Raw genomic sequence first — 144,179 nt, 5'->3', positions numbered from 1 at the left:
TTGTGTTTAGTTCTCGGAAGATAGTCTGACACAATTTTCAATGTCAAATTTTAAAGCCCAAGTAGTTTGAATCATGAATCAGAGGTAACTTTATCTCTTTTTTTAAAAAAAACCTCCACAAAAAGTTTCACTATTTTTCTAATCATCATGGCAAAGTTAAAGCAAAACAAGTGTCGGAGGATGCATTGTTTATTGTCTCGAAATTCTGATCATAAGGAAAAGGATTCTTATCTAAATTTGTGCAAGCATTCCTAGCAACCTGGTCACCAGAAAAAATATTTTTCTCTACTTTGGATGACAAGTTCTATGAAATCTTTCCAGCTTTATGTGAAGCAAAGTCTAATCGGGTGATCTGCCAGCTATTGGATAAACTTTTGGATTATTCCACTTTGCTTGATAATGCAAAAGATTGGCATACTGAATTCTGTTGAGGTGATTGGAGGCCTAATCAACATCTTTTTGACATCCTAGAGCTTTAACAAAGAGTTCAGATTTTGCAATCCCAATATGGACATGAAGAGGACAATGATTCCAATTCTAACTACAACTCCGACTCATATTCCAAAGATGGTGGTGAGATTTGCAATGATATTTCAACTATTTCTAATCGTAATCAAATGAATGTAAATGTTTCAAATCAGGTTCAATTGGACATCCATTTCAAACAGTTGGACAATACTCCAATAATAGTCCAACTAGGGTCCAACTAGGGTCCGCTGACAGTAAGCTGCAATAGTTGGACAGCAACTTGAAGCAATCAGACAATGATTTCAAACAGTTAGATGATAATTTTGACCAGTCTAAAAATTCAAATATGAATGCATATACAATGCCAATTAGTTCTGGGTTTCTTCATCGACAAATGGAGCAAGAACTTCGATCAACAAATGACGATAAAGAGGATTACTTTTCGACCGAAGATGATCAAAATTCAGAAGAGTCATATGATGAGTGTGCATGCTATGCCTTTGCACCATCTTTTTCCATTAATGTAATGTGGAAGCAACAGAAAATCCATCCAAATGCAATCTTTGAGGAGCTTGACTATAGAAGCCCTTACAATAAAGAAGGTTTGGGCTATATTTCAGATCCGATTCAAGTCAATCATTCTAAAGCATATCATAACAATAGTGTGAATGATGTTTCTGATATCTATGCACCATCTATGGCTATTGATTATGCAAAGATTGCACCTTTCATGCATATTGATGAGGATGATCTTGAGAGTATGCAATCAGCTCATATGTGAGTATTTTTCCTATTTAGGAAGAACCAATGGATCCACCAATACAACCAAAGCTTGAAATGAATCCTAATATTGATGCCAATGATGATGATGATGCTATTTCAGCTCACAATGTTTCTGATGTTGATATTGAAGTTGACAATATGTATGTGAGGAAGATACTATCATTGAGCAGTTCCTATTGTTCATCAAGGATGAGAATGCTATATTGGACAACCAATTTGTTCAAATGAGTAATGCAAATGGTTTGACATCAGTCCTACATAGATTAAGAAGTTATTCTAGATGATCAAGCATCTATTTCCAATGTTTGTCATTGCATGAAAGCTGAAAATGATGATGAGGATACAAGCAATTATGAAAGGGCTACACAGATCGTTCAGATTCAAAATAATGAAGAAGAGAACAACAAAGAAAAGAAGTCAGATCCAAATAACGCTGAAGACCAATTGTTTGATGATGAAGAGAATGAGGTATTGAAGTTTCTTCTTTCTTTTGGGCATTATCAGATTACTGATAGTTTCCACAAAATGGTGAGGGCTTTAAGGGTCTAATTACCTCAAAAAAGGCAAATGAAATGCAACCAATAATGTTGATAAAAATTCAGATTTCAAATGGCAAAATACAAATGAATTCAGCTCAGTTATTGGGCGAAGAAAATGATGTGGACATTGTTCCAGAAGAATCACTCATGGAGGTCGTTTTACAAACAAAAATTTCAGATTTGATGGATGACACATCCGAGATGTTCTTTGATACTTGTACTGAGTTTGAGGATGATTATTTGCAAATGATGATGCTATGCAATCAAATTTCAGTTTATATTCAGATCCGCTTGTTGGCAAAGATCTAGTTGTTTGGGAGGACTTGAGTGCAAAAGCACAAACTAAAAGATCCAATTGTTTGGGAGGACTTGAGTTCAAAAGCACAAACTAAAAACTTAGAAACAAATACAAGCAATGAAATTGATTATGTTTATGCTAATATTTATGCAATGATAAGGATGAAAGATAAGGGTAAAAGGAGGAGCTTAATCAGAGCCAAAAGAGCCCAAAATGGAGCCAAAAGAGCTCGGAGGAGTCCCCTAATCACCTCAACTTCATACCACAAATATGGAGACACTTGGCATATGGTCAAGGTCAAAAAATGAATGCTTGCAATCATGATAAAAAACAAAGAGAAATTCAGCAAACAGTCCAACAATATGTCCAATAGAAAGCAGTTCGAGCATGATTCAGGCAGTCTGATGAAGGTTAGATGCATTCCGAAGGTCGAAAACAATCCGAAAGTAAGATTTTCAATCTAACAGGTCTGAAGGATGAAAATTTTGTAATTTTTGTGATATTTTATTCAGCAAATCATGATCCAATAGATGGCATAACATGGACAAGTAGCCCGATGATCTGACTAGTTCCGACAATCCTCGATCGAGGCAAAATTTGGTACAAAGTCAAAATTCAAAGCTGATTCAGAATTTAGAATTTGGGATGTTTAATCAATGCCAAATGCAGATTTTTCCAAGAAGAATGATGGATTTCTTTGATGACTTTACACCAACATATGTTGCGGATGTTGGAGCCTCATCAACATATTGCTTTTTGCTTGATCGAAGTGATGTATGCATTCCATGCCAATGGAATGTGAACATGCTAATTCATGCATGGTTATACTTATTCATTTTGTATGAACTAGCATGGATGATATTATATTTCATGGGTTCCCAGCCTTGCCATGAAATGGTACAATTGTAATCAGCAGAACCTACACCATGGAGGTTAAGAAGGGTTTGTGGCTATGCTTTTTTGTTCCAAAAAGAGCTGCCCACTGGAAGTGCTAGGTGTTGAGGGGTATTCAAGTACCTAGGCTAAGTAGAGCCATGTGGAACTTAGAAGGTCACAAGTCATATAGATGAGTGGCAGTTACCAAGAACCACTATGGGTAGTTATAACTCCTTTTGGATAATGGTATCTTGAGGTATGGCAGTCAGACTGCTATCTCTGACCAGGATTTCAGACCATGTATTCCCCTTTAGCAAGGTGGATGTCGATCCAATACACAATTCTCCATGCTCTTGACTATGTATTGTTAGGAGAAGAAAGATTTTGCATCGATCTTTCTCTGTAGTATCTACTTTTGCCTTGAAGGATACATTTTGAGCTCATAATATAGTCCGACTAGCTTCTGTCTGACTACCTTTTGTTTTTGCACTATCTTATTGTCTTTTGCTTATGCATATTCTTGTTCTAGGAAAGTTTATCCCACAACATTCCACGACTGGAGGAAAGTTCCCTTGCAAGAAGGAGGGTGACTCAAGTTCAGTCAGGTGCATTTGGAGTTCTAGTCAACAAATGGTTGAGTTGCTTTTTTATTTTGTTGTGTGTTTTAGCAAGAGAGATGGCAATTTTAGAAGTAGAAGCCTCTTCAACCCCTTCTCTCCCTACCTCCTACCCCAATCAAGTTCTTTCTTTCACCATCCCTAACTTTGGAGAGCATGGGAAAGTGGATGCGACTAAATATCCTATGATCAAGAAGGTGAAGTTCTGAATTCATTTAGTGGCTCAAAAACTATGGAAACTGACAATGGGTATGGAGGTGAAGCTAGAGGATGTGATGGACAACAAGGGGAGGATACTCATACCAGTATATGGAGAGGAGATAGAAGCATGGGAAGATAGATATGGCCATGCCTTGGCATTGATCATAGGGACTACGGTGGACTCTGTGCTTCCTCACATCCAAATGATGACATGTTAGTAGAGGCATAGGCCATATGAAGGATTTGTACAAGACAGATAATACATCTCGGATCTTGCTTCTTTAGCATCAGCTCTAAAACTTGGATATGGATGAAGGAGATTCGGTACATGACCACTTGACAAAGGTCAAGGTGGTAAGGGATCAACTAGCATCGGTTGGTTAGAAGGTGGACTCATGCCATTTGGCCTTGATGGTACTGAGGAGGCTACCTTGAAATTCAAAAGCTTCATTATGACTATGACAACAACATAGAGGAATGTTTACATCCACAGAGTACAGTCGTCGAATGCAGGGTAATCAGTGATTAGACTTCAACAGTTGTAGCCATGGAAGGAGTACAGTACAAGCTCAAGGAGTTTGAGCCCCAAATACCCCAAGGTCAAAAATTGCAGGCAACGAGCACAGATTGCACGTTCGAGCTCACTGGTTGTAGGTTCCAGCTGCAAGTGTCTCGCGGGAGTCAAGCCTCGCCACTCTAGGTTTTGAGCCTCGTACAGGGGGTTTGAGCCCCAAATGGCTTAGGGCTTGGAGGCGCAAGGCTAACACAAGCACTATTTGGAAGCCGGTTAGGAACACCTCCTAATTTCAGGCTTGTCCCAAGTGCTCTTATATGGTTAACACACACACAATTTTCACTAGTATGGAGAGATGGAAAGAATAGCAATATGCCTTGGCACCCTATGGGCCCAAGAGCCTTTTAATGTAAAGAGAGGGAGAGTGCTGAAAGGAAAAGGGTTGGCCCTCCCTTCAAAAGGTGACATGTATAAAATGCCAAATGGTTGACTTTAGTCTTCATTGTTGTTTGCACAAGTTGGAATACAAGCTCCCTCTTCTCTTCCAAGAGTGTCTTTGGGTGTTATCTTGTCTTCTTCAGAGTGCCCTTGTGTTTACCACTCCATCCCCCTTCACTCCCCTCTTCCCTTCTCCTTCTCCTTTCCTTCTCCCCTCTCTTCTTTCCTCTCCCCCTTCCCCTGTTCTCCCATGGAAACACATTGCGACAATCCGAAAGCCACTTTAGTGACACATGCAGATGCTTCGTGCCTTGCATTGCTCTCACAAGGAGTAGCTTGGAGTGGAGGCTCCATTGCCATCTCTTCAACATCCCCACAACACATGAGTCACCATCGAGACTACACATTTTTGGCACCGCTATCGGGGAATGGAGGTATGCTTTTGCATTGCACTTGCCTTCTTTCCTTATCTACCCATTCCACAAGGCTTCAAGCATACTTGGAGCTTTGTTAGTGGAGTTGTAGGAGAGGAAAGAGTGAAGAAGTTTGAGTTTGGATGGAAAAGTTAGGAAAACTATCATTTTCTATTGGAGTCTTTTTTATTATTTGAAGCTTGTTTTTTATGTTTCTTAGTGTTTTGAGTTGGTAGGAAGATAGTTTGAAAGATTGCTAAGGAGTGTATGATGTCTAGATACACAAAAAACAACCAAGAATGATGATTCATGCTGAATTTTGAAGTTTTTTTGAGTGGTAAAACTCACCCATCAAGAAATCTTGCATTTTGGCATGTAAAAGTTGTTTTTCTTTCAAGTTTTTTTCATTGATAGGTAGACTAGGTTATAGCACACCCCTAGCACAGAAAAACTTGAACTAAAACCCAAAATCCTTCAAAAATCATCAAAAACCAGTCGGCAACATAGCGTTTCTCTATCCCCACGGGTCGACGGCTTAGCGCTATCCCATCGACCTTTGCCATAGCTGTATCCTGCTAGTCAAACTTTGTTGACTTGGCGCCATAGCCATATCTCGCCGACCTAACTTCTGACCATGGTCTAACCCTTTGCACTAATTAAATGCGTGTCATAGTTAATTATCCCACCAGTCTGATAGCTGTTGACCCATGGCCATAGTGTCTATCCCCATGCCCGTCACTATAATGTTATCCCATCAATCGGTGTCTTCAATCATCCCCACGTCCGTGGCCATATTCATATCCCGCCAACCGGCGCAGTAAGCTCATCCCTCCGACCGCTTCTATCTTGCTATCCCCACGCCCATCGCTATAATTATTGCACCGACCCCATTATCCCTCCGATTGCTTCCATCTTGCTATCCCCACGCCTGTCGCTATAATTATTCCGTCGATCCATATATCCCGTCGAGACCGGCACGATAAGCTCATCCCTCCGACCACTGCTATCTTGCTATCCCCCTAGGGCACCAAGAAGTTGAGTTCTTTGGATGGAGAAGTCTACATACGCTTGAGGTGGAGCACACGGGCTCAACAACTAGAGATATCCGATAGATAGTAGAAGTACATGGTGGTAAGATCAAGGGACCACGCTGTAATGGGACTTTGGATCTATCTCCCTTCAATATTGTTTCCATAGTTTTGGATGGAAATATATCCTTTTGGTAGCTTCTATATCTAGCTAGATCATTGTCTATGAATGAGTCTGCACATCTATTTGAAGCACATAAGTTGAGTTTGTAATTCCTCTCCTCCCCACACACACTGTGTGAGCTCCTGGGCTATTCTATCAGTCTTTCATTATGCGTACCCTCTGTTGGTTGATTTCTAACACATTACTAGCTTTAACACTAATTGCATCAACATGGACAATGTGCTCCTCCATAGAAATAGCTTATCCTTAAATTTTGGTTGTTTAATAGTGGTCAATATGTTGTGAAAATTTGCCATGAGAACCGCTTGAACTTCTGCCTCCCCCTATGGTGCTTTCTCTTAGAGCCCCAAAATTAATGGATGTTGATTTGATTAAAAAATGTTTTTCTTGGAATCCCTTTCCATGCTTTCTATCCTCTCACAGAATAACATAACTATTTACATCTTGCATTTTGCCTACTCCTCAACTGATGGGATATCTCAAGGTGTATGCCTCAGGCACACCTTGGTTTCTATGTGTGAGTGCTAGAGGCACAGTTAGGTGCCCACAAGCACAGTTAGGTGGTGGAGAGCCACATAGGATGATTGAGAGAATCTAGGAGCAGATTGAGGAGATGATTGTGGAGCTCTGAAGTCATCAGTGATGTCAGTGAGCATGTATGAGGTGCCTACTTAAGGACCTCACTCTTCTTCATTCCATAATGCAAGTATTCTGAGTTTGTGTCCACTCTTTCATTTCCTTTCAGCTTCCCAACATGGTACCAGAGCCCTTTGATCCCCCTTGAGCCCATTTCTGCCACATCATCATCTTCTTCTTCACCATCTCTCCCTCTTCTTCCCAAAGTTTGCTTAAGCTTGTTCTCCTTTGGTTCTCAACCATTTCCCACGTCCTTCCTGCTGGAGATCCACCTTGAAGGGGCGAACCCCTGGCTGAAAGGAATCAGAGAAAGCCGTGCCCGTTTCGTCGCCATTACACGAAAATCGTCGACATTTTCTTCTACATTTTCTCTCAGCACACTTCATCTTCCTCTAATTCCTTTTAGGGGTAGATTCTCCATGCCTTGGGCTATCCTGTGCTGAAATCTGAGCAGCAATGGCTGCATATTCAAGGAGAAATCAGTGAAAAACTAGTCAATTTTGAAGGGGCAAGCTATGGAGTTCTGACGCGTTTTTGTGCCTCTTCTTCCCAAAGGATCTTCTGTGGTATAACAGCTCTCTTTTGCCTTAAAAACCCCCTTTTACTTTGCTCTAAAGAGTAAGCTACAAGCCCTCCAAGTTCAGCCTTTTGGTTTTGACAGTTTTGACAAGTTTTTGAAGAAGATGCTACATAAGATGCTATTCTAGCATTTCTAGTTTTTTGAAACTTTCAATAACATCAGTACAAGTGTGGCTTCAGTTTTGCTTTGAATTGCTAGACCTGGTTTTGATTGGAAAGTATTCATTTTAGCCACCTCTATGAAGCATGTAAGAAGAAGCATCATTGATTGAATATTGGTCACTAGTCTTTGCTACATCAAGTGCTTATATTTTGGAAGCCTTTCAGTTATTTTTTGCCTTGTAAGAGAGAAAGACACTGCCCAATATCTGGGTTAGACCCTTTCATGGCTACCCTATTGAATCTAGAGACCCTTTCATGGCTACCCTATTGAATCTAGAGAAGTTCAATGGAAAGGGCTTCCACACATGGCAGATGAAGGTGAAATTTGCATTGATGAGGGAGAACCTCTTGGGACTTGTCAAACCGACTCCAACCACTTCTTCTACAGCCTCCAATGCTGGAGAATCCTCAACTCCGACACAACCGACAAGGGATCCCGCTAGAGAGGAGAAAGCATATGGTATCATTGCTCTTGCTTTAGGAGATGATTATATTCACCACATCTCTGACTTAGAGTCTCCTTCAGAAGCTTGGCAGAAGCTTGACATGATTTTTGGTGCTAGCTCTCACATCTCTAAATTATCACTTAAAATCTCTTTCTTTGAATTGAAGATGGTTAGTGGTACTACTTTGGCAGCTCATGTCAACTATATGCGGAGTCTTATGACTCAATTAGCTTCTATCAATTCTCCTATTACTCCAGATGATGCTATGGCAGTGTTACTTAAGAGTATGCCTGAAGATTATGATCACATAGTTACCACTTTGAAAAATCTTCCTAATCCTAATCTTGAAGGTATTATCTCTGCTCTCCAAGAAGAAGAAAGGCATATGGAGGTCAGGAAAGGCAATGACACTATTTATGCTGTAAAAGCAAGTATACCCCTTGCAATCACTGTGGAAAGACAAATCACCTTTCAAAGGACTGCTTCAAAATTAATCCATGCAAGCACTGTGGCACGAACAACCATCATGAGAAGTTTTGCAGAGCCAAAGCAAAGACAGAAAATGCAAATCTACTTTCAATTGATGAGCCTCCACAAGATGAGGCATCCTTTGAAGATTATGCATTTTAAATCATCTCTCTGTATGCTCCAGATCTCTCTTTTTATGTCAAGGTACTCAGCCTAGATAGTCCTCCAAAATGAATGAAATAAACTATTGTGTTTTTGTGTGTTTTGTAAACACCTCTGGTCACCTTATGATGTAGGCCATGTGTATGTTTTGCTCCATGGTACCTCCTGCAGACATTGTGTGCATGTACATGCAGGGGAGATAACCATTGGAAGGTTTTTTTGTATCCCTTTTGTTTACCTTACACCCATGGGAACCCTTGCTAGCATGAGAACCTAGCCATAGATTTATCCTTGACCACCATGAGATGGCATGAGAAACTATGAGACTAGATGTATCCTTGACATACCCTGAGGCATTCCCTTGAGGGGGGGTTTGATGGGATATCTCAAGGTGTATGACTCAGGCACACCTTGGTTTCTATGTGTGAGTGCTAGAGGCACAGTTAGGTGCCCACAAGCACAGTTAGGTGGTGGAGAGCCACATAGGATGATTGAGAGAATCTAGGAGCAGATTGAGGAGATGATTGTGGAGCTCTGAAGTCATCAGTGATGTCAGTGAGCATGTATGAGGTGCCTACTTAAGGACCTCACTCTTCTTCATTCCATAATGCAAGTATTCTGAGTTTGTGTCCACTCTTTACTTTCCTTTCAGCTTCCCAACATCAACAGCATCAACCATCATGTGTTCTACCTGGCACCTCTTCAATCTATTTTGTGCCCATTGTTTGTTCTTCTTTGTAGCTTTGTACTACCTAATGATGGTACAAGAGTCTAGATGCATAGGCCCTAGACCTGTACTCTTATCCATAAGCATAAACAAGCGTGCAAAATGGAAGAAAATGCAAGCCTGCAAATTATAGATAGAGAAACAAAATCATAAACCCAGCTACATAGATTTTGCAAACAAAAATGAATGAATGCTCTCAAAAATATACAAGAATACAACTTAGGGGGAATACTTTTGGTGAGAAGCATGTTTTCTCAAAAGAAGAACTATTTTGTACCTTGCTTAAGATGCACAAGGAGAGAAATGAGGAATGATAGTACTTACTTTTGTGTGTGGACATGAAGCTTTTCTACTAACAAGTGTCTAGATTAAGACAAACGCGCAAGTATGTGCGCACACATGTACACACACACATAATTACATTCAAGAGGCAATTACATTATTTACCTAAATGTGGGTAGTTTAAAACTGGATGGGCAAGATAGGAAACTAAAAGAGGATCATGATTTATGTGGGGAATTGCAAAAGTACAAGGGGACTACTAACAAAAGTGTGCTTCTTAGCAATGTCCATGGATATGTCATTATGTACCACGTTAACATGCTTATACCCTAATAGGAAGGGTGTGTACTGTAACCAAGGAAACCCACTTCATTTCTTTTCATCATCAAGCTATAAAGCTCTTTTATTCCATTACAAATTATTTTGATTCATTTTCTTCCTCTTGCATTAGTTGATGGTTCCTTTGCCACGGCAAGCTCCTTCAAACCCCTGTGGATCCCATTGTTGTTTTAGGTGCATGTGTGGGTTTTTTCAAGTACAATATCACCATTCTAACTTGTACTCTTTCAAATTCATTAAAATATTCCACTTTATCTTTCCACTTGCCCACCTTCCTTCTTGTTTCTCGATGCCTACTATTTGTAAGTGTAGGAGAGTCTAGCTTGGGGAATTCTACAACCATTATTAATTCAAGTCCTACTAAATTATTGTCAAAAATTTGATCTTCTAATGTGTCATTATCATCTTACATTTCTAGGTCCCTCTCAAAGTCTACACCATAGCTATCGATTATATCTCTTTTGGATCATTATCCCATTCAATAAGTTCCTTTAACATTGGTACTTCTAACTCTTCTAGCTCTTAATCTTATATTCTTGGTTCTACCTATATTATTTTCCATCCATTTATGGAAACGTTGGATGTGGTGTCTTACAGTTATCAATTGTTGCCAATGCTTGTATCCAATTTTTATATCACTATGTGTGTCACCTTCTATTGGCTTGAAATCTCTCATTTCCAAAATGGTTGCATGGTTGGTAGTTGTGGTGAAAGAGGTATCATTAGTGTTCCCAAGTATAGTGGATTTGATTTTTCACGTTCCCACATTTATCATAGGTCATAGGCTTAATTAGGTCGGGTCATAGGTTTACTAAGGTTAGGGTATAGAGTGAGGGGGAGTTTGAGGGAGGGGCTTGGGTGCGCTATCACCGCCTCTATCATGGTGCACAAGGGAAGGGGGGGGGAATTTAGGGGGTCAATGGGTGCAGAGATAGGGAGGTTAGGGCTATTGTGAGAGATGGGGGGATAAAGCAAGGGAAAGGGGTGGGGTCATAGTGGGAAAAGGCTTTTGTTTTTCATATACATAAGAAAATTTTGATTGAAGAAGAAAACTAGCAAAATTGCATCCATAGGAAGATGTTCCTTCGAAAGATAGCCAATTTACTGCCTCATGAGAAATGCAATAGTGCCATCTATGATCAACTTATCTATACATGTTGAAGATTTGTACATGTTAAAGATTTTGCCATCTAGAGTTATGAACAATGTGTGGAAACTTTTGAAATATGATAGCGTCAACAAAATAATATAGCATGTAGTGTTGATGATGAGAGTCAACTATGGACTATGCGAAAGCTAATTGAACATATAATAGTAGAACATTGCATAATCATTGAAGTCCTTAAAAGATGAATCTAGGGGTATATTGCCTCTGTGGGTCACTAGGCATGTGTGACAACCAAAAAACATTGTGGCTATTCTCTTGATGTGATTGGCTAGTAGTATTATGTCTTTGTACAATGTTTGATGGAGCATTGAGCATATGAGAAATGTTTTGTGTGTTGAGCATGACAAGCTCAAGCTACCTAGTGAAATCATCAAGCTAAAAGTTTTTTATAAAATTCCCATATAGTGACACATGAGACATGGTGTCATGATTAACGTGTTCATCTTGGATCATAAATTATTTTCCTTTGTTGCCAAGCTTCTATGAACTCCATTGAAAAACTTTGAGCTTCTATGTCCAAGATTCTATGAACTACATTGAAAAACTTTGACAAGAAGTTCCTGGTTGGGCTACAACAAGATGTCTTTGATGACTCAGGACTGTGAGTGATAAGTGGAGTGATGGTACTTTGAATGACAAGAGGAATGATGGTGCTATGAGTGACAAGATGAGTAGGGATGGGATTGAGTATAGAGAAGAGAGACACTTTCAGATCTCGATACCAAATGACACAATTAGTTTAGGAATAGAACTAGCTTACAGATTCGAGAAGATTTTGAATGTAGGAACACGGAGTCAAAACACATACTAATATGCCAAGACAGTTTTTATTTGGGATTTACTTAAGACTCGGAGAAAAAGAACCTCTTGAAGGGGTCAAACGACGATGATGCCGTTAGACCATTCCTAGCTGAGTTGAATGGATAAGCAAATGCACAAAAGCAAATACTATAACTTGGCTAAAGAAGGATGGTACAAGCGAGGATGGAAGCGGGTACGGAGGATGGTAGAAGCAAGGATGGAAGCCGACGAGGCGTGAGGAAACTAACAAGTAGGCTAGCAAGGAAACCAGTGGAAAAGCTTACATGGAAGGCAAAAAGAAACCCAAGGAGCCTAGCAATATGGTGTTAAGCTATCATAAAAAAGGAAAGACAAAGCAGAGAACCAGCCCTGCACGACACGTAGAGGAGACGCTCCTACATTGGGTTGGGCAGTTCAAGGGGGGATGAGGAGCTTCTTCCGAACACCCTTGAATCAAAGGTTCTCGATCAGAGAAGCACTCATCCCATGTGCTAGAAAGCTCTCCCCTCCTCTAAAACAAGAGAATGTTCTTCAGGAAGACGAGAGCCAACCCATCAATAATAAAAGAGGAAAATATGTAGTGAGTTTGAGTGGAAATGAACATATCACATCCACACTCACTTACTTCTACCATTTCACTAGTTATGAATTGTGAAAGGAAAAATGATATTTCAAAAGTAGGTAAAGGTCCATAACAATTTATACCCTACTACGCAATAAAAACGATTATGAAAGGATTGAAGCTAGATAATGAGTAGAGACATGACATTTGCTTCCAGAATGTTGATTTTGATAAAGCTTACAATAGGATGAGCGGGGGTTCATTACTGGATCATTAAAAGATATGGGTATTGAAAACCTAGGTTCAAAATGTTTGGGGAAATTCTGCTCTTTCAAGCGTCGGCTAAGGTGGAAGATAATGGCTAGACTTTTAACCCTTTTTCTTTAAGGAGATCTATTTGACAGGTTATCCATTTTCCCCTCTACTTTTTGCAATAGCTACAGATGCGTTGGGGTGGCTCATTCAAGACAAAGTAGAAGCTTATCTAATAAAGGGCATTAGGTAGGCGATGGGATTGCAAGACAAAATTTTATGGATGACACAAATCCGACACCCAAAACGATCCTATATTGGTGGGGAATACAATGCAATACTTGGAAGTTTTCTGTTCAACACCAAGGTCTAGAATAAATCACAAAAAAATGGGGATTTCTAGTACAAAAGAGAATCCTTCGAAATTATTCGTGAAAAAGGAGAAACTCTGTTGGAAAGGTCACCTCCCCATCTGTAAGCCCTCATATGAGGAGCATGGGGGAGGCAGACCTAGGGCATGTGCCGAAGAGAAAAGAAAGAGAGGGGGCTGCCACATGGGCAGCACCTCACATCAAAAGAGAGGAGAGTACCTCGCATAAGGAAGCTTGCCTGGAGGGCAGATTTGGCAGCGAATGGCCAGGAAACTGTCAAAGACAGGACAGAGCAGATCTACGCAGCATCTCCAGCCTGGAACAAAAGCAAAATGACATGTGGCAGTACGGACTGTTGCCAAGCTGTTTGGTGGGGGCTGTGGGCAGGTGTATGGCTTACAACAAGGTCTGCCATAGGCGCAGCAAAGGGGCAGAGGTGGAGGCTATGGTGGGCCAGCCACCTGGCCATAGATGTGCCCAAGGGTGGGGCCCCATGGGGACTTCCCTTGGGGCCTGGCAGCAATACAAGAGGGCCAGCAAAGGGCCCTTATATAGGGCTTCCTGCATAAAGTCGGCCAGGAAGAGGATGCTGGTCAATGGGATTTCCAGCCCCTTGGGGTCTATATAAAGGGGCCATTGTGCCCTCACAATTCATTCAACAGGCCAGCCATCAGAGGAGCAGCAGGACCAATTGTACTCACACCCTCATGCCTACTTCTAGGAGGCAGAGGAGACTAGGAGTTGCTGCAGACTGAGTTCATGAAGGGCTAGACCTTGGCTGTCCCCTAGGATAGCAAGGTGTTTGGATCTTGATGGAGAGTCTACATATGCTCGAGGTGGAGCACGCGGGCTCAGTGTTCTAGAGATATCTGGTAGATAGTAGAAGTACCTTGTGGTAATATCAAAGGACCACACTCTGGTGGGACTTTCCATCTATCTCTTTTGTATTGTGTCCATAGCTTTGGACGGAAATATATTCTTTTGGTGGTTTCTATATCTGGCTGGATCATTGTCTATTTACTAGTCTGCACATCCATGAGATGCACATTAAGTAAATAAGTTTGTGATTCCACACCCTACACACACTGTGTGAGCTCTTGGGCTTTCTATCAGTCTTCCGTTGTGTGTACCCTCTGTTGGTCCACTTCTAACATGGTATCAAAGCCCACGTAGGAGGCTCATAGGTGTGGGAGCCTTCCTCCTCCCCCAGATTTCTTTCTTTCACTATCCCTAACTTTGGAGAGTCTGGGAAACTGGATGGGACAAATTACCCTATCAGGAAGGGGAAGATCCGGAGTCATTTAGTGGCTCGGAAGCTGTGGAAACGAGTGGAGGCGAAGCTAAAGGATATACCATCAGATGCAGAGGAGCTCAAAGCTTGGGAAGATAGAGATGCCCACGCCCTAGCATTAATCATATGGACTATGGCAGACTCTGTGCTTCCTCACATCCAGATGGCCAACACGTCAGTAGAGGCGTGGGCTATTTTGAAGGATCTGTACGAGACAGATAACACATCCCAGATCTTGCTTCTTTAACATCAGCTCTACAACTTGGATATTGATGAGGGAGATTCGGTACATGACCACATGACGAAGGTCAAGGTGATAAGGGATCAACTAGCATCGGTTGGTCAAAAGGTGGACTCATGCTGGTTGGCCTTGATGGTACTAAGGAGGCTACCTCAGAGTTTCAAAAGCTTCGTTACGACTGTGACAACAGGACGGAGAACCAAACCTCTAGCTTGTGAGGAGTTGGGTCCATTACTGCTCCAGGAAGAAGCTAGGGAGAAGCTCTACAACAACGACAAAGATGACAAGGCATTGCTGGCAAAGGATTACGCTGGCACAGGGAAGGGCAAGCCTAACAATAGCAAGTCCAAGAAGGATGACTCTGATGATGAGGACACTTCCCAGAAGAGGAAGCAGAAGAAGTGCTATTGTTGTGACACGCCAGGCCATTTTGCGAAGGACAGCAGAAAGAAGAAGGCGTATCAAAAAAACAAGGAGTCCGACTCAGATTCAGAGGGCCACACAAAAGCCAAAGCTAATATGTGGTGATCGAGGAACTGTTCTTGATGACATCTCCGTGTGTTACTGAGGTCAGATATGAAGAAGGGGAAGTGTGGGTGCTTCTTCAAATCTCAAACACAGATTGCTGGAAGGTGATGGACAAGGTGTATTGAAGCCATAGAGTATCTGCTTGAGAGCTTAGTGAGAGCTCATGGTCCAGGTTATTTGGAGATATTCTCTTATTGCGGACCTTGCCAAAGGAAGGACGCGTTGAAACAGACCCTTAAAGCATGGTGCTTGAAAGACTCCATGTTGTTCACTCATTGAGGGGGACAATTGGAAGATCGTGGCGTTTGGATTGCTTGAGTTCGAAGGAGAGAACATGACTGAAGGTGGTGGTGCCACGAGGTGCTACCTGAAAATGACCTATGTACCAGGATGGTGTGCAGAAGCAGAACCACACCTGGTGGAGCAGGAGCCATTGGACGAAAAGCCAGGAAAAGATTTCGACATCGAAATGTTTCAGAGGACTACGACAAGGGAGTTACTGGAGCATCATCATCGCCGCGTTGGCATTGGGCCGAGATGTGTCGGTGAGAGGGGGTGTTGGAAAGGTCACCTCCCCATCTGTAAGCCCCCATATGAGGAGAGTGTGGGGGAGGGAGACCTAGGCCATGTGCCCAAGAGAAAAGAAAGAGAGGGGTTTGCCACATGGGCAGCACCTCACATCAAAAGAGAGGAGAGTACCTCGAAGAAGTAAGCTTGCCTGGAGGCAGATCTGGCAGAGAATGGCCAGGAGACTGTCAAGGACAGGACAGAGCAGATCTCTGCAGCATCTCCAACCTGGAATAAAAGTGAAATGACACGTGGCAGTACAGACTGTTGGCAAGCTGTTTGGCGAGGACTGTGGGCAGGTGTATGGCTTGCAACAAGGCCTGCCATGGGCGCAGCAAAGGGGCAGAGGTGGAGGTTATGGTGGGCCAGCCACCTGGCCATACATGTGCCCAAGGGTGGGGCCCCATGGGGGCTACCCTTGGGCCTGACAGCAGTACAAGAGGGCCAGCAAAGGGCCCTTATTTAGGGCTGCCTGCATAAAGTCGGGCAGGGGGGGGCAAAAAGTCGGCCAGGAAGAGGATGCTGGTCGGTGGGATTTCCAGCCCCTTGGGGTCTATATAAAGGGGCCATTGTGCCCTCACAATTCATTCAACAGGTCAGCCATCAAAGGAGCAGCAAGAGCAACTGTACTCACACCCTCAGGCCTACTTCTAGGAGGAGGTGGAGCACGCGGGCTCAGTGTTCTAGAGATATCCGACAGATAATAGAAGTACCTTGTGGTAAGATCAAAGGACCACACTTTGGTGGGACTGCTGTCAATCTAGGGTCGATGCTCCCCTTGTAAGCCTCCAAATAAGGAATGCAATGGGGCTTGACACCTATAGGATGTTGGGTTAGATTGGCGCCACAAGGGCACATATAGGGGGAGTGAGAGAGACTGCCATGTGGGCAGCAAACAGGTTGCCACGTGTGAGCAACAATTGTACGTCCTTCTTGGGCAGCCATATGGGCAACCAAACCCACCAGAGCTGTCTGTCCTACAGTCTTGCATTATGGCTGTGAATATGCCCATCATTAGCGCTGGCTGTGGGCTAAGAATAACCAGCCATGGGCCCATCAAGAGGGCAGAGGATCTAGTGTAGAGCCAGCAAGGGTTGCCTACATGGGAGGGCCCTTAAAAGGCCTGGAATGTACGCTGCAGGTCAACAGGTGGGCAGATGGGCTGGCATAAGTCAGTACAAAGGACATATAAACGCCAGAAGAAGGAACGGCATGTAAGCAGACCTGGCTGTTGGTTGTGTCATTTAGACTAGGTTGGCAGACCCTAGTCTGTGTTTTTACGGAAGTCTGGGAGCACGTCAGCTCGTATAAAAGGGCCTCTTGGGGGGCATTCAGCATAACAGCAGCCACCGGCCAGTATTGGACTCCACACGGTATGTGGGTAGGAGGAAGGAGCATGCAGAGCTTACACTAGAGCAAGCTACCTAAGCCATAGAGCTTGTGTGGGTGGTACATTTTTTGGAGCTTCTTTTGTATGGAATTCTATATCTATAAATGAGATCTATTTGGGCTGTACATCTGTGTGCTCTCTCTATGATTTGAAGTGCTCTCTATATCTTCTTGTATCTACAAGAAGATACAGACAGGTAACTGGGTATTGTACCATTGCACATCTTCCACACTAGATGTCTCGAGTTCTTAGTTGGTGATAGCAAGGGCATTAATCTCTCTACACATTGGATTAGCTATGCTATGCTGCAGACATGCTTCCCCCCCCCCCTTCCCCTTTTCCCTTCTTTACCTTTAGTAGTTTAAATTTCTTGCTTTGAAGTGTGTGAGGTTGAGAGGAGACATGTGAGGTTTAGGGGAGATCTTGTTGCTCAGCCTCTCTCTTTATTCTATCAATTCCTCCGTTTGAATGTATGTGTGAGAGATTCCTTGACTTTGCATGGGGAAAATTTTATATGAGGAGCTTGGGAGTGGTCAATGAAGGATAACCGTCCTTCCTATTTTTTGTGAAAGCTTGTAGGCCAAGGGCCAAAAAGCCCTTAATGCTCAAAGCTTGACAAACAACGATAGAAGACAGCAACGGCTAGCAAAGTGCTTGCATGAAGTTTGCAAAGGCAGGCTCATACAACCTATGTGATGAGCAAGCCAAGCTAGGGAACCAATCAAAAGAAGACAAAGAGCTCTTCAATGAGCGAAAGATGAGCAAATCAACTCGCAAAGCCTATAGATCCAAGATGCAGACGATAGTTGAACGCAGTACGGATAAAATACGTTTCCAAATCATTTACTGAGTTCTAATACTAATGAAGAATTTGCAAGGAATTCACGTTGCCCAAGATAGAGCAATAGGATGGTGTGGGAGAAAGAAGCAACTGCACCATTTTTTAGAGTCTAAGGTGTATGATGCAAAACTAATAAATACTAAATTAGACAAATGACTCCTGAGATGTAAAGTCAATGACTACAAGTGCATAACAACACACGCATGTGGAGTAAATTAAAGATTGTCGATTCTAACGAAAAAGTTTGAATTAGAGAAGTAATATTCGTAAAGAAAAATAACATTGACAGATGATTGTTATATTGTTGTCTCTAAACGTGAGATTGTTATGTTGTTGTCTCTAGACGTGAGAAGAGAGAGAGAGAGAGAGAGAGAGAGAGACTCTCTCTCTCTTAAGTTTACTTTTCTTCCAAAGATAGCAACTTTCAAGACGGCAATCAAGTAACTTTAATTTTCTTTTAAAATTAAGAATATTGCTTCTCTAAATAAAACTTTTTTATTAGTGAATTGACAACCTTTAATTTAGCCAGCACATGCGTGTGCTGTTATTCAATTTTCCATTGCATATTCTAGGTGTACATCTGCAAATTAAGAATTCCTTGAATCGAGTGATGTATAGCTCGTGTGCTAATCAAGTGGATGTTGCAAGTCTATCAATAAAAGTATGCTTTTTAATCTTCTCTTCAAAAACCTTGCACGACGAGCCATTTCTTTTGGTTGTCAGCAATCAAGATAACAATGAAGGTTTTCACGTGCTTCTGGCCTGGATGTTTTGGAGCTCACTATCTTAATGTTCACCAGTTTCCTTACCTGCCTTGAGTAGCACAAGCACTCCTTGCCATCGGTCAATATCCAATACTTAACTATTTCCTCATCTAGCACTCTTACACATTCCTGGTATGGCATCCTTCTCCGTGACCATATGGCCGTCTAATTGCATCTCTATTCTTAATCCTTGCAACTGTCACAGCACCGTGCACCGGTCCATATTCTCCATAAAGATTGACTAGGGAACACTTGTTTACTCTTGTAATGTGACCTCATGCTTGAACTTGGCATCATAATGTTTTGTCGCTTATGCTAGTTTGGTATATCATGATTCCTGCATGTCTGTACTTCAACAATATTACTGCTTTTTAATATTGTCATCTGTGTACATACCTGTGTTCTGGACATGGGTGTGGATAGGAACAGTCAGCTATGTGTGATTTTCTTTTCTTGGCACCTGGGGATCCCATCAGGACCCCACCAAATCTTAGATTATGATGGCTTTTTGTGGATAGTTTACTTCAGTGGCACTTGGAAAAACATACTAGCTTTGACTGTGCAGTTATTACATATTAGCTTCGACTGTGCAGTAAAATTCAGGCTGAAGCCTTGATAGCTTAGCTGTTCCATTAGCACAGTCAGCCCACTACTGACACAAAAAAACAAGCTGAGAAGTAAATGTTTTCTTCAAAAGTTTTCTAGAATAGATAATGAGCACAGATGTGATATAGACTCATTATCGCCAGTTCAGCTGACTGGAAATATGCAATCTTTAGTAGTATAGAAATGGGCATCTCCACAGAAGACCCTCCTTAGTCAAAAACTGATTGGCAAGAGCACGTTTTGCCAGCCTCCAGAAGCCACGAAAAGGACAGAAGAAGATCAAGGCAGATGTAGCCAATGAGAAAGCAAAGATCGTTAGACCACCACAGAGACTTTTGCAGGGCTTGCTGCGGTCGCACATGGAAATGATCGAAATAGCAGATTTCCCCAAATGTAGTGTTTTGTGCTTTGAAATTGCATCGGAGCAGCATTCACCCTCGATCAGCATTAACCCTGGCAATGGTTTTGTACTTAATGAACGGTCCATCTTTGCTCTGCAAATAAATCCAGCAGATGTACTGGTTGAAGAATCTCTAACCAAGAGCGCTGCCTGTATGTGCTCTGCTTCATCCCTGGCAGAGAGGCAATTGACGGAAGCCAACGGTTTGTTTAAGTCAGCCTTGCATTGCCCCACGTCAACCAAGAAATCTGCTGCTAATGCAAGCAAAACGGTGACATCTCCAAGTAGGCCCAGAATTTTTAATAGATATTTGGGCAGTTGAAGAGCTGATGAAGACCCTGCACTGGAGCCTGGATGGGCCTCAAGAATGGTGACTCCACCCTTCACATTTGAATTAATATGCTGAGTGGAGGATCCAGGTGACTCCATAGAATATGCTGTCTCATCTCCACCCAAGTGTCCTGATACACATTTATGATCCTGTCCAGGAGCTGACGCTATATCTACGTTATATTCTTGCTTTACCATAACACCATCGTATCTGACAAAATCAGGACAACCTGTATATTCAGCCTGACCTCCCCTGACCAAAGACACAATCGAAAAATCTATAGAACTCGAATATGATGATTTCACACATGTATCAGCCAGTCCTAAGTCAGGGCATTGAAGGCCATAGCTTGAACAAAAGCCTGTAGGACCTATGTTGGACTGTGCTGATTGAATACAACCCTCTTCCTTTGCAATGCTATTTGAATCCTCTGAGCTAGCCTTCCCTGCCTCCGAGGATTCAGAATCTGAAGCCTGACCAAAACCTGCAGCAAAGATAAAAATAGTCAGCATAGGGCATAGAATTTCTTTGACTATTTAATAAATTCTGCATACCATGCATGCACATGAACCAATACCTGAAGACGATTCAATGAAAGTGGCATCTGCACCATCCATATTTACTGTATCCTGTTGCTCTATATTGGAATCATCTTTAAGATCTCCTGAGGTTAGCATTGGCACCTGTGAAATACAACGTATTTTCTTAAGTTTCAACAGAGTATTAAAAAATAAAACAGCAAACCAGTTACCAGGGTGGAGTGTCAGCTTCCCTGAACCTGACAACTACCCACAAAAAAACAGGCAGGACAAAAATGCCTCTCACCCCAGACTTACGTAAGATTTGAGCCTAGGCCCCTCTGCTTACCCCACCTAAGCCATTCAAAATGGCCTTGCTGAAGGGGTGCTACACATACTAAACACAAACCAATCCAGATTCAAGAGACTCTTTCTACCCTTCAAATATCGAAGTTGGGGCTATTATTACAGGAAAGGAAAAGCTTCAAAGGAGAAACCAGGTCATTGCACATACTAGTACTTACTCTCACCTCTGAAAATGGGGACTGCCCATGGAGAGTGTACAATTCTTTAGGATGATGCAAAATGTCTTTATCATCAATGCTTCCTTTCAAATCCTGTGGCATTTGCAATCGAGCCCTCCATGCAGCTGTTCCGTGTCCATGCAGTCCTTGCGAACCTTCCTGGATCTCTTTGCTACGACTGCGGAGTTTGATCCCATTATTATCATCAGAGGTCGTAGACATCCGCCCTTCATCTGCTTCAAATCCACTCGTTTCCAAGTCAGGCAGTGTGAAGATAAATTCCTCAGGAAGCTCCATAAACTCAAGATAGTCACTGCTAACCAGACCCTGGTTCAGAGCCAGAACTGGCAGTATCATCCTTTCATTCTGGTCGGCACCGCTCTCAAAATCAGAGCTAGGGACAGCCTGGCCTGCAATAAGAGCCTGCAGCACCTCTCCCAACATTTCTCCTTCATCAGGAGCAGGATGCAGAATGTCATGAAGGTTTTCAAGACCAGGAACATAATGACCTGGCCCTGTTGGGACAGTCTGCATTGGCTCAAAAGAGCTGTTATTCTCATTTTGATTGACTAAGCTACCCCCTACCTCACCATATAAATAGTCTGCTGACACTTTTTCTGCTTCGTTATCATGCTTGAAAATAGAATCCAAACCAGTTTGACCCCCTGGTGTGCATTCATCCTGTGGTTCATGAGTAAGAAGAACTTGGAGGAAAGACTCCAAATCTTCTCCGAATTCTGGACCCCCTAATGCTTCGAAATCCATGTTATTAGGGACTTGAGATGATGTCCCAAAGCCTCCTGTGAAACCCGGTTGCTTTGAAAAGTCTGCATATTCCTGCTGGACTGTATCCTCATAGAATCTAGGAAGAATGTGACTAGCAACATCTGTCGAGGTGCATTGTGAGGTTGATCCTATTTCGTTCTCTTCATCCAAGACTGGTGCTCCATATTGTTCTCCATTCCTGGGTCCTGGCCCACTCTTCTTGCGAATCCGGCAGAGTACAAAAGCACTAACAATCTTCCTTTTCTTCTCATACTCTTCATCCAGTCTATACTCATGCATAATCCAATCAGTTCGTTCACCATTGGGAGCACGCCCCAAGTAAAATACAAGAGTCTTTTTCATTCCAACTGAGCATCCACCAGAGCAGACACTCCGATCCTTCCCTGTCCCCTTCCAATACCCTGCTCTCGTTGCCCTGTTGGTGCGAGATCTATGGAGTTTCTTACTATCTCTGGCAATGAAAAAATACCACTCTGGATCCCTGCTACAGAGAGCAGACTTTTCTGCAAAGGAGAGGAAGCAATGTAAGCACAAGAACAAGAACTACAGCAGGCTAGAAAGCACGTGAATCCAAGACAAGTTGCACAAACGAATCCATGTACATCTCGTACAGCGGCAAGGTTAAGGCACAAAGCTCACTGTTTGTACTTGTGAAGTGCCGTAACCGTAGTTCTTTCCCAATCTTCCAGAAGATGGAGAGAACAGCTTAGGGGCTTAAGTGCCCAAGAAGAGTAAACAAGTTCTGACCTCGAGTCATGATGAAAGGAAAGAAAAAAAGCAAACAAAGCTGACAAAGCCTTTTTAGCAATCACTCTGTCGTAGAAGTGAAAGCCACTTCGGACACCATTGACATTAACATATGCATCGCCGAAACTACCGTTCGAATGCGATAGTCCACAAGGTAGTAGACAACGGCACGGTCACAATAGAAGTCTAGATTCTCACTGTCAAGATAACTCCTACTACAAAATCTTGTCTTCTCTCCAATGAAGGAAGGGAATGCGAAGGCGAAACTACATACCGGGCAGATCCCAAGGCTCGTAGTTGTAAAGATCCACCTCTCCAATGATGCCATCCTCGAGTGTTCGGGAGCACGATTTCCTCTTGAGGTAGTGCAACACAAGCTCTTCGTCTGTAGGGTGAAATCTAAAACCGGGAGGCAGGACTGCCTGTCCCATGTAAGGGCAGATGAGGTACAAAACGCTAGAGGGAAGGAGAAAGCCCTTGGAAAAATGTTATCTGGAGCAAGGATGGATGGAGGAGAGCTGGAAAAGATGAGCAAAAAAGGAAGAAGATGAAGAAGGGTGGAGCTGATGTGCAAAATAAAAGAGCTTGGAGGAGGTGAGGAAGGGGACAGGAAATTATGGGGGTTTTTCAAAGGAAAGTTAGAGGAAAGAGAGAGCCTTGACTCTTTGAATATGACTTGTCTACTATTTTGTATGCGGTTACATACTAATGCATTTGCACAATTTAATTTAACATTATTTATAGTTAGTTGGGTTTTCAACCTCTTCGGACTAAGTTCTCTTCTTGCAAGGATGCGGAGCTCACTTGACAAATGACCATACGTCCGTCTCTAGAAGAGTGCATGGACGTAAGCCCAACGAAATCTTGTCTCGAGGTAAAGGGTCGGGTGTTGCATAGACATCGAGAAATGTACTTTCTTGCTCATGTTTGCTCACTGCACCTACCCACCTCAGTGTTTAAAGAATACTCACCCAAGAGGCGAATACTCACAACGCCCATCCAAACACATCCGAAACCTCCCTTACATGTTCAATCAACTCAATCTCAAACGTTAGATGCTAATTACGAACATTGAACTGTGCTAACATCGAGGCCAGCTCCCCAGCACTTTAATAGCCAATTTTGACAACCAAGATACGAGGGGAGTCCACCTCTTCCGCTCATAAAATAACTCATAAGTTGATGCACGCTTGCCATGTTCATAGGGGGAGAGGAGTCCTCCTCCCCTCTATTGCCCTTCCATGGGCAAAGCAATGTCCAATATTTAGTATATACAATTCATGTCCGTGTGTTCCTATCCATGTGGCAATTTGTTGACTAAGCTTGGTCCTTCTTACCATGCCCAATATGCCAAGGGTGCCTTTTGACCTATGTTGGTTGCATCTTAGTCATCGTTCTAGTCCCCCTGATTGAGTTTTATACAAGCATGCTTTACTAGACTCATCCTCACATGTACCTAGCTCTATGGGTTAGGTTGTTTCAATACTTAGCTCATGCAGTTTTTTTGTCTCTATTTCATAATACAATCAAGTTTAAGTATTTCCTTGTACTTCTTACTATTAAAGCATTACTAGAACAATGGAAAATCCACAATGCATTCCATATTCGTTTATTGGAACCATTTAAGGGCCCTCTACCTACATATCTTGTTCATGAAGAAGCTCCACACATAGCGAATGAATTTCTTCCATTCAAACAAGACCCTTATAGCATAGGTGGGAGGGCGGCCAAAGCCTAGAACTAAATTTTATTTTCTGGAGCAGCTAAAGCCTGGAGCTAAATCTCGTTTTGGAGCACTTCTTGGATCAAAATTATTTTTTGGAGCAATCAAAACCTAGAGCTAAGAATTGAAATTCGCTTTTGGAGCAACCAAAGCCTAGAGCTGAAATTCGTTTTGGAGCAGCAACCTGGATCACGATCATTTTTTGGAGTAGCCAAAGCCTAGATATGAATTTTGTTTGGGAGCAGCAGCACTTCCTAGGTTAAATTCATTTTTTGTAACAGCCAAAACCTGGAGCTAAAATTTTGTTTTTGGAGCAATCGAAGCGTCGAGCTAAATTTCATTTTTGAAGAGCAGCCTAGCTGGAGCGGGTGAAAGAGGGACCAAAGTGGACCCAATATTTGATTTTGAATATTAAGATCCAGATAGTCCAATGCGGATTCCCATGCCGTATTCCAATGATGGGTATGATTTTGATGCAATACCACTTCCTAGTAACCCCATCAAGGAATTTTGATGTAATACCACTTTCTAGTAATCCCATCAAGGATTTCTGGAACAAATATCCAGATATGAAAACTCAAGGTGGACGGACCCTAGACAACTTCCCTACCAGCCTTCATCAGTACCAAATTAGTGAAGCTTGGATCAACAGCTCCAACCTGATTGGCAACGCCCCAAGCTCTTTGATGTAATATTCTTGAAAAAATATATCCGTGTACCTCCATGCCTCAGAACCCATCCCAAGTTCTATGCAATTCCATGATGGCACAAATGGGAGGCCAACATACAAACTTTGGGTGAGGATTGCACAAGAGAAAAAGGGAGGGAGGAGAGAGAGGCTGAGGGAGGGGGAGGGGGACCGGGCAGGGAGAAAGAGGTTGAGAGAGAGGGAGGGGGACCGGGCAGGGAGAAAGAGGTTGAGAGAGAGGGAGGGAGAGACTTAGGGGAGCAAGGAGCCACGGGGAGATAGCTATAGAGTCCTTAAAGGCAGATGACAGAGGCATTATTCATCAATGCACTGTGCCATACACACCTTAGCAGAATGTTTTAGGTGGGAGAAGAGATCATTTAGAGAATTCAAGTTCGGAGAAAAAGTTGGTATCTCTTAGAATTTGTTTGCATACGTCTTTGATCATAGGGCATTGTGTGAAATTATCACCCCAATATTGTAGGCCATGGCTAATTTTAGAGAAAATAAACAAGGTAGCCTATAAAATGGGGTTGCTACCAGGTTGTAGGGTGCATGCATCCAATGTTTCATGGTTCTCGTTTGAAACAATTAACTAAGTCACTACTCAAAGGCATGTTACAAGAGGTAGAGGGTGATGTAGAGCATAAACCAACAAAAAGCCCAACAATAGGGGTAGAGAGAAAACCCGATCCATAACCTCTCATAATCCTGCTCATGAGGTGGGAGACAAAAGTCAATTCCAATCCCTCACTATAGTTCACGAGAAAACCAAATACAAGAAAACCTGCTCAGGCCTCCATTAGTCTTTCTCTTTTCAATCCATAAAAGAACATAATCATCTTGTTTAAGACCATCTTTTTCTTTTTCTTTTTTTGTACACAAGTTTATGATCTGCAATTTCGTTCTGTTAATAATGGCCATCAAAGTCATGACAATCAAAACTTGTGTAGATTTTTGAGACAGTACTTTCCTCATAAAGCTTCAACCCATGTTTTGAATCATTATACGTTTACGTTGGAGATTTATATTAAAAAGTTATTGGGGAAGGAGTCGATCAGGTTTGCACTCAATAAGAAAAGGAGCAATAAAAATCAAATTCACACAATTTAAATTGCTCACCGTACCTTCCACGATGCTCCTTTGCTACGAACTCTTTCCATGGATCACACAAAGATCGATTCTTAGCCCATCTTGCACATGCGACATAGGATTTAAAAGCTTTGGTCAGGAAACTATGCACATTCTACAAGGTGGAATCATGAATACATGCCAAAAAGCGTAATATGTTTTTGTTGCCTCATCAAAAAGTGAGTACCAAAAATAGCATACGCTTTTGAGTATCAATTCAAGCCACTAGATCTATATCAATAACCAGTTAAAATATTCAGACATGGCTTCTTGTGCATTCTTCCTGTTTTTGGGATTTTTGCTTACTCATAACCTCCTGCCATCAATCGCTTTGCCCGCACTGCTCAATTCCTCAATCACTCCCTCCTCCTCCCTCGTTGTCTGATTCCCTTACCTTAGAATCCATCCATTGTGGCCCCACTCCTTGGGTTACCTCTTACACCCTCTCGTTTGCATCGCTTTCCAAAACCAATTATTGTCCCGCTGCAATGTTACAAGGTCTCTAGCAATTGCTGGGCCGGACAACGCAGTCTACAGTAGTTTTGGGAGACTCAGTGGCAAAATTTTGGGATCACAAGAATCAAAAACCCGAAGGATTTGGCACTGTTTATGCTCTCTATTCCTTTGGACTCTGAAGGAGAGTACTTGTACACAAATGTTTTGTAAAGCTAGACCGCAACACAGAAGGATCTTGTGCGAAAAAATCACTCGCTCTCATTTTACCTTGCTCTTCATATAATGAACGTTTGCAGCTCACGCTCATCTTTGATTTTTGCCCATCTCGCAGGACCAAATCCTGCAATCTACATTCACAAAGATGGATTCCTCGCTCAGGAGCTATCAAGTTAAATCTCATCGTGAATGCATAAGCAAAGATTGAAGAAATGTCTCCGAGGTTTCTCTTCAGGCCACTAGATGCGAAGAAAAGGGGTAGCATCAGCAAGTAAAGTCCTCAATGTCTCGATGAGATTCTACGTGAGGGCTCCTTCCGCCTCAGGATAATCACCATCCTGTTCAGTTTGTCCTTTGCTCATGCTGCTGCGTTGGACGTGAAGATGGGTCCCAGTTCATGGGACCCTCTCTCTCACAATAGACGAGCGAGAGCCAAAGTCACAATTCCGTTCAAGGGATGACCTTGAAGATGAACAGAATTCTCCCTTTTACCGAACTTACCTTGCTCTCCTGTCAGGAAATTCAAAATCTTTGGCAGAGCCACCTACCTGGGAGCTGCACTCCAGGTCCTCCAGCTCCAGCTTCAACGTCAGTACGGTGCACCATCTATTGTGTTGTGATGCTATCGGTGTGTGTATATTCAACAACCAGCCACGAGCATCCCACAACACTCGAACAATCTTCGCATTGCCTGGCACTTAACGTAAAACTCCAGAGGTGGGTTCTCAAACTTATTTCTTATCTCCTCTGTGTTCTTGCATCAGTTCTTCATGTTTTCCTGTTGCCATTCTCCGTGTGAGAATGCGATGGCCAAACGAAGAAGCCACAGCCTGTCTTTCAACGTGCTCTCCGAGTTCACATTCCAAAACATAATACCAAGATAGAAAGCCAACGTGAGAGGAACGTTATATGATACGTTCTGGTTCCCAACCAAGTAGATTAATTCCAAATGCGCCAATGCAACAAAATATGCTCGGGTATGTGTGGATATGCGCCAATGCCCTAGCTTACGGATCATATGCTCTATTGCTATATTACGGTTCCGTTCTGGTGCAAAAAAAAAGAACAGATTTCGATGCAAAGACATCGAAAATTTAAAAATTGAGATAACACAGACTCCATAAACAAAGGTTTTATATTCAATCAAGTAAGATTTTGTACAGAACTGTTTAGTTAAATATGTAGAACATATTTCTGACATCCATTTTTTATTTATGTACAGCTTGATCCAGAGGCTGTTCTACATTTTTTGGATGATCTTTTCTCTGCTGCTCCATCCTGTCCGTGCTCCATCCTGTCTCCTCCACTGCCCCAGGAGCATCTCTTTGCTGCTTCTCCACCTTCTCCTCAACAACATCAGCAGCAGGTCTTTGCTTCTGTGTCTGCTCCTCCTCAGCACTATGTGATTGCTCCTATGGCTTCTAGTCCTCAACATTAGGTGCTTCATCTGTGGCATCAAGGTGTATGACACCTTCTTGTACTTTAGAGCTTTCACCCAGCTCCACAGTAGCTGGTACAATAGGTTTGGGGGAGGCATAGCTCAAAAACCTTCAAATTGTATGAGCTCTAAAATTATGTACATAGTTGGAGCTGAAGCTATCCTCTTTCATCTGCAATGGCAGAGGATAATTTAGAACACTTTGTATCATTATGAATTATCTTCAAGCTAAATGAAAAGTATTTTTCCTTACAAGGTCTGACTGTTCCTTCTCAAAGTAGCTTGAAAGTATATATTTTGCATTGATCAGCACTCTCTATCCACAGCTACTTGAATCATTTTGTTGTGGTGTCTGTACAGTTAGAAAAATATGTTAGAAACTGTTAGCATCAGTACAAAATAAAATTATTCAATAAGTTCAAAGACATAGCATTTAATAGACTTTTTACCTCTAGACTTATTGGTTCTATTGAATCCAAAAGAGACATTTGGAGGACAGTGATCCAATGCATCTAAAAGCCTTCTAATACAACTGCAATATGTATAATTTAGTTAGTATGATATCAAAATAATGAAGTTTTAAGTTCAAAAAGCACACACAGCACTTACACTTTCAGCTCTCTGTGTGTGTTTTTTAGAGAGTTGAATAGAAAGCATTGCTTCTGCTAGATGTCAATAGAAACAAAACTCCAGTGGTCACTGCATAAGGAAAAAAGCATAAGGAAATCAAAGGCTACAAGAGTTTTCAATCTTAAAGAAGAATCTTAAAAGTAGTCACCCACATACCTGCTATGGTATGGAAGTAGCAAAACATCAATTACTTCAAAATTGCAGTGTTTGAACCAGCTGGAAATACTCATGGGAGTCTCCTTTGCATCTCTTAATTTAGAAGAAATGGCAGGATCAATAATATGGACTGTATGCTGTATAGAGGGGTGAAGCCAGCTTCTCATCATGCTGCATAGGATCAGAAAATAATTAGGGTAGGTTATAAAGGAGGTACAAGGAGGATTGATTTGCAAAAAATGTAAAATAATAGACACTAGAGCATTGCAAGAATGATAGTATCTGAGCAATACTCATTCTTATGAGCCAATGCTGCTAAGCATTGTTTTGTCAAGTCAAAATCATTCACTGAAACTTCATCCTCAATATGAACAACTACATCAGGGCCCAGCTCCTTCAACTTTCTATGTATCTGTAGCTCCTTCTTTCCAGTCTCCACATCTATAACAGATTTTGTTTCTTTTATTTGGTGCTTCAGTGAGTCCTCATAAGCAGCCTTCCCTCTGGTGTTCTTTGAGTGTATTACCTCAACAACCTTTACCTCATCAACCTTCAACTTCCTTGTAGGTGGAATTAGCAATATGTCTCTCATTTTGATGTCCTGCCATTCCACAGGATGAACAAGCTTGTCATACCTCCATCTCACTCTGGACAAAGTGTTGAAGTCTTTGGCCATCAAAGTCACCCTGTGAGCATGGGCTGCTACAAGCATTGCATCTTCAAAATATTTCTCCAAGTAATCCTCTGCCATTTCCTGTAAGGAAAGAATGGCAGTTCTATTCCACCTGAACCCAAGGTTCCAACTGTCACAAATTTCTCTACCAGTCTTTGAAAGGGTGCCTTGGGTATTGCAAAGCCTATAGCTTTCTGTTGCCTCCTGATCTCCCTTAGCACACCTGCACCATGATTCAATCTTTTGGGCTTTTGCTTGAGCAGGCTCATTGGCTTACCCTTCCTGCCATGTGCAGCTCTTCCCTTTGGAGGCACACTAAATTTCTTAGTACTTGCCCCAGCTGCTGTTGCTGCAAGCCCTGGCCCTTTGCCAACTTTTCTTGCAGTTGACTTGGTTCTTGCCATTACTCTAAAAAACTGCATACAAAGGATTGGAAAGAGATCACAGACATGGAGAACATGTTTTAACAAAGAAAAGGCAATCACAGGGGTGGATGAAGCCATATAGAGAAATTTGCAATAAAATGCGATATGAGCAGTTTGAAATTTCAAACAGGTCCACATCGCATTTTGCTGCAAATTTTTGAAATGACATGGTGGTGCATTCCTACAGTGATTTCTCTGTCTCTACAACTAAATACAGTATGAATGGAGTTTATGCAAGAAGATTACAGCTATGGATAGCTATGGAAGTCACAAAACCAGAATGACAGGGGTTGATGAAGCAATATTTCAATATTTGCAACAAAACGCGATTTCAGCTGTTTGAAATTCCTAAGGCCTTCTCCTCGCGTTTTGCTGCAAATTCATGAGGCAGCATGCTGGAATATGCCTTCAGTCATTTGAAGGTGTTTGCATAACCATACAGGATGGATTGAGTCTATGGAAGGCAAGAAGTGTGCACACACTGAAGGGAGAACCCATAAGTACAGTTTTACCCTCACATGCAAATATCACACTTGAAGATCTGCATTTCTACAGTGATTTCTCTGTCTTGACTTGAGTCTATGCATTTCCATGCAGGATGGATTTTTTCTATTGTAGGCAAGAAGATTGCAGAGACTAAGGGGAGAACCCATTGTTACTGACCTGGAATCTATCTGTGGATGTGCTGTGCTGCTGATGAGTAACCTATGCTGAGGATGAACCTGTGCTGCTGGACAGGATGCTAATGTTGCAGAGTATGGAGGTAGGGAGGCAAGAGAGCAGAGACTGGAGGGCAAGAGGTCTAAAACAGGATACCACAAATAAGTGCAAATACAAATAAGGCATCTTCTAAATCCCACACGTGTGGAATATAGTCGTTTTTCACACGTGTGGATGGGATCCAGATCTCTTGGAGTTTGAAATTTGGCACGTGTGAAAGTACACTTTATGCCTTGGAACTTGTGCCATTCATGATTTCATAATCAATACCACAACCACTCTTCCCTCCCCTGCCTCCCCATCTTTCATCCCTGCCACGACCCTCGCATCTTCCATTTCCTTCTCTCTGATCCTTTCCTACCCAGCACACTCCACCCAGACTGCAACCTGCCTGAAGACTACTATTACTGCCAGATCTCCAGGTGCAAAGTTCAAGCTAGAGAAAGAGCAGGAGATTTACCAGTGCAACTCCATCAGCATGGAAAAGGAAAAAATAGGTCAGAATTCTAGATTGGTTTCAGTGTTTTTTAACATATATTTCTTCCATCCATTGGATTTTTGATGTCCAAATGTCTTCACTCAGCTCCATCCTTCTTGTTACATTTTCAATTTATACTGTCCAAGAATGTGGTAAATCACCCAGGAATTAGATTGGAGATGGATATGAATAGAAACTAGAAATTTGCAACAAAATGCGAGGAGAGTGGTTTATAAATCTCTAAATAACCCATATCGCATTTTGCTGCAAATTCCTGTCGTTGACACATTCCTCATGAAAAGTTTCACTCAGCTCCATTATTTCTCTTGCATATGAGATCATAGTGTCCAGGAATCACTGAGATGAACCAAGTGCTTGATTTGACATGCACATGAACAGAACTTGAGAATTTGCAACAAAATGCGAGGAGAGTGGTTTATATATCTCTAAATAGTCCATATCGCATTTTGCTGCAAATTCCTGTTGTTGACACATTCCTCATGAAAAGTTTCACTCAGCTCCAGCATTTCTCTTGCATATGAGATCATAGTGTCCAGGAATCACTGAGATGAACCTAGTGTTTGATTTGACATGCACATGAACAGAACTGGAGAATTTGCAACAAAATGCGAGGAGAGTGCTTTATATTTTCCAAATGGTCTCCCATCGCGTTTTGCTGCAAATTCCTGTGTCCGATTTGGTTCTCACTTCTACCTTATTAATTTGCTATCTTTAGCCCTATGGAAATCTTCCTTGATGATGAGAAATGTTTTTTCTTTGGAACAGCTGGCTCCCAGGCCCCACCTTTCAAGAGGAAGCTGGACTTTTCTGCTGCTATTATTAGACCACAGCAATCACCAGGTGAGTCATGAGATGTCATGAAGGAATTATCTGGTGATATACAATGCATTCACTGATTGCATATGTCAGCATATAGAATTCATAGTATATAAGTTTTTGAACAGGCAAAAAGAAGAGACTGGAGCAGAGTGCTGATTCTTCCATCAAAAAACAAATGAGATCAGAAGAGGACAATTCTCCAGATTTGCTCCTATTTGAGTTTCTTCACAAATGCAAGGCTCAGAGTAACTTCCATATATACCACAGTATTTTCAACATGGAGTTCACAATGAGCTCTATACTGGAGCAGCACAAAGATTTTCTTTCAGACTATTGGGATACCTTCAAAGAACTAACAGAGGCAGGAAGAATTGTGGAAGGAGAAAAGGTTTTTGTGCATATAAATCATATTGTCTCCAATGACAGGCTGAGGTACCATGTGAACAGAAGATTTGACAGCCTGCCTGATCAATATAAATTCAACTGTACTTTGCACACCGGAAAGTGCAGAGTGCTGGAGGAAAGCATGGCATTTCTTATGTACATTGTCTTCAGTCAGGAGTCTTTGGATGAACAAGGGCAGGAAATAGAAGAAGAAGACACATCTGAAGCAGAGGAAAAGGAGGATGTTTCTTTGGTCACAGAAATGGTAGAGCAAGAAGAAGATATCAACCTTCAGGATGAGGGGCTGCAAGTGGCTGCTCTTGACCTTGTTCAACTGAGGACAAAAACTCTGAGGGGAGCAGAGCCAGTTGAAGATTTTGATGTTCAGAGCAGCAACTATGCAGTGCCCATGCTTCCAGGTGTGTTGATTGGTGGAAAGGATTATGTTTTCCTCCATGATATAGAGTTTATGTTCAATTTGAGGGAGGACTATGCCATTTCCCTTATTGCCCAGGCTTCAAGGCTTGACAAGGAGGTTGGCATAGAGGATGACCATTCACTACTGGCTTTGGAAACAATTTTTGATCCTATAGAGGCCCTTTCATTTTGTTTCAAAGAGGCTAAAAAGTTCCAAGAGCCAGATGAAGCTGCCTTCCAGCTCACACAGGAAGCTATGAATCTCTCAGCACTATACACAGAAAAGCCTAAAGAAGAGGCTGGACAAGAGGGGAGAGGGATAAATCTATGGAAAGATGAACTGCTTGTTGCTGATGAAAATGAGAAGGTACTTCAAATCAAATACTTTGACTTCTGCTTAACTTTGTTTTTGTAGGTTGTGTATTGTCTCACTCCAATCCTTTGATATGTGGCAGCTACAAATTGAGGATGACACATTCCTCCAGATATCAAGTGGAAGCAGGCAGGTTGGGTTTCGCAAAATGTCAGGCCTAGCTCATTATATTCATGATCTAGGCAGTGCCAAGATCTTGATTTACCATAGGCAGTTGAGCAACAATGGAGAAGCCATTGTTTACTTCTTAAAATGTTTGTCCAAGGCTTTAGGTGGACATGTTCTTTCATGGCAAAAGGAAAAGATCATTTTGATAGAGAGGTTGTCTGCCATAGATATATTTGGAGATTATGTGAATAAGCAGGCCTCTAGGGCCGCTTACTTTTGGTCTTACACTTCTTATGCATTAGCATGTGGTGTTAAGGAGCCCTAATATCTGGAGGGCTATGGAAAACACCAGCTTGTAAGGTTTCGAGAGCCACCCATGATTGCATCAGGCCACACAATCCAAGAAGAGGAACAGGTGGAGAGAGCTGAAGAAAAGGATAAACAGACAGTCGACATCAAGCCAATAAAGAAGAAAAAGACTCCAATCAAGATCAAAAAGAGAGTTCCGATCGGCAGGCCCTGGGAGAAATAGGATTTAGTCATCAAATATAGCACAAACATTATATTAAATTTGAATTGATTTGTACAAAATCTTTGATATCTGGTATGATCTTGTATAAATGATTAATAAGTTGATGATGAAATGATTTGTACATTTACATAAAGTGGTGTCGTTAAATATTAAACGAACAATATATTGAAATTGTGAACAAATTGTATTAAGTTTAGATCATATGTTTCACAAAAGAAATACTTTTCATGCATAACACCAAGAGTCACTTGTTCCACTAAAAAAATTTCTATTAAATGAGTTTGAAAACATGTGGACATAACACCAATAAGTTACAAATGAGTCCTATTCATGTTTACTTGTCCATTTATGGTTTCTAAATATCTTCGATTCCCTCCATTGTCTATGTCTCTCTGCTGCAATTGAATTGTCTAGAGCTTGTCTTCGTCTTTGCTTTTGGGCTAGAAGAAAAGCAAGCTTGATTTTGGAGCTAGCAACTTTTCTTTTAGCATGCAGCCTCTATAGTATGCCTCGGTAAAACCATTGGAAGACTTCCTTCAGACTATTTGCCTTCTGACTCCCTCCATAGTGTTGTGTGTGTCTAAAAAATGCATTAGTGCCATGTAGTGAGACTTCTCCATGCCTTGGGTAGACTAAATAGCTGGGCATTCATACTTTTTGACAAAATAGGGAAGGTGGTTGTATATGATATGCTGTAAGACATAAGAATGCATAGTAAGTAATAAAAAAAAGAGGATCACACTTAAGTAAAAGAAAAAGATAGAACCTTACCATGTAGTGAGTTATATTGCAAGCTGTCCACGCGTCTTTCATTGACTTCCCAAAATGTTTAATTGCCTCCTCAAAGTTCTTGTAATCACTCTTTGTCCATGTTACTTTGTCACAGAACATGAAGAGTTGATCAAGAGACCTCCACACCTCTGCCTTCCTATTTCGTGCTTCCCCATCTGCCTCATGATCTTTCACAGCATTGTGGACTTGCTTCCACAATCCCTAATTAATCTTTGAAACTGTTCTACCTTGCCTTACTTGCTTACTATGTTTAGGTCGAGACAAGAATCTTCTTGCCTTAACACCACCAATAGAGGGCTTGATTGGTACCTCCTTGCCATTGGTAGACTTTTTAAAATCCTTTGTGATTTGAACATCTCCTCCATGCAGACCTATATTGGATAACACTTTTTCCAATGCTTGAAGAGCATCCTTTCTATTTTTTTCGAGACGGAGTTTCCAAGCAAATCCAATATATAAAAATACCAATTTCTCAATAATTCGACATAGACCATGCAATGTGCAGATGTGAACATTACATAGTGGAATGTCGAGAATGGCCTTGAAGTCAGGGTCAACTTTATCTCTATTAGGTGCTCTCTTCCACCATTTTGAATCCATTACTTGAGCTGATTCTTTGCAGTAAAGACAAGGAGACTTTGAGTTGCCTCCTTTACTAATGTTATACATGCACTTAAGTGTTTTAAGATCCCCGGCCATGTGCCACTCTACTTGAAAATCACCTTTTCCTGCAACATGGAGATTCTCGCCTTGCACTTGTCTTTTGATTATTCTTGGTATTTCCGTGTGGTGAAACACCCAATCTAGTATTTCATGGTCTAAAGCAAACGATTTTCAAAAATGGCATGGGGCTAATAAAAGGCAATTTTTGCAGCTTGATCTCCATAAATGGCAGTATTACTATAACAGATTTGAAAACAATGACCAAAATCAAGTATAAAACAAAAAATGATCATACCTGGAACGAGCCTAACCACCATATGTGTTTCTCTGACTACACACTAAAATACTTCAAACTCGCTTCAGTCAATGATGTATCAATTGCTCCATTCATCAATGTAATAGTAACTCTTTCCATTTTCTTTTCCTTTACAACCTCACACTCATCCAATTTGATAACAAATTTCAAAATGCCTTTGTACTCCTCAAATGTTATTCCATAAAACTCGACCATTCTTTTTTGAAGTTGTTGTAGATCTTAAAATATATTGTTCCAAGGATCATACACAGTGGTTCCTTTAACACCATGAAATATTTCTTCAATATGGATATATTGCCCAATAAATTCATCTATACTTTCATTCAAATGATCTCTTATCCTCCACATGGTTGCTGGATTTGGCAGTAAAACTCATTTAATCCTTTGATCTTTCAAAGTTGAGGATATCGCATGGAAAATCGAACTATATCCCTTCCTGCTAACTCCACTAACATCAAGAGCCTCTTGGATTATAGTGCCATCAACTTGATTATTGGATACAAAGTCCTCTACAACATTGTGTTTGACTGTTTTGTATTTTTTTTCCTCAATCAAACCTTTTGCTACACCGCAAGAAAGCAATCCTTTCATTTGTTTAACAGGAAGAAGGTTCGGGTCCATATTTTCTTTTGCAGGCTCCAATAATTTCCTGTAGTAACAACACAATATGACTATATCATTCAGCACCTCCATTCTTATTTTGCGATAATCGACGAAATAGATATAGTCTGGAAGAGAGCCTTTTTTTAGTATACAAATTGATAAATTTCAATCTAACCTTGCTTCCTGAATTCGTCGCTTGCATCCACCAGTCCCAGCCTTCAAATTTGCAATGTTTTTAATCTTCCTGCTACGTAGTCTGTCTCCAAGCACAGTTCTCTTCTTTCTTGCTCTTGTCAACTCTTTTTTACTCTTTGAATGCTCCTCAATTTCATTCTGCAACTGCTGCTCCAATTTTGCACGAATGGCTATCTCCTGCATCTTGGCCCCCTTTTCTTGTAGGTACATCATTTTATACGTTCCGGCAAATGCAGACTGCGCTGAAATATAACCAAGAAGTCCATTTTGTCCATCGCCAGCAAACCTCAGTAATGTGGTGGGATTGACAAATGGAGGTGTAGAGTTTTTTACTTGACATTTTGGATATATGCTTCCATCACACCATAAGTCAATATGTTGAAGCCCTTCTCTTCTCATATTTTCCCGATGTTGAGCATTCAGCACCGTATCCTTTCGTCTTTTTTGTGCTGGAGCATATTGTTCTTCTAAGTCGATGTGAAGATGGTGTAATCGCTTCTTCTGAGATAGTGACTCACTAGTATCGGCCATTTTTTGTGCTTCTCAGGTTGCGAAGTTTGTTTTTCAATCTCATAGTCGTTTTGTAACATGAATCGTGGAAGTGTGGCGGTATCCATGTGAATATTTTGAAAACTTGCAATCACCAAGTTCACTGATGGACTCTTTATGAAAGGCCTGCACACGTCGGCCAAAGAGATGCAGAATCTTTGGTAAACAAAAAAAAATCTAAGGAGATATTTAATGCAAAATCGTGTTAGTCAGACAAAAGATTATCTTATTCCTTTTTGAATTGACAGTTCTGTAGTCCTTACTGACGGTTCTGAGCCACGTTTTCGTATTTTACTATTTTTGAGGTCTTTTAGGAGAGAAATAAATCAAAAAATAGTGAATTTCTTACAGGGCCCCAAAATGAGTTCCCTTTTACCCTAATGTGTTGTTGAACTGCATTTTTTGTTTTTTGGGACCTTTAATGCATAAACATGTTAAGCAAAAATGGGATGTGTTGGCACTATGGATGCCTGTTTGCATATAGCAAAGCCTTGGGCTGTATATAGTTTTCTGTTTTGAACTATACCTAATGAAACCAGCCTTATACAACATTAGGACTCCCATAGTTTTGGATGGCATAAGAGTTGAAGCTAAGGTTATGTCATGTGATTCTTATTCTTTGTTGGCAATATTCTTTTAGCATAATCATTTTATGGGTACTTTACAACATAATCTAAATTTGGAAAGTTTTTGGTGCAATTACCCATCAGCATAAGTCTATTTTGTTAAGCTATATTGGTTGTTCTTAAGAAAAAATCAGAATGTTGTTGGATTTCAAATTTTTCATCTATATTAGTTGCTTTATTAACTACAAATATTCTTTGCAATGCTCCTACTCATTCAATCTACGAAATTATTCTATTAGAATGATGGTAGTTGCATAAATGTTAGTAAAATTATTCTATTTAGAAGGATGATAAATTGCATGGATGTGTGAGTAGAAGTATCTAGTGTCATGAGTGACAATTATATATGGATACCCTAAAAAACTAAAATGAGTCTCCAAGAATAGTATGCTTGTGCAACTAACTTTTAGTAATATCATGTGCTACTTCTTATTAATAAGTAACACCAGCATTTCCCTATATTCTTTGTGGAGGTAGTCGCGCTATACGACATTAATCATTCCTACTCGTTGCTTTATATACTACAAATATTCAAAACAATTCTCCTGCTCATACCACCCAAGAAATTATTCTATTTAGAAGGATGGTAAGTTGCATAAAATGTAAGTGACATAATTATACAATGAGACCCTAAAGTGAAATTTATAGCAAGTAATGTGGGCAGTTTCCAAAGTTCTTTGTGGAATCAGTCATTTTGTACAACATCAATCATGCATATAGTATCGCTTCATACAAAAGAAGCTTCTCTAGTAATTAGATAACTTGCAACCTAATGTTAAAAGTAGTATCCAAATTTCATGTTCTAGAAGCATTCAAACCTCTCAAGGCATTGTAAAATATAGAGTTGAGTACATTAAGTAATGTGAATTTAGTATATTAGGCTAGGATAGATTATAGCTTAGAATGAAGTCTACTAGTTGATCCATCTTGTCATGAATTATGTTAACATATCATACATCTTTGAGACTCCAAGAATAGTACACATTTGTGCAATTAACTATTAGTAGCATCATGTAGCTCTTTTTTATGTGTAAGTAATGTTAACATTTGTAGAACTAGATGTTTGTAGGTTAGGACAACTAGATGTTCTTTATGTGTAAGTAACTTTAACCGTGTTTATGTTATTTGTAGAACTAGATGTTTGTAGGTTAGGACACGTGGATCTTTCTTTGTGCTAAGTAATAATAACTTTGTTTGTGTTATTTGTAGAACTATATGTTTGTGATCTTTCTCTGTGCTAAGTAAGTTTAACTGTTTATGTTCTTTGTAGAACTAGATGTTTGTAGGATAGGATACCTAGATGTTCTTTATGTGTAAGTAACTTTAATAGTGTTTATGCTATTTGTAGAACTAGATGTTTGTAGGTTAGGACACATGGATCTTTCTTTGTGCTAAGTAATGTTCACTTTGTTTATGTTATTTGTAGCACTAGATGTTTGTAGGTTAGGACACGTGGATGTTCTTTATGTGTAAGTAATTTTAACAGTGAACTTGTTATTTGTAGAACTAGATGTTTGTAGGTTAGGACACGTTGATCTTTCTTTGTGCTAAGTAATTTTTACATTGTTTACGTTCTTTGTAGGACTAGATGTTTGTAGGTTAGGACACGTGGATCTTTGTCTATGCTAAGTAATGTTAACATTGTTTATGTTATTTGTAAAACTAGATGTTTGCAGGTTAAGACACGTAGATGTTCTTTATGTGTAAGTAATTTTAATAGTGAGCTTGTTATTTCTAGAGCTAGATGTCTGTAGGTTAGGACACATGGATCTTTCTTTGTGCTAAGTAATTTTAACATTGTTTATGTTCTTTGTAGAGCTAGATGTTTGTAGGTTAGGACACATAGATGTTCTTTATGTGTAAGTAATTTTAATAGTGAGCTTGTTATTTGTAGAACTAGATGTTTGTAGGTTAGGACACATTGATCCTTCTTTGTGCTAAGTAATTTTAACATTGTTTATGTCCTTTGTAGAACTAGATGTTTGTAAGTTAGGACACATTGATCTTTCTTTGTGCTAAGTAATTTTAACATTGTTTATGTTATTTGTAGAACTAGATGTCTGTAGGTTAGGACACGTAGATGTTCTTTATGTGTAAGCAATTTTAACAATGAACTTGTTATTTTTAGAACTAGATTCTTGTAGGTTAGGACACGTCGATCTTTCTTTGTGCTAAGTAATTATGTAAACATTGTTTTTGTTATTTGTAGAACTCGATGTTGTGTAGGTTAGGACATGTTGAACTTCTTTGTGCTAAGTAATTTTAACATTGTTTATGTTCTTTGTAGAACTAGATGTTTGTAGCTTAGGACACGCAGATGTTCTTTATGTGTTAACATTTAACTTTATGGTTGTGTAAAAGCCACATTTTGATAATGTGCTTGACTATGACAATTGTGAATTTGTGTCACCACGAAAAGCATAACATGATATAAAGTAACCACATTACACTCCCATGCTAGCCCTTACTCATGATCATCTTAACTCACATTGTGATTGTCAAAGCATAGTGAAGAGGTGTGTTCTCATTTCACATGTTTTGTGACGTCTAAGGTTATGGATATGTCTGTACTATGTCTCATAGTTGATAGCGTGCAAGGAATAGTAGATGTGCATGTTTACAATGAAAAACGTTAACATGATATAAAGTAAACACATTATGTATCATTTTAGTGAGTATTAAACACTTATATTGATATGTGCCAAGTAATGTTTCATTGTACATATATATAAATGTGTCAAGTGCTATGGTGCTTGTCATGGTTTGACTCCAATTTCATTGGTTGTAATGGAAATACATGGATCACATCACAATGTAATGAAATGGATGACATGACAATTAATTAAGACAATACAATTTATACTTCTACATTCAAAGTTGATACCATGCCCTCTTCAATGACACTTGACACTTCAATATGTATGGACAACCACACATAATGTGTCTAAATTATATCCTATTTTATTGTGACACATAAGCATCTATGATTCCTTGGATAGCATAATCTTCCCATGAGCATGCTAAAAGTTATATCTATAAGCTTAGATGCCCTCAACTATGTGGCATGGAAAAAACATCTCCATAAGCTTGGATACTAAATAACATGTGAAACGAGAACATATTATGTGCAACTTGCACACAAAATTACAAGGAAGAACAATATACAAAACCTAGTCCGAGTCAATGACACTTGGATAGAAGGAGGATAGAAGCATCCTCTCAAAATTATGTGTTGAAAGTGATGCATATTCTTAGATAGAAGCATCTCATTGAGGCTATGTAGTCAAAGAGACAAATGGTCTATACAAAGACAAAAAGTGATCATGTGTATATGCAACCAATGCACATGACGAAGAAAGCTATGCTCTACAAAAATACTAAGCTACCGAGTCTTAGAGGACATTGGGATTCCTCCATGGCACCCTATGGATAGGACGTGGCATCTCTTCCTCAGATTGGATCTCCTCATCCAAGTTCAAGTCAAGCAAGATGTTGTGAAGGATGCAACAAGCCATGAAAATATTGGAAAGCCTATGTGGATCCGGGCACAAGATCTTACCATGGACATATCTCCAAACTTGCTTTAATCTCCCAAATGCTCTCTCCACTACAATGCGAGTAGAGGAGAGGTAGAAGTTAAATTTCCTTTACAATTCAATCCGAGGAAGTGAGTAGGGAAACATGCACCAATCATGCAACTTGTAGCCGCCACCTGCCACACTATGTACTCATGACACATGTATGGCGAAATTTCCATCAGTGAAGGAGTACCCATTCAAGTAGATGCTTGCATCCACACAATGCATTAAGGAGGAATTGTTCAAAATCCTTTTGTCATTAGCCGATCCCGGCCATCCTATAAAGACATCCATGAATCTAAGTTCCATATCAACAATGCATTGCACACTCATGGAGTAATTTTTGTTGCGGTCGACCGAATCAAACTAATTCTCATTCTTTGGAAGTCCATGTTGACATGAGTTACATCCATGGATCCACAATAGTTGGGAAGGCCTCGTTGAAGGAAGAAACCCCTTTTCACCCTTTCAAGTCGTATGGAGTCTTGCGGCCAAGAAATGAAGTGTGTACGATGTACAAGCAAGGCATCTACAAACTTGCATACCATAGACTTGACAAGACCAAAATGCTCACCGATGTCTATGAGCCTTGTGCCACTTGCCAACCAAAGAAGGGCCATAGCCACTTGCTTCTCAGCTAGAATGAGCCTGCCACTAACTTTTGTGAGGGATGCCGATATGGGGCCTTGCTGCCATTGCTCCCGGAGCAACTCAGTCAATCCTTGAAACAATTCCAAAGGCAATCAAAAGACCTCCCTGAATCACTCATCATCACCACGAGGGGCTTGCACATAATGGTTCCACCATTGGAGAGATCTTGGCTTCACGTAAAAATATTATAACTCCTGGCATTGAAGGGTGATAGCATACAAAGCGATTTCCATTTGCTTGGATAGGGAGGTAAGTATGTCCTTCATTCGGGTGGATTTCTAGAGCACCCTCTCGATGGCGTAGCTACGAGACATACTCCTTGATTCATGGTGCTTTGCTACCCGTTCATGGAGGTGCTTCAGAAGTGCGACGATGATCCCAAAGACACACATGACCATTGCTTGGACCTACTACTGGTTGGTTGGCCAGGTTGGTTGGCCATCTCCCAAAACTGAGGCAAATGCAAGGCACAATAAACACACCCGAACAAAACGGGATCGCTGAAGAAAAGAATCGGGTCATCTTGGAAATGACCCGCTGCATGCTCCATCACAAGAAGGTTCCACGACTTCTCTGGGCAGAGGCTGCCTCCACTGCGGTTTACCTCCTCAATCGCGTCCCTACGTCCGCAATTGGCCTCTCCACACCATATGCCTTGTGGCATGGATGATCTCCCAATGTCGCTCATCTTCGAGTCTTCGGTTGTCCGGTGTTCACACATGTCCCTGCCAACGTCCGCGACAAACTTGACTGCCGTGGCGAACCTGGCATATTCGTCGGTTACCCCTCCAATAGTCGAGGCTATAAGGTATTCCATCCCACCTCTCGCAAATTGAGTATCTCTCGCAACATCCTCTTCGTCGAAGATGATCAAGCACCCACACCTTCCCCCACTTCAAGTTTGACACATGTGCCTTGTGCACCACCATCTGTCAGCACAACGACCATGCCACCAAGTTTAGATACAACTCCCTCTTCCGACCCAACATATGGGAAATAAAATTTCAGGAAAACAACACTATGTTTTGCACTACTTTGAGGAAAACAAACACAAGTACATGCAAAAGAACAGTCTAATCAGGCTAATCAAGATACTAGAAAACAAAACAATTTCACTACTACAAAAGAAGATAATTTCAACCACGAGGCTAGTTTAGGAGAGTCATATAACCTGGTGTCTGACCTATACTAGGTCACTATTCCAACCATCGGGCTAGTTTAGGACAATCACACTACTAATTAAACTAATCCAACTACTAGAAAACACATTTCAGACCCATAGGAGAAGATTTATTACTTGCAACAAGAAGTATGAGAGCTCAAGCTCCAACTTGCAGATCTTGGAAGGAAGGTACAACACATGGAGAACAGTGGAAAATAGGTATTTATTGAAGAAGTTCTACACAAATCCAATGTATCTCCACTAGTACCACAGCTTGTCTCCACGGTTAAGGAAATGATCATCAATCAAATAGAGATGATTGTGTATATGGAAGTAACGAGCAATCAAATAGAGATGATTGTGTATATGGAAGTAATGAGGAATCAAATAGAGATGATTGTGTATTTATGGAAGAAGTTCTACATAAATGCAATGTATCTCCACCAGTACCACAACTTGTCTCCATGGTTAAGGAAATGATCACCAATCAAATAGAAATTATTTTGTATATAGAAGTGACGCGCAAGAATCCAATGTGCACAATAGAGCGATTTTATGCATTGGGGGATTGGAGCGCCTTCGTGATGATGAGGAAAAATCCATAGAAGACGTTATCACATGCCTTAAGATAGAAATACCACAAGTTGAATGAGACGAGAATGATATATGCCATATTAGTCAAAAGGGCACACAAGCACAGGTCTACTTTAGAGGGAGGGTAGCAAGAGTTAAGATCCTTAAACAAACACATAAGTTGAGGGGTACAAAGATTTGGATATCTGAGGAGCTCACTCCAATTCAACTCAAACAAGGTCTTAAACTGATGTAATGAAGGCCACTTTATGGTAAGACTAGAAACATAGTTTTGTGCTAAAATAACTTTGAGCTGAGATGCCATGTGCACTCCTCGACTCTCTGTTTCCCAAAGATGTGTTGGTAAACTGAAAGGAAAGAATAGAGTGAACACAAACTCAGAATACTTGCATATAGAATGAAGAAGAGTGAGGTCCTTATGTAGGCACCTCTTACATGCTCACTGACATCACTGATGACTTCAGAGCTACTTCAGAGCTCCACAATCATCTCCTGAATCTGCTCCTAGATTCTCTCAATCATCCTATGTGGCTTCTACCACCACCTAACTGTGCTTATGGGCACCTAACTGTGCCTCTAGCACTCACACATAGAAACCAAGGTGTGCCTGAGGCATACACCTTGAGATATCCCAACAAGATGTAGTAGCTACACTTTTTTGGTATGTACTTTGTCTCATAGGTCCATGAGGCCTCCCGAAGATGTTAATATATCTTTCTTTCTTCTCCCTCTTTCCTGTGTTGCTTGCTATGAAGCTCTTTATATCTTTCTGGTTTGTCATATAACATTGGTATCAGAGCTTAGCTCATCACCTTCTTTCATGGTGACAATCGAGAGGAGACCACATGGGAATGCCTTCATGAAGGAAGACATCTTTGATCACCAAATCATAGGAGGGAGAGGACGAATACAGTCTTATGAGACATGTTGCCTAACCAAAAAGTGATGGGACAACTTAGTCGTCATTTCCTATAAAGAAGTCGTTAAGTGCTATCATTTTATATTTCATGTGCAGCTTAACTCCACACCATTCCCCATAGCTATCTCATTTGCTTTACATGACTGTGTGCAAGCAAACTAAGGCTATTGCTAAAGTGAGGAAGGCCTTGGGAGCACATCATACGATGGCTGACACGAGGTGGCCTCAGAAAGGATTCAACAAGCCTCAGATCATTCATAAATGATGTATATATTCTTTTCAGCACAACAGGACAACACAGGCTTGTGCTTACGATGGATAGCTACACCGGTTGTTAGCAGATATGCGCCCCTTCTCTAGACTGTACTTCTCACGCAGTAGGGAGTGCTGGAGACAACCAAGCCAAGCAACTTGAAGGGGGAAATCCAAGGTAGAATATTCTTATAAATTCTTGTTGGCACCCATCCTCATCAAGCCGGAAGGAATCCAGTAAGGAGCAATCTTTCAGTTCATCTCCATCACTTTCTTCTGGACAATCTTCCAATCTATCATCATCCTCTACTTCCTCTTCCTCCAATACCTCTTCCTTGAGCTCCTCCTCAAATTCCACCTCATCATCTTCCTCATCATGGTGGTTGTTTGCAAAGCGAAAGAAGGATAGCAAGAAAGATGCCAAGTCGAAGGGAAGAAGAATAAGGAGCAAGCTTCCCAATCCAAGGGGAAGAACTTCATTATAGTTAAGCCAGATCATCAAAGTCTCAAGTATTTTTTAACACACACAGCTCTCAAAGAAGCATATGAGATGGATGTCCATGTTTTATTTTCAAATTGTTCATACACCAAGAGCCCAAAATAGTGTGGCAAATGCCTTGTCACGAAGGCCTCAAGTCAACAATGTTTCCACTGTCCATCACCAAGACCTTGAGGAGATGGAAGAGCAATATGTCAATGATCCTGACTTTAGAGAAATAATATAGCATATGCAAGAGGGACAATCTACCAACCAATACTTCATGAAAGATGGGTATCTGATGAGAGATGACTACCTATGCATTACCAGATACATGAGAGAAAATCATGGAGAAATGTCATACACCTCCGTATAGAGGACATCAAGGTATTGCTTCTTCTATCCAAGTTCTAGAAGTGTTTGGTGTTAAAAGGTCAAATATCATAAACAAAAGACTCTGGGCCTCTTCTCTAGCTATGGATTTCAATTTTTATATGCCAAGATCAAACATAGGAAATGATGGGTTATGGATTGTTATTGAAAAATTCAAAAAGTAAGCACATTTCATTCTTGTGCGAAAAGCTATCAATGCTGATCATATGGCAAGATTTTTCTAGCACAAATTTTCAAACACCCCGGGCTAACCAAGTCCACAGTCAATGATTGAGATCCCCAAATGACCAATTTATTTCGGAGAGCCCTATTTGACAATATGGGAACAAAGCTACATTTTTCTTCCTCTTTTCATCCCCATCCAGATGGTCAAAGTGAGATAGCAAACTTTATTGTACTTAACCTTTTGCAACGGTATGTGGCTGAGCAAAAACGTGAATGGAAAAAGTATCTCCCATTTGTGGAGTTTGGATAGAATAATACGGTCCACAACTACACAGGTAAAGCCCCATTTGAGGTTGCATACGAAAATCAGATTTACCACCGATTCTCAAGACAAAAGATGAGCTATTTACAACTGATCAATATGTCCGATACCTCGACACAACATTCAACCAAGTCCGGACACCCATTGAAAGATCGCAGGAGAAGCACACAAGACCTGTAGATAAACATAGCTACAAAATAGACCTCAAAACAGGAGATTGGGTGCTTTTAAAGTTTAAGAAAGCTAGGCTTCGCAAGCTAAAAGGCAAAAAAAGAGTTTATCCCAAGCTGCCTACTAGCTATTATGGCCCCTTTCGAGTCATAGACAAAATCAATGAGGTAGCTTACACATTGGAACTGCCAACAACATTGGAAGATTCACAATGGATTCCATGCAAGTTGGAGGAAATCCTTCAACTAGAACAAATTTTAGATTATACAGTTCACAAGGGATCTCAAGACAAGATCACTTAATGGTTTCTTGTAAAATTTAAAAATTATTCGGCATTAAATGCCAAGTGGACAGATGAAGATCTCTGTGATTATCCACAACTTTTGAATGTGTACAAAGAGACTCTCTAGTTGAGGTCAACTGATTAGAAGCCAAGGGGAAGTCACCAATTCATGAGGGCTCTGTGCCATCTCACACGAGGTGCTCACCCTTGCATGCGACCAAAGATTTGGAAGCCACAAAAAGTTGCCTACTCATGGCATTTGGTTAAGACAGTTTTAGAAGGTGTTGGAAAGGATGCAGTTGCCGATTTGGAGCACTGCAGCTCGAGGCTGTTGGAAAATCTTGTACGCAGATTTAAAAGTTACAGCCCGTTTTCGTTCTGGGCCCTAGTGTCGTACGTCCTGCTCATCTTCTCTCTCCCTCTTCCCTATGTTGCTTGCTATGGAGCACTTTATATATTTCTGGTTTGTTGTTTAACAGTGTCAGCTTTTGGAACCCTAGTCAAGTTAGATTCTTCTAGAAGATGTCAAAACAATTCTTTATGGTATTAAATATTCCCTCCAAGTTCATTAATTAATAATACACCGGGGTAGAAGTTCATGATATCTACGCTTTTAAAATGTATATATAATTCTCTGTGAATTTCTCAAAATTTTGACTGCCTCCTATTGCTAGTCCTTATTTTTCACAAGGCAAGGTTGTACATGCCACTTCTAACATGCAGACTTCTACACCAAAAAAGAAACATAAAAGGATATTTATTGAAAGGACACTCCTAAGAATGCCTCTCAACAATCCTAGTCTTTTGCCAAGGTTTCCTCTTCCCTCTCTTGCTTTCCATCTTGTAAACCAGTTCTTAAACATATTACTTTTTCAACTATTGAAAGGACTTTGAATAAAGCAACCCTGCTGGCGCCAGGACTCTGTAAAACCACTAGAATTCTGTATGTTCTGTAGTCTTTGACTGATCTCATAATCATTTGTTCTCATCCGCATAGCTATAAGGCCCCAAAATGACATTACAAACCGCAGTCATAAGCAAATCGATTTGAAGCCAAGGATTTTGGGGGGCAATGTGCCAAACTTTAGGTCCTTTTCTTCAGTAATCGATACAAACCAAAGGTATTTGACTTCTGCCATGTCCATGGAATAAAAAATGCACGTTGCAGAGGTGGTGATTTCTCATTGTCCAGAAACGAAAACTCTACAACCACCTGGAAGAGCACCCATAGTTGAAAAGATCAAAGAAAAGCAGAGAAAATTTAAAGCTTTGACATTTTTCCGATGAACACAAACGGTACATGAATTTCCTTGACCACGTCAGTTTACCTCCCAAAGGGTTTTGTTGCTTCCACGAAGACTAACATCATCCCGCTTGAAGTCAAGCTCTACTAAAAAGCTACAAGCTTCCATATCTGTAGCCTGCAAATAAAGTTCCATGGTTAAGTGACCTAAGATTAAACCAGATTCAAAAAGTATAACATACAGACGTTATAAATTAGCTCTATTTATAGCCAATGGCAATGAGAGAATACAAATTGCTCAGAAGACGCCTGGTTGTGTTTGTTGAAGTGGGAAGGAGCTGAAGTGGTTCCACCAGCTGAACTATTAAATGGCAATGGCAGAAGGCCCCTAAACCCATCATCAAGCCACTGTACTTGATACATTGGGGATGGCAAAAAAAAGGAGGATGGGTATCGGTGCCATTCACTACCAAAACATACAACCACATCTGCAGGCATCAATCAAATAACGAAGCTAGTCACATGCTCTTTGATTTTATGCAGAAAGAACAAGGAAATATTGATCCAACATCCTTTCGATATCTAGTCCTTTCCAAATCCAAGAAGTAGAAATGCATAAATTATGGAAAGAGGTAATGATCAGGTGTTGATATAATACCCTTGTGTACATTGTTGTGATCCAGGGAGGCAGGAAGATAACCTAATACTTTCAAGGGAGCAGAGTAACCATTTAGCAATGATGTTGTTCTACTGTGAGATAAGACCAATATAGTCCCTAAAATCAGAGGTCGAACAATCTTTGCTGCCTGTCAAGAATCAAATTGATGATTAACATTTACAAAGACAAACGGACAGCGACTTCAAGTAGCATCTAAATTGACTGCAAATTAAAAATCCAAAGAATGGTCTGCCAAAGAAGCTCCAGACCATAAAAAGAAGAGAATCGTCTGACATTCGCAGCTTTTTAGGCAACATGTCAGGAATAATCTCCACACCAGCTGAAGCAGCAAGACATATCAGGGAATACACCGGATATAAGAACCTGTAGATGAAAAATAGATAATGTCAGAAACCAGATTTGACTCTTGCAGCTCACAAACAACTTAACGCATTTCCACACTGTAAAACAATGAAAGGTCACAGATCATTCCAGGCAACAGCAAATTACTCAACTCTTGAGGGTTTTCAGTACACAGTCACACATTGAAGAACTGCATAGAAGGTGGAGTAGAACCCTTCATATATTAATACACCTTGCTTTCCCCAAAGCAAAAGAAGCCTCTTCACACACATGAGATTGATCCTTCTAAATACTTAAAAAAGGTGGGTATTCCGGCATCTGTTAAGTGTGCCTTTGTCAACTTCATCACAGGGTGTTGAATTTCACTCTTTGTATATCTAGTTTTCTCAATTCCAATGGTTTCACAAACGCCTATTCCCAATCTCGAGGAGCAAGGCAAATACCAATTACCTGTTGGTCACAGTTGATGCTAGGGGCAAGATTGTAACACATGTAGACCTGGGTAAGCATGAAGGGTGGGAGGACAAGGATGCTGACATGCTCTCATTGATTATCTGAACAATAGCAAACGCAGTGATTCCACACATCGAGCTTGCAAAGATGGCCTTTTAATCCCGGACAAGGTTGAAAGATACGTATGAGATAAACAACTGTACAAGGAACTTGGACCCCTGAAATCATGAGGATGATCTTGCCAAGGTGAAAGTGCTAAAAGATTAGCTGATGGCAGTTTGTCAGAGATGGACACATGCTAGCCATGCTCCTTTTAAATATTCCAAAGAGCTTCAAATCATTGATACTAGCGTGACCCCTGCAAAGGTCAAACCCACTCACCTTTGAAGGGATAAGGGGCCATGTTGGTGCTCGAGGAGAGGATGATAAGGCCTTCATTACATCTAGCAAGGGGAAGGTCAAAGGTAAGGGCAAGCTCAAGAAGGAAACTGACACATATTCCTCAAGTGCAGAGGACTCTTCAGATGGTAGCAAGGAAAAAAAAAGCTTCTACTATATAATCCTAGACACTCTACACGGAATTGATAAAGAAGGCAAATCAGAAAAAGGAGGACAAAATCTGTTGGAGCAAAGAGGAGCAGGGAGAGGAGGTAGGCTAGGAGAGCAAAGCAAAGATTGCAACTAATGGAAATGGAAATGGAAATGGAAAGAATTGAAAGAGAAATGAAAGTACTAAACCAATGAAAGACTTGGAGGAAAGGTGAGGGACTACTGGAATGAAACCAAGAACAAGACATGGTAACGATGGGATCTACTAATCTGTGCACCCCACGTAACTCACAGGCTAAACTCTGAGCATGTTCAGAGGTTGATCCAAGCACTCTCATGGCTTGAGACTCAACATGACTCACAGACTCATGTCTTAGCATGGCTACATGACCCGCTCATAGGTCTAGGAGCTACACCAACATAATGGAACTCGGCCAGGCCTGATAAAACAAGACCCATCAAAGACCAATACAATGAGGCTCCCACAATACATCCCCCTCATGGCTCCAAAACGGGACTAATTAGTGGCATGGAGCCTCACTCAACAAAGCAATACATCATTTGAGGAGGACTATCCAAGGCTGAGAACCTTAATTGACTCAAGAAGACAAACATTCATTCAATAAGTTAGGGACACTTTTCCCTCTTTAGTGGTTTTTCCCCCTAGCCACAGTTAGAATCCCTAACTACACACTTTATCTATACGGACGGGGCTGTACGAGTGGGAGAGGTACCGACAAGAGAGAGAGAGAGAGAGAGAGAGGCTGAGCAGGTGAGGGGGGCCTGAGGCGGAGAGCCTGAGCGGAGGGGAGGCGGAGCGGGTGAGGGGTGGCTGAGGCTGAGAGGCTGAGCGGAGTGGCTAGCGGGGGGGGGGGCTTGAGCGGAGAGGCTGAGCGGAGGGGCTAGCGGGAGAGGCTGAGCAGAGGGGCTGAGCAGAGGAGAGAGCAAGAGGAAGGGGGGGGGGGGGGGGGGGGGAAGATTTATTAATGTCAATGGAAGGCCATACAAACTTGCTTTAGGGAGGGCACATGGCAGTTCTCAAGTCAAAAGATATGCGGATCAAGCTTCTTCGACAATGTTACAAACTGAAGGGTACCAAAGTATGGATAGCAGAGGAGCTTACATACGCTCAACTCAAGAATAAGGAACCTAAATTAACTAAAGTCAAGGCTGCCAGAAAGGATGGAAAGCAATTTACCGTGAAGGCATAGCCCTAATCAGAGAGTTCAAATCAAAACCAAAAGACTCTCAGTCTTAAACTGATGTATGGATGTTTACTCTTTCAGACTATTATGTAGGTACTCTAAAATATTGTAGGTTGCTTTTTGCACTCCTTGGGAGCTGCCTTGTGCCCTCCCTAAAGCAGATGTACTAGAGGGTTTCTTACTGTCCCATAGACCTTTTCATCTCCAGTGGACGTTAATAGACTTTCTTTCTTTCTTCTATTCAGTACGTTTGTGGTTTGCTCTCCATCTCTCCTTTTGCTTACATTTGGTATCAGAGCCTACCTCTACTCCCGGACCTAGAGCTCATCGTCACGATTGCCTCTTTGCTCCCGAACCTCGAGCCTAGTATATAGCCTCACCATCTGTACCTTGTCGTACAGCGCATACGCCAAGTCACGTTCGTTGCACATACGTCGCACATACCTGCATCAGCCATCCATACATCATCATACCGTTGTCCGTACAACGTGGCACGCACCTGCGCTAGCCATCCTGTTACGCTCAAGTTGAGGCAACATGACCTCGGAAGGGTCACTGGACATTTTTCTTTAAAGGATCAATGTTTGTATTATATTTGTTTGGGTTTCACGTAAATGATCAAAAGGAATCAAGGTCAAGGTCCTTGGTGAGGGTGACATGGCACAAGACTAGGTGGATCTAAGGCTAAGGGGTCTAAATGCATTAAGGTGCCAAGGGGCAAAAAATTTCAATGATATCCCAAGAGAGGGGTAAATGATGCATTTAGGAGATGCCCTCAAATGATGACATTTGGCGGACTAGATCCATCTAGGGATATGTGGGCTCTATGTGTAGCATGCAGGTTTTTCCTACTTATGTATCTTTTAGGAGCTTGCTACAGTAGGGATTGGTTGGGTGGAACATAGTTGTACCTACGCCCGTGATTTGCAGAAAAAGTTTCGCGTTAATGGTTTAGTCGTTTCATTTGGTATCAGAGCAGTCAAGGTGATCGTCAATCCAAGATTGTGGTGAAGCGTTCTTGCTGCTACCGTAATTCTATTGGAGAAGTGCACAGAGCTATCACGTACAGGGAATTGGGGCTTCAAGAAGGGGCTTTCACGTTATATGTTAGTGATCATAATAGTTGGTATCAGAGGGCGTCGATGCAGTACGCGACGGGTAGTTAATATCCGGATTCATGCCTTCGTCGTGAACGTGGGTGATATTATGAAGAAAGGTCTGTTGCTGATCATGGACGAACCGGAGTTTTAGGAAGTGACGTGAACGTACTATTCATCCATACAATTCCCTTTTACCAACGCACATCAACCGACTTGGCACAGCTAGGCATCATCTTTCAGCATCGGCAAAAGCTAGAGCTATTGTATCATATGTGTAAGAAGCTGTCGGAAGACTGTTAGCGTTCAAATCGTGGGATCAACTGCTTTGCAAAGTTTCTGCGTTATGATAGTGGCTGGCTTTGCTAGTCGTGGGATCGGGATCTGGCAATCAAGCGGAGCTACATGCATGGGGAGCTTGGTTGCAATACACTTTGCCCAAGAGGATAAAAATTTAATTGATTAAGGAATTTTCCGTCGATCACTGACGAAATCCCATTTTTTCCCATCCGAATATTGATGGAACTTCACAGAACTTGAAGAAAATTAGTTTAGAGGCGCTTTTGAGTGGATTTGGATGTATCAAAGTGGGTGGTGTCGAATAGAGGCAATCAAGAGCCTGAACACTGAAGTTTGGACCAGGGAGCTTTCTATTTCTTTATGCCTTGGAGTTGTTTGAGTTTCGAAATTTTATTGTGGGTTTGGTTATCTTCCGTTACTAAAGATTGCTGATATCTCCCTAGTATAGGGAAGGCGTGGTTCTTTCAATGCCAAAGTTGTAGCTGTCTAGATTGCAGGGATTCCCTAGCATAGAGAAGTTGTGACAGTTTGTACTTACAGTTTATATAGAGTGCTATTTAAAATATTAAAAAAAAAAACCAAATCGACCTAAATGGAAGTGGAAGAAGAAGCTTCAAGGGTGGATCCCGTAGAATCGGGAGTCCGGCCGACCCCGCAAGTGTCGCGCCCAGCAGGCCATACACTGTCTGGTAGAATTGCATTATTAGAGGATGCCTTGCAACAGATTTTAGCTCAACAATTGCAAGCAAATGTAGGGCAATCCGAGCTCAGGAAAATGGTTCATAGTATGTCTACTAGACCATCTCGTGAAGAGAAAGGTAAATCTCCAATGGAGCCTGAAACCAATGTTCATACGGTCAAGCCTAGGAGGGCTAAGGTGCCTAATATTGCCAATTATAGGCCAGAAAAGTATTTTTGTCAGATGTCTAACCGTAGTTCCGATATCATAGAGACCTAGTTACACAAATGGAACGAGGCCTTCGCCATTTGTAAAAATCAAGAATGATATGAAGAAAATCCGCGAGGCCACCCATATGTTTAATGAGGCAGCGGATAGGTGGTGGATAAAACAGCAGAAAGATGGAGTGGCATCCACTATTTGGGAGGGGTTTAAAAAGGAATTTAGAAAACACTTCTTACCTCCTGACGAAGCATCCCAAGCTTGGGATCAGTATCCAAAACTTTGTCAGAGAAATTTATCAGTGGCGGAATACACTGATAAGTTCAAAGAAAGTGTAATGAAAGTTTATGAACCTCTACCTCAATCAGTCCAAGTAAAAGATTTTATCTTTGGACTGATGATTGGATCAAGATGGAAGTTCGGGCTAAGTATGCGAACACGCTAGATGAAGCAATTGCCATAGCCCTGAACTATGAGGATGCCAAAGGGAACAGACCAAGTGGGTTTGTGCAGGTTGGGACTCGGTATGAGTACCCGAAGAAAACTGGGTTTAAGAAGAAGTGGATTAGCAAAGGGAGTGCCTCACAACCTAGTGGTCAAGCCAAGCAGGTGAAGCCAGTTGAGACTCCTAAACCAAGTACCACCATTGGAGTGAAAAGAAAAGTAACACCAATGGCAGCTTGGGCTTGGTCAAAGTCTTCTTTGAACCCAGAGCAAAGAGAAAAAGCGAGGATAGAAGGCTTGTGTTTTGGATGCCTTCAGCCTCATCAGTGGAAAGATTGTCCCACGAAACAAGGATCGTCGGATGGCTGAGATGGTGATCTCAGAATGCGACGTGGAAATGGAGGAGAGTCCCAAAGCAGAACAGATGCAAATTGAGCTAGCAGGATCTTCTCAAAGATCAGTACATGTTTTGTTATGTATCTGTTGCTAAGCTAGTAACCAGTGCACCTGATAATGTCCAATCAAAGCCCGCAGCAACGGGGTATACAGCCTTTAACGATATGGAGTTAATTAAGATGAAAGGGCAAGTAGCCAATCATGATGTCATTGTGTTGTTTGACTCAGTGTCAACGCACAATGTAATTAACTCCAAGCTTGTAAAGAGGCTGAAATTAAAGACTAGTCCATCTGACTATGCATATACAGTCAGAATAGCGGACGGAAGTTCAACTGAAGTATGGAACCAAAGGATTACCCAGTTGGAACTTCGAATTTGAGACTATACAAAGAAACTTGATTTTGAAATGACAAAGCTTGCTCACACAGATATAGCCCTAGGTAAGGCCTGGCATTCTAGGAAGAATCCAGCCATCGATTGGAAAAAGCATATTTATCAATTCAAGATGAATGTATGTCTTACGAGGTGAAAAAGATATACCTCAAGGACCATTGGTTTCCATAATGGAAGTTCGAAAAGCTCAAGAAGAGTTTTTGTTTCTTTGTACAGCATCGGTAGAGCCGATTGATGGTTCTTCGGCTAGCACTGATTTTCTCAAAATGGAGAGATGGCCAAGCTGGCTGATCAAATAGCAGAGGAGTTCTCTGATTGTTTTAGGGATGAGTTATCTTATGGATTATCTCTAGAGCGAAACGTTCAGCATAAGATTGAACTAATCCCGGGGGCAGAACCTGTAAATAGACCTCCCTATAGATTAAGTTTAATCGAAGAAGCAGAGGTACGAAGGCAACTGGAAGAATACCTCAAGCTGGGGCAGATTCAACCCAGTTTCTCACCTTTTGCTTCGCCAGTGATATTAAAAAAAGGAAAGATGATATTTTTCGCCTCTTTATAGATTACGGAGCATTGAATAATATCACTATTAAGCACAGGTATCCAATGCCTCGGATCGATGATTTGCTAGATGCGTTACATGAGGCCGTAATTTTTAGTAAGATAGACTCTGGAAATCCCACCGGAATAGAAAAATCACTCTCTTCTTTTGGCTTTCTATTCATGATGGGATAGCAGTAAACCAATGGAGATCCAGATTCGGAGCTGACCCTTCTTGCCCTCGCTACCTTTCTGCTTTGGAGACAATACAGCACTGCCTTTGGGATTGCAGACACGCGAGAATCATATGGAAGGGGATTGCAAGACTCTTCAGCACTTTTGTTCGCCTACCTTTCTATATGACCTGGGGATCAGTGGCTTGGCTTACTCTTTTAGGGCCCCAGGTATTTTTTGAGAGACTTGACTCCTCTTGGGCTCTTCACATCCGACGACACCTTGTGGAGTCCTGCTCTCTTGAGGATGTTCCGGCCACTCTCTTCAGGGCTGCTCACTCCTCGGTCGACTCTCCATGGGAGATCTTAGCTAGCATTGCAGCATGGCACATTTGGAGAGCCAAATGCACTGAGGCTTTGGAGGGTTCTCAGATTCACCCTTCTCAGATCTTGGCCAGTACTTAGACAAATACGGTACACACTCTGATGGCCATTTGGGCGACCATGCAGGGATCATCTCGAGCAACCTCCTCCAAGAGAGTTACTTTTCTCAGAGATTGGAGAGACTCTCCCTTCTTTGCTGAGACTTCTACAGGGTTGAGATGGCATTTTCAGCCACAGCCTTGGTTTCTTTCTACCTCATTTCTCTGAGGTGTTTTTTATTACATGCTTAGCATGTTGCATTTCCGCACAAAGCTTGCCCTAGCGAGGTTCTTTTTTACTTAATAGAAGTCTCTTTTTTGCATTTAAAAAAAATGTGGCTACCATCAGATCCGTATTAGAGCTGAGGATGTGCATAAAACCGCTTTTAGAAGCAAGTTTGGACATTATGAGTTTTTGGTAATGCCGTTTGGACTTACCAATGCTCCAGCTACATTCGTCATGCTTATGAACAATTTACTACGTCTGTATATCAAGAAGTTTGTAGTACATTTTATTAAAGATATTCTTGTGTTCAACAAAAGTATTGTTGAGCATCACGAACACTTAAGAATAGTGTTTAATACTTTAAGGAAAGCCAATCTTTATGTAAATAAAAAGAAAACTGTACTGTGTATGGTAACACTTGAATATTTAGGATTCATTATTACTCCTGAGGGAGTAGAAATGGATCCAAAGAAAGTGGCTGCGATACTAACTTGGTCTATCCCTCAGAGTTTGACCACTTTGCATTCTTGGGATTTGTCCAATTTTATCGAAGGCATATCAAAGGATATTCCGAAATAGTATCACCATTGACTGATCTGACCTCAGATAAAGTACCTTTTATATGGGGACATAATCAACGGGAGAGTTTTAACACCATAAAACAAGCTGTGATCTCAGGTCTGGTGTTAAAAATAGTTGATCCCCAGAAACCGTTTTTTCTTGAAACCGATGCAAGTGGCATTGCGGTAGGAGCAGTTCTCCTCCAAGAGGAAAGGCCAGTAGCCTTTGAAAGCAAGAAATTTTCTCCCTCTTAACGAAATTGGCCAACTCATGAATTAGAGTTGTATGTTGTTGTCCATGCTCTAAAAACATGGAGACATTATTTGTATGGATCAGAGTTTTATGTTGATGTTGATCATGATACTCTGAAACATTTTTATAAACAACCTGACTTGAGAGGCCGCCAAGCTAGGTGGGCAAAACTCATGCAGGAGTTTAACTTGACGATTCGGTACCAAAGAGGGAAGGATAATAAAGTTGCTGATGCATTGTCACGCATTATGCATAATATGAGTTTCACGATGTTAAAGAGTGCTCTAATGACCGAGATTAAAGAAACTCAAAAGGTGGACGAGTTCGTCCAGAGCCTTTGGCCTAAGGCTCATGTATTTAAACCCAAGTAAAAGGGTGACCTGGCATCCAAAAAAGGCAAACTTATGCAAGATATACCATAAGAGATGGTATGCTGAAAAGAAATGGCAAGGTAGTAGTACCTAATCAGAATGATCTCAGGCAGAGAGTCATTCAACAATGCCATGATAGCCCATGTGCGGGACATCCAGGAGTCGAGAAAACATATGATCTCGTGAAGCGAGATTTCTTTTGGCCAAAAATGAAAAAACATATTCATGAATATGTGACACATTGTTTTTTGTGTCAAGTAAGGCAGAGCGGGTGAAGCCACCCGGAGTTTTACAACCTTTGGAAATACCACTAGGTAGGTGGGAGAGCATTTCCATGGACTTTATTGTAGGTCTGCCTATGACACAAGGTGGATATGATTCTATCCTTGTGGTAGTTGATCGTCTTATCAAGATCACTTCATTCCAACTAGAGAGTCTGTTAGTGCCCCGCAAGTGGCGGATTTGTTTATTAAACATATATTTCGTTTGCATGGATTACCCAAATCCATAGTATCAGACAGGGATGTCAAATTTACCAGTCATTTTTGGACTGCAGTGTTTGAGACACTAAGGACTGAGTTGGGAATGAGTAGTGGGGATCATCCAGAAACGGATGGTCAAACGGAAAGAATCAACCAAATTTTAGAGGATATGCTTAGAGCATATGTGTCATTGAGGCAACATACATGGGATAAGTGGTTGCCACTGTTAGAATTTGCCTACAATGATAGAAAACATTTCTCTACAAGCTTCAATCCGTTTAAAGTTGAACTATGGTTATAGACCAACGAATCCAACTACAGTTGGAGTACCTCAGAAAATGCCTAGTGCCACGAACTTTGTGGTTCAGATGCGGGAGATGCTAGCACTTGCGAGAGCTAACATCCGCCAAGCTATGGATAGAGCTAAGGCGTATGCGGATGAAAACAGATCCATTAGAGAATTTAAGGAGGAAAAGTTTTTCTCAGAGTATCACCAACATTTCCTCTCTAAATCCAAATGGGGGGAGGTAGATCAACCAACAAATCAACAAAAATTTCTCAAAACTCCTTCGCACTCAAAGTCTTTGACTGCAGGAGAGTGTGCTCAGTTATCACCCCAATATTGTGGGCCGTGGTTAATTCTAAAAAGAATAGGCTAGGTGGCCTATAAATTAGAATTACCACAAGGTTGTAAGGTGCACCCAGTGTTTCATGTTTCTCGTTTAAATAAATGTTTGCATACATGTGACTCACTAATTGAGGGTGTTGTTTTGTTTCAAGAGATAGAGGATAATGCAAGACGCAAACTAACAAGAATCCCGGACCGAGGAACAATGGAAGTACGCAATCGGAAGATACCCACGGTGTTGGTTACATGACATGGTTACCTCTATCAGAAGCTACCTGGGAATCCGTATACCAGTTACGAAGAGTGTTCCCAGACTTTATCATCGAGGACGCTAATGCCTAAAGAGGCAAGGAATGTTACGCTCAAGTTAAGGTAACATGACCTCGGAAGCGTCAGTGGACATTTTCCTTTAAAGGATCAATGTTTGTATTATATTTGTTTGGGTTTCACGTAAATGATCAAAAGGAATCAAGGTCAAGGTCCTTGGTGAGGGGGACATGGCACAAGACTAGGTGGATCTAAGGCTAAGGGGTCTAAATGCATTAAGGTGCCAAGGGGCAAAAAATTTCAATGATATCCCAAGAGAGGGGTAAATGATGCATTTAGTAGATGCCCTCAAATAATGACATTTGGCAAACTAGATCCATCTAGGGATATGTGGGCTCTATGTGTAGCATGCAGGTTTTTCCTACTTATGTATCTTTTAGGAACTTGCTACAGAAGGGGTTGGTTAGGTGGAACATAGTTGTGCCTACGCCCACGATTTGCAAGAGAAGTTTGGCGTTAATGGTTTAGTCGTTTCACATCCGTACAACATCGTCATCGGGCAAAAGTCTTTGCATCTCCGTGCAGTCCGTACATATTGTACGGACTGGTCCATACAAGCTGCGTCAGTTGTAGCCCGTATAGTATCGTATAGATCATCGTACAAGCTTGCAATCACTACCGTACAAATTTGCTCCCGGGTGTCACTTTCTTGCAATCCAGCTCCCAGGTGTCACACTCTCTTTGTAGGTGCATTTGCAGTTTTGGGTGTGCTCATTTGCACACATTTGCAATTAGATTTAGGGCTTTTGCAAGCAAAGTGCAAGTTTGGCAACATTTGGGGCTTTTAGTCAATTTGCCCTTTTCTGGTTGCAAATTCCCCTAAGAAATTGTGGCTTTTGTGATTGGGCTGCAATTTCTCATTGTTCGAGGTAATTGGACACTTTGCATGCAGGTTTGGACTCAGATTGAGTCATATTGCAGACTTTGCAGTGCTTTTTGGCAAATTTTGGGCATTTGCAGGATATTTGGGTGCATTTTGAGCCTTTGTTAGGCCGAAACAACAAGTTGGCCTTTGGTTTTGGAAACCCATTATCCTATATTTGGGGCTTTTGGATTTTTTTCAGGTGTTTCGCAGTGGGCAGTTTGCATGAATATCCCGGAAGGGATTTGTGTTGTGCACCTTAATTCCCAGGAAGGGAATTTTTGTAGGTATTTGCTGCATTTTCTTTGGCACCTAACCCGCCTTCTTGCAATAATGACAAACGCCCTTTCTCTTGGGCTTCTCTGCATCATTCTTCCCCTTGTGAGAAGGCTGTCTAGAATCAGCTTTATGCTGATGCGAAGGCTGAATTGCATGCTACTTATGCTGCCTCTTCCCTTTGGGCTTGAATTTCGAAAGCATGACATGCTGACCAACTCGTGAAGCCATGTTCTTCCAGTAACAAAAGCCCTATCAAGTCATGAAAGGTGAGAGGGTTGCCACACCCCCCTCAAACACAAGTTCAATGAGGTGTGAAAACCAAGATAAGACTCAAGAAGAGAATTCAAAGTAGTAGTGACCATCTTTGAATTTGGAATGATCTCATCAATATTCAACAATTACTCTCTCAAATCTTGAATTTTAGCGAGGTGCTCAGACATAGAGTCACCCTAATCCATATGAGTATGAGTCAACTCTCTCTTTGGTAAAGAGACCCTAGCATCATTGCAGGCTGAAAACATACTCTCCAAAATAGCCCAAAAATGTCTTTGAGGGAGATCAACAGTCATGCAGGGGCACCGGGGCAGCGAGCACTAGGGCAAGCAGGATTCAGGAGGCAGCACTCTACTCCTAGACCACATTTTCACTTTGAAGGCTGTCATTGAGGAGGCGAGGTTTTAGAGATGTTCTACAGAGAGAGAGACCTGACGGTTAACATTGGGAAACCTAAGGTTATGATCTTCAACACCTCACGAGTAGTGATTCGCCGACTTAGTTTCACTTACGGTGGCGAGCCAGTGGAGATAGCACAGTCGTGCACATATTTGGGAGCAGTCTTCACAGGACCCATCTTCACAATTACCCATAACTCGGGCACGGCTCACACGAGGGCATAGTGCTTTGGCTAGCCTAGAGCAACAGTGGTTCCAGGCGCACTTTCAGGATCCACCGACAAAGGGCTGGCTTTTTGACACACTGGTACGACCGACTGCCATGTATGCAGCACCTTTCTAAGGATGCGATCTCTGGAGGAAATATTGGAGGAGCTTCGAGCGGCTACAGGTGACAATGGAGTCCAGGATGATCCAATGTAAGTAACCCTTGTCGATCGGGCTCTGACTCTAAACAGCAAGGGGATATCCCCAAGCGTAATTTGTGCGTCAACCCTCTGTCTAAGTTGTCGAGTCGCTGGCTCTGGTCACGATCATGTCGCGGTCTCGTCCCGTGGGTGTCCATGTGATCTAGCAGGAAGAACTCCGTGATGGAGCTCTGAGAGGGATTTGCCAAGGAAGAAGTCTGCTCCTGTCTCCGACTGTCTCATGAATGAAAGCTGCCAAGCATCTATGGTCTACATAGGAGAGGAACCGAGACAGAACCCCAGAGCTATCTCTAAAGAGGCAGTAGAAACGCCCTCAGATCTCATAGAACAGAGGACACTTGAAGATGAAATGCTTCTCCGTCTCAACCTCCTGTACGTCACACAATGTGCATATGCACCTCTCCCTAAGTAGGCCCTCTACTCTTCCGCTCTCGATACGAAGTCTGTGTGAAGAGCCCCCAATGCCCAATAGGCATCCTCAACGAGTGGGGTAAGTGGATCTGCGTGTATCCTAGTGGGTCAATGAACCCCTCCTCTGTGATATGCAAGCAATGATCCCTATAGAAGTTGAGCTTCACTAGAAGCTCCCTCAGTCCCAACCACGTTTGGAATGTGTGTAGCTGTAAGAGATCTTCGCGGATGACCTAGTTGACCTCATGTGACAGGAGGGGACAGAATGGAGCGTCCATACTGTACTGGAACGGATAGAATCTATCCATGTGGAGCCATCGTCGCTCAAACCATCTCTCTGTGCGTGCATATCAGCATCTCTGGTCCCCTCCTGCTGAGAGAGCCATAGAGGAGAACAATGCTAACTATAGTAGCCTGACGTGCCCAAAAGTGCAATCCCCATACTCCCTGACTCGGTATAGATACGTGATGACCTAAAATGCAAAATCTAAATGTAATGGGGATGACCCAAACTCAACCTGAATGATCTGGTGAGGGACGGATGGCCCTGGATCATCCGTGATAGCATGAGAACCAGTAGCCGCTCTACACGGGCCCACTCTATATCCAGCAAGTCTGGCCCCCAACAAGGGCTGCCATACATCCCCGCTCGGCAGACCAAGGAGTCAAAATCAAAGATGTGAGATGTGAAGAAAGGGGATCCCATGATGTAATCGATAGCCCTAGAACCTCCCTGATGTGGAAAGCATGTGAGACCGCCTGAGGCAAGCCATCTGTCAAGACCATTATAAATAATGAGATCATGCATCCTACAGAGGTCCAATAGGGCCTGCCCATAAGATGTGACTCGACCTCGTCTGTCAGCCAAAACCCATAGTATACCTGCACCCTCAAGGTCAATATATGACAGTAGAATGGAATCATCCCTGAAGTCAAGGAGTGATACTTGACGGGCCCCTGTCCTCGCATTGAAGTCCCCAACCAGGAGGACTTCTCTGCGGCTCAAGAAGTCAACAATGGACTGATATAGGGCTGCAAATGGAGATGTCTCGACTCTCAACCTCATCTCGAATATGTTTAGCAAAGTGGGATGTCTCGGGATGGAAGTAGCATACTGCGACAAACAGATCCCGACTGTCCACGTGTCAGATCCAGATCCAAAGAAACTTGGAATGTGTGTCTCTCTGCTCTACTAAAATGGTCCCCAGAAGGGTGGATCTGTAGAGAGCTCCTACTCCTCCTGATCCTCGTACTCCCGCTGTGTCTTTGGTCTCATCTTTGCAAGAAGACTCCCATGTGTACCAGCTGACAACTGGTAGTGGGCGCTCTGGACTCTGATGTGTCTCTGTGTAAAAGACTATGTTGCAACCTGTGTAGGATTTCGAGACGTTCCATGGTTCTGACCATAAGATACTATAACAATGTTAGAATTATAGATATAATTCAGCAGTGACCAATGTAATTTAATAAGCTAGTTAGGGGCACTTTTCCCTATTTAAGAAGTTTTTCCCCCTAACCGCAGTTAGTTCACTAACTATGGTTAGTGACTACTAAGGTTTTGTCACTAGGACAAAACCTTATCTCTCACTCTTTGAGTTGTACTCTTTACACTCTTCTATTGCAACTCAACTCTCAAGCTTTTAGCTCTCAAGCTCTCACTCTCTTGCTCTCTCTCTCTCTCCAATCTCTCACATTTGGTATCAGAGCAGGCTGATCCTGCTCCCTACTCCTTCCTCGTTGAGCTCTTGCCTCCAGCCCAAGCTCCTTGTGCCCGTACAGTTCATGCACCTGCTGCTTCATCTTGCTGTCCGTACTTGCTCGAAGTTTGACCCGTACCTGCTACCTGCCGTACCGTACCTTGCCGTACTGCTCTTGCGTCGTCCGTACAAGCGAAGCAACGTACATTCTACATCTCCATTCCGTACAGCAAACCTTCAGCCGTACAATCCATCGCCAGACTGTACGATTCGCCGTACAATTTCGTACTTGCACGTACGGTTCGCTATCACCATCCGTACAGTTCGCTGTCACCGTCCGTACCTGCACGTACAAGCCGTACAACAGGTCGTCGTCCCTGCTTCCGTACAGGTCCTCATACGTTTCTGCACCGTACAACTGTACCCGCTGATCCATACTATGTTCGTCCGTACAACTGTACCCGTTGATCTGTACTCTGTTGTACATCCGTACATTCTAATCAGTACTATGTCGTACAGTCACCGTACCAGTAGATCTGGTGGTATTTGTGCAGACATTTGCATATCTTTGCAGTCATTTGGGTATTTTCGGGTTCATTGTTGCTTGTGAAGCAGACATTGCAGGCAGATTCAGAGGTTTAGCCAAAAATTTAGGGCTTTCTACTGAAATTGCAAAATTTGGGGCTTTCTGTACTTCTGCCCCTTTCTGGTTGCAATTTCAAGCTCGAAATTTGGGGCTTTCAATTTTGCAGTACAATTTCTTGAAGAAATTTGGGGATTTTGTGATTACACTGCAATTTTGTAGTAAAATTTGGGGCTTTTGCCGACAGAGGGCAATTCTTGCAACATTTGGGGCTTTTGATCAATTAGCCCCTTTCTGGTTGCAATTTCGGGCCTATTTTGCGGCTTTTGTGTTGGGAGAGCAATTTCTGGAGTTTTCAATTCATACTGCCTTTCTTGAAGTGTTTTGCAGCACTTTTGGCAGATTCTGGAGAGTTTTTGATGCTTGGACAGATTTCTGACAGTGCAAGTTCAGACATCTGAGTTGCATTTACAGCCAGTGCTTGGCTGTGTTTTTTGGGAGTTGTGCATTTCATTCCCAGTAAGGGAATTCAGTTTTGTATCTGCTTAAATCTCTTTCTCAGATATGGCCCAGCAAAATCAGAATGACTTCCAGTTTGGTGGTCTTTCACAAGAAGACAAGTTGGATGGTACCAACTACTCCCTCTGGAGTTTTATGGTATGCAATATTCTGATTTCTCGCAATTTATGGGATTATGTGAATGGGAGTGAGATCCGACCAGCAGGTATGGCACCTAATACCCCTCCTCAGCAAGGAGGTGGAAGAGGTCGTGCACAGGGTGCAGCTGTAGAACAAGTTGTTGGTGCAGCTATAGCCACTACTCCAGAGCAGAAGAGATGGGATTCACGGGATGCCTTAGCTTTTTCATGCATCTCTCTTTCAGTAAAAAGATTTATCATTCCGCATATCCGGTCGTGTAAGACCTCAAAGGCAGCGTGGGATATTTTAGAAAGCATGTATGCAGCCCGGAATGATGCAAGGGTATCTTTCTTGAAAAGAGAGTTAAGTAATACACATATGGAAGAGGGTGACTCCATGTCAGTCCACCTCACAAAGCTACACGATCTCAGAGAGCAATTATTAAACATAGATGAGATTATTCCTGATTCAGAGATGATTACTACCACTCTGAATTCTCTTCCTGAGTCTTATCTCAGCTTTCATACCTCGCTGAACTTATCATTGAGGGGGGGTGCAAATCCTCTCACTTTTCATGAGTTGATAGGACTTCTGCTTCAGGAAGAGAAGACCAGGAAAAACTTGGCTTCACGTGCAGGTGAACAAGCTATGCTCTCAAAGTTTAAATAAAAAACAAAGGGACAGGCTAAGACATCAGTAAATCAGCCTTCCAGTGGGTCAAGACAGCCTTCACAAAAGGCTAAAAATGATGCAAGTAAGCCCAAGAAGAAGGGTTTTTGTCACTACTGCAAAAAGCCAGGTCATCACATTGCAGAATGCAAGAAAAGGCTTGCAAAAGAGAAGAAAAACAGCTCCGGTATGGCTGTTTCAGATTCAGCTCCTCATGCATCTGACAGTGGGGATGCTGCAGCCAACTTTGTTGGACAGGATTATGCCTTTTTATCTTTCATTTCAGATTCTAGGCTGGCTGCTCCAGATGCTCGGGATAGTACAGCCACTTGTAATGATGATACATATGCATTTTTGACTTGCAGTTATGACTCTTCTACGGATGCATCTGCTCTCAATGTCAATGAAACACTGAACACTTGGTATTTTGACAGCGGTGCATCCAAGCACATCATTTCTAGGAAGTGTCTTTTTACTTCCTTGCATCCACCTCCCGTTGGTAAGAAAGTCACTTGTGCCAATAACTCATCATATTCAGTACGCGGCACAGGAGATGTTGAGCTTACTGCCATTGATGGCTCAATTTTCAGACTTTCAGATGTCTTATATGTGCCTGGTATCACCAAAAATCTTCTTTCAGTGTCCACTCTTAACAGAGCTGGATTTCAGGTCATCTTTGAGGATGACAAATGTGTTGTCCAAGACAGGGAAAATGATTATGCCTTAAGATTATCTGGTACTCTGCTGCGTGGGCTTTTTCAGCTTGATCTTTTTGAGAAAAGAGCAGCCCATGCTCTTGCAGTTTCTACCCCTACTGCTGCCATGCAGAATGCAGAATTATGGCATGCGCGATATGGCCACATGCATTACAACAGCTTGATGACACTTCAGAAGCATTCCATGGTTGATGCATTGCCACCTCTTGAGATACCTCCTCCACATGCCTATGAAGGGTGCATTTTAGGCAAGATGCATAGATTCCCCTTCAAAAAGGATGGTTCAATTAAAGCTGTCCGCAAATTACAGCTTATACATAGTGATGTCTGTGGTCCCATGAGGACTCCATCATTGGGTGGTCATCTCTACTTCGTTACATTTATTGATGATTACTCCAATTTCACTTGGGTCTTTGGGCTGAAGCGCAAATAAGAAGTGTTCATGGTGTTTAAACACTTTTCAGCCATGGTTGAAAATGAAACCGGACTCAAGATACAGACATTGCGCACAGATAGAGGTGGGGAATACTTGTCTGCAGAGTTTGATGCTTTTCTGAAAGGCAAGGGTATTGTGCATCAGCTCACAGTGAGGCTGACCCCTCAGCAAAATGGCAAAGCTGAGAGGAAAAATAGAACTCTCATGGAGATGGACAGATGTATGCTGAAAAGCAAACACATGCCTCACAAATTCTGGCTTGACGGTCTGATGTGTGCCAATTACATTTTGAATCGAGCTCCCACTAAGGCTTTAAAAACAAAAACTCCCTATGAGGTCTGGAATGGGAGAAAGCCTTCAGTGTATCATTTCCGAGTCTTTGGATGCCTTGCTTATGCTCATGTGCCAGTTGAATTTAGGCACAGGTTGTCAGATAAAGCCATTAAGTGCATATTTGTTGGGTACAGTGCAGAAAGCAAGGGGTACCGTCTCTACAATCCTGCTACACGAATCCTGCTACACGCAAGATCATTGTCAGTAGAGATGTGATATTTGCTGAAAATTCAGCTCACACTCAAGCTGAATTTCAAATGCCTTCTTCTTCAGAGGATGTCTTTAAGGGGTTGCTACCCATTGCCTTGAGTTCCCCTACTGATATTTCTGATGCAAATCAGAATTTACAGCCACCTCCCGATGCTTTAGTTCCACCACAGGATGTCTTGCCACCTCCACAGGCAGTGGAACAGGTGGTGCAGCAAGAAATTGCAAACATACATGCAGCAAAAACAGTCCCAAACTGGCTGTTACAGACTCTCAGGGAGAGTAAAATTGATGCTCCGTTACCTGGCAGGACTCGCACTGCAGCAAGGCACATGGAAGGTGCTAATTCAGTGGAATCAGCATATGCAAGTACTCTTCTTGATGAGGAGGAGCCTGCCACATTCGAAGAGGCAAAGGATAATGTGCATTGGATGAATGCCATGCACGATGAGTTGCAGTCCATTGAAAAAAATTAGACGTGGGATGTTGTAGACTTGCCACCAGGTAAACATGCCATTGGCACACGATGGGTTTTCAAGGTCAAACGGAAGCCAGATGGCTCCATTGACAGATACAAGGCAAGGCTGGTTGCTAAAGGCTATGCTCAGAAAAAGGGCATAGATTATGAGGAGACATTCGCTCCTACATCCCGGATGACCACCATCCGATCAGTTATTGCAATGGCTGCACATTTTGAGTGGAATGTTCATCAGTTAGACATAAAAACAGCCTTCTTAAATGGAGACTTGCTGGAAGAGGTGTATGTCAAACAACCTCCAGGCTTTGAAATTACAGCAAATGCACTTCAGGTATGCAAGCTACACAAAGCTTTATATGGGCTGAAACAATCCCCTCGTGCATGGTATGCCAAGATTCATGCCTTTTTGACTAGCAAGGGGCTGCATAATAGTCCTACTAAGAGCACCCTCTACATCAAGATGGATGGGGGGGAAATTTTAGTCATCCTTCTTTATGTCGATGACTTACTGCTCAAAGGGTCCAATGAAGACAAAATTGCAGATTTCAAAGCTGATTTGCAGACCAACTTTGACATGTCAGATTTGGGGCTGCTTCACTTTTATTTGGGGATCTAGTTCTCTCATGAGAGACGTGACACTGTTATGTCTCAGTCCAAGTATGTGCAGAAACTCTTGAACAGATTTAACATGCATGATTGTAAGCCCATAGCCACTCCCATGGAGCCGGGGCTGAAACTCACAATGCATGATGCTGGAGAATTAGTTGATGCCACACTTTACAGTCAGACTGTTGGATGCCTCATATATCTCTGCAACACTAGACCCGATATTCAGTTTGCAGTATCTCAGGTGAGCAGGTACATGCACAGCCCAAAAACTATGCATTGGCAGGCAGTTAAGCGCATCTTCCGTTATTTGTAGGGCACGAAGTCTTTTGGCTTGCTATTTCCCAAGGGGAGTGACTTGCAGATGCATGCCTACAGTGATTCAGATTGGGCTGGTGATTATGACACTAGGCAGTCCACTAGTGGCAATTGTTTCTTTTTGGGTAAATCTTGCATTTCCTGGCTAAGCAAGAAACAATCTACAGTGGCTACCTCATCATGTGAAGCTGAGTACAGGGCAGCTTTCACAGCAACAGTTGAATGTGTCTGGCTGCGACGTCTATTTGCTGATCTTCATCTGTCTTTGGAGGGTCCTTCTCCGATTCTCACTGATAGTCAGAGTGCCATTGCAGTGGCAAAGAATCCAGTGTTTCATGCTCGCACGAAGCACATTGAGGTTCACTATCACTACGTCAGAGAGAAGTTGCATGCAGGAGAGATCAGTATGATCTTTGTATCCACACATGACAACGTTGCAGATATTTTCACCAAAGCACTACCACGTGAAAAGTTTGAGGCATTTCGCAGTGCCCTGAACTTATATCTGTTTGGTGATTGATCAGCCTTGTACATGACATTGGCACTGCAGGGGGGTGTTAGAATTATAGATATAATTCAGCAGTGACCAATGTAATTTAATAAGCTAGTTAGGGGCACTTTTACCTCTTTAAGAGGTTTTTCCCCCTAACCGCAGTTAGTTCACTAACTATGGTTAGTGACTACTAAGGTTTTGTCACTAGGACAAAACCTTATCTCTCACTCTTTGAGTTGTACTCTTTACACTCTTCTATTGCAACTCAGCTCTCAAGCTTTCAGCTCTCAAGCTCTCACTCTCTTGCTCTCTCTCTCTCTCCAATCTCTCACAAACAATTCCAAATGGCGCAGGATAGGGTCTCGAAGGTCTGAGTCTCATAGACCCCGCCGCATGTCAGCTCCATCTCACGCTCACAGATACTGTGTATCTCCATCAGCATGTTCTCCCAGGCCTCTAATGGGTCAGCTCGTCCGTGTCCTAGCTGAAACTCGAAGGGTTGTTGCATAAAAGTATGAGGATGAGACCGGAGGCTGGGGTGGTGACTCGGTGAACTGGGTACGATATGGAGATGTGAGGATTGTGATTGTGATTATGATGATGATATCGATGATGAGGTTGATGAAGATGTCACTGCTGATTATACGACTATGTACTACTTAGAATTCAGCATGGCTGATTACGCTCGTTTAGTAGCTCCACCCTTTCTACTTGTTGAATCAAGTTTTCTACCAATCTCGTAGACCCATTCATTTTCTGTAGACTATATTATAATAAACTTTCTTTCTTTCTGCCCCCAAAGTCTTCCCCCTTGTGCTGCAAATTCCTTCTAACTACTTCCCTGGATCTCCAAGCTGAATTGCAGCACCTAAATCTTTGTCCCTTTTGCACGTGTGAGGTCCAAAGAGAGACAAAGTTTGCTGCGATTTGTTTTCCATCCAGCAAGAGGCCATCTATTGCTGCGATTTGGATTCCTAGGCTTCCCAAGTGTTCCATGCTTGCTGCGAAATGATCCAGGAGGCCAAGAATCTGTTGTGAATTGGGTTTTCAGCCCTCCAGAGTGACCCAGGTCTGCTGCGATTTGTTCCAGAAGAAGAAAACCCTGCTGAGATTTGTTGGGAGCCCTCTAGGAGCTGCGAATTTATTGCAGGAAGAGTTCTTGAGGTCTCTAGATCTGATTTCAGTATATGTGTGTGTGTGTGTGTGTGTGTGTGTGTGTGTGTGTGTGTGTGTGTGTGTGTGTGTGTGTTTTTGAGTTCTTTCATTGGGCTCTCCTTTGGAGTCTAATGTCATGTACATTGATTTTATGTTAATATAGTCATCTGCTTTCACCAAAAAAGTGTGTGTGTGTGTGGTGTGATCTCAGTGAGGTGTACGCCGCTCTGTGTTTCGTCCTCACCAGGAACCCTGCGCAGCCCCGTCTATACATCTGTACGGTCGCCGTACGGCATCCGTACGCATATCTGCGTCGGTTCTGGTCCCCCTCTGCAAGGTCACGTACATAGCCCCGTACCTTTTACGTTTGTCGTCCTTTTTCCTACAGGTCTTTCCGTACACTTGTCCGTCGTTCCGTACAAGCCAGTCTTCATGTACCAAGTCCGCATTTCCGTACAGTCAGACTTCTCTCCGTGCAGCCCGTGTATACCTCAGTACAGCTCAGCGTCGTCCGTACAGTCTCGTACTTCTTGCCGTACAAGTCTTGGGTTTTTTGCTCCGGTGTCTTCCCTAACAGTCCTGTGTTTCCGCCAAAATCTTACCTTTCCCTCTGCTATCTCCTTACCAACTATACTCTTCTTCTCCTCTCTTGTGGGCTTCTTGTGGATATTTCTTTGGGACTGGTTTTTTTGGCTTCCACTACCCTTTTACAGGTACTTCATTCCTGAGCTCCCTTTCTTACAAAGTCATGGCAGAATATTCATATGAAAAAACGTTTCAAAAGGAGCGCTCGGTTCCCTGCAAGAAGCAAAAGCAGGTTGAGGGTCAGCATGACCCGATGCATGATACTCTTGAGGCTCAACTGGTATATGATGTCATGCATGAAGGATTTGCAGATACGAGGAAAGAGTGGAAAGACTCGGTTCCTTCAGTTGGCCTCATGGTTGAGGTCGATGAAATTGTGGATCCAGTCAGAGAATATGCTAAGAATGCAGTCATATTATTTTTTCCAGGCCGGATGCCACCTGCTGCAGAGATAGGCAACTGGTTGACACGCACATTGGCTGGCTCGTTTGTTCGTAAAGTACACTATGCAGCCAGGGGCTTTTTTGAGGTTCTCATGGTGGATGAGATACACAGACAAATGCTTTTGGAACATTCACCTCTCTTTTTTGGGCAGCAAATGGTGCATGTATTGCCATGGTCTCCCACAAGGGACTTTCAGGCTTTAATCTGACACAGATGCCCGGTTTGGGTTGAAGTTGTCGATTTCCCACAATGTATGGCCTCACTTTTGCCTAAAATTGCAGCATCTTTAGGTAAAGTGGTCTACCCACCACGGCCAAATGGCAACTCAAACAGATTTTGCATTCTCTGGGATATTGATAATCCCACACCGGACTCTTATTCAGTCACGGTGAATAATGTAAACATGGGAAGTGCTTTTTATAAACTCAAATGGGGTTTATTTGCAGGGGCTTGTTTTGAGTGCAAAAAGTTTGGACACATGGCTTCACAGTGTCCAATGAATCAGCATAAAATGCCTCGTACCACTTTGCCGGTTCAAATGCCTACCAAGGATGCTCCTACTCCAGTTGCCAATAAAAATAAAAGCAGTAGACAGCCTTCTGGGAGTCAGGATAAAGGCAAAGCTCCAGTGGCTCCCAATGGAAATCTCACTTCACATTCACCTCCTGCTATTCAATCCTTGACCAAAGGACAGCAACCTCCAACTGATGGCTGGCAAAGTCCAAGAAAAGTTATTTCTGCTCGAAGAATTCCACCTCCCCGCACTTGGAATGGTGCATCTTCTAGCGGAAATACCCCAGAGATAAATACAGGAATTGGGATTACATGGGCTGCAGTAACAGCCAGCAGAACACTCTTCCCTGAAGAAGAGGTTGCTGCTTTGCTGTCAACTTCTCAGGTGGCTACTTCTTCTCAGGGGCGAGGCCTTGACACTGAGATAGAAATGCAAGGCTGACCTCATAAATTTTGCTGCTGTACATAGTTGTTATATTACTATAAATACATGTACATATGACTGCTCACATCAAATGTTTTACACTCAATGTCCAGGGCATGTGTGACAGTAGGAAATGGAAATCTGTGTGGCTGTACATCAACAGATTTCAACCTACATGAGCTTCAATCAGTCATTGCTTTAAATAACAACAAAGGAAGATGGCTTGTTCTCCAATGCATTATTAGAGGAGAGGTGTTTGAATTTGCTTCTGTTTATGCACCTCAGTCCTCTAGAGAAAGAACTGCAATTTGGGATGCCATGCAACAATATCCGTGGAGATATCATGCCTACATATGTGGGGATTTCAATAATGCTCCACAACAGGGAGACAACACCTCCAGACATGACCATATGTTATCTCCTGAAAGGCATGCATGGTCTCAACTACTATTGCATCTGGATTTGGTTGACCTTTGGAAGGAATTGCAGCCTTTGTCACCGGGCTACACTTTTCAACATAATGCTTTTTCCGCTTATCAGGCATGTCTGGATCGATGGTATAGTGTAGCTCCCCAACAAAATGGGGATTTTACATGCAAAATGTGGATTGACTATGCCTTTGTGCATTCAGACCATGCACCTCTATGGTTGCGGCTATCTTTTCATAATATGCCAGATGATAGATTGCCACAAAGGAGACATCTAATCATAAACAATAGCTATTTGCAACATGCTGATTTCAAGGCAATGGTTACTGAAGCATCTCATTGTCTATCCTCTAGCAGCCATATTCATGTTGATGGTGCCTGGGATTCTTTTATTTCCAAAATGCAAGTTGTGATTAGAGCTTATGGCAAGTCTTACATGAAGACTCTGAGGGAAACCATTGCTCAGGCCAAATCCACTTGTCAAGACCTCACTGAACTCAGCCATCATCGTTCGTTGTCCATGCATGAGCAAACAACACTATGCCAGGCCAGACATTGTCTTAAACTAAATGATCACAGGAAACTGACCAAATGGGAGACTAGAGCAAGACAAAGAGCCTTTACAGATAAAGGTTGCTCTTCCAAAGAATTTTTCAAAAGTTTACATCAGAGGAGAATCAAAACAGAAATTAGCAGAGTGCTTATGCCTGATGGATCATGGACTACTTCACGGTCACAGCTTGCTTCTATTTGTGTGCATCATTTCTCTCAGCAATTTGGCTCTACAGCTCCTCCCTCGCAACAGATTTTGCTTGCACGAAATTTACTATTGCAACATGTTTCTCCTATCATTTCCCCTACTCAAGCTTTGGAATTGGAGGAACCCTTTACCGAGAGGGAACTGTCAGATGCGATCAAATCATGTGGCAGATGGAAATCCCCAGGATGGGATAGTTTAACAGTCCAGTTTTTTCTAGAATATTGGCCTATTTTGAAGCATACATTGCTATATATGGTGAATGCTGCGTGGCAAAATCAGAAAATGCCGGACACATGGAAGAGAGGTCTTGTTAAACTCCTTCCCAAAAAACAAATTTGTGAGTCTTTGGCAGAATGGAGACCTATCACTCTTATGCCCGTAATTTACAAAGTCACTACCAAAATGATTGTTGATCGGCTAAAGGGGTTTTTACATAATGGGTTGCATCCTGCTCAATATGGCTTTGTCCCGCGTAGGCATATCACAAATAACATTGCTAATGCCTACATTGGAATTGAATATGCCAAATACACACAGCAGGATGTTTTGTTATTGCAAGTTGATATTGCCAAAGCCGTTGATACTGTTCAATGGGATTTTATTTCATCGACTATGCAGGCATTGGGTTTTGGCACAAAAATGCAGCAACTTATCACTTGGCTATATCAAGATAGTAAAGCTGCCTACATACTTTCAGGGGATATTTCTCCATCCTGGACTCTTGGTTGTTCTGTCAGGCAAGGATGTCCGCTGAGTGCTTTACTTTTTGCCATAGCCACTCATCCACTGCTTCAATATCTGGATCACCTCTTGGACACTGACCAGTTGCACGGTTTGGGGATTCTTGGCAGTCATAGCATGATTGCTCAGGCATATGCTGATGATTCATTCTTTACTCCAAAAAATACTCGGGCTGATCTGTCCATGATTATGCACGCTCTTTCTACATATGGATTGGCTGCTCGCCTTCGGGTAAATTTTCAGAAATCAAAATTGCTGCCGTTACATGCACAGGAATGGCACAACCTTCTGTGGCCTGGGGAAATTGTCCCCGCTTCTCAATTCATTCGACATCTCGGTTATCCTCTAGGATGGGGACTCACCCGTTCACAACAAACTGATTGGGTGCTACTAAAGTTAAGGGCAAAACTTGAATATTGGAAGCTTGCAACTTGGCCATTACATGTTCGTTTGCGAATTACACAATCCATTTTGATAGCATACATACAATTTTATCTGCCTCTCACTATGTTCACTAAGGCAGATTTGGTTTCATTTATGTCAGCTATCATGGAAATTTTCTGGTGTTCAAAACATGGCAAGAAAAGTCTCAGATTACTCTCTATGCATCGTCTCTGTTCTCCAAAGATGCACGGGGGTCTGAACATTCTCAATATTCAAATGCATTTACTTGCTCACAAAGGGAAAATGATGATACAGTTTATGCAAGGAGATCAGCCTTGGGCTTTCATGATCCGCTCTCTCTTATTACATCTTCATACATCTGCCTTTGAGAATTGGCAGCCTACTCAGTGGGATTTTTTATTTGGCTCTATCCAAGGCAAGATCAGAGGCTGCCCTTTTGTCTCTCGTCTGCTTCTTGATTGGAAACACATCTTATCCCACTTGGAATGGCATGGCAGGGACTCTCTGTCGGGCAACTCTTTAAGGGTAGAGAATATTTTTTGGTCTAAAGTATTCCACCCTCCTTTGGCCATACAAGAACCCAGACGTTCGTATTTTCTCTCCTTCAAAGGCATTTCATCTGTGGCGGATGTTGGCTTGGGAGCTCATTATCGTCCTTTATGGCATAGAATTTCAGCAATGCTTCAACCGTACTTGCCGGTACCTCATTTGGAACTTCAGAATCGGCTTGAGGATTGGATTTTACGCTCTCCTTCCTTATACGCCCGTCCTTTGAAGCTCTCACATATCACAGTGTCATCTCTGTATAAAGTGTTATTACCTCCACCTTGGATTTCTCACAAAGCAAATACTGTTTGGCATATGGATCGTTCAATGAAGTGGTGGAGAAAAAGGCTGCGTCTCCTTGGCGAGTTCTCCTTGGCATTTTTCCATCCGGACAGTTACTCGCACAGACATATTGCTTCAGCTGTTTGTCACAGATTGCCAGCACTCTACTGAATCAGTGCTTCACATTTTTTGGTTCTGTCCACATACTTCTGATCTCATTGCTCTCATCCGACAGAGGCTTTGAGCGCGATTTCCTACTGTTACTTTTGGCAAATTTTTCTGGTTGTTTGGTTTTCATCCACAGAGACAGGGTTTTGATTTATTTTTTGTATGGGTGCGCTATTGGACCCTATGGACTTTATGGATGGACAGAAATCATAGAGTCTTTGGTGATCCACTATTTTCATCCTTTCTTTTTTTCAAACGCTCTCTGCAACAATCATTCTACGATTGTTTTCAGACTCGTTTGATTGATCAGGATGTGTATACAGCTTATACTGAGATCTTTAGTTGAGTAGTAGCTACTTCGTTTTTGAAGTAACTATGAATGTAATTATTTTACAGCAATAAAAGATTTCTTCCCACAAAAATGTGTGTGTGTGTGTGTATCACCAAAAAAAAAAAAAAGTATGTGTGTGTGTGTGTGTGTGTGTGTGTGTGTGTGTGTCCGTGTAGTGTGTGTGTGTGTGTGTGGAGAGAGTGTGGGAGAGAGACGTGAGAGAGAGAGAGGTGTGTGAACTCTAGAGCCTAAAGCAACCAGCCCGTGAGCCTCAGCTCCCAGTTGCGCTGCATCAGAACCCAAAAACCGGTGATCTGGAGCATTTATCACCAGCCGTACAGCCCGTCAAAGCTCCGTACGGATTCCGTACAGGTGTACGGCCTGTACGGACATTTCCGCCTACTACAGCTTTGCTGCTCCCAGTCCATCTCCGGTTCCTGGATCGTTTCCACGCAGGGTTTTGCTTGCGGACCACATCCACGCACTGATTTTGAAGGCTTTTGCTCCCGTTTTTCTCCTCTTCAGTCTTTGGGTCTGCTGCACCTTTCCCATCACCAAAATCTTCCCTTTTCCTCTGAAATATAGTTCATCTCGGTTTTTTTACTGGTTTTCTCTTTTTTTCCTCTAGAAAACTGTTTATTATCTTCTCTCGACCTCTACATCCCTCTTTCCCTTCTATCTCCTTACAAATATACTCTTTTTCTCTTCTCTGTGGGCTTCTTGTGGGCATTTTTTTGGGACTGGTTTTTTCCTCCACTACCCTTTTACAGGTACCTCCTTTCTAAGTTCCACTTTTTACAAAGCTATGGCTGAATATTCCTATGAAAAAACGAATCAAAAGGAGCGTTCGGTTTACTGAAATGCTCCCGTCTTTCAACAGTGGCTCTCGAGATGGCAGTACCGCGCTCCCAAATGGCACGCAACATGAAGATGATATCCTACCAAATGGCTACTAGAGTAGCCATCGGAGAAATCGGCTAGCCTCCCATCACTCGACTGCACCGAGCGACCCAGATGTTCTAGGCAGTGATGCTCGAAACTATCTCCCACACACTATCCTCCGGTAGAGGTGACGGGCGTGAGCGGAGGGCTAAACTGCATCATGAATCTCAATCCAAGAGACACCTGCTGTCCGTGTATCCTGTAAGCCGGAGAGACCGGGTCAATCGGGAAGGATGTGTCCTCCCTCCGTGAGCCAGGCCGCCATCTCCCAAGTGAAATCCTTGCTCGTCCTCTGTGTACTAGCCACAATCCTGAAGGATGCCAGCCATATCCGTTGTGCGATGGGACGACCCCTTAGGCAATGAGGAATTGTCTCCAAAACTCCATCCGCGCAGCCACTTGCATCTGCCATCTACCTGCATCTGTTCCACCCAAAGGCCAATGTGGAGGCCCCCATGGGAAGAAATAGGAGATCTTGCACGGACGCAAGCTCGTCCAAAGGCATGGCCAGAAGCGAGAAATAACCTATCTCGAGACATCTTGCTCTAGCCAATGGTGTTCCCTCGAGGGGGACCATCTCTTGCAGTCTTGTTAGTAGCATTCAACCTCTCCCCTGGTAGTAGACCTAGAAGCCAGCAACAGCATACACTAGAAAGCTCAGCATTAGGTCCAATCTAAACAAGAATTTCCAAAATCCACGTCCTAGCATTCAAAACAGACGTTCATAATGTAGTCCTATAAAACATGAGTGATGTGGGATCATGACTCAACTTACTTTCCATTTACATGATTTTGTACTTTAAACATTGGCCAAACTTGAACTACAAAGCCCATGGAAATGAAAACTAAGAATTATCCACAAAAGAAAAAGAAAGCAAAGGGTCACCAGACACTTACCTCTCCTCTTTGTGGGCTTGCAAAGACATAAATCCTAACCACACATAGAGAGGTGATGTAAAAATCAGAAGCCCAAGATAGCTCTTTTTACGTGCAATAAGCACTCCTATTGGAAGCATAAGAGCCAGTATAATTGCAAAGTTGAAATTGTTAAAACCATTCCGGAGATAAAATGATGGCGACTCCACTCCATAGAGTGAGCTATCACCACCTCCAAGAACATTGTACAAAACTAGATTCAATGCTGATATTGTCCATCGCCCATAGAAAAACCTATCTGCCAAAGCCAATGGAACCTGCATGGTACAACATAAGAAGAATCCAGAATCCATTCATGAAAAAATTATAATATGCAGAAACTGCCAGGACTATTTTTACCAGAACTAAACCCAAAAGGCTTACACAGTACAGAATAATGTTAGCTTTTATATATGATCCATTTAAAGCAAAAACTTCAAACTAGATGCAACACCATGTACAACATATGATGCAAACCAATGAAACCAGCATGGTAACAATCGAAGACTAATATCCCTACAACTTCTGAACAGCAAGCATATATACCACAGATTCCCTGGTACCTTTTTACGAGAACCAAATAAAAGTTCTCCATTTGACTTGCATTCAAATTAACAGACCAAATAAATTCTCAACAGACGCTGTCAGATAACTGCAACTGAGTCAGCACCAGTGAGCAAAGGAAACATTGCATGGACAGCAAGGCGGGGCTGTCAGGGCCAGGACAGAGGACTATAGACAGTCTGGAGCAGGTTGGAGCTACTGCACGCTCGGGCAGGCTGCAAACATGCAGCAATGGAGCGCTGCCACATGGCAGCAACCTCAGTTGGACAGACATTTGTCTGCAGCAGAAAGTTGGGCCAATCTATAGACAGGTCTACCAGTCTACAGACTGGGTCGATGTTTTCAAGTGCATTCCAGCCCTATAAAAGGGTCCCTAGCCTTGGGTCTATTCTCTTTTACAAAGCCCATTGTGTTGGCTATCTATACAGGGCAGCAGATGTTAGAAATTGAAATCCCACTAGAGGGTATGCCACAGCAGAAGCCTGATAGATAAGCCAGGGAATTACACACGGAAGTGTTTCACTATGGAATCAACTTCATAAACATGGGTGTACTTCACAACCATTCATGTGAGTGCAAGCCAGCAAATAGACTGTGCATCAAGACAAATATAGAAGCAACACTTATATATTTCCGTCCGTCCACAAACTGGACACAATACAATACCAAATTGCTCTCCTACTATATGCCTAGCACCTCTAGATCTCTAAGCCCACGTGCTCCACTGAGCTTATGTAGACTCTTTGTCCAAAGATACCTTCCACCTTGCTGTCCCGAAAGCCAGCCTAGGTGGGCAGCACCTCTAGCTCGGTCTGCAGCTTCTTCTAGGTCACCTTCACCTCCTGAATATAGGGTCCTTTTTGAAGGCACATGGTAGGAGGAACAGAACGGAAAAGAAATAAAAGAACTAGAAAACAATGAAAGGAAATGGAAAGTACAAAGCAATGATAACCAAAATACTCACATAATAGAAAAGCTTGATGTAGACCACTCTGATGTGACACTAGACAAGTACAACACCATATAGTGTGACACTAGACTCTAGAAAGCCAAAGTGTATACCCCCCCATGAAGGAAATGTGAGGGACTACTGGAATGGAACCAAAAACAGAACATGACAATGATTGAGTCTACTGCTCTGTGCACCCTAAGTAGCTCAGAGGCTCAAATGAAGCATGGCTACTTGACCATAACATCGGTCTAGGGAATGCACCAACATCCTTGAACTCGGCCAAGCCCGACCCATCAAAGCCAATAGAAAGGCTCCCACAATACATCCCCTCCTGGCTTCATAATAGGACACGGTAGGAAGCCACACACCACTCATAAAGGAAATAAAACATCATTTGAGAAGGACTATCCAAGGCTAAGAACCATTATTGACTCAATGACTCAAGAAGGTTATTACATCAATTTTTGGGGGGCTGCCAGGGCAAAGTACCCAAGTACATCAAGCTCATGTAAAACTTAAAATGCAAAGTCACGATCATCAGGCTCATAGATCTCTGGATGGAGAGAGAGATCTCGGATGTGAGCTGTGAGAGCATGTGACGGTGATGGCAAGTCTTCATTTGCTTCCTCTGCTTCACTATGGACGGCTGCAACCAAATTGGTATGGTCTTTGTTTTGTTGCTTGGCAAGTTTCTTGAAGCAACGATCCTCGATGTGACCAAGTTCCACACAGAGGTTTGAATTTACCTTTACCCTTTGAAAAAAGTGCAATAGCGTCAGGAGTGGCGGTATACCACCGTTCATGGTCAAGCAGCATGGCCACCATGCCATGGAAGTCCATCTTTGCTACCCGTATTGCTGAAATGACCTCCCGGTAACATTGGAATGTCTTCAATGCTTGAGAGGACAGCAACTCGATCATCTTCCCCTACAGAAAATTCAAAGAAGCAAGTTGCTGTTAGAAATCAGGAGAGTGAGAGAGCAGGAAGCAAGAGAGCTGAACGTAGTGTTTGCAATAGAAGAAGTGAAGGTTACATGAAGTGGGATGGGTTTTATCTAAGTGACAAAACCTTATCCTTCACTAACCATAGTTAGTGAACTAACTGTGGTTAGGGAAAAAACCTCTAAATGAGGGAAAAGTGCCCCTAACCTACTTATTACATTACATTGGTCACTGCTGAATTATAATAATAATTCTAACACCCCCCTGCAGTGCCAATGTCATGTAGAAGGAAATGATCAATCACCAAAAGGATATAAGTTCAGGGCACTGCGAAATGCCTCAAACTTTTCACGTGGAAGTGGTTTGGTGAAGATGTCTGCAACATTGTCATGTGTTGACACATAGATCATACTAATCTCTCCTGCATGCAACTTCTCTCTGACATAGTGATAGTGAACCTCAATGTGCTTCGTGCGAGCATGAAACACAGGATTCTTTGCCACTGCTATAGCACTCTGACTATCAGTGAGAATCGGAGAAGGACCCTCCAATGAAAGATGAAGATCAGCAAATAAACGACGCAGCCAAACACATTCAACTGTCGCTGTGAAAGCTGCCCTGTACTCAGCTTCACATGAGGAGGTAGCCACTGTAGACTATTTCTTGCTCAACCAAGAAATGCAAGCATGTCCTAGGAAGAAACAATTCCCACTAGTGGACTGCCTAGTATCATAGTCTCCAGCCCAATCTGAGTCATTGTCACCATGCATCTGCAAGTCAGCCCCCCTGGAAACATCAAGCCAAAAGACTTTGTACCTTGCAAGTAATGGAAGATGCGTTTTACAGCCTGCCAATGCATAATCTTTGGGCTGTGCATATACCTGCTCACCTAAGAAACTGAAAACTGAATATCAGGTCGTGTATTGCAGAGATAAATGAGGCATCCAACAGCCCGACTATAGAGTGTGACATCAATTGATTCACCCCCATCATGCATTGTAAGCTTCAGCCCCGGCTCCATAGGAGTGGACATAGGTTTGCAATCATGCATGTTGAATCTGTCCAAGAGTTTTTCAACATACTTGGACTGAGACATAACAATGCCACGTTTCTCTTGAATAAACTAGATCCCAAAAAAGAAATGTAACAAGCCCAATTCTGACATATCAAATGTAGCTTTCAATTGGGCCTTGAAATCTGCAATTACTTCCTCATTTGATCCGGTGAGCAGCATGTCATCTACATAAAGAATGATGACCAGAATATCCCTCCCATCCTTCTTGATGTAGAGGGTGCTCTCAGTTGGACTATTGTGCAGCCCCTTGCTGGTCAGAAAGGTATCAATTTTGGCATACCATGCACGTGGGGCTTGTTTCAGCCCATATACCATCTGCATTGTGCTTCACCTTATAAACCTTATTAAGCTTGCATACCTGAAGTGCATTTTCTGCAATTTGAAAGCCCGGAGGTTGTTTGACATAAGCCTCTTCCAATTAAGGAAAGCTCTTTTAATGTCCAACTGATGAACATGCCATTCAAAATTTGCAGCCATGGCTATAACCGACCTGATGGTTGTCATCCTGGATGTAGAAGCAAAAGTCTCCTCATAATCTATGCCCTTTTTCTGAGCATATCCTTTTGCAACCAACCTTGCCTTGTACCGATCAATGGACCCATCTGGTTTTCTTTTGACTTTGAAAACCGACCGTGTACCTATGGCATTCTTACCTGGTGGCAAATCCACAACATCCCAAGTTTAATTTTTATTAATGGACTGCAACTCATCGTGCATGGCATCCATCCAATGCACATTATCTTTTGCTTCTTCAAATGTCTCAGGCTCCTCCTCATCAAGAAGAGTACCTGCATAAGCTGATTCAACTGAATGAGCTCCCTCCATGTGCCTTACTGCACTACGAGTTCTACCAGGCAATGGAGCTTCAAGCCTACTCTCCTTGAGAGCGGGGGAACCAAATGCTATAGGAAGCATTCCCTCAAACACATCATCTGAAGAGGCCGCAATATGAAATTCAGCATTTGTATGTGCAGAATTTTCAGAGAATATGACATCTCTACTGACAAAAATCTTGCGTGTAGCAGGATTGTAGAGACGATAGCCTTTGCTTTGTGAACTATATCCCACAAAAATGCATTGTAGTGCCTTATCTGACAACTTGTGTCTGAACTCCACAGACACGTGGGCATATGCAACACAACCAAAAACTCTGAAGTGGTCCATTGAAGGCTTTCACCCATACCATGCCTCATAGGGAGTGATTGTCTTCAAAGCCTTTGTAGGAGCCTGATTTGAAATATAGTTTGCACACATGAGGCCTTCCAGCCAAAACCTGTGAGGCAACTTCTTACTTGTGAGCATGCATCTATCCATTTCCATGGTGGTGCGATTCTTCCGCTCAGCTTTGCCATTCTATTGAGGTGTAAGCCTCACTGTAAGCTGATGCATTATGCCTTTTTCTTTCAGAAATGTCTCAAATCTAGTTGTCGGGGAGGAGGTTGGGGTAGAGAATGGCGGCGGAATTTGAGGCAGATTGCGGGCAGAGAAGGATTCCGGCAATGCAAAGAGATTGATGATACATGAGAGTCACTCTATATCAAATGGGGCTACAGCAACATCTAAGAACTGGAATAGAACTTCTGCAAAAGAAACAGAACTTTGTACTTTCTGGTCACACAAAACAGTAAAATATTGCATGCTGAAATAATGCAAGACTGAGAACTTTCATTCGTCCCCGTTGTTTGTCAGGCGAATTGTGAATGGAAAAACTGGCTATCAGTCCTCAAAGCCAAACCAGTGAGCAGCAGCAGCAGCAGATCAGGTTATGAATGGTCTGATCATAGATACAGGCCTGAAGTACCAGCAGCTTACAGAGCAGCAGCCACATAGGGGGGCCATGGCATTACGCTGGGGCTGTTGCCAATGGTTACATTGGGTGTGACAGGCCGGCTGCTGGCAGCTTGATTAAACAAGCAAGGTAATGGCAGCCAACAGTTGTAGATGTGTGCATTATTTTCAGCAGATCCTTATGAATGTTTTTCTAAGTAACTGCACTCAACTTGCTGGTACTATAGAATATCTTTGCCATGTCCATCATGACAATCAAAATGCTATAGACAATGGCATAAGTCAACAGTTCATTACTATTTCATTTATAAATGCTTCTACGTTCAAAATATGACACGCAAAAGAGGAGGCAGCCGCAAATACTCACCAAGGTGCAGATCGACGTTGTGAACCCAGCTAAAAATATGCCTATGAAACCTCCAGTTGTCAATGCATATATCACTATTGGAAGAAAGGCGAGCACTGAAAATGGCCAACCTACCAATACACCAACTGCAGCTACAGACACAGCCAATCGAGGCTTTCCATAAAGCAGTGCAGCAACTGCTAAAGTCATACTGTACATGGAAAAAGTGCTCGGAAGGAAACCTATGAAGGAAGAAAGCATTAGTTAGACCTTAATTCAGTCCAACCAGTTATAAAATTCAGGTGACCAGAGAAACAACACAAAAAGCAGTCACAATCTCACTTGTGCTCGCATTGAAGCAGCCACTTGTGAAACACAGGAGCATTAAAGTGTAGGTAGCAAGCCTTTTGCCATAGCGCTGTGATATTGCTGCGACAAGTGCAGCTTCTGACCCAGCTGATAAAATGCCAAGAGCTAGCCGTAAAGTGTAGAAGACATGTACCTTGTACAGTTGAGGACAGTTAGCTATACCACAAATTCTCTACGCAGAAATGTCCATAAAGATAAATTTTAAAAAATTCCCAAAAGTGCAGGAGAAAATTAATCAGCTTTCAAACATGAGATTTGCATATTAATATATGAGTTATGCCCCTTCTATTCAGAGCTTGTGATGTGATGCCAGGCACACCTTTCCAAGGCCCTGACCAAACCACCATGATGCTGGGCCAGCTACTACTGCATGAACCAGTAGATAAAAATACGAGCGCAAAGCAAACTCAGAACTGCCCTACAAAATAGAAACATAACAGTTCACGTTGAGCTTATTCAGCAACATATGGTAACTTAAACTATTTTAAAATGACATGTTCATCACATCACATATTCAGAGCAAAACTCCACATGTATTACAGAATATATTGAGATCACAGAATACAATACATTAACTCTGAAGTGTCATGACCCCCATGTTTATACAAAAAGATCAAAGGAATAACAGTTTCTCTGATGGCAGACTAGCATGGGATCCACTAAACTTTCTGATGTTTTTTTTTCTTTTTTTCGTTTCCAGAGAACTTTCTGATGTTTCAGCATACACAAGCAAAAAAAGAGTACTAAGCCCTGTATTCACAGTGGGTAGTATTCAATGCAATTCGAATATATACAAGCTACCCGACGGGCACTTGTACAAGAGCAAAATGACAAGAATAAACCGTTGTATAAATGCACGCCCTGTGAGAGAATTCGCCATACATGGAATGCACATCAGCGGAAGCAATCTTTCACCAAGAATGGTTCACACAAGAGATGCAGATAGAAGAGCTATGTAAATATCAGGCTGAAAACTTAAGCTCTGGAAACCTCGCTCTCCTCTGCTGGATGTCAGTAGCCATCCCGCACAACTCTTGAAATGGGAGGTGAAGGAACAATGTGCAAGGATGCACAATGCCAAATGCTCTTGTATTCTTCAAGGGATGAAGGAGTGACTTATGCAACCGTTACTCGTGTAGAGATTGAGAGTGTATCCTCAGCTATATAGCCCTCAAGGGGGCTAGGCCTGGGCCAACCATCCCACCACATAGACAAAACCAGGGGCTGACCAGGCAAAGCCGGTGGCAGAGCATGGACCTGACCTACAGCCGACCTGCAGTCAATGCTGCCACAACTGCCACATGGCATTTGTGCCACACAGCAGCCTTTTTAAGCACCTGACACATGGCTGCTGCCACATCACCTATTGGCCACAAATTTACAGTTTTGCCACCTCAGCAAGCCGAACAGCTGCCACATACTGCTTCACATGTTGCAATGCAAGTGGCCCGATACTCTACCTCTGTCAAAGAGAATGCAACTGAGGGTTGCTTCTTGCTCAACCATGGGACACAGCTCCCCGTCAATATAAGCCAACACCCAAAAATAGACCTCCAGGTGTCTGGATCTCATGCCCTCTAATGAACTCAACATATTGGAGAGATAGATGAGGCAACCATTCAACCTGCTGTACCCTGTGATGTCCACCAGTAGAGACAGTTCTAGTGGTATGGCTTCAATGCTATTGCTGAATAGATTGGGTAGTTCAGCATGTATGGCTGAGCTAGAGATGAGTACACTTGTGTCAGCAGTATTCATCAAAGGTATGTGACGATAGTATCTTAGAGATCTTGGTTAGAGTGACATGATTCTAAAACAATTCTTCTGATTGTTATTGATTGAGGAAAGAATTAAGAGATTTAGTGAGGTTGTTGCATATTGTCTACTCAGATCTCACGTGAGAGAGTTAGCGACAGTGAGCAGGTTGTAATCAGTTTCTAGGACTACTTAGTGGATTCTAGATTGGTACTTCTCATAATACCTCGATCGGTAAAAATTTAATAGTTTTCTCAAACAGTACTTTAGAGATACTAGGTCAAATTTGAGTTCAAGATGAGAGGTATAGTCACACAACCATTGCATGGATGTTGAAAGATTACATACCTTCTGTTGTTCCTGCTACCTTGATTTCTGCAAAAATAAACATGATTTAAGGAGGAGAGTAGTGGTTTGGCGAAAGGAGCATGTGGTATGGGACATATGACCTGATCTTCAAACAGACTTACTTCCATGGTGGTCTAGAACTTAGGTTTGGGGGTGGCTTCCCTCTATGTCCATCCAAACAGAGACTACACCTGGGGGATGGTGGCTTGGTTGACAAAGGGAGGACACGCATTTCAGATTGATGAGATCTCCCCAACCTACCGGATACAGGGTCAAAGCATCCAGAGGATTGCACTCCATGAGGCAGTCCCTCTTGACAGCCTAGCTCCTCCTCCTAGGGAGGACACTGTTTGGGAGGTGGTAGCCAGCATCACGGCTTGGAACATTTGGGTGGCTCGCTGCAGTCTTGTGATGGGTGTGCACCCCGTTCCACCCTCGGCTACCCTAGTTGCCATCTGGCAGGATATCATTTACACTCTACGGTCCACCTGGGAGCGTGGGACTCCAGGCTCCAGGGCGACTATCGAGAGGCATGCTCGTTTCTGCAAGGCTTGGCCTGCAGGTGTTTTCTACATCTTCACTCCGCGAGGGATTTGCCGGCTGTATAGTCCCCCCACTTGGCTGTTAGCCCCAGTTCCAGAGATCCCCTAGGCCATGAGCTGGGTTTCTTTGGAACAGGCCAGTTTCTTTCTTTCAGCCTTTTCCGGTTTTTCCATACTCAGCACCTTCGGGGCTGCTGTCTTGTATGAGCTCTTTCAAGCATTAATAGACAAATGGGCAGTTTACCGTGAAGGCGTAGCACTAATTAGAGAGTTTAAATCAAAACCAAAAGACTCTCTAGATACTCTAAATAATAGGGGTTGTTTTTTGCACTCCTTGGGAGCTGCCATGTGCCCTCCCTAAAGCAAATGTACTAGAGGGTTTCTTGCTGTCCCATATGTTAGAATTATTATTATAATTCAGCAGTGACCAATGTAATGTAATAAGTAGGTTAGGGGCACTTTTTCCTCATTTAGAGGTTTTTCCCCCTAACCACAGTTAGTTCACTAACTATGGTTAGTGAAGGATAAGGTTTTGTCACTTAGACAAAACCCATCCCACTTCTTGTATTAGTCACTTCTTCAATTGCAAGTACTACGTTCAGCTCTCTTGCTTCCAGCTCTCTCACTCTCTCGTTTCTAACATTTGGTATCAGAGCAGCTTGATCCTGATCCTAGCTTCCTTGCCCGCAAGCTTCAACTCCCGCAAGCTTATTGCCCAGCTACCTTGCTCCCTGCTCTTCCTGCTCGTCGTCTGTACAGCTCATCGCCAGCAGCTCGTCGTCCGTACAGTCCATCCGTACAATCTGTACGGACTAATTCCGTACAGCCCGTACCCTTGTCGTACAGCTCCTACGTCACTTCGTTCGTACTGCTCCCGTACCAACCTACGCTGACATTCCGTACAAGTACATGCTGGCATTCCGTCCGTACACTCATCCGTACATCGAGCGCCTTCCGTACAATCGTCGTACTGTTTGCCGCTGTACCGTACGTTTTGTAAATCGTCCGTACAATCAGCCGTACTGTTTGCCGTTGTACCGTACGTTTTGTAAATCGTCTGTACATGTGCCGTACTGCACCGTACCGCAGGTCCGTACCAACTGCCGTACATCTGTACAGCTGCTCCACACGTGCGAACTCTATTCATGTTGCATCAGCACCATACAGCCCCGTACAGTTCGTACATCTGCCGTACAGCTGACGTCAGTTATCCGTACAACTGTACAGTCTGTACTGTACGAACTGTTGCTGTTCTTGAGGTCAGGGTGCCTTTACAGGATACTGTAGAAAGGTGGTTGTTTGTAGAGCTTTCATAGCAGGTGAACATTGGAAGGAGTTTTTTATCAGGCATTGGTGCAGAGAGCCATTGTTTGGCCTGCATTTTGGGAGCAAATTTGGGGCTTTTGCATTTGTTGCAGAGAATTGCAAAAATTTGGGGCTTTTAGTTCATTTGCGCCTTTCAGGTGCAATTTCTTGAAAAAATTTGGGGCTTTTGCAATCACACTGCAATTTTGCAGTGAAATTTGGGGCTTTTGCAGGCAGAGTGCTATTTGTGCAACATTTGGGGCTTTCAGACCATTTGCCCTCTTTTGTATGCAATTTCCCACAAGAAATTAGGGCTTTTGCATTTGGGTTGCAATTTTGTAGGTAAAAGAGCATTTTGGAAGTTTGCAGACAGTTTTGGACTCAATACGAGTCAAATTGCAGACTTTTGCCACCTTTTGCAGATTCTATTTGCAGATTTTTGGGCATTGAGCAGAGCATTGTGGTGCATTTTGAGCCTTTGACAGGTTGTGACAGTATTTGTCACTGTGGGCATATTTTTCTTTGCAGATTTTACTTGTGCATCTTACATCCCAGGAAGGGATTTTACTTGTTCAGTTTGCTGTATTTCTGAGTTTATCTGGCAAAAATGGCACATAACAACTCAAATGAGGTGTTCGGGGTTCTCACATAGGAGGATAAGTTGGATGGCACCAACTACTCCTTGTGGAGTTTCATGGTTCGCAATATCTTAGTTGGCAGAAATCTTTGGGATTATGTCAATGGAGATGAAGAAAGACCAGATACAACGCCTATACCTGTCACTCCTACAGCTGGAGATAGGGGTAGAGGTACAAATACAGCACAGGTAATTGAAGCAGCCGCTCCAGGTGCTCCCACAGCAGAGCAGAAAAGATGGGACTCTAGAGATGCACAAGCTCTTTCAGTAATTTCTCTTTCTGTCAAGAGGTTCATTATACCTCATATTCGGTCATGCAAGACATCTATGGCAGCTTGGGTAATACTGGAGAGTATGTTTGCAGCAAGAAACGATGCCAGAGTTTCCTTTCTGAAGTGAGAACTTTCCCATACACATATGCAGGAGGGAGATTCCAAGAATTCTCACCTCCGGATTCAGAGATGATCTCCACCACTCTGAACTCTCTTCCTGAGTCCTATCTCGGTTTCCACCCCTCGCTGAATTTGTCATTGAGAGGGGGCAGCAATCCTCTCTCCTTTCACGAGTTGGTAGGACTTCTATTGCAGGAGGAACAAACACGCAAAAATATGGCAACCCGGGCTGGCGAGCATGCTATGCTCTCTAAGTTCAAGCCCAAGGGTAAAGGGCAGCATAAGCCACATGCCCATCAGCCCACACATCAGCATAAAGCTGATTCTGGACAGCCTTCTTATAAGGCACAGGGTGATACAAACAAGCAGAAAAAGAAGGGCATCTACCATTATTGCAAGAAGCCAGGTCATTATATTGGAGAGTGCAAGAAGCGCATAGCCAAAGAAAAGAAAAAAAAAGAAAAGGGATTCCGGTATGGCTGTATCATATGCATCAGGTCCACATTGCCATGATGGAGGAGATGTTGCAGCCAACTTGGTTGAAGAGCACTATGCCTTTTTGACTTGCACTTCAGATTTTTTAGTGGGTAGTTCAGATACTACAGCCACTAATAATGATGACCCATATGCTTTTTTGACTTGCAGTTACAATCCTTCAAAGGATGAATGCTCTTTCAGTGTTGATGAGACACTACATACTTGGTATTTTGATAGTGGTGCTTCAAAGCACATCACTTCCAAGAAAAATATGTTTGTAACTTTGCATTCTTCACCCACCAAGAAGAAGGCAACTTGTGCAAATAATTCTTCTCATTCAATGTGGAGTGGGAGACATAATTCTCACATCCACTGATGGCACAGATTTCAGAATATCAGATGTACTCTATGTGCCAGGTATAAAGAAGAATTTGCTTTCAATGTCCTCACTCAATAGAGGAGGATTTCACGTTGTTTTTTATGATGACAAGTGTGCAGTCAGAGACAAAGAAAATGAATATGCTTTGAGGTTGTCTTGGAGTCGCCTCCTCCTCATGCATGTGAAGGTTGCATTCTTGGCAAAATGCATAGGCTTCCCTTCAAGAAGGATGGTGCAGTGAAAGCTACAAGAAAATTGCAGCTTATTCACAGTGATGTCTGCGGTCCCATGAGGACACCTGCTTTTGGGGGTTATCTCTATTTTGTTACATTCATAGATGACTTTACCAACTACACTTGGGTTTATGGTCTCAAGGCAAAATCAGAAGTGTTTATGCATTTCAAACACTTTGTGGCTCTAGTTGAAAATGAGACAAGACTCAAGGTGCAGACACTTCGCACAGATCCAAGGTAGAAGTACATGTCTCATGAATTTGAGACATTTCTGAAAGAAAAAGGCATTATGCATCAGCTTACAGTGAGGCTTACACCTCAACAAAATGGAAAAGCTGAGCAGAAGAATCGCACCACCATGGAAATAGATAGATGCATGCTCACAAGTAAGAAGTTGCCTCACAGGTTTTGGCTGGAAGGCCTCATGTGTGCCAACTATATTTTAAATCGGGCTCCTACAAAGGCTTTGAAGACAATCACTCCCTATGAGGCATGGCATGGGAGAAAGCCTTCAGTGGACCACTTCAGAGTTTTTGGTTGTGTTGCATATGCCCACGTGTCTGTGGAGTTCAGATACAAGTTGTCAAATAAGGCACTAAAATGCATTTTTGTGGGATATAGTTCACAAAGCAAAGGCTATCATCTCTACAATCCTGCTACACACAAGATTTTTGTCAGTAGAGATGTCGTATTCTCTGAAAATTCTGCACATACAAATGCTGAATTTCATATTCCGGCCTCTTCAGATGATGTGTTTGAGGGAATGCTTCCTATAGCATTTGGTTCCCCCGCTGAAAATCAGAATTTACAGCAACCTCCGCCAACTCCACAAGTACAGATTCAGCCCCCAGCTGAATTGGTACAACCTCAGGGTATGGATGAAGTTGTCAGGCAAGAAATTAAAGAGATACACGCAGCCAAAACAGTCCGGCATTGGTTGCTTCAGACTCTCAGGGAGAGTAGGCTTGAAGCTCCATTGCCTGGGAGAACTCGTAGTGCAGTAAGGCACATGGAGTGAGCTCATTCAGTTTAATCAGCTTATGCAGGTACTCTTCTTGATGAGGAGGAGCCTTAGACATTTGAAGAAGCAAAACATAATGTGCATTGGATGAATGCCATGCACGATGAGTTGCAGTCCATTAATAAAAATCAGACTTGGGATGTTGTGGATTTGCCACCAAGTAAAAATGCCATAGGTACATGGTGGGTTTTCAAAGTCAAAAGAAAGCCAGATGGGTCCGTTGATCGGTACAAGGCAAGGCTGGTTGCAAAAGGATATGCTCAGAAAAAGGACATAGATTATGAGGAGACTTTTGCTCCTACATCCAGGATGACAACCATCAGGTCAGTTATAGCCATGGCTGCAAATTTTGAATGGAATGTTCATCAGTTGGACATTAAAACAGCTTTCCTTAATGGAGACTTGTTGGAAGAGGTTTATGTCAAACAACCTCCGGGCTTTCAAATTTCAGAAAATGCACTTCAGGTATGCAAGCTGAATAAAGCTTTGTATGGGCTGAAACAAGCCCCACGTGCATGGTATGCCAAAATTGATGCCTTTCTGACCAGCAAGGGGCTGCACAATAGTCCAACTGAGAGCACCCTCTACATCAAGAAGGATGGGGGGGATATTCTGATCATTATTCTTTATGTAGATGACATGCTGCTCACCGGATCAAATGAGGAAGTAATTGCAGATTTCAAGGCCCAATTGAAAGCTACATTTGATATGTCAGACTTGGGCTTGTTACATTTCTTTTTGGGGATCCAATTTATTCAAGAGAAACGTGGCATTGTTATGTCTCAGTCCAAGTATGTTCAAAAGCCTATGTCGACTCCCATGGAGCCGGGGCTGAAGCTTACAATGCATGATGCGGGTGAATCAATTGATGTCACACTCTACAGTCAGGCTGTTGGATGCCTCATTTATCTCTGCAATACACGACCTGATATTCAGTTTTCAGTTTCTCAGGTGAGCAGGTATATGCACAGCCCAAAGATTATGCATTGGCAGGCTGTAAAACGCATCTTCCGTTACTTGCAAGGTACAAAGTCTTTTGGCTTGATGTTTCCCAGGGGGGGTGACTTGCAGATGCACGCTTACAATGACTCAGATTAGGCTGGAGACTATGATACTAGGCAGTCCACTAGTGGGAATTGTTTCTTTCTAGGACATGCTTGTATTTCTTGGTTGAGCAAGAAATAGTCTACAGTGGCTACCTCCTCATGTGAAGCTGAGTACAGGGCAGCTTTCACAGCGACAGTTGAATGTGTTTGGCTGTGTTGTTTATTTACTGATCTTCATCTTTCATTGGAGGGTCCTTCTCCGATTCTCACTGATAGTCAGAGTGCTATAGCAGTGGCAAAGAATCCTGTGTTTCATGCTCGCACGAAGCACATTGAGGTTCATTATCACTATGTCAGAGAGAAGTTGCATGCAGGAGAGATCAGTATGATCTATGTGTCAACACATGACAATGTTGCAGACATCTTCACCAAAGCACTTCCACGTGAAAAGTTTGAGGCATTTCGCAGTGCCCTGAACTTATCTCCTTTTGGTGATTGATCATTTCCTTGTACATGGCATTGGCACTGCAAGGGGGGTATTAGAATTATTATTATAATTCAGCAGTGACCAATGTAATGTAATAAGTAGGTTAGGGGCACTTTTCCCTCATTTAGAGGTTTTTCCCCCTAACCACAATTAGTTCACTAACTATGGTTAGTGAAGGATAAGGTTTTGTCACTTAGACAAAGCCCATCCCACTTCTTGTATTAGTCACTTCTTCAATTGCAAGTACTACGTTCAACTCTCTTGCTTCCAGCTCTCTCACTCTCTCGTTTCTAACACCATAGACCTTTTGGTCTCCAATGGAAGTTAATAGACTTTCTTTCTTTCTTTCTTTTCTTTCTTTCTCAACCAACCCCACATGGACAGCCTTGCAGGAAGCAATACTTGCCTCAGCCACGCAAACATTTGGAGCAGCAACTACAAGAAAAAAGAAACAGGTCAAAGGACCACCACACAAGAAATGGTATGACGAGGAATGCAATCAACTACGCCAAGAGCTGAAATACATACTGGATGCAGATAGGTGTAAACAACTGGAGAAGACATACAATGCCCTCACAAGGAAAAAGAAAAGAAAATATATTTTGGAAAGAGAGAAATCTGATTTGGTGACTTTCATCAAAAATCCAAGAAAGGGCTGGAAACAAGTGAAAGGCAGACGGAAATAGGTCATAGGGGATATATCAGATGCAACCACACTTAACTATGTTACCAAGTTGTACAATCATGCACTTGCTACTGAAATGGGGAAGGAAGATCTATCGGTCACATGCACTAGTCCTTTCACCTTCGAAGACATTGAAGTTGGACTCAAGAAGATGGCTAATGGCAAAGCATCAGATCAGATACAGGCGGAATTTGTAAAATGGACAGGAGACCGAGCAAGAACATGGCTCTCACACATCCTAACACATGCTCTACACCATGGTTTCCCTCAGGAATGGCAAGAAAATTGGGTCCAACCTTTACACAAAGGTGGAGACAAAAATTCAGTCACAAATTACAGAACTATAATGGTCAGCTCTACATTGGCCAAGCTCTTCAGTACAGTGCTTGAAATGAAAATCAGTTCATGGGCAGAAGAGGCACAGAAAAGAGCCACCGGACAGGCAGGATTTCGCAAGGAGCACAGGACAGCCGACCACCTTATTACCTTAAGGGTCCTCATGGATGAATGGAGACTGAGAGGACACACTTATTTTGTTGTTTTGTGGATTTCAAGAAAGCATTTGACACAGTTCCAAGAGGAGGATTATGGAAGAGAATGCAAGAAATAGGAGTCCCTTTGGCCTTAAGGGTAGGCATCTCTCGCATCTATGAAAAGGTATTATGCCGACTCAAACAAACACAAGGTATGTCTGATGTATTTGAGAGCAATATGGGAGTGAAGCAAGGCTGCCCTCTATCGCCTACCTTGTTCGGAATATGCATTGACCAACTGGAGGAACTCATCAATGAATTTGCAGTAGAGAAAGGGTTGCAAGGACCGCAATTGGGGCTTTGGACAGTGCTATTGTTGTTATACGCAGATGATGTCGTTCTTTTTGCATACGATCCGGAATCTATGCACAAACTTTTACAAGTGCTTAAGACTTTTTGTAGGGAAAGCGGGCTGCAAGTAAATGTCTGAAAAACAAAGATGATGGCACTCTGTACCAATCAGCCAGAACATCCCCCTGAGATCACCTTTGATGGACAGATCATTGAGTATGTCAGCACCTTCAAATACTTAGGGGTTGATATCCCGGCAGATCACAGATGGTGGCAATGTATACATAGAAGGATGGACACTGGTTGGGGGTACCAGCTTGAGAATGATTGCAGGCACACCGACACTAGGAACTGGAAAATTTGAAATGTATTGTTTGATGCATATGTAGTGCAGACAGTATTATATGGAGTGGAAGTATGGGGAGGCAACATTTCAGCCTCTACATGGAATGATATTGAGAAAATGCAAAAAGCTTTCTTAAGGAGACACCTTGGTGTCAAACCCACTACTCCATACTCAATACTTATGTTGGAAACGGGAAGGAGACCGATTGAATTTCATGCATCGATCAGAGTTATGCAATACCTAATAGAGGTGCAGCAAATGCAACCTGATAGGCTGCCTCATAAAGCATGGAATGCCAACACAAAGCTTCAAAAGAACTACAAAAGTAAGGTCATCTGCACAGGATGGGCAACCGACATAAGAAAATGGTTCAGCAAATGGACAGTGGAAGCATATTTGACCATGCCGCCTGAAAAGGTCAACATGCAAGTGTTTCAACTGTCTTTATTGAGCACTTTGCGGAATCACTGGTTGACAAGTGAAAAGAGGGTAAAGCTGGAATATTACCAAGACAACATAAATCCCACATGTTGGTCTACATACATGTCCATAGAGACTCATGCTCAGTCTTATATTAGCACACCTATCCCCCTTCTATATCGCAGAAACATCGCCAAGTTCCGTACCAGATCTCATACATTTGCCATTGAGCAGGGAGCTTGGATACACCAGCCCAGACATGCTAGATTCTGTACCCTTTGTGACATGCAGACAGTTGAGACGGAGGCACATGTAGCTCTACAATGCCCCCGATATGCACATATCAGGGAAGACTACCAGCAGATACTGGGGGACTCCGCTCAGTTGACATCAGCTCTCTTCACTGCCTCTCCGGACAACATTGGGATCTTTTGTCACTCGTCTTTTTACCTGTCGTCAGGAACTCATAGACTCTTGACCCCTCTCCTTGAGGAGACTCTTTTTACATTGTATCAAGACGGGTCCCATGGGTCATTTTTTGGCCCCCGGAGGACACTAATAAATTCTACTTTACTTCTACTTCTCTCTCTCTCTCTCTCTCTCTCTCTCTCTCTCTCTCTCTCTCTCTCCTTCTACCCCTTTCCTCTCCCTCTTTCCCTCTCTTTCTCTCTCCCCCTTCTGCTCCTCCATCCCCTTCCTCCGAATCTGTCCCTACCCCTTTTCTACATTGGTTTCAAAGCCCTTTCCTTGGGCTTAGTACCTTTCTCTTCTACCGTTGGTGCCGTTCACTAGCGACAACACATCTATCAACAAAAGATTGCTCAAGAATTAGACGCAATCGGGCAACTCCACAACGTCAATGCACAGTTTGGAGAGCTCCTCAGCTCGGGTTTCTTGCCCTTACAAAAAAACGCAAAGCACACTCAATGCCAACGCACATTCAACACCTCTGCCAACGCCATCTCATAGGCACTCAAAGAAGCAATTAGAGCGTGGCAGAAAAGGCAACACAAACGAGCGTGGGGAAGAAGCCATCGCCAACCATCATTCTGCTCGCCATCACCATTTATGCTTTCACTGTGAGCCACCATGAGCCGAGCCCTGTCTGCCACCGTGAGTGAGTCCTACTCAGCCCATGAGCCACCATGAATTGAGCCCCTGCACAACCCGTGCAATGAATCCAGCCTTTGCGTGCCCGTGCGCCGCCCTACTCCACACCTTCGCCGCTTCCCATTTTCTGTTCTTGCAAACCTTAGCCTACAAGGTTTGCTACCTGGTTTGCTACCTAGGGTAGACTAACAAAGGATTACTTGGTTGGTTAGGTTAGTTTAGGTTTGGTTAGGTCTAACTTGTTAGTGGGTTGGGTTAGTTTGGTTAGGTTTAGTTAGGTTGGTCGGGTTAGGACAATTAGGTTAACCTAATTGGGGTTCCATTATAGGGTTAGGTTGGGTTAGACTAAGTCAGTGTCCTAACTGTCTTACCAGCCTTAGGTTAGGAGTCCTAACTGTCCTAGGTGACTTAAGGACTAAGGAGTCCTAATTGTCCTAGGTGACTTAGGGACCACCCCCCCCCCCAAAAAAAAGGGGCAAAAAGTTCATTTTTGAGCCTCTTTTTAGGGGCCTTTCACAGCCCATTTGGAGCCATTTTGGCTCCGTTTCGAAGCTTCTTCGACGACCTTTCTTCCTAGCCTCTCCATCAACCTTTTCGTGTTTCCACACACCATCTCAGGTGCTCATTACAACTGGGATTTGCTATCCATTTCTCTTTGTCTACATTCGAGCTTCTCTCTCCAGGGCCAGTCACCATGCCACCGAAGCGTGCCCCTCATGATATATTGCATGACAGTGATGAGGCTGCTCAATATGAGCAAGTGCCTGCCACAGTGGTTGCATCCACTGGTGGTACGGAGGTTCCTTCCACTCAGCCTCTGCATCCCGGGAAGCACAGGCAGCGCAGACAGTTTTTTGATGCCCTTTCCTCTATGCTCCAGGGTGCTTTCCGCTAGATAGGACAGGAGTTCAGCCAACAGCTTACCACAGCCATGGCTATGCGAGAGACGGCTCTTGCCCAAATGGGACAACAGATCGATCAACAGATCACATCTGCCATTGCTATAAAGGATAAGGGTAAGATGCCCACACCCCAGCAAGGGGACCATTCAAACAGTCAGGATGTAGAGAAAACGTTTGTTTTTCTAGGATCTCTTGTTTAAACCTAGCAAATCAACGACGCAGGGGTTTTATGGCAGATGCCCCTCGTGCCTATGAGCATCAGTCTTCTGGACCATTGCATGTACCCCAGCATGGGGATTCTCTGGACTTAGATGATACATTTTCTGTGCCACAAAGCACCTTCTTGCAGGATGTCACGCCATCTTTTGGCTCTCAGGTTTTTGCATCTATGCAGGCTGAGCCGTCTCTTTTGGGCCGACCCGTTGGTGTGCATCCGGCTAGTGCTCCTTTCACTACACCAACATATATGCCTGGAGCTAGCTTGGGTTTATATGGCAGCCCACACCCCTAGGAGAGAGGCCAATCCTCTTCTCATCCCTTTGGTATGCCATCATTTCGGAGAGATGCATTTGACAGAGAGACCCAACCCGAGGTTCATGCACCAATCGCTCCGCCAACGAGCACATATAGCCAGACGCAACCAGTGCATCAGATGGCAGCAGCTTCTATGCTTCGAAGAGATGCATTTGGCAAAGAGACCCAACCCGGGGTTCATGCACCTATCACTCCGCTGGCGAGCACATATAGCCAAACGTAGCCAATGCATCAGATGGCAGCAGCTTCTACGCAGCAAGGGGTTGGTGGTGGGCAGCAAGCCACTTTTGATGACATGTTGGCAGATTCTTTGCGTTCGAATAGGGCCCTACCTGAGGCAAACTTGAGATGCCCTTCTCCGATTACGTGAACCTCAAGCATGATGATGCCCGCACTTCTAGAGGTTACACACACAAGAATTATGCAGCCAAGGACATCAAGGACAAACTCACAGTGCATAAGTTTAAAGGGGGCACTCGCACTCCCAATGAGTTGGAGGAGTGGCTCACAAAGCTGGAATACTATTTCCGCTTCTACCCCAAGTCTGAGGAGGAGCGCATCATTTTTGCAAGTATGCATATGCAAGACTATGCCCACTCATGGTGGCGATACATGAGGGACCAACAACTTGGAGGGGTTTCAAAGAATTGATGGTCACTACATTTGTATCCCCACTTTTGTCTTGGATCAATACTTGGCTGAATTGTATGCCTTGTCGCAGACAAGTACGGTCCAAGAGTACTTGCTGTTTGTGCTGGATGTATATAAAAAGGGAAACCTGCTACGTTCATCCATGGGTTAAGTCCTTCTCGCGCTGCAGATGTGAAGGCACATAACCCTCAAAAAATTTGAGCGTGCAGCCCAATTCGCAGAGGTATTTGAGCCCAAATATGCCAGCAGATATAAGATGACACTGGGCAGCGCATATGGGAATGCAAATGAGGGTGAGAAGAAGCCTAAAGTGACTGATTGGAATGAAAGAAAATCAGCAGCAGCACCACTTCCGAGGTTTCCCATAGTTACAGGAAGGAAGATGCCATATGCTAAGGCAAGAGCTAAGGCAAGTGTTGGGATTGAAAAATCAGAATTTAAACAACACACCAGGGCTATTATGGACAGCAGAAAGAGGGCAAACGTATGCTTTAAGTGTGGTGAGAAGTGGACTCCTAAGCATCGGGAAGCTTGCAAAGTGCATAACAGTGGTACTGCAAAACTCAGCATGATTATTGAGATATGGGATGATGAGGATTTGATGGATGCTTCTGAGACTTTGGATGCCACTCATGATGATTCAGAGGGTGCACAAATCGTGGAAGAAGCTCCAGATGTTGGAGCCACAAAGAGGGCTGATTTTCCCTTTGACCCCGATGGTGCTAATGAACATAATATGCATGGTATACATTCCGATGACACTCAGCCCGTATGTAACATGCAAGGCTGTTGGCCGAAAGTCTTTCATGTGGAGCATCAGCTTGCTATGCCTTTTCTTGCGCGAGAGGATGCAAATAACAATGCTCATGTGGACGAAGAGGAGATCTATTGGGATGCGCAGCAAGCCATTTATGCTATCTCTTCTCATGCCTTGATGGGAGCCAAAAGTGCTGAAACTATCAGATTGAAAGGACAAATTAATGGCAGGATTGTTCACATGCTTGTGGACAGCGGTAGCACTCATAGTTTCATCAATTCTAAGACCTTACAAAAGGTAGGATTGATTGCCACTGAGATTGATCATGGGCTGAGAGTAGAGGTGGCAAATGGACAGCATTTGGTCAGTAAATTTTGTTGCCAAGATGCAAGCATCAAGCTCTCTGAGGATTATGAATTTGCTAGGGATCTCTTGGCACTGGATATGGGCCCAATAGATGCTGTCCTGGGCTGCGATTGGCTGAAATCTTTGGGTAAAATCAGCATGGATTTAAATGCCCTATCACTCAGCTTTGTCCACAAGGGTAGAACTGTAACATTGCATGGCATTGCCACTCCTAAATTGCAGGTCATTTCAGCAAGGAAGTTAGCCAGAAGCTCAGGAAGGAACATGCCCTCTACGCATTGAATGTGTCAGTATCTCAAGGGGGTAGCATTCCCCGTGTTGAGGATTGTGATATGCAGCAGTTGCTATCGGAGTTTGTTGATGTATTTGCTGATATGCCATCCCAATTGCCTCCCAAGAGGGATGTGGATCATGCCATTGTTCTAGAGCCTGGCAGTAAGCCTATAAACAAAGCCCCATGCCGTCTTTCTAAGATTGAGCGGGACGAAGTGGTAGTACAAGTGCAGGAATTGGTTGAGAATAACTTCATCTCTCATAGCACTTCTCCTTTTGCCTCTCCGGTGCTTCTGGTGAAGAAGAAGGATGGATCATACCACATGTGCATTGATTACAGGGAATCTAAATAAAGCCACTATCAAGAACAAGTTTCCAATCCCCACGATAGATGACCTGTTGGATGAACTCCAGGGTGCTCAGTTTTTCATGAAGATAGATTTGAGGTCGCATTACCATCAAATCAGGGTGAAAGAAGAAGATGAGCACAAGACGGCCTTCCGCATAGAACGAGGCTTGTATGAATTCAAGGTAATGCCTTTTGGATTGACTAATGCACCGGCCACCTTCCAGGCATTGATGAACAAGATATTACAGCCACTTCTTTTCAGATGTGTGTTGGTTCTCTTTATGATATCCTTATTTACAGCAAGGATAGACAAAAGCACATTAAGCATGTGAAGCAAGTGCTGAAAATTTTGAGAATGCATCAGCTTTATGCAAAAGCCAACAAATGCACTTTTATGGCAAAGGAGATTGAGTACCTAGGGCATATTGTGAGTAGACGTGGCATTCAGGTGGATCCTGCAAAGGTGAAATGCATCAAAGATTGACCACAGCCACAAAATCCCACCCAATTGAGAGGATTTTTAGGTCTTGCTTCCTTCTACAGGCGCTTTATTCGCAAATTTGCCAAGAGGGCAGCTCCTCTTACTAACCTCTTGAAGAAGGATGCTTTTGGGTGGTCAAGGGAGACCTGAAATTTGCTCTCACTCATGCACTTGTCTTGGTATGCCCTGATTTTTCGCGTCCTTTCATTGTGGAGGCAAATGCCAGTGGCAAAGGATTGGGGGCTGTTCTGAGGCACGAACATGGGGTAATAGCCTTTAAAAGCAGGAAGTTTGATGCCAAAGAATTCAATTTCCATGTTTATGATCAAGACATGCTGGCTATCCTGTGTGCTTTCAAGAAATGGCACCACTATCTATACGGAAGTAAAATTAAGGTGAAAACAGATCATAGGAAACTTATATTCTTCCTCACTCAGCCAAATTTGTCATATAAGCAGAAGAGGTAGTTGGCTGCAGTCCAATCCTATGATTTTGACATTGAGTACAGAAAAGGGAAGGAAAATGTGGTTGCAGATGCCTTGTCCAGGATGTGGGCTTGCAATTTGTCTGCTAACTCTACCATATATCAGGAGTGGATTCATGGCATTCAGGAAGAGTATATGCAGAATTCTAAAGCAGCTCTCATATTTTCAGATTTGCAGAAGCCTTCTAGTCAGGGTCATCTGGATTTCAAATTGCATAATGGGCTATTGTGGTGCCAAAACAGGATTTATTTAGTGTAAGAAATCCTAGATTTACTATATTTAGAAATGTACTAAGGAACAGAAAGGAGACTTGAGATAGCAGAGAACAAGGAATAATTGTATTGCTTGAATGTCTGTAGGGTAGATGTTGTGTGTCATCCATACAATTGGGCCTCTCTTATATAGAGAGTGAAGAGTCACACATGAAAAGGTGTGTACTCCAAAGGGTATGTGCATGAAGAGGTGTGTACCCTTTGTGAAGGGTGTGACCCTTGATGAGAGGGTACATTACAATAGAAATGTCTCTTCAATAGGATGTCTCTTGTGAAGGGTTGTGCCTCATTAGGAAGTGTCCCGTCGAAAGGGCAAGTGTCCCGTCAAAAGGGCATACCCTTCCACAAGTGTCCATTCATCAAACCATCCATAAGTCTAGAAATAGAGAAAGGAATACGTCACAGATCGTGACATCCCCTCCCACTCAAAAGAAGACCCTGGTGGAGATAATGAACTGATGTAGAAAATATCACTGTAAATTCTGAAAATACTGCTGTAAAATGTCAGGGTACTGCTGTAAGTCTTCATCAGACTGCCAAGTAGCGTCGGATTCGTCCAGATCTCGCCAAAGAACAAGGAATTCGGTGATAAGTTGATGTCGAGTCTCTCGCTGTTGATGGTCCAGAATACGCTCAGGAATAAGGAGAACATAATTGTCTTCGATGTCTGGGACATAATCACCTGCAGGAGGAACTGCTTCATCGTCTGGAATGTACGTCTTTAGCCAAGAAATATGAAATGTTGGATGGATTTTACCCCATGATGGTGGTAATTCCAATTTGTAACTTAAAGGTGAATTTTTCTTGACGATCCGGAAAGGTCCATAGTATCTTGGTCGCAACTTAGGAAACACAGACTTAACCGTCTTATAGCGATGTGGGGCTACAGATAATAGCACCATGTCACCAGTGTCAAATTCCAGGTGACGTCTATGTTTGTTAGCAGACCGTTGATACCGCTCTTGCGCTTTTCGCATATGATCCCTGACTTGCAGTAGAATGTCTTGCATTTCTTGAACCAGTTGATCAGCTAGGGCCACTCGATGTTGAAGTACAAAATTCGTTGGTACAATCGGAGTGTGTCCATAAGCTGCTTGGAAAGGAGTCATGCTAATGGCACTATGGAAAGAGTTATTATAAGCAAACTCAAGGAGTGGTAGATACTCTTCCCAAGCTGTTAGGCGTGACTGAACATAATGTCGAAGCATTTCTTCCAGAACTTGGTTGACTCTTTCAGTCTGGCCATCTGATGCTGGGTGGTAGGCTGAACTGAACAGTAGAGTTGTACCCAAAGATTCGAACAGTGAAATCCAAAAGTGACTGGTAAACTTAGGATCTCTGTCGAATATGATATTCTTGGGCAATCCATGGTGTCGGAAGATGTGTTGTATGAAGAGTTTGGCTATGTCCAGAGCCTGTGCACTGCTTTTGCAAGCAACAAAGTGTGCCATTTTGGACAATCGATCAACAATTACCATAATCTGAGTGTTACCTCTGGAGGATCGTGGTAGTGTTGTAATGAAATCCATGGAAATACTTTCCCACCTTTCAGTTGGAACTGGAAGAGGCTGAAGAAGTCCTGTTGGAAGTCGTCGGCTTGCTTTCATTTGTTGACAAGATAAGCAAGATGTAACCATTTTGATGACGTTTCATCTGAGGCCAGTAGTATGTTGCACTGAGTAACCGATACGTCTTGTTGATGCCTGGATGGGCAGCATAAGGAACTACATGATGCTCTTTTAACAAAAGACGTCGAACATCCTTGTCATGTGGTACACAGACGCGATCTTGATAGTACAGAAAGTCGTCCGTATAAGAATAGGATGAGAAAATCTTCTGTTTGGAAGTCGAAGGTTGATCTGTTGAAAGAACTTGTACTGTTGTGCCGAAGTCTTTATCATTGAAATACTTCCCTTTGAATGAATTCGGAACATCCATAGATAATGTAGAGATTACCATAGCTGATGCTAAAGGTAACCTGCTGAGAGCATCTGCAACTACATTGCGTAGTCCTGGAATGTACTCAATGGTCATGTGAAAGTTGGCCAGAAACTCAACCCAGCGTGCTTATCGAGCGTTCATGACTGGCTGAGTAAAGATATACTTTAAAGAGTGATGGTCTGTCTTGACCACAGAGTCGGCTCCCATGAGATAATGTTTCCAAGAGCGATAAGCATGTACAACGGCAAGAAACTCCTTATCATAAACCGGGTATCGGGTTTGGATATCGGAATGTTTATGGCTGTCAAAAGCAATAACTCTGTCTTCTTGCATCAAGACTGCTCCAGTAGCGATGTCGGAAGCGTCGGTCATGACCTCAAATGGAAGGTTTGGGTCAGCAATAGCCATAACTGATGTGGTAGTGAGTGCTTGCTTGAGTTGTTGGAAACTATACTCTGTTTCGGGAAGCCACTGAAAAATTGATGTGCTTTTCAATAATTCGGACATAGGAGCTGCGATTTCGGAAAACTGATAGACCTTTGTATGGTAGAAGTTTGCCAATCTGAGATAAGAGCGGATATCATGAACATTCTTAGGAGTAGGCCAGTTTCGGATTACCTCAACCTTCCTGGGATCCACAGAGATGCCTTGAGCTGAAATAACATGTCCCAAATATTCAAGGTGGGTCTTGAAGAACTCACTCTTCTCAATGTTGATGTAGAGAGAATTTGCGCGGAGAACTTCAAAAACTTGGTGAAGATGTTGTTTGTGCTCATGTAAGGATCTGCTGAAAACGAGGATGTCATTGAGGTTAACGATGACGAACTTATCGAGGAAAGGCCTGAAGATGTCGTTCATTAATGTCATGAATGTGGCCGGGGCATTGTTTAACCCAAAAGGCATGACCAAACATTCATAGTGTCCATACTTTGTTCGAAAAGCTGTCTTGTACTCATCGCCTTCTCGTATGCGTATTTGATGATAACCTGAACGAAGATCAATCTTTGAGAATTGTGTTGCATGTAGAAGTTGATCGAAGAGGTCATCGATGCGAGGCAATGGATACTTGTTTTTTATAGTGAGCTTGTTGAGGGCTCGATAGTCGATGCAGAGGCGCATTGACTTATTCTTTTTTTCCACAAGTAGTACAGGAGATCCGAAAGGGCTGCGACTGGGCCGAATATGACCTTTGTCGAGTAGTTCGGTGACCTGTCTTTGGATTTCTTCATTTTGAGTGTAAGAAACCCGATAAGGAGGTTTCGACGGTGGATTACTGCCGGGAATAAGTTTGATTGGGTGATCCACTGGTCGTCGAGGTGGTAACTGCTTTGGCAATTCCTGTGGAAAAATATCCAGGTAGGGGGAAAAGGTTGGTTGAGGTATTCAGGAGGATCCTTTGTTGGTGTCTCCTCTACTGCCGTAACCAACAGAAGTGAAGTCTTTACTTGGCGTTTACGAACCCACTTCTTTACTTGTAGGGCAGAGGCAACTGGGGTTGAAGGAGAGTCCCTAGAACCAGTTAGCTCAATAAGTTTTCCTTGGTGGACAAACTGGATAGTATGGCTGCGAAAACTAATTGATGGATCATAGTCGTAGAGCCACTGTTGTCCGAGTATGACATCGTACCGAGAAAGAGGCATGATGTCGAAGTTCAACTTGTCCGTATAATGTTGGATGCGAAAAGACAAGTTTTTTATTCTGGTGTTGCACAAGAAAGTAGTTCCATTTGCGAGTTCAATCTGATAGTCCATGAGACTAGGACTGGTGGTCAACCGAAGTTTGTCGACCATAGAACTAGCTAGGAAGTTATGAGAACAGCCACTGTCGATGAGGATAGTGACCGTTGTTCCACGAATCGATCCTTGAACACAAAGTACTTGAGTGGCCAGGGAAGGTTCGAGGTTGCTGGCAAGGCTCAGGTGGATGGTATTCGCCATTCGAACAGCTTTGCCTTTCTTGTCTTGTGCTGGGGTAGCATCTTCTCTTTGGGAAGTGCTAGGTTCCATATTGGAATTTTGCTTTGGTTGCTTGGGACAATCGAACCATCTATGGTCGCCTGTACAGATGGTACAAAGTCCTTTTGTGCTGGAGTTGTTCTTGTCAGTGGCCGCACCTTTATGTTGGGGATGTCGGTAATGACTTTGTGAAGAAGAAGAGGCACGATCCTTGGAGGAGTGCTTCTGTTGAAATCCAGCAAATGATTTCTGAGGCTTCTAGGGATCTTGAGACTGTCGCTGACCTTGATTACCGAAGTTTTTTCAAAACCTGGTGTTATCTTGAGGGCGAGCACCTTTGGCCAGAGGAGAGTTCTGTGTGCGATTAGCACTCTGCTTCCCTGTGTTTTGGAAATCTGTAATGCGCTCTGCGTAAGCAATAGCGCCATCTGTGGTGGTGATGTTTGCTTTAAGAACATCAATGCGTAGCGAGGGATTTAGGCCTGAGATGAAAGCATGAAGGCGATCATCCTCAGTTAAACCATCAACCTCCAGCACCAATGTGGTGAACTGAGAGATGTAGGAAGACAGGGAACCCGTTTGCTCCAACTGTCGGAGTTTTGAACGTGCTTGGAAGTACGCATTGGCAGGTATGAACTGCTTACGGAGCACGTGTTCAAAACGTTCCCATATTAACACACTTTTGCCGTCCTTTAAGCGTCTTTGCCACCATAGAAAAGCTGTATCCTTGAGGAGGGAGGCTGCCAATGCAATCTTTTTTCCTTCAGTGAGGTCAACAGTATCAAAATACATGCACATTTTTGCGAGCCATTGGTCAACTGTTTGGCGATTGTGTTGACCAGTGTAGGCTTCCGGAAGTTTGATGTCAAGTCTTTTAGTTTTGGAAGCTTGAAGTAAACGGTAGAGGGCACGTAGTTCAGTGTTTTCTACCTCTGGTGGGAATGAATCCGCATAGTCGTTTGGTTGCGTCACGTCATCCTCTGTATGTGTGGTACTGCGAGAATCTTGAAGTTGTTGAACTTTCTGGACCAAGTCGGAGATGCTGTCCTGAAGCTATGAAATTTGAAGTTGCAGAGTGATTCGCCTTGTATGTTGACTTCAGGAGCCTTTTTTGGACTTGAGTCTTTGATCTCTGGAGAGGCTTCACGCGAGCGTTGCGACATATCGGAGATCCGTGTGAGAAAAGCGCGAACTTGCGCTCTAGTTTGTACCATTCCTGGAAGAAGATTCGGGCTGCTCCCTGAGGTTGCTCATGTTGGAGGGGGCAGGCGAGGCAAGATGGAACCACCCGTGGAAGTCTGGTAAAGGAGGTCCTGTCTGAGGTAACACTGGTGATGCCGAAAGTGGTGTTACTGCTCGTGAAAGGACAGGAGTAGGTTGCAGAGTCCACGGATCTAAGATGGGATAAGGAGCTGCTGTCGGAAATGGAGGATATCCAGGAGAAGGAGTGCCTTCAGAGTGTAAATACTGACTTGGAGAAGGTACAACCTGTAGAGGAGGATATCTGGGAGCTGAAGGAGGTGGAGAGTACCCTGGAGATGCCGAAGGTGAGGGGTAAAATTCTCTCCAAAGATGGAAAGCAAACTCTTGAGGAATATCGGGTTCAGGATATCTTCGTGTCTCGTGGAACACAACCTGTACTGTGCTGAGGAAGTAATGTAACTAAGGTGCCTCACGCAGAAGGTAGAGGAGGTGGTCCAAATCACTAGGAGGGCACGTGACACAGAAGACCCAAGATGCAAAGGCTCCGAAATGGGCTGGTTGTGCAATTTGAACACGATATTGTGTGGTAGATGATGCCTGAGGTGTCCTTGAAATGCCGGGTGAATTACCAGGGGTTTCCATGCTTTAAGGGAGATTCTTTCATTTGCTGTAATTTGTTAATGACAAGAAAATCCTTAAAAGCAGATTGGAAAGACTCCACCTGGCAATAATTTAATCTGCCAGATTGTTGCGTAGAAGAAGGCTGCAAATCGCTGTCCGGAGATCCATGTTGCAGTGGTTTGCGAGGAGCGAATCGAGGCTTGTCTGGTCCGGGCTATTAACAGGCTGTCTTCATCGCGAGAGGAGGCTGCAACTGGTGCTGATTTGGCAGGAAAAGATGGCAAAACAAGGGGGGGGGGGGGGGGGCTGCAGGCTGTCAATGGCAAAAAACTAGTTGCAGTTCCCAGGGCTGGACTGCGCAGGAAAGGCAGGGCTGGGCTGCGCAGTTAGGCTGGCTTGGCTGGCAAAGCAAATGACTGCGCAGGGGGGGGGCTGAGTGCTGGCGAGGAGATGCTGACTGCGCAGGGGGCTGGCGTGCAGACGAGTTCTAGGGCTGCGCAGGAAGGGCGTGCAGATCGGATAGGGCTGCGCAGGGCTGGCGTGCAGATCGGCTGAGGCGGGCTGCTGCTGCGGGTAGTTCCGTACGGTGCAGGCCGTACGGAATATCAAAGAAGGGACGCCTCTTTTCGTTGGGGCTGCCTAAAGTGGTTAGTTGCCCCAAAAATTAATTTGGGGGTTTAGTTAACCCTAGGGTAGCTAGGGTAAACCTAAGGGTAGGGGATGGGTTTATTTTTATTTTTTTCCCTTTTTACCCCTCTAGGTACCCTTTTATAGGTGCTTGGTGCCTAAAAAGGTGTGCCTATTCGAAGGGGTGTGACCCTTGGAATAAATGCACCTTTTCATGAAGGGGTGTGTCCCTGCTTTTAAAAGGGGTGTCCCTACATGAATAGGTGTGTCCTTTTGTCCACGATGGGGTGTGTCCCTTGAGTGAGAAGTCGAGACTCTTCATCAAAAGGTGTGTCCGATGGTGGAAAAGGTGCGTCCCTTGGTTTTGGGACAGCCCAAGCACCTGTAAAGACACGATTTTTGTCGTGTCCATTCACATCAACTCGTGATGTGTGGGAGATGGAGAGGCCATAGATGACTTTAGGCAGGGTTGGCGCTTAAAATTTTTACGCTCATCCTCTCCATCTCTTCCATGCACAATGTGCACGGAATATCCTTCTAGCGGAAAAGATGTATCAGATCAGCGCTAGAAGGTGGGGGGCATTTCCTACAGGCAGGAGCGAATTTTGCTCTGATACCACTGTAAGAAATCCTAGATTTACTATATTTAGAAATGTACTAAGGAACAAAAAGGAGACTTGAGATAGCAGAGAACAAGGAATAATTGTATTGCTTGAATATCTGTAGGGTAGATGTTGTGTGTCATCCATACAATTGGGCCTCTCTTATATAGAGAGTGAAAAGTCACACATGAAAAGGTGTGTACTCCAAAGGGTATGTGCATGAAGAGGTGTGTACCCCTTGTGAAGGGTGTGACCCTTGATGAGAGGGTACATTACAATAGAAATGTCTCTTCAATAGGATGTCTCGTGAAGGGTTGTGCCTCATTAGGAAGTGTCCCGTCGAAAGGGCATACCCTTCCACAAGTGTCCATTCATCAAACCATCCATAAGTCTAGAAATAGAGAAAGGAATACATCACAGATCGTGACATTTAGTGCCAGACTCAAAATACCGCCAGCTGGTTTTGCAAGAAATGCACTCTTCTCCCATGGCTAGACATTCAAGTATCACTAAAACATATGAAAGAATCAAGCAGAGCTTTACTTGGGAGGGCATGTAGAGAGATGTGGTTAAATACGTGGCTGAATGCTTGCCTTGCCAACAAAATAAAGTGGACAGCAAGTTACCCGCAGGCCTCTTGCAACCATTACCCATTCCATAGGGAAAATGGACGCACATAGCAATGGATTTCATCACAGGATTGCCTTCTATAGAGAGGGGATGGGACAGCATCTTTGTTGTGGTGGATAGAATGACAAAACAGGCCCATTCCATACCCACTAAGACCCAATATTCAGCATCGCAGGTTGCTTGGCAATTCATTGACCATGTCTTTAAGCATCAGGGTTTCCCTCAGGAAATTGTCAGTGACAGAGATGCAAAGTTTATGGATCACTTTTGGCAAGAGATATTTACAGCAGTGGGTACTTTACTCACACCTAGCACTGCTTACCATCCTAAGATTGATGGACAGTCGGAAAGGGTGAACAAATGGGTGGAGGAATATTTGAGGCATTTTTGTCATGATACTCAGAAGTATTGGGATAAATGGTTGTCACTTGCTGAATTTTGCTACAACAATACCAAGCATCTCTCCATTGGCATGAGCCTGCTTGAGGCAATGTACGGATGCAAGGTCGGGATGCCTTCTTCAATTGGTGACATGGCTGTGAAAAATCAGCAAGCACGGAATGACTTGGAGAGGATGGATGCCCTTCTGCAGTTGGCAAAAAGGAATATGCGAGATGCCCAAGCCAAGCAAAAGAAACATGCGGATGAACACAGGAGATATTTGTCTTTCAAAGAGGGAGATTATATGCATTTGCATCTCCATAAGAACCGTTATGCCTCACTGAAAGGTAATACCAACACAAAGCTGGCTCATAGGTATTACGGTCCTTACAGGATCATTCGCAAGGTTGGAGAGGTAGCATAGCAGTTGGAGCTACCCAATACCTCCAAGATCCATGATGTTTTCCATGTGTCTGCTGAAACCACATGTTGGACAACATGTCCATGTTCTTCCAAATTGCCACCTATGGATGAAGAGGGCCACATCCTATATGTCCCAGAGCGCATCGTGGGTTTTAGAGACCATGTACTCCGGAACAAGGCCTACGTAGAGTATCTTATCAAGTGGCGGGGACTCCCTAACGATGAAAATTCATGGCACCAGAAAGCATTGTCCAAGACCACCCCTATCTCCTACCGGATTGATTAGTAGTTGCTGTTGCTGCACTTTTGGACAGCCAAGCTGTGAAATTTTGAGGGGAAATTTCTATGGGAAGGGATGGCTGTAATGAAGGGGAAAAAGGGGCCAAGTTAGAGGTCCTTTAGGTGGAAAATGTGGAGGGACTATATAAGTCTTCATCCACCCCCTACTATGTACTTTTTCATGTGACATATAATCCTATCTACTACCTCCTTCCTCCTACGTGCTGCCTACTCTCTCTCTCTCTCTCTCTCTCTCTCTCTCCCTCTCTCTCTCTCTACCCCTTTCCTCTCCCTCTTTCCCTCTCTCTCTCTCTCGCATTTGCTCCTCTATCCCCTTTCTCCGAATTTGTCCCTACCCCTTTTCTACACTTGCCCTCTATAAACAGCAGGGTGCTGCCTACTTGCAGTCCCTCCTTTGCTGCAACACCTGGCCACTAGGATGTCCTTCACCCCTACTCTCCTGCCAGCCCGTGGTCTGCCCTAATCGTGCCATTTGCAGGCCATTCACCTGCCCATAGATCCTGCCATCTGGGTGCCTACTCCTTGAGATAACTCCGCCATCTAGTGCTGCTCCAGATCTGCCTCTTCTAGGCCAGATCCATGCTGTGTATGCATTGCCATCTTCCTGTTCATAGGCTCTACCTGTTGCAGCCACCATGGCTCTTCCACAAGTTTCTGTGAGGTGCTGCCCATGTGGCAGCCCCCCCTCTCTCTCTTCTTTGGGCACATGCCCTAGGTCTCCCTCCCCCACGCTCTCCTCATTTGGGGGCTTACAGTCTACAGATGGGGAGGTGACCTTTACAACAGCCTCACCCCTCCATGCTTTACAGAAGAAAGGAGTGCCTTTCAGGTGGGGTACCAAGGAAATTGCAGCCTTTGAAGAGCTTAAGGAAAAGCTATGCTCCGATCCCGTCATTATCTTGCCAGATTTACGCAAACCCTTTGGCAGAGGATTGATGCTTGGGCAGAGGGTTGAGCAAGGGCAGGAAGTGCCTAAAAGTGATGCATTATGGTTGTAATGAACGTGGATGACAAGTTAGTTGTGGATTACTGCCCTTTAGTTTGCTAGAGGCCAGTTTCAACCACAAAAGCAAAAGCTTGTCTTTCACACACCCCCAAGCTTTACTTTCTTTCCTCAGAACCACAATGAGCTAGCTGCAATTCACAGCTAGCCTAGTTAGGAGTAGCCCTAGAGGTAAAAAGGGGAGTTGAGTGGGCTTAAAAGGAGATCATGCGGGGACAATATATAGGTCCTCTTTCACCCTTTGATGTTGACACTCCTCTCTTGCTTCCGGCTCTCACTTCTATGCATTATCTCTCTTTCTCGCATCTCTTCCTCTTTCTGTCCCCATCTCTCTCTCTCTCTCTCTCTCTCTCTCATTACAGGAAGAGCTCTTGTGGCTCTCTGAGCCCAATCACATATGCTAGAGATTGAGATGGAATAAGTTGCCAAGAGAAAATAGAATATGCCAGTTCTGTGATTTTGGTCTGGTGCACACAGAGGAACACCTACTTATGGTTTGCCCACCGTAGGCACACTCAGGGATGATTTCAGCACCCTCCTTGATGGATACACGATTGCCCAATCTTTTGGGCAAGACTCCACCTTTGGCTTTTGGGGCATCCATCACTCGGATTTCAACACAAAGACAACCATGAGACACATTATGTCACATAATAATCTCTTTCCCTTCCACTATGGGAGGAGCCTACCTATCGATTTCTGAGTTTTGCAATTGCTATTTTTCGGGTGCCATGGACCATTTGGCCCTCAGAGGAGGAATGTTCATCCCCTCTTCTTCTGCTATTCTATCCCCTGCCCATCCCCTTCTCACTTCATTGGTATCACAGAAGTCACTCTTAACAATTGCCTATCCCCCCCCCTCCTACACTTCCTTCTAGCTACATGCACTTCACTCATGCAGCCCGTAAAGTATGAGTACTAAAAGCATCAGACCTGAGTTGCCCATGGGCATACCCAAAGTGCACCAACAACAAAACAAAAAGGCACTTCCGCTCCAATTAGTTGGGCATGTGTGTATCTGCTTGAGGGCCAGCCAACTAGTCACATGGGCAATCGTCACGGGGATCCACAACCTGTGGCATGCTAGGCTGCCATGTCAACAGCCATACATGCTGCATCAGCAGCCATGTGGCGGACTACCATGTGGTAGTCGGACAGTACAGCAAACCCGACCAGGTCGGGACAGGTCGGTCCAGGCCAGGGGTCTGGTTGGTGAGATCCAAGGCCTAGTCGGCCAGTTTTAGGCCCTCGTTATATAAGGCAGCCCCCATGGGCCTCATTCCTCATTCACTTCGAGGCTGGAGTTGAGCAGCCAGCAGCTGTGTTTCAGCAGCAGGATCTAGCCTGGATCAGGGAGCAGCAGATCTGCAAAAGAATAACTGAACATATGTCTGCCCAAAGGGCTGAATACAACTGTATAGAACTGAAAGAATAAGTGATGTATCAAGAGGAAGATCCCTCACTGTAGATCTGCGACCTAAGGGCTGCTACGATGCAGACCCTTGCTGCTGCTGTTCGGACTGAACCGGGTCCTGCAGATGCTGTGCCTCTGAGGAGGAATATAAGAGTGCATTATTGTTTCAGTTCAGTCAGCAGTTAGTAGGAAAGAGAGCAAATTAGTCTTTCTCCCTGCTACATTGATATCAAATCCTCATATTTTCTTTCCTGAGATAGTGAGGTTCAGTCAGGGACGGCCACTATTGTATGGTATAGACAAGATCCCGAAAGGACACCATAGGGGGGAGAGAGAGAGAGAGAGAGAGAGAGAGAGAGAGAGAGAGGAGGGCTGGAGCATTTTTTGCAGGTGGAAGTACTGACTAGCATACGAAACGAAATTGCTCTTGCCCCTCAAAGTGAAGGAGACAAACCTAAAACTGACCGGATTCCATTAGAAAAACTGGAAAGAAGTGAAAAAATTTCTAGTTTACTAAACCTTAACTTTAATACCAATAATTTTGCCTCTACCATGCACACAATTAATTAAACAACCGGAACAAAAACAAAAGATGAGATCACTAAGCCTAAAGCTAAGGGTGAACTAGGTGGTGGGCAGCGTAGCATTTACGCAAATGGCCTGAATTTGTATATGCTTATTATGTCGCGTTTCGTGATGGTTAAACCGCACCTAACGCCCAGATATTCCTTGTTTATATATGCCTGATGAATGTGATTTGAGGTCCATGCGTGTTGCATGCATTGTCAGAAAAGAACCTCTACATGAACAAGATTCGGCAGCATAATGAGCGCCCAGATGAAACTACACACTTCCTCGGGACACGAATATGACGATCCAAGGCAGTAATGTGTAAAAGCACCTCTACTCCCCCCGAAAAGGAAAGGTACCTGTACTCCCAAGTTTGAAAGCCGGACTTGTACAATAGGTAATGCAGGGGCTCCCAATAGTTGAAGACCTCGTCGCAGTCGTGGATCAGGTTGGACTTGGCGCTAAAATAGCGAGCGATGAAGAGTCCAACGAAAGCGGTGGCCCAGCTGATGCTTCCGGGAGGAGAAGCATCAGGGTCAGCCGAGAGATGATGTTTCTTATCTTTTTCAGAATCTGTAGACTGAGGATCGTTATGAGATGAGCTCAAAGAAGAGGAAGTGGGACGCCGGCGACGGGCAGAGGCAGCTGATGTCGCCATTCAGTCTCCCTCTCTCTTTACGTAGAACGTAAGTAGACGGAGTACTCAAATTTGAACGTAGACTAGAATTTCATTTTGAAGGGTAATTTACAAGTCATCCTTCTCATTCCTTTCATAGGGCGGTTTCCACTCACCCCACATGCGAGAATCTCTTTTCGGGAGCCTCACTTCACACTTGAGAGAGAGGTGCGGTGGCGGCGGTGTTCCAAGCTCCGGTGCGCGATTGGATCACTCAAAGTTGGCGGCGGTGTTCCAAGCTCTGGTGCGCGATTGGATCACTCAAACTTGGTGAGGTCTGTTGAACCACCCAGGTGCTTGCACCCGACGTTCCAAGCCCCGGTGCGCGATTGGATTGCTCAAAGTTGGTGAGGTCCGTTGAGCCACCCAGGTGCCTGCACCACCACCCACATGGGGCATGTGGAAACAACACATAGTTTTGGTAGCACCCATGGGGAGGCCTTTCCCTCAAATTAAAGGGGTGTGTGGCGAAGCCGTGAGCCACTTTAATTTGAGGGAAAGGCTGATTCGTGTGCCTCTGAGGAGGAGATAATCAACCATCATGTGATGGGCTAAGGATAAAGTTTTGTACACGTCAACTATTCATGGAGACTTTTTTCCCATGATGTGATGGGCAACTTGCGAAGTGTTTGACATGTCAATTTACGTGCAACGCCCACCATTTTCTTATCTTTATGACAACTTGATCCAACTGCCCAGATCCTCCCTCCGAGCCCTAACGACTTTTACGAGCACTATAAGATGTGTAAAGTCATCCTTCTCCTTAAGATCTTTAACATCATTTTTTACAAGATGTGGCACTTCTTTTTTGCCTCAGATGTGGCACTTCTTTTTTGCCTGCCCTCTAGTAGGGCTAAGGGTGGGTTGTAGTGGTAGATGAGAAAAATTAGAAATTTTACTATTTTGTTACCACTGCCCCTTTCGGCAGGCTATAGCAACGATTAAGTTGCTCCTTTGAATTTGGGTGTGTTGAGAAGTGGCAGCCATGTACTTGGTGGATCTTGAGTTTGCTGGATGTCTTGCCATGCAAGCTTCCCCTGGCTTTGATCTGTGGTTTTCCTCGTTTCTATGGCTCTCCCCTAACAATGCCCTTTCTTGTTCTCACTCACCTTATGGCCTGTTCTTTGCAGCTTCCCCGCGATCTTTATCTTTATGCGATTGAGATTTCCCTGGCCACCGCCCCACTAGAAGGTTTTGCAACGGTCCATTTAGTGTCAACTATCTCAGTGAGATGAAAGTATACACTCCTTGTTTTCTCTCTCACTTACTTGAAAGTAGGTGAGAACATTCTCCACGATGCAAGCTTTGCGTCGGTAGGTGCGGGCATCCTCAATTCCATTGGTGAACTATATGTAAGGAGATGTTCTGTATGTAATTTCATCCAATCGGCATCTGGGTCCTGAACCCTCATGACTTTGTCAATCAAAACAAACTCATGGATGTTTCTCAGCTCACAAACGTCTAGGCTTGATCTTTTCAGAGGCAATGTATCGATTTCTTGCAACAAGTGACATATTTTTCGGAAGCGAAGCAATGCTTGATCTCATTATTGGGGAATGCGGAAGCTGCACGTTTGATTTCTAAGTCCCTGTTTGTCACCTTCCTTGCTACCTCGTCAATTATTTCAACTTTCCCTTCAACAAGAGTGCATCTCAGTAGCTTTACTCCCTCGAGGAATTCAAAAATCTGCTTATTTCTATGTATGGGAGTCACTTAAAGGTTTGTTTCCAACCCTCTACAAAGTGCACTGACAAATGAATGTTGTATTTTGGGTGCAACGAGATGTTGTACATGTTTATTCTACGATTTTCTTGGTGACTTATGCAGGATTTGTAGGTTATGGGTGCGCGCAAGTTTGGGGTGGTATCCCTTCCCCCGATATCCTGCATCCCATTCAAGCCGCTCTTATGGCGACGCAAAGATGCTCAATGTAAACCGGAGGCAATGGGGCAGTGTTGTTGGGCACACAAAGTGTGCTCCCTTGTTGTTTTTGAGTTTTTTGTGTGGGCATTGAATGCCAGTGTCCAATATTAATAGCTTTGAAGTTACACTGTTGTCAAATTTTTATGGAATCGGTTAATAGAATCGGTGTGATAGTGGATTCTTGCAAAGAGGTATTATTGTTAGATGCCAAATCAATTTTCATCAGACTCTTTTTGTCAATGGAATATTTATAAGTCTGACGAATGCTTAGTGTGCAGATTTATAGATATCCCTATAAATTCCATGTTCACAACGATAAAAATTGAGACAGCACTGTCAATGAAGAAAATTCATTTATGCATGGTTCATGATAAGCGATCTGGGGTCCACAAGTAGAGAGAGGTATTATTGGTGTGCAAATTTCGACTCATACCCGTTAAGCGATGAGTTTGCACCAAGCTTCCTCTTTATGTTGTCGATGCACTACCTTCTTTGGAGCCATGGTTACTCAATTTGTAGCTATCAAGCTGCCATGACTTTCTTCCATCGGCCATTGTAAACCGTGGTTGTCTATTACAGAAAGGCGATGCCAGCCTCCACTGGACAGACTTGCAATAGCAGCTACCTCAAGAGAGCCTAAGTGCCATCGTAGAGCCTAAGCCTTAGAGGCCTCCAACAACGAGCTCTCATCCACTTAGGCTCCCGCGACTCCTTCTGAGTCCACATCCATCTATGTCCAGCATCAACTCTGTCAACACAACTACCACCAAGATCCACAAAGCGATTGCCTCTCTAGCCTACCTTCACGGCCTTCTACGGCTCAGCCTTCACCGATGGGAAACCTAACATATAGCACCTTGACAACCAACTGCTCCCTAGCTCCATCAACAAGCATCCAAGCAACCTCAGCTACAACGGTGACCTAGGAACAGCTTGCAGCTATATGGATCTCCAAACGCCCTCTCTTGTAACAACCACCCAACTACTAGAGCCTCCAGCGCAGTTCTACATAGTTGCAACGGCTTCATCGACATGCAGCTTCACAACCAATGGATCTCCTCCAACTCACGTCTACCTTCCATGCACGATGATGGAATCCCGTCTATAGGACATAATCTTAAAAGATTATGGCAACATCGAAAAGATTCTGCCTTATCCCTATCTATGGAAGTTGGGCTCAAAAAATGACACGTGGCACGGTTGCCACATTAGCCTTACCTTTAGCCACGTCACCACCACTGGCCACTTACCACGTTAACATCTCGAGAAATGTGCCAAATGTAAAGGCTATCTTATCTAACACATCATCAATGACATGTGTCATGCCACATCAGCACGTCCTTATCACTGCCACATCATTGCTGACTCACATGCCATCTCGACATCTAATCAACATTGCCATGTCATCTAATTGACATGTGGCCTCTGACTGCCATGTCACCCTGCCAGCTAGGCACAGTCACCTCTCCATTGGCACATATTTCCCTTTCATGTGAACACACAGCTACCACCTCATCACATAGTGCTCCATGGGCACACCCCCTTCTAGGCATAGTTTTTCCATGCGAACACAGTTGCCACATCACAGTGCCACATCATCATTTTGCACCCTTTTGGCCCCTCCACCTAGATCAAGTCGTATCTCTTGATCTAGAAAGATCTGGAGGGCGCTCCAAAAAGGAAAAACGCTCGATTTTTTGTGCTCTACATGCTCGCCACATCACGTGCACATTTCGATGCAAGCATTACATAATTTTGAGCCTCGATAACAAATCCACTTCTTTCACGCACATCAGCCTCTACATTGACTCATTTTGACCTAGCACCTAAAATGAACAAAGAAAAGGAATTATTTGATGCTTTTACATCGCTTGAAGGTTGGTCTAGATCTAGTTTAGAGTAGATTAGATCATCCATAGTGGAGAGAACTCCAAAGTAGCCAATCAAAGCCATGCCGAAAAGTTCCTAAATAGTTCCTACTCGTAGTGAGTCCCTTCGCTCATGCGGTTTCACATCATTACATTTCCTGAAACCTGACGTTCCACAGTTCAGTGAGCAGAATTTAGAGTGCTCAGAGGCATTGATTGATTGTTCAGTGGGGTTAGATTGCACATGAATTGATTTCACACACACATGCCATCATTTTAAAGCCTATTTGGCTGTTTTCTGGCATTGTGTGCATCATTCAACCGTGTAAAAGCCTTGTAACAATTTGGATTATATATTGCAGTTCTATCTTCACCGACAATTCTAATTTCACTTGACACAATCAGTGTTTTACAATTGATTCAAACAGTGATTTCACAGACGCTTTGAGTACATTTCTTGCAACATGTCTACGACTAGCAACCTCAATTTGGAGGCATCTACTAAGCTAGACAACTCCAATTACGACACATGGAAATACCAAATGGAGACCATTCTTGTACTTCAAGACATATGGGAGTATGTTAATGGATCTATGCCTAAACCATTGGACAATTCAGGCAATAGTAGCTCTACTCTACTTGTTGCCGCAACACCAACAACAAGATCTACAACTACACCAATAGTGACTGCACCAGGAGCATATCCTACCATTGCCTGAGCACAGGCAAAATGGGACAAGAAAGACAAATATGCATATCATCTGATCAAGCAGAATGTGCAAGATGTCATGCTAGGACAGCTCAACACAATGAAGACATCAAAAGAAGCATGGGATATGTTCGCAGCTCTTTATGAGTCTAAGAACACTTTCAGGATTCTCCCATTGAGAAACCAAATCAACCAGAGTTTTCGCAACAGCAATGAAACCGGTCATGCTTACATACTCAAGATCAAGGATTACAATAATTAACTCACAGTAGTAAGAGAGATTATGAATCTTGTAGAAATGGTTCAACTCAACCTGAATGGACTAGGAGAGGGATACAAATCTAGTCTAGAGTATTGCCATCCAACGGTAAATTTTGACACTAAAATAGCTCCAATCGGTTTTACTTGTCAAAGAACTCAGGACGCAAGCCATTCATGCACACAAAGTCCATTCCAATGATCAAGCAGCAGAGGTGGATTATTTCAGCGAAGTGGTCATCATCAACAACAAAGTCAGCCTCAAAGTTAGAATCAGCATCAGCATCATTCTCAGCAACATCAGCATCAACAAAGAGGAAATCATTCCAACAGAGGAAGATTCCAAGGACGAGGGAATGCATCCACCAACATGTCAAGCATTCAGTGCAAGCACTGTCATAAGTTTGGACACTATGAAAGAGATTGCTGCAAGAAGCAGTACGACCAAGGAGGTCAATCTAGTAGCAATCGAGGGAATTTCTGAGGAAGAGAAAATCATCGTGGTGGACATTCCGGTCATAGTCATTATGCAAATGAACCTGAGAATTTTTCTTGCAAGCAAGAATATGCAGAAGACTGAAATAGTGTATCTTGACATAGATTGCAATTCAAAAGGGAATTCAGTTATCAAGTTGATCAACCAGATTAGGATCCTTGGTACATCAACAGCAGTGCATCATCTCATATGACAAAGCATTAGGAATGGTTTTACAGAGATGAAACCATTAGAAGGCCAGAAGAACGTTATCTACACTGTAGATAACACATCGAATCCAGTTCAAGGGAAAGGCATTGTCCCTATGAACAATTTTACTGGTACGAAAGGATTGGTAAAAGATGTACTCTATGTTCCGAAGCTCAGCAAGAACCTCTGGTTAGTTGGTCAAATGATGAAACACAACTACTCAGTCATCTTTGATGGAGATGAATGTACAATCAGAGACAAATCGAGAGGATATTAACTAGTAGGAAAAGCAGTCAAGAAGGATGCTTGTTTATAATGCTACCTTCAGACCAGATTTGCATGCCATGTTGGCTCAATTGCAATAGATGCCACTTTTCACAAAATGGCACAAGAGATATGGACATGTCAATTTCCAAATCTTGATAGAGCTCAGAAAGCAGAATATGGCAATTGGTATTCTTAAGCTTCAGTTTCTTGGAAAAGTTTGCAATGCATGCTCTTTCGATAAACAAAAGCGAACCAATTTTGGCAGAAGCACCTCTCGAGCAAGAGGTATTCTTGATTTGATATGCACAGATGTATGGGGTTATGCTCAGACCTGCAGCATGATAGGAAGAAATTCAAATGAAGCATCACCGATGCAAATGCCATGCGATTCGAGAAGTTATTATGATTCACCACGTCGCAACATTGTGATAGCAAAAAAATGTTGCAGACATCTTTTACCAAACCACTCAATAAAGAGCTTTTTGAGAAGCACCGACAAGCACTTGGTTTGACTCACCTGGATATGGATGAGGGAGATTTGGTACATGACCACTTGATGAAGGTCAAGATGGTGAGGAATCAACTAGCATCGGTTGGTCAGAAGGTGGACTCATGCCATTTGGCCTTGACGGTACCGAGGAGGCTACCTTTGAGCTTAAAAAGCTTCGTAACGACTGTGATAGCATGACAGAGGACCAAACCTCTAACTTTTGAGGAGTTGGGTCCATTACTACTACACGAAGAAGCTAGGGAGAAGCTCTACATCAATGACAAAGATAACAAGGCGTTGATGGCAAAGGATTATGCTAGTAAAGGGAAGGGTGAAGGACATTCCCATTAAAGGGGTGTGATGAAATGTAATGCTCAGTCCTTCTTCGATTCCCCAGAATCATCATCTTGAGGGAAGGCCTACTTCATGATGTTGATCTTGAGGGAAGGTGTTGAGAAACCATCTCAATACCATATGTTTGATATTGTGCATAGCACTAACACATAGAGTGCTATAAAGGAAAGGGTTAGATGCCCTAACCCTAACCCTAAGCCTAAAAGGATTTGTATTCTACATTTTTAACTAAAGCTAGTGTACAATTAGTCATGATTACACAAGACCTATCTCTAATGAAGGCTTTATCTCCCTAGTTGCAATGCCAAAATGTTGCCACCTTTTGTCTCCTTTCCAAGTTCTAAGGTTTTGATAATCTTTAATTATGGTTAGTTGGTCATCATAGTAGAGTAAAGCATAGGATCTTGGGTTCATTTTTTGTTTGAAATATAGACTCAAGCATGTGTTAACCGCCGCCACGTTTAATAGTTCATGTACCATGTAAAGTAAGCGGAGATGTACGAGAGAGAGTGAGGATCAACATATGATATTTGCAATGGGCCCAAGTGGTCGTAAAATGAGAATGAGAGAGGTACATGAAAGTACAAGGGTTAGCCCTTCCTTCAAAAGGTGGAAATGTATATAAGGCCAAAAGTTTGACTTTGGTCTTCATTATATACTTGTAGGTTTTGGAATAGAAGCTCTCTCTTTCTCTTCATTCTCTTACATTGACTCTTTTTCCTTCCTCTTTCTAAGTTGTCTTGTGATTGCCACTCTCCCCCTTCCCCATTCTACCCTCCCCCTTGCTCTCATTCCCTTCTTCCTTTCCCGCTCCTCTTCCCCCTCTCTCTTTTCACCCTCGTGGAATCAGTCGTACACAATCTGGTAGACGATTGGGTGACACAAGTGTGAGGCTTGCGCATACAAAGCTCTCACAAGGATTTGCTTGGGAGTAGAGGATTTGATGACATTCTTCCAAGATTCCCACAACATATCAGTCACCCCCTAGACTACACAATTTAGCCCCGTTGTTAGGGAGTTCGATATATGCTTTCGTATCGCACAAGTCCTCTATAATTATCCACCCATTGCACAATGCTCCTAGCTTATCTAGAAGTGTTTTTAGTGAAGTATAGGCTAGGTTTGAAGGAGGAAAGTATGAGTTTGCAGTAGGAAAAGTACAAACTGCCACTTCTGTCCATAGAGTGTTTTTCACACATTTGAGCTTATTTTGGGTGCTTTTTGTTGTCAGATTGTAGGAATAGATAATTGGGATGATTGATAAAGTATGCGTGGTGTCATATCTCACTTAAAAACACCAAAAAATGAGTTTGGATCAGATTGAGTTGACACAAAATTGAGTTGGTTTGAGTAGGTATGATAGGTAATATAGGACCCATTTCTTGAGAGAGCACCAAAAACTAGTCGACAATAGAGCCAGACTGAGTCGTTGCTTTACGAATAATGGAGCCACTTAGTCAGACGCTACTTTATAATGCAATGACGACTGACATGTGGATTGTTAGTTGGCCACCCACCCCCACCCATCTCACCTAACACCACGTGGCAATTAATGAACTCACAACTATTACTTTAGAGGTCAACCCCCACCTTAAATCTAACACAATGACTTGCAACCTGCTCCTTTACCACTTGCTACTATATTTGACCCGCTATGTTAAGCAGTCATTGCTGCCTTACTCACCCGTCGCATTATTCAATCTCACTACTTTAAGAGTCACTACTATATTGCTAACGCAGTGACCATTTCTATGTTGATAATGCAGTGAGACTGACAACACAATGAGTCCCTAAGTTGATGTTTTAAGGCTAACACGACGACTGCTGCTTTAAGGACTAGAAAGGCATAGAGATTGATTCTGACTGGGCAGTTAGGTAGAGTAGGCAACACATGCACCTGAGGTTTGGGAGGATGATAGGTGTTGAACTCAAACAAGAGGATAGCGCTTCAAACAATATCCTAACCGGCCCATCTAATGCCACACTATCAGTTCCATTTGGCATCTTGACCTTAAGTTCATACTCGGTATACGATCTCACACACACGAAGTCCTCAAGCTTAGAGGACTCTATGAGCTTTGAAGCTGAAATGGGAAAAAACTTGAACCCAAATTCTGGGGCCTCCATGGCTCGTAAGAGGGGAACGCTCCTTCACAAGAGCGTCTGAGCCTTGGGTACCAAGTTTCTAGCTAGTCTCCTTTACGACTTCGAGGGGTAAGGGTTGAGGCAGAGGGACAAGGGAGAAGGAGGGAGGAGGGAGGAGGGAGAGGAGGAGGAAGAGGAGGAGGGAGGAGGAGGAGGGAGGTGGAAGAGGAAGGAGGGAGGAGGAGGGAGGAGGAGGAAGAGAAGATTCAGTGGGGCAAATGTACAGAGCCCTCTTGGAAGAGATAGATGCCAAGGACCTTGGACCTCAACTCAAAATGGGGGCTCCGACGCTCCTGGTCTTGGTGGGACAAGTGCTTGACAAATATCTGGAAGAGCTGTCGAGTCGGAAAATTTGCCTTCCTCCTATGGAAGATCCTACTCCATTGGGCTCCTGTGTGGGCGAAGCTTGCGTGAAGATTTGTGGTGAATCCGCTCTGCCCCCTCTACGAAATTGCGCTCAAATCTGTGCATCACTTATTTTGGAGCTGCCCCGTATTGCGCCAAGTGCGAAGAGAGCTTGAAAGAGCGTTTAGAATGTTGGGGGTGATGATGCGCCTCAGACTAACTTGGAAATAGTCTCTGCTTGGAGAGACCATTGGGTGTTCTTCCACTGTGGTGGTTGCATGGTAGTTGGTAAGAGGGGTGACATGCTATGCGATCTGGATAGACCACAACCAGTTGGCCTTCTGCTCAAACCTAGTGCGGGGTTGGCGTGCCTCGATGATTCTCTGTCTAGTGACCTCCTTAACGGATTGTGTCGTAATCAAAGCCAATAACGATGCAGTGATCAAAGCTCTAGTTGGTTGTTTGGTCCTAGTTTAGTTTTGGTCCTAGTCTAGTTTTGCTCCATGAGCACGGGCCTTGGGCTCAGCCCCCTTGTAGGCCACAGTTTTGTTAAGGGTCCTGTAGGGGACTGACCTCCCCGATTACCTTATTTTCCTCTTAATATCAAAGCCGACATGTTAATAATTTAAACAAGTGAATTACATTCATAAGGCCTGCTGCTAAGAGAAATTTGTATAGTATGTTTTAATCTATGGTAGTGTAAAGTAGTGAGTGATCGGACTAGTAAATGAAGTTTGTCCCAAATATATACTGTGGCATGTGATTGTTTGTCCATATGTGGTCTATAGTTGAATCCATGAATAGTAGTAGGTTGATCAATCAATTGAGTGAAATTTCCTTGTTTCATGAAGTCGAAGAGTTGTTTATTGTTGTTGTTTGAATTACCGATGTTGATCTTAAAATCTCCTATCATTGTTGTTGTTGTGCCATCATCTATTTTTTCTAGTGTTGTTTTTAGAGAATTAAGTAGTGTAGTTCTTTTTGATAATGGGGAGTTTTATACATTAATCACCGCAAATTTTTTTGAAGTTTTTGTTTTGAAGATTGTAAGATAGCATTCAGATCCTTGGTTGTGAATATAATCATCTTGAATAAGTTGGAGGTTGTCTTTGTAACATGTTGCAATTCCTACTCCATCAGTCTTCTGTAAGCATGTGAAACCTTGCAAGGTCATTGTTGTTGTTGTTTTGGTATGCAATTCTTGAAGAGAGAGAATTGTAGCACTTAGGAGGCTTTTGTTGTTCACTATGTTTATTTGCTGGGAGTCAAAGGCGTGCGTATTTAGTGATTGCAATATCATCATGTGTTGGTTTTTTGTGGAAATTTTTTTAAAAAGGGTATTCCTTTTTTTTTTGTGGCTTTTAGTCTTATCATTTCATTCAACACGTTTTGGTTGACTTTTATGTGATTGGGTTGCAATGGCTTAATGATGTAAAGGTTTTCTGGATTTCTTATACGCGATAGTGCTATGTATGTCAATCCATGTGACTTTATGTTTGATGGGTCAAAAGCAAGTTGATCTATGAGCGGTGGATTGTCCTCGCAGCTGCTGGTTGGATTGGAAATTGTGTGCACGTAATTGAATTTAGGTGGTTCTTGCCAATTTGGAATTCTCTTGTGATTTGAATTATTGGTGTCCATTGTTTTGGAATGTTGACATTGTAAAGAGTTGAGTTGTTGGTTCACGTTTGTCTTCCTATGGATGGATTGTTAAATAAATTTGTTGACCAAGCCATCAAGAATATCAAGATTTCCTGAGCATATTTCGACTATCATACCTAGCTTTAGTTGGAGTTTTTGATGTGGTCCTGTTGTGTTTGTTGGATTAGAAGGTATTGTTATTGTTTTGCTGCATGTCTTGTGGCATTTGTCTATTTCTTTAAGAATATGAAGATTTTCTTTGAGTAATTGGAATACTTTGTCATTATGAGCATCTCTGGAGGCATTAGTGTAGAATAGGGGTGGCACATTTTCTTTTTTAATTGGTTGTCTATTATATATTTCGTTAATGTAAGATATGTCATATCTCCTATTCTTATTCTATTGAGTATTTGAATGTATTCAGAATTCTCGTCGCATTTGTTTTGTTAATTCATATTGGAAGACGTTCTCCTTCCAGAAAGAGTTTTGCATAGTTGTTTGCATTGATTGATCAATAAATACCCATAAATCCTTTGTTGGACTAGCTTGGCATAAGTCTCCGCAAAGAAGAATATCAACTCCTCCGAATGGCTGATTGTGGTTGTGCTTGATTTCGCGAAGATGCATATCAATGGCTACTAATGTGGAATGGCCTATTAATCAAAGACACAATGTTGAAGGTCTTTGTATAATTGTGACAAATTTTCACTGGAAAGGCTTGTGTAGTGTGATGCCATTAGAGGCAGATGTAGTTCTGAATGTATTGTAGTTCCACCAATGTTGAAAGCAGCTTTCCCCGTATATACCAGGAGAAGAACTTTTGGGGATTCTATGTTATTTGTTTCTTTGTGCGAGTAATTTTGCAGAAGTGCTTGCACTATTATTAGGAGTGTGAATGTTTTTCCAATTCCAACATTTCCTATCAAGAAGAGATGAAATGCTTGTGATGGGAAAATCCTTTTTTTTAGAATTATGTCTTCTACAATCAAACGTTGGTTGTTGTTCGATGCTCTAAAGTTAATGTAGTAATCATTATTTGGTGTCATTGTGTATTTTTTGAAAACGTGATTAGGGTGTTGTTTGTCCATTTGAATATTTGATGTGCTTGTGTTGGTGGAATTGCTTGTTGAATTTTCCATGACTTTTGGAATGAGCTTGTTGAATTTTTCTTTGTTTAGTTCAATAATGTGTTTGTTGTTATTGTATTTATCATGCCATGTTAAAGTGTAGGTATCAAGGCTTGGTTCCACTTTGTGAAATGGAAGAAATAAGAGACATTGCTCTCTATAGTAGTTCTCAGGGCCTTTATCTCATTTTAGTTGTTGAATTGTATGATTTTTAATGATGTTGTCAAAGTAAATTTATGTGCTTTGTGGGACCATTTTTTGAAGTTGTTCACGTCGCTTTAGCAGCAATGTTCGCTTCTTGGGAGGGTTTGTGTTAATATATTCAAATTGTCTTGTTGATGTAAAGAATGGCAATGATAGAGCTAAATATACTGCTTGTTGAGAACTTATGTGTTGCATATTTAAGATTGTGTTACCAACTTTTCTAATCCTTTCATTAGGTAGTGCACCTGAATTTATGGTCTAGGACAAAGCTTCTTTGACTGCTACAGTTGTCTCCTTGTTAATTTTGGTCATGTAATAGGTACAGTAAGCTGCTGCCCCATGGGGATTTAGTATAGATTGTAAATCTGCCCCATAAGTTGGATACATAAGGATTGAAGTTGTTAGTGTAAATGTCTTTAGGTTGTCTACTCAAGAAAAGTGTTGGTTGTGAAATATTCCCTCGAAGAGCTAAAATGTATTCATCTTCTGTTAGGTTAATAGCATTTAGGAATTCATTGTATTGCAGTAGTTGTGTGTTTTCTATTGACAAAGTTTTTTTTATAATGTTGTTATTAGGAGGAATGGCAAAAGGCTCCAATGCTTTTATAGAAGACATCAGTGGGCATGGATAACCAAATCTATATTTTTTCTTACGTTCGTAGCATGTTTTTCGATGTTTATGTGTTTGAATGTGTCTGTGTTCTTCATGGAAGTGAAGGATGTTTGTTGAAATGTATTTGTCTACAAACTCTTCTATTTCACAATTTGGAGATATTCCAAAAATAGGTGCATTCTCAATCCATAGAAGACCATGATCGTGTTGGCTCCCTCTATGTTGAAATTTAGTTACAAAGAAAAAAGATATTATTTTGCCTAGGATGTTTTCATCTTTCTTAATAATATTTTTCAGAGCTTGGAATCTATGAACTTAATACTATGCTGTAGTGATTGGATCGGAATGTATGAGGTGTCTTGTCTCTATTTGTGGGTTTTGATACCTTTCTTCTGAAGTCCTTGGATTTAGTTTATATATTGCTTGTACTAATGGTTGCCATAGTTTTTCAGCAGCAAAAAGGGTCAAGAAAAATGTGGGTGGTCCAAGTTGCCTAAGCATTGCGAAAAGGTTTTTCTTGAGGTAGTGCTTGTAGTCAGCTGAAGTTCGTAGTTGAGCAAAGTCTCTATAGCCTATGTTAGAATTAAGCAATTTTATAATGTTAGTATCTAGCATGGCATCTTTTGCTTGGAGGGATATTCCTTTTGTTTGTGCTTTTCGCATACGAACCCAGGACGAGGAGAGAACTTGCTTAAGCAATATTTTCATTGTCTTGAAGAATAGGTTCTCTATGGATAGTGCAAATCTTCGATCTACATTGGTTAACTCTGTTAGATATCAATGCTCCACTCTCTTGTAACTACGCGGGAACCAGCTAACTCTACTTATAAGCCCCCCATATGAGGAGAAGGCATTTGAGTAGCTCGGTTATCCGGTAGGTCCTGGTTTGGACACCAGATGGGGGCCATGTGTGGCCTGATGGCTGGACGGAGTTGGCACACTACCAACTAGGCTACATGCAAGTGCGGGAAGGCATCCCATGACTGACCGCTTCTCGGGGTAGCCCACTCTCGGGTTGCGGGGCCCGTTTGGAGCCCCAGATGATCCCGGATGGCTGTGGGCCAAATGATAACCGTAGGTTAGTTGCTCTATTTTGCACACCGGTTCTATCGTGTGGTCGGTGGCCTATTTTGGGACCGACCCCCAGTCGGTTATTTTGGGTGGACTGGGTCGGTCACCCAATTGGGTCTAACCGACTATGACTAGTGGCTATATAAGAGCAAGCCCGTGAAGCCCATTTCATCACTGGCTATAGCAACCTTGATTCCTTAGCATCCAGCCTCCGTCCTCTACTGTTTCCAGCTCGCCATCGAAGCTTCTTTCACAGGAGCACATGGCTGGGAGGCAGCGCCATCTATTGTATCAGTTTTACAGTAATCAAATTTTTGATTCTCCATACTATCTGCTTTTCTCTCTTGTGTACGAGATCCTGTTATCTGTTGAGCACAGACGTTGTATTGTTTTCTTACATGGTATCAGAGCCTGGACTCTAGCAAGAAGATTTGGTAGTGTGTTTCTATTTGTGACCAGATTGTGAGAGATGGTCTAGCCTGTAAGACTGCGAATCCCACCGTTCGGCAAAAGCGGAAAGTTGGATGGCACTAACCATCCACTTTGGAAGTTCAAGATGAAGACCATCCTAAGCGCATACGAGCTTTGGGATACTGCTACTGGGGTGGACGTGAAGTCAGTTGTGAGACCGGATCCGGCCAATGCATGACAACAGATAGTACCAACTGCGGATGAGATTCTCGCGTGGATAAGAAGAAATGCAGATGCGCTGTGTTCTATTGTCTGCAGTGTAAGTGATTCCATCATGGCATTAATTCAACATGTCACCACAGTGGAGGAGGCATGGATGGTCTTGCAAAATCAGTACGAGACCACAAATCAGACGCGATTCAGAATCTGGAGACTCAACTCGCGAACGAGAAATTATCTAAGTCTGAAGCGGCAGAGAAGTTCATCACCAGGGTGAAGAATCTGCGTGATCAGATGACTGCGATTGGCATCACCATCACCAGTGAGAATCTAGCACGAAGGTGCATATGGGTTCTCCCACCAAAGTATGATGGTCTTGTTACAGCGCTGAATACACAGAACAGAAATCCGCCCCTCAACTTTGAGGATTTCAGTGCAATGCTTCTAGAGGAGGAGATGCATCAAAAGACGAGGACTAGAGAAGATTCGGCTTTCTATGCTGGATCAAAGAAAGGTAAGGGAAGGACTCTGGTAACCCATCTTCTTCCGATGATAAAAAGAGAAAGAAGAAGATCAAGTGCTTCTATTGCAACAAGGCAGGGCACAAGCAAAATGAGTGCCAGAAGAAGATTGCAGATGAGAATAACGGAGTAAAGAAAGAGTCCAGCAATAGCGCACAGGCAGTACCAGTAGAGTTGTTTGTAGCAATTGAGGAGATTTGCACGGAGGCAATTCATGTACCTGCGGATGAACCTTGGATCATTGACAGTGGTGCATCGCGCCACATGACCAGTCAGAAGGATTGGTATACCTCTCTATATCCAGTAGGGAATGACATCGTGGTAGCAGTCGGCAATGATCCAAAATGTCTAGCAAAAGGAAAAGGTACGATTGCTCTCAAGTCAGATGGAGTTGTAAAACAGTTGTCTGATGTTCTTTATGTGCCAGATATCAAGAGGAACTTGTTGTCCATTTTTGCGATCATGGATCATGACCTCAAAGTTCAATTTGATAAGAATGGTGCACAGATTCTGGGTCTTCAAGGGAAGGTCGTTGGTAAAGGTACATGGCACAACAACATCTACAAACTCTTAGCTTTCAGTGCTCGAGCCAATGTGAAGAACACTAAGCTGTGGCATGAAAGGTTTGGTCAAACCTTAGTTCTTTAAAGGAGATGCATAAAAGTGGAATGATTGCAGACCTTCCAGAAATTACAGATCTGCCCGATGTATGTGAAGCTTGCATGATGGGCAAGCAGCATCTGTAGCCCTTTCCTAAAGAGGCCAATAGGGCAAAGGCTCCTCTAGAGCTCGTACACACGGACCTCTACAAAAAGATGGAGACGGAAGCTTTGGGTGGTTCCTACTACTTCATGACACTGATCGATGACTACAGTAGAAGGATATGGATATACTTCCTGAAGACTAAAGATGAGGCTTTTAATAAGTTCAAGGAATGGCATGTAATGGTCGAGAAAGAAACGAGAAAGAAGGTGAATAAGTTGAGATCAGACAGAGGTGGAGAGTTCACATCAACTGAATTCGAAAGTTACTGCAAAAGTCACGGGATCAAGAGGCAGAAACCCCCGCCACATACATCACAGCAAAATGGAGTAGCAGAGTGCAAGATGCGCGTCATCTCTGCGAAATGGGTAGGAGTATGATGAAAGGGAAAGATTTGCTAAAGACTTTCTGGGCTGAAGCATGTAACACGGCAGTTTACATTCTGAATCGTAGCAACATGAAGGCTGTGAACGGGATGACTCCACTGCAAGCCTTTTCCAGGTAAGAAACCTTCAGCTACACATTTCAGAGTTTTTGGATGTGACTGTTTTGTACATGTCCCTAATGCTAACAGGACCAAATGGGAACCGAAGAGCCGGCAGTGTATTTTCTTGGGCTACAGTGAAGAGGCGAAGGGTTACCGTCTCTATAACCCTGTTACCAAGAAGGTAATAGTAAGTCGTGATGTGGTCTTCTCAGAACAGCTGCATCAATTGGAGGAGGATGCTTCCTTCCCAGACAACCAAGACCAGGATATCCATCCAGTACAACCACCAACAATAGACCGAACTCCCCTAACGGTGCTTGGGAGGATTCAAGATAAAGAAGAGGAAGAAGAGCCTACAGAACCACAACGGCAACGGCCATTCTCGAAGTGGGTAAAGCAGCTTTTTGACAGCAGAGAACCTCCAGCCATTGAGGAGGAACCATCCGAACACCGCCAGTCCAAGAGATTAGAGGAGCAAAGAAGGGCGCAGGAACACTTGGTCAACTATGTTTTGATGACAGAGGTGATCCGTGCTGATGAACCCAAGTGTCTTGAAGAGGCACAGGGTGATGATAGGTGGATGGAGGCTATGCAGTCAGAGTATGGCTCCATAATGAAGAACAACACTTGGGACCTTATGGATCGTCCACCAAAACGCAAGGTAATCGGCACCAAGTGGGTGTACAAGACCAAGTATAAGTCCGATGGCATGTTGGATAAGTACAAGGCTCAGCTCGTGGCAAAAGGATATGCACAGGTACATGGTTTTGATTATCAAGATACATTTGCTCCCACAGCTCGACTAACCATAATTCGCAATGTTTTGAATTTAGCAGCCCAGGGAAGTTGGCCCGTGTTTCAGATGGATGTAAAATCCACCTTTCTAAATGGAGATCTTAAGGAGGAGGTATACGTGGAACAACCACCAGGTTTTGTGATCCCCGGTTCAGAAGGTAAAGTCTGTAAACTGAAGAAGGCACTTTACGGGCTGAAACAGGCCCCATGAGCGTGGTACCAGTGGATTGATGCCTACTTTCTACAAACCGGGTTCAAGAGGAGCCCATCTGATGCAAATTTTTATATCTTCAGAGAAGGAGGCAGGTGTATGATCATGGTCCTGTATGTGGACGACCTTGTCATAACGAGGAACCATGATGAGAAGATCTCGCAAACAAAGCATTTGCTAGGAAGAGAGTTTGAAATGACAGACCTCGGACTGATGCATTTCTGTATGGGGATTGAAGTTTGGCAAGAGCCAAAACAGATCTTCATTTCACAGCTAAAGTATGCTGGAGAGATACTGAAGGCATTTGGCATGACTAAGTGCAAGACAGTTAGCACCCCTATGAAGGTTGACGTGAAGCTCTCAAACGAGGATTCATCACCACTAGTGGATGAAGCGAAGTATGGAAGGCTTGTGGGCAATTTGATTTACTTGTGCAACACGCTGTCGGACATCAGTTTTGCGACTGGTGTACTAAGCAGGTTTTCCAATAAGCCCCGGGAGAACCATTGGAGGGCAAGGATGCGGGTGCTGAAATACATCAAAGGCACACTTGATTATGGCATCACCTATACCAAGGGCAACATCTTGATGGATTCTGTGACTCGGATTGGGTAGGAGACGTGGATAGCAGGAGATCAGTGACAGGTTACTGTTTCTCACTTGGATCTGGAGCTGTGTCATGGGTGCAAGAAGCAACCCATAGTTGCTCTTTCTTCTATTGAGGCTGAGTACAAATCAACATGCTTTGCTTCTTGCGAGGCAGTATGGTTGAGGAGGATTTTAGGGGACATGGGTGCAATGCAGAATAAGCCTACACAGTTATCATGTGACAATCAGAGTTGCATGGTGATTGCAAAGAACCATGTGTTCCACGCTTGCACAAAACACATTGAGATTCAATATCACTTTGTACGTGAGCTCATCATGGATGGAGAGGTCGACTTGGTGTACTGTCCGACTACAGAGAATGCTGCGGACATCTTCACGAAGGCTCTTGGAAAAGACTTGCTGGAGAGGCATCTTCATCGACTTGGCATTGGGCCGAAAAACTAAGTTCATGGACATTGAGGGGGGGTGTTAGATATCAATGCTCCACTCTCTTGTAACTACACAGGAACTAGCTAACTCTACTTATAAGCCCCCCATATGAGGAGAAGGCATTTGAGTAGCTCGGTTGTCCGATAGGTCCTCGGTTTGGACACCAGATGGGGGCCATGTGTAGCCTGATGGCTAGACGGAGTTGGCACACTGCCAACTAGGCTACATGCAAGTGCGGGAAGGCATCCCATGACTGATCCCGAATGGCTGTGGGCCGAACGGAGACCGTAGGTTTGTTGCTCTATTTTGCGCACCGGTTCTATCGTGTGGTTGGTGGCCTATTTTGGGACCGACCCCCAGTTGGTTGTTTTGGACGGACTGGGTCAGTCACCCAATTGGGTCTAATCGACTACGACTAGTTGCTATATAAGAGCAAGCTCGTGAAGCCCATTTCATCACTAGCTACAGCAACCCTGATTCCTTAGCATCTAGCCTCTGTCCTTTACTATTTCCAGCTCGCCATCGAAGCTTCTTTCACAAGAGCGCATGGCTGGGAGGCAGCGCCATCTATTGTATCAGTTTTACAGTAATCAAATTTTTGATTCTCCATACTATCTGCTTTTCTCTCTTGCGTATGAGATCCTGTTATCTGTTGAGCACAGATGTTGTATTGTTTTCTTACAAACTCCCACTTTGTTAGTTCTTGATAGGAGATTTTTTTGGAACGTTATATTGTCGAGGATTTGCAAAGAAAAGTTTTGGAAATGATAGTTCCTCGCAATATTTGTCCTTGAACATACTCAATGGAGAAAAACCTTCAGAGGGTACAACCTCAATAGTATGACCTTCGAAGTCTACTACTTGTTGACTTGTATATATTCCATGCACCAATGTGTCAGTTAGGAATTCTTCTTCTAATGGTTCTTCAAATTGTTCATCATTATGTTGTTCTAAATTGTGTTTTGCTTGTACAAGTTTAATATGTTGTTCCCAAAGTTAATTGATATGAACATTGTTTTCTTTGTTTAAGGGAGTTGACAACAGCTCTTTAAATGCAAGCATTGTAGAAGTTGGGCGTACGATTCCACTCACATAATTATGTTTAAAAGATACTTTCCATTTTATGGCCAAAGAAATAGTATCTTGTTTGTTTAAGAACCTTGGCAACACTTGTTGCGCCCTGTCGACGTTAGCAAAAACATTGACAATGCTTCCATGCAGTCCATATTGTCCTTCATACGATAATTCTTGGATTTGAGTGAATGGTATTCTAATTGATACCAATCATGCTTCTATATCGTTAAGGTCCTTTGTAAATGGTGTTTTTTGAATCATTTGCATATTCTTTAAAGATAAAGGAGGAAGGTTTTTGTCTTCACATCTTTATAGCAAATTGTACATAAGAGTTTGTCCTTTGATTTTATCTTTGCTACGTCTATTCCATTGCTTTGGAGGAATATATGGCTACATGTGTTTTGATTTTCTTCATTTTGCTACGAAATTTTAAGGAACCACAACATTTACATTCAAAGCTTGGAGTGTCTAATATTTTTTTCAAGTATTGTTCTTTAAAATGAACTTGATTTTGTTTTCTCTTTTATCTTGTGTTTTGTTTTTCGGTGGTTGTGATATACATTGCCGCTATTGGCATAGCTATTGCATTAGGTTGCAATAACATAGCACGCAATTTGTAGACTTTTTTTTGTTATAGCTTGCGTTGTGTATTCTATGTTTGGAGATTTTTCTTTGAATAGCATGGAAATCTCTCTAGCTGAAATGGTTGGATTTTGCATTACAACTTGTTACAAAAGCAAGTCATCATTAGAAGACCATACATTATATACATGTTTTTTATACAAATGAACTAATGGTATAATTGTGCAAGGACTATGTGACTTGTTTAGGAGCAATGTGTTTGTGTTTTTTCTCATATTTTTCCCAATTGTAAATTTTTTTGAAAGGCTTATTTCATTGTAGATGAATACTAAGAACGATGTTTCAAGCACTGTTTGGAAACGTTGAAGAATGTCCACTACTAATGCACATGATGTTGCTGAATTTAGAAGTACATTTCTTATGCTTTCAATTGTCAATCCAAAATCTTTTTGAATTGTAGGAAACATGAACCATGGTGATTTAGACGTTTCCCCCTTGGACATAATGTTTTCAACCATGGTTTGAAGAAGTTGTTCATATGTAACATTAGGAAAGAAATGTAAGACACACATAAGAATCTTTGTATTAAATGGATTAGAAAGGTGAATGTTGCATTTATTGCCAAGTTCTTTTGTTGAGGTAGTTCTGTTAAATCCATTTGAAGATGCTTGAAATTACTCCCATTGAAATAGGGTAAAATGTTGTACAAGTATAACAATGTTGAAATTGAAGACAAAATATTGGCAAATGTAGGAAAGTGGAAGCAATATTTCAGTGCTTGCAAAGTACATCAAGCATTTCATTTAATGCAATTACAAATCCAAAGCTATTAATACTAAAGCTCCCACTAGGCTTTGTAGCCTTGAGTTTGCTTCATGCCATCATCAAGTCTCGCTCATACAATTCTAGGAATGGATAAGACAAGGTGAGAACAAGGTCGACATATGGCCCTCTAATCTGGAATGAAACTTGCTCTCCTCCACGTTTGATGATGTCTCCTGTGAGTGAAGGCATCTGCTTGATGTTTTGAGAACCTTTACATGAAAAGCAAAATGGTCGAAGTGGATCTTTGCTAACTTGAACCCCTCCACAAGCCTCACAAACGTGCTTGATCAAATCGGCGTTAACATTTGTAAAGTGTAGAATGCCAAAGAGCTACAACAACAAAATATTGCCTTGCTCCATCGGAATGTTGCATGTCAGGTAGTTCGCTGGCTGCCCTGCTCCATCCTAATGTTGCATGTCAGGCAGTGCAGCAATATAGGCTCAAATCTGGAGATCAATATCGAGAACGCATATGGAGTAAGCGGAAGAGGATGAATTCCGAATCGACATGCAAACTGGAACGAGACGAAAATTGAATGATGGAGCAAGCGGAAGAGGACGAAGATGAATGGAACGAGACGGAAAACGAATGAGGAGGATGAAAAAATGAACGAATGAGGAGGAAGAAGCAAATAAACCATGCAAACTGGCAATGTCCACGTGGAACTGCAGATAAACCATGAGCGCGGGCCTTGGGCTTTGTAGGCCACAGTTTTGTTAAGGGTCGTGTAGGGGACCGACTCTCCCGAGTTACCTTATTTTCCTCTTAATATCAAAGCCGCCATGTTAAGGATATTAAAAAAAAAAGGTTAAGTACATTCAAGAGGCCTGCCCAACCGGAGTAAGGCGCGTGGAATTTAGGAAATAATTTAATAAATAGCGAATTTCGCTTCTCCAACCTAGCCTGCCGTGAATAAGGATCTACGTGGAAGGGCGAAAAGAAGCATTTGCGATAGCCACTATAGCTGCAAGCGAGAAGAGGGAGGAAGGAACTTGGAAGGAGGAGGAGGTACGAGGTGTGATGTATTCCACGAAGGTAGATAGAGTTAACTAAAGAAATCTGTGGGATGAGGAAAGCGTGTTGCATTCAATGCTCTCCTCGCCTCTGCACGGCTCGGGCGTCTCGTGCTTCTCATCATCCTCTCTATTTCATCTCCATCCTCCTTCTCCTCCTCCCCCTGCGTCCATCTTCCAAGCTCCCAGTACGCCTCTCTCCTTCTTCCCTCTCTCTCATTGTTTTCGGAACTTCTTTGCTCTCTATTCTTCTCTCATTCTCTTTCTGCCTTTTCCTGCCGCAGTGACGATCGCTCACCACGTCGGTTCTTGCTGCTCTTTCCCCGGCTTGGACATCGAAGGCATCCCCTTTGCCCCCGCCGTCGTCCCTCCCGGATCCTCTAAGTCCCTCGTGCTCGGAGGTGCAGGTATTCCGTGCTGCGCTGTGACCGCGCAGGTCTAAATGGAGTTTTTGTTGCCTAATTATATTCGGTGGGAGGTAGAGCCTATTTGTGCTTCCACCTTTGGGAGTCCTGAATCGTTGGGTAGCTCGATGCTGAATTGATTTTATTGCACGCAGGAGCTAGAGGCCTTGAGATCAACGGCAACTTTATCAAATTTACGGCCATTGGAATTTATGTCGAGGAGGAAGTGATCCCGCACCTCTCTCCTAAGCTGAAAGGGAAGACTACTGAACAGCTTTGCGAGGATGAGCTCTTGTTTGAAGAGTTATTACGAGGTGAGGGCTTCTGCTCATACTTGATTCCGACCGGAGATGGAAATTGCAGTCGAGTCTGCTCGTCTGCAGAAGGATAATTTCGTGCAGGTTGTACAGAAAATTGCAATGCGTTCCCATGTAGCATAATCTTACTCTCTTGTGTGCTACAGCGCCTCAGGACAAGTTTGTAAGAGTTGTCTTCCTTGTACCTCTGACCGGGGTGCAGTACTCGGAGAAAGTGTTGGAGCGTATAGGAGTGCAAGGCATTTACACAAGCGTGCCGGATAAATTTCGGCAGCAGTTTCTTGAAATTTTCAAGGCAGAGAGCTTTCCTCCCAGGTCCTCTGTTCTTTTGTCCTTCACGCAGGAAGGTCTGAAGGTATGCTATCCTTCACAGCTGCATTCTGTTCCTTAATGTGATTGGCATGGATTCCTAAATATATTCTGTTACTTAGCGTGATCGTTCATGGAATCGCCTCTCTCCCCTCCCTCCGTCGCTCTTTTTCCCACTGCAAACCTCTCTCATTTACCTCCTGTCCATCAGAAGCCATTGTGAAATGACAATGCATGCAACTGATGTTGTGAATTAACCAGGTGGCTTTTTGTAAAGACGACGTCATTCCTGAACAGCCAGTAGGTGTCGTGGAAGATGCAACATTTGGAGAGGCCGTTCTTGCCACCATTATCTGGAAGGAAGGAGTCTCTCCTGAAGCGAAGGTCTCCTTAGCAGAGCGTCTGTCAAAGTGCTTTTAGGTTGGATCCATTGTACATTTCAAGAAGTCAAGATTGTTTCCCTAAATATTACGAATTTGTCTCTCCACCTTGAAATGTGTATGGGCGTAGGTTACTAGCTTACCACCAAATTGTACCACATGCTCTGTGCAGCGGGCTTAAAGCTCACCTTCTAATAAGTCACAGCAACAGTTTAGAGAAGAACTGCAAGTTCCCGAGGTGAGACAATTGCACGTATTGAGTACAAGTACTCGTGAGCATTGCCTTCAATTGGTTTTTAAAGGATAACAATTGCCAAGATGAATGAATGAATAATTTGCAACACCTCATGGAAGCCCGTGTATAGGAAAGTTCAATGATTTGCAAAGAGAGAGAGAGAGAGAGAGAGAGAGATCTTAAAAAAAGTAAGTGTGTGAGGGAGAGAGAGAACTAAAATAGAAGGGAGTCACATGGCGACAAATGGTGTGGGACATGATAGCGTTGCCTAGAAGATAATGCTAACACGTTAAATTGGTGAAAATGCTTGTCTAATATTGCCTCAGAAGGAAGTATCTATTATCAATGGTGTGGCTGTTTTCCTTTTCTTGTAAAATTTGCTTTTTTAATTATCAATTTTCCTTCTCTTTGGGAAAAAAAGAAAGACTAACCGAACTTGAATTTTGTAGTAATGGTTTTAGATCCCTTTTCCCATCAACCATCATGTGACTTACATATTTACTTAGATTTTTAACAACATTGTTTCGCATCCATTCGCAGCCATCATATCATGGAAAAAGTGGCCCTAACAAGAATTTTTGATCTTTTCTCACACAAATGGTATATCGTTAGAGGCTAATGTGTTTTCTCTCCCTTTGCTTCTTCTTTTCAAAAGCTTTCAAACAAGTATACATCTTGTATAGTTTTGATTTAGTCTCTATCCCCAAAAGTACTAATCAAAACTTGAAGTAGCATTCTCATTGTTCATGTGAAAATGAGCCCTTAGTTTTTATATGTAGACATATATGTGTTGTTAAAAGAGCTTTATTATATGCATTTCTTGGTTCTCAAATTGAAATAATCTTTATACTTTTAATCTATATTATAGAAATTAGTACCCCATTGTTTGGATGAAATAATGAACGGAGCAAAGAAAGCTTTCGGATGAATTGAAGAAAACCAAGTAACCATTTAATTGTCTCTCTTAATTCAGTGCAGTCCTGTCCTTGTAACCTATGATAGTTCTTTGTCCCTCCCTCTCCCACCTTGTCAAAATCATATTGAGTCTCAACAATCTCATTACATTTGAGTTGTCTCCTTGTGTAGGTAAGATGGACAATGTTAGAAGTTTTGAATGGTTGTAAGGAACGCTCTCTCTAAATTAGTTTGTTGGCAAACCCTTAAAGTTTAATCAGAGGAGAAAGACCTTCCTACATCGAAGCACTGCAGATGGTCTAAAGAAAATAGCTGCCCATGTTAAGATGGGTTTGTAGTGTCTATAAAAAGACAAAAGATAGGCAATAGCTTGAAAAAATAAAGAATGATTTTTCATTCATGCCTTGACACTCTACATAATGTAGTATAATGTTCTTTGCTGAAAGCAATCCACCCATGGATTCATCCTCCTCCCATGCAAACATCTCTCCTACCTTCATCGTTAACATCTATTGTATCTATCTTCAATAGCTATCATCCATACTACCGTGGATTTATCCTCCTTCCATGCATACATCTCTCCTACCTTCGTCTTCAACATCTATCATTCAAACTACCACACGAGAACTCCCCCCTTCAACTACTATTGACTAGCCTAAACATTCTCCTTACAAATGGGGCCCCTACACTGAAAGTGCCACCTTAATGGGCTCCATGGATGATGTTAAAACTGTTGCTAGTAGTTGTCCCTAACAATTTTTCATGAAGAGCTAGTCCAAAATGGCTGGCACGATTGTTTCGTGATCTTGGGTCACCCTCTTTTATGGTTGCTTGGTGGCCTCTATCGTTAGCTACTTCAATCTTGAGGCTTGCTAGAACTCAGATCGCTTGGCTCGAAGTTTCATCCGGTCTGTTGGTTCTTTTCCACGGCTTCCATGGGAAGAGTAGGGTACTTTCTGTATGCAAGGTTTCGAGGCTTTTTATCACCTATAATTATATCAGGGTTGTCGTTTGTAGTATACATGTAGCTTAGTACCTCGAGTCGTGTGTCAGTGAGAGACGTAGGCTTAAGTGTGGTAAGCAAACATAGTGCATGCATGTGTGAAAAGAACGTGTATCATCATGATTGAGATAATGAAGGCTTTCGTCGTCATTGGGGGTTGCAGGGTTTAGGAGGAGTTTAAGGGTTAGGAGGAGTCTCCAAGGTTTAGAAAAGGTTCCAAGGTTAGAAGGAGTTTCAAGGGTTAGAAGGAGGTGCAAGGTTTAGAAGGAGATCTTAAGGTTTAGAGAGAGATTCCAGAGTTTAGAAGAAGGTTTCAAAGTTTAGAAGAGATTCCAAGGTTTAGAGTAGAGTACATGGTGGAGAACACTCCCTTGTAGATCATGGAGATTAAGGGTTGAGGAACCAAGGGTTTAGAGTGAGCATAGGAGTGGGAGAGGAAGAAGGTGTAAGAGCACGGGGGAAAGAAGAGAGAGGAGGGAGGAGGAGAAGAGAGGAGGAGGAGGAGAAGCGAGGAGGAATAGAAAGGAGGAGGAGGGAGAGGATGGGTTGCAAGGTTGGAGGAGAGGGGAGGAGGAGTTGCAAGGTTAGGATATGGTTTTGGACGTGGAGTGCAAGGAAGCATGGACACTTGAGACAATTGCTTGGAATACCAAAGTAGAACTGAACACAATGCCCCAAAGATTGTGGACTTCATTCCATTATGGGGTATTTATACAAGTTGGAGAGCTTCTCTCTCTCCATGTAGGAATTGTAATTATTCTCTCTCTCCATGTAGGAATTGTAAGACATTCTCTCTCTTCATGTAGAACTTGCATATAGGAGTTGCATGTAGAACTTGCATGTAGGAGTTGCATGTAGAACTCGCATGTAGGAGTTGCATGTAGAACTCGCATGTAGGAGTTGCATGTAGAACTTGCATGTAGGAGTTGCATGTAGAACATGTAAGTTGGATTTCTAAGAGGGATTATTTCTAGCTAGTTGGATTTCTAAGAGGGATTATTTCTAGCTTTATGCAAGTACAAGCGGAGCTTTGCCGCTACTCTACACACACATTTTGTTCTATCTAAGTCCATGTTGGCACAGAGACAACATACTCTCGGATCCATTTTATTACCTGTCCTCGGGTTATGGCTTATTGCGAGCACGTACGTGGATTGCCATGCCTTTAGTCCAGTGGCTGTGGAACTTGTCGTGCAAGTCGGTCCTGTTGTAAAACCTTGGCACCATACAATTTTTGCTCAGTTTTCAGGTAGCTTGTATCCACCATTTGTTCGAACAAAGATATGTGGCATGCCTCTAAAAAGATCACTCTTTGATAGAGTCGGCTTGTAATATGAGCATCAACCCGTTTATTGGGATTGAAACTGAGTGGAGACAAATGAGTATCGAGGTAACATGGGACCTCTAGAATAGATTTCAATGTTTTACATAATATAGCACTTAGGCGAAGGTAGCGATCAATGTTGCCGCACATTATTTGCTCATGCTGTTGAAGTGCTCGGATCATGGTGCCTTGGATATTCCATTCTACACTAGAGTATGGTTCGATCATTGGCCAATTAATGGTTCGATCTTCATCCAAAGTGTGTATGTTGGCTTCCCATTTTTTACGTCGTGGAACTGCATGGAACTTGGGATGGGTTTTGAGACATGGAGATGCACGTAGGTACTCCTTCAAGAAGATTACATCAAAGAGCTTGGGGTGGCACCAATCAGGTTGTTGATCCAACTTGCTAATCCAACCTTCACTAATTTGATGCTGATGAAGGTTGGTAGGAAAGTTGTCTAGGGTCCATTGACCTCGAGTTTTCATATTAGGATATTTGCTTCAAAATTCCTTGATGGGGTTACTGGGAAGTGGTATCTCATCAAAATCATACCCATCATTGGAACTTGGCATGGGAGCACAAATTGGACTATCTGGATCCTGATATTCAAAATCAAATACTGTGTCATTTTCTGCTGATGGAAGCACAAGTAGTGTCGGAGGTGATGTCAGGGCAAGGAGAGAATCTGGGGACATGGGGAAGAAATATGGAAGTGTGTTAGTTGCGGAAGGTGGAGCAGATAGGAGGGGGGGAAGAACTGGGCAAATGGTTTGAGCAGCTTGGTAATCCTCAAGGGTAGTATTAGCAAGGGAGGGGAAGAAGCTAGGTGTGAGGGGCTCGTAAGTTTGTGATTGTTGGGTTAGTTGAAAATGGTGAGAGGCATGAGCAAAGAGACGATGGAGGAAAGATGTTAGGATGGAGCTTGGGGAAGGTTAAGAGGGTGGTAGCAGCAAGGGTAAGTGAGGTTATGAGGTTGGCAGAAAGAGTGGTTAGATATGGGAAGTTGGATGTGAGATAGGCCCTGTCATCTTCCGACACTTACTGCATGGGATCATCAGCTGCATGGGTGGGATGTCGGTTATGTCGTGCCTTGCAAATAATAGTGATGGCCTTTGTAGCAAGCAATAACCCTGATGGGAGGACTACCCATGAGACATACTTATGCAATGAAAGCATCCGTCCTGAGTGCAACCCGGCATGTGTAGACAGGCATAAGATATTTTTCTCATCTTTGGACAAGTCTTGGCAAATTATGCGCAGGGTTTTGGTTCCTATGGAACGTTCCCATTTGATTGTTGGATGAGCAGATATGATCCTGATTTGGAGTTGCTTCCATTGGATAAGCACGCGTGCATTGATGTGATCTTCCACTTGTAGAGCAGCCACAAGCTCTTGGTACACCACCGTTGTTCATTGTAGTGGGGCTTCATTGGTGTTGTCTTTCAATGCCTCATTGTTGTGCATTAGTAATTGGAGTTCAAGCTTGAAGATGATTATCTTTTGGGAGTGCATCTCATTCATTTTTTCTTTGTATTGCTGGAAGATGGTTGTATATGCCTCCTTAAGCTTTCTCATTTACATGGTGACCTTTGCCTATTGAGGAATGTCTTCAGTGGTATTGGACTATTGGTCCAAGACTTGTGCTTGTGAAGTACTGGCCTCTTGAGTGGTAGTAAGTTGGTCCTTTAAGATTCTGCATTCCCTTGTAAGCTCGTCAATGCTGAAGACTCATACTGCCAAAGATTGTTTCATGTCTTCAAGCTTGTCTTTGTAATCCTGGAGCTCTTCTTCTTTGTGAATTAGAGTAAGTCGAGCTTATACCACTACCTCCATTTGTTGAGCATGTGCAGATGTCAAGGAGTTATAGTAGGTCTGTAGGATTGTTGTTGCTTGTACTGTTGTTGTCAGCTATGTTTGACTTTGGTGGAGGTTGGAGGTCACATCCCTCACTGCCTTCTCTTGAGCTTGGAGAGCTTGGTTCATGCGCACTTCTTCTACCTCCTTCTCATCTATCTGCGCCCAAAGTGCCTCGACCTCTATGGCAATTGTCAGCTGTGTTTGACTTTGGTAGAGGTTGGAGGTCACATCCCTCACTGCCTTCTCTTGAGCTTGGAGAGCTTGGTTCATGCGCACTTCTTCTACCTCCTTCTCATCTATTTGCGCCCAAAGTGCCTCGACCTCTATGGCAATTGTCTAAAATTGGTCTTCGATTTCTGTTGCAGTCTATCTGTCCAATTCTCTTGCATATTCTTCTTTGGCCAAGCTATTGAATAGCTCTGACATTTGGATTATTTGGCTAGCTTGATGTTGAAGAATGACAGACGGTGATGAGGACTAGCGATACTGCTGATACAAGTGGTGGCCATGCCATCCCGATGATTCTGTAGTACTTGGGGGAGGTTGTTCCAATGGTATTTCAGTTCCTTGTGTACAATAGTCATATTGTTAATCTAGTATTAGCTCCCCTTGTGGCTCATCGACTGGCGTGGTGTCGATGGGCGGTTTTGTACCCTCAGGCTCTCGTGTCGATCTTTCCTCAGGTTTTGGTGCCGATCTTGCCTCAAGCTCTGGTTGCTGCTATTGTTAGAGATATATTGGTTGCAGTTGTGCACCGAGCTATAGCATCTCGTGAGGCAATTCCTCAATCTCGACCTCCAGAATAGGTATTTCTTCTAAGGCATCTTCACTTATCAATGTGATAGTAGGAGAAGTTAGTGACAGCTCCCATACTGGTAAGAAGGGTATGTCTTACTCCTGAATTGGTTTTGGTGACTGGGGCAAAGTCATTTCTCTTTCTTGTAGCTCTTTTTTGATGATTATAGCCAATAAGTGTGGAATTTTACATTTTTGGCCTGATGAACCATCTAGTTTCTTTGTAAAGAAGATGACTAAGTGTGCTGGACCCAGTCTTGTTTTAGCTTCCTACTCAGTAAAACAAATGTGTGGAGTGGAAGAAATTGATTCTTGCCGCATTAACCCCCAGGATTGTGGATAGTAATTGTGTTGTTTCCTTGAGGTGATGGTAAGGATTGTGTGAAGCAATATGCCATCCCTATGGAACAGTGTGCCCTTGGTGAGGAGAGATTGTACTTCAAGAAACTTTGCATTGGTAGGACGTGTAGGGTATTTGGCACCATGTGTTGGCAGTGAGAAAGGCCTTTGATGAATGACTGTACTGTTGAGGATAATGTTTAGTGGGCTCTGATATACAGTGATTGTACCGTACTTGCTAACCTTTACATTGCTGGAGTGGGAAGAATGGAGAAAGTCCCTGATGTATGTGGTCATTGTAGGACTGTCCTTCAAGGATTTTAGGCTCTCATGCAAACTGCCTAGATCCCTTTGCTCTAAGTAAGATGTTGCTTCTTGGGAAAGAGGACAAGTCGATGGGGGTGGCCAAACAAGTTCCAGTGAATGAGCCCCGTCAATGGTTGTGTAGGCCGGTGGTGACTGGGGTGGCATTTGTTCTTCTTGGTCATGCACTGAATCCTCTTCGAAGCTATCGCTCTAGACCACAAATGCCTATGGTCGTCGTGGTTGAGAGGATGTAGATGGCTGCGAACTCTGGAGGGGGTCTCATGGTTGAGGCGGTGGGCTCTTTCTGCACATCCTCTTTAGTGGCGGCATCTTGTCTGAACCTGCATCCATGTGCATGTGGTGTACCATTGATCATTAGATTGATTGGCATGCAGGTATGACCTTTCTGTGTGTTTGTGGGAGATCTTATTTTTATACATGCTTTGAGAGTGTGGAATGAAAGTGTGTGATATAATTATTCATGCAATCATCTATGTGTCTAATCGAAAGCGTGTGAGTGCACGTGACCTAGTAGCTAGGTAGGGATGGAGTATATGCTTTTTTTGTTGCTGGGATTTTCATAGGGCAGTTAGAACTCAGGCATCACTTCTGAGCCCTAGGTTAAAATCGATTGATGCTACCTATATATGCGAAGACATACATATGCAAGTGAGTGCTCTTGATACAATCTAATCCTAACTAAGGAAGACTTGGTTTCCCAAATCTTCGTTTTTATCGGGGATGGCTTGTGTGTTGAAGCAGTAGCACTTCAGTCGGCTCCCGTTTATTATTGTGTTAAATTGGACTCCATCAAATGTTTTTAGCAGTAGCACAGCCCCAATGGGATTCATCTTTCTTACTTGGTAGGATCCTTGACCTAGATATTTCAGTTTTCCCTTGTGTACTTTGGCATTGTATAACAGGACCAAGTCACCTTCCTTGATGTCTTTAGCTTTAAGATTTCTGTTAAACCATGCCTTTCTTCTGCGTTTTTTTGTTGTCATGACATGGCAGGCGACTAGTCTTGTCTTTGTATGCTTCTCCAACTGATAGTCTTTCTTTCAAGGATTCATGGTCTCCCCTGCATTCCTGTACTGCTATGCGTAGGCTTGGTATTACAAATTCTAGTGGGACCACAGCTTCAAGGCCGTACACCAATTGAAAAGGTGTGTTCCCTGTACTGACCTTGAGTGTGGTTTTGTATGTCCATAAGGCTGCATTCAGTTTCTCTGCTCAATCAGAACGCTGTGGCTTCTACTACCTTGGTGAGGATAATGCATATTATTTTGTTGGTGGATTCGGCTTGTCCATTCCCTTGGGGGTAGTAGGGTGTGCTTTTTCTATGGATTACCATAAAGCCAGACAAGAGTTCTTGGATTATCTCATTGATAAAATGTGTGCCTCTATCCGACATAAATTCAATGGGGCATCTGAATCGGGTGATCACATTTTCGTATAAGAATCTTGTTGTGCTTCTGGCATCTGCCTTTCTAAC

The 144,179-nt window shown here is 42.9% G+C and overlaps 3 protein-coding genes across 5 annotated transcripts; 1 reads left to right on the top strand and 2 right to left on the bottom strand.

The window, feature by feature from the left end:
* Nucleotides 1-19,603: 19,603 nt before the first annotated feature.
* Nucleotides 19,604-23,487, bottom strand: LOC147894988 (uncharacterized). 2 transcript variants are annotated; one of them, XM_087383370.1, is made up of 4 exons: nucleotides 23,123-23,487; nucleotides 21,316-22,604; nucleotides 20,851-20,956; nucleotides 19,604-20,757 (listed from the first exon to the last, which is right to left on the bottom strand). In XM_087383370.1, the coding sequence occupies exons 1-4, from the start codon at nucleotides 23,277-23,279 to the stop codon at nucleotides 19,712-19,714; spliced, it is 2,598 nt and encodes an 865-aa protein (XP_087239496.1). In that variant the 5' UTR covers nucleotides 23,280-23,487; the 3' UTR covers nucleotides 19,604-19,711. The 2 variants fall into 2 exon arrangements, with proteins under 2 accessions (XP_087239496.1, XP_087239497.1); XM_087383371.1 differs by having other exon boundaries at nucleotides 21,322-22,604.
* A 24,023-nt stretch (nucleotides 23,488-47,510) lies between these two features.
* Nucleotides 47,511-112,963, bottom strand: EBS3 (Alg9-like mannosyltransferase family). The gene is made up of 10 exons (XM_087383625.1): nucleotides 112,541-112,963; nucleotides 83,754-83,847; nucleotides 83,408-83,567; nucleotides 83,087-83,307; nucleotides 77,381-77,676; nucleotides 49,119-49,233; nucleotides 48,850-48,997; nucleotides 48,483-48,679; nucleotides 48,277-48,369; nucleotides 47,511-48,161 (listed from the first exon to the last, which is right to left on the bottom strand). Exons 1-10 carry the CDS (start codon nucleotides 112,837-112,839, stop codon nucleotides 48,033-48,035), a joined length of 1,752 nt encoding a protein of 583 aa, XP_087239751.1. The 5' UTR covers nucleotides 112,840-112,963; the 3' UTR covers nucleotides 47,511-48,032.
* Nucleotides 112,964-134,519: 21,556 nt separating this feature from the next.
* On the top strand, nucleotides 134,520-136,249 carry LOC147894986 (chalcone--flavanone isomerase-like). 2 transcript variants are annotated; one of them, XM_087383671.1, is made up of 6 exons: nucleotides 134,520-134,684; nucleotides 134,781-134,903; nucleotides 135,056-135,214; nucleotides 135,364-135,572; nucleotides 135,788-135,946; nucleotides 136,079-136,249. In XM_087383671.1, exons 1-5 carry the CDS (start codon nucleotides 134,573-134,575, stop codon nucleotides 135,944-135,946), a joined length of 762 nt encoding a protein of 253 aa, XP_087239797.1. In that variant the 5' UTR covers nucleotides 134,520-134,572; the 3' UTR covers nucleotides 136,079-136,249. The 2 variants fall into 2 exon arrangements, with proteins under 2 accessions (XP_087239797.1, XP_087239796.1); XM_087383670.1 differs by having other exon boundaries at nucleotides 134,521-134,684; nucleotides 135,788-136,249.
* Nucleotides 136,250-144,179: the final 7,930 nt, after the last annotated feature.

The sequence above is a fragment of the Dipteris shenzhenensis genome, chromosome 13 (assembly GCF_047967505.1).
Source record: "Dipteris shenzhenensis isolate YYH24624 ecotype China chromosome 13, Dip_SZ_1.0, whole genome shotgun sequence".
Taxonomy (NCBI): Eukaryota; Viridiplantae; Streptophyta; class Polypodiopsida; order Gleicheniales; family Dipteridaceae; genus Dipteris; species Dipteris shenzhenensis.
Note: the sequence above shows the minus strand (reverse complement) of the source record. Positions and strands in the feature narration are given on the sequence as shown.

Bases quoted from the DNA above. Each gene is read 5' to 3' on its own strand.
- LOC147894988 (XM_087383370.1), bottom strand. From the start codon at position 23,279: ATGGGACAGGCAGTCCTGCCTCCCGGTTTTAGATTTCACCCTACAGAC. The intron at 22,605-23,122 runs GTATGTAGTTTC...TCTCCTTTGCAG, and splicing joins CGAGCCTTGGGATCTGCCCG to AAAAGTCTGCTCTCTGTAGC. The intron at 20,758-20,850 runs GTATTGGTTCAT...TCTTTGCTGCAG, and splicing joins TTTCATTGAATCGTCTTCAG to GTTTTGGTCAGGCTTCAGAT.
- EBS3 (XM_087383625.1), bottom strand. From the start codon at position 112,839: ATGGCGACATCAGCTGCCTCTGCCCGTCGCCGGCGTCCCACTTCCTCT. The intron at 48,998-49,118 runs GTCTGGAGCTTC...GATTCTTGACAG, and splicing joins ACGATTCTCTTCTTTTTATG to GCAGCAAAGATTGTTCGACC. The intron at 48,370-48,482 runs GTATTCTCTCAT...CTTTATTTGCAG, and splicing joins AGGCGTCTTCTGAGCAATTT to GCTACAGATATGGAAGCTTG.
- LOC147894986 (XM_087383671.1), top strand. From the start codon at position 134,573: ATGCTCTCCTCGCCTCTGCACGGCTCGGGCGTCTCGTGCTTCTCATCA. The intron at 134,685-134,780 runs GTACGCCTCTCT...TTCCTGCCGCAG, and splicing joins GTCCATCTTCCAAGCTCCCA to TGACGATCGCTCACCACGTC. The intron at 135,215-135,363 runs GTGAGGGCTTCT...TGTGTGCTACAG, and splicing joins GTTTGAAGAGTTATTACGAG to CGCCTCAGGACAAGTTTGTA.